Source organism: Haliotis rufescens, unplaced genomic scaffold, assembly GCF_023055435.1.
Source record: "Haliotis rufescens isolate VD_foot unplaced genomic scaffold, xgHalRufe1.0.p SCAF_8, whole genome shotgun sequence".
In the NCBI taxonomy this organism is placed as follows: Eukaryota; Metazoa; Mollusca; class Gastropoda; order Lepetellida; family Haliotidae; genus Haliotis; species Haliotis rufescens.
In genome coordinates this window covers 3,865,684-4,003,966 of record NW_025964372.1, presented here as the reverse complement: position 1 = coordinate 4,003,966, position 138,283 = coordinate 3,865,684, and the positions used below count along the sequence as shown (strand labels likewise).

The window sequence follows — 138,283 nt, the reverse complement described above, 5'->3', positions numbered from 1 at the left end:
GGTAATTGGTTTAATTATGTATCGATTGTGTATCAATTATGTATGTATGGTTGTTATGTAAAGTAAAGCAAGTGCAGTGAATGGTTCTTACACTTACTAATGACAAGTAAAACAAGTGCAGTGAATGGTTCTTACACTTACTAATGACAAGTAAAACAAGTGCAGTGAATGGTTCTTACACTTACTAATGACAAGTAAAACAAGTGTAGTGAATGGTTCTTACACTTACTAATGACAAGTAAAACAAGTGCAGTGAATGGTTCTTACACTTACTAATGACAAGTAAAACAAGTGCAGTGAATGGTTCTTACACTTACTAATGACAAGTAAAACAAGTGCAATGAATGGTTCTTACACTTACTAATGACAAGTAAAACAAGTGCAGTGAATGGTTCTTACACTTACTAATGACAAGTAAAACAAGTGCAGTGAATGGTTCTTACACTTACTAATGACAAGTAAAACAAGTGCAGTGAATGGTTCTTACACTTACTAATGACAAGTAAAACAAGTGCAGTGAATGGTTCTTACACTTACTAATGACAAGTAAAACATATGCAGTGAACGGTTCTTACACTAACTGATGACAAGTAAAACGAGTGCAGAGAATGGTTCTTACACTTACTAATGACAAGTAAACCATGTGCAGTGAATGGTTCTTACACTTACTAATGACAAGTAAAACAAGTGCAGTGAATGGTTCTTACACTTACTAATGACAAGTAAAACAAGTGCAGTGAACGGTTCTTACACTTACTGATGACAAGTAAAACGAGTGCAGAGAATGGTTCTTACACTTACTAATGACAAGTAAACCATGTGCAGTGAATGGTTCTTACACTTTCTGATGACAAATAAAACATATGCAGTGAATGGTTCTTACACTTACTAATGACAAGTAAAACAAGTGCAGTGAACGGTTCTTACACTTACTGATGACAAGTAAAACAAGTGCAGTGAATGGTTCTTACACTTACTTATTACAAGTAAAACAAGTGCAGTGAATGGTTCTTACACTTTCTGATGACAAATAAAACATATGCAGTGAATGGTTCTTACACTTACTAATGACAAGTAAAACAAGTGCAGTGAATGGTCCTTACACTTACTAATGACAAGTAAAACAAGTGCAGTGAATGGTTCTTACACTTACTAATGACAAGTAAAACAAGTGCAGTGAACGGTTCTTACACTTATTAATGACAAGTAAAACAAGTGCAGTGAATGGTTCTTACACTTTCTGATGACAAGTAAAACAAGTGCAATGAATGGTTCTTACACTTACTAATGACAAGTAAAACAAGTGCAGTGGACGGTTCTTACACTTACTAATGACAAGTAAAACAAGTGCAGTGGACGGTTCTTACACTTACTAATGACAAGTAAAACAAGTGCAGTGGACGGTTCTTACACTTACTAATGACAAGTAAAACAAGTGCAATGAATGGTTCTTACACTTACTAATGACAAGTAAAACAAGTGCAGTGAATGGTTCTTACACTTTCTGATGACAAGTAAAACAAGTGCAATGAATGGTTCTTACACTTACTAATGACAAGTAAAACAAGTGCAGTGGACGGTTCTTACACTTACTAATGACAAGTAAAACAAGTGCAGTAAAGGATTCTTACACATCCTACTGACAAGTAAAACAAGTGCAGTGAGTGGTTCTTACACTTCCTATTGACAAGTAAAACAAGTGTAGTGAATAGTTCTTACACTTACTAATGACAAGTTGAAACAAGCCATGTCAGTTAAAGGTTTTACGCCCCAACAAATAGGCAGTCCAAGCAAATTGGATTGAAGACTTTGACACAATTCTTTAACAGTTAATGTCTTCGCTTCACACAGGGCACGAAACATGGTGTCTAGGCCTAGATTAAAAATGGGATCAGATCACAGACCATAGTCCCTTTTTAAGCCTTAAGTCCATTTGCAACCTTAAGCCATGAAGCATTTACTTGAAACATGTATTTTAACAAAGTTTCTGTACAACATACCAGTCAGTAAATGTACAAGGCACCGTAATGCTAAGTTTGTACATCATGAGAAGTCGCTAGTTACACCTAAAGTTGCAACAATGAGTTGCATGCTGAGTTAAACGGTCTCAGCATTCTGTATTCAATATATATAAAGAGGAAACTGCTCATGGTGATACCCCCAATGTAGAACCTCACTGTTTTTATACACAGCATTACATAGACACTACAAATTCATTCAAAGAGAAACAGCTTGTATGGTAATCGGATATAACAATCAATGTTACCGAATATAAAGGTCCATGAACATAAACTGGCCAGCGCTGATTCATCTTCAGAAATATCTTATATCTTCATCGCAACCATTGCAATAACAGTGTATAATTAGGGCAAGTAATTTCATTTTTTGGGTTTTCGGGTTCGCCTACATAATATTTCCAAAAATGTGGATCAAAATACATTTTTTTATTCCACTTTGTAGCTAGATCTCATTAAATAATTAAGAAATATAAGATTTTTGAAATGTCTCAAATCCAATTTGGGCTTTAAAAATCATTTCTTTGCGAAATTTCACTTTAAATTAGCAGTTGTAAACCTAAGTTGATTTCACAAATATTTCGACATTATGCATTTCGAGAAAATGATCCTCAACAAAGTAATAAAACGTAATACCTAGATCAGAGGTCATGCGTTTTGATAAATACAAAGTGTCCCCACAGGCGCGGGTTTTATAAACATGTCAACGCGTGAATGGCCCGAATATGATCGTTTAGGGAATATTCCATTCACGAGTTTAACCGAGTAGGATTTAACGCATTCGGAGCAAAGCTAATGTAAACATTAACGATATGCTTAACAATAGTATGATAAGGCGTATTTAGACATAAACGATTACTGCTTGACAGGTATAGGTCATATGGCCTTGCCTTGTATTGTGTAAACAGTGGCTGGGTGTGGGGGAGGAGGTGGCTGTGTGTGAGGGAGATGTTTGCGTGGTCGGTGGTGAACCTGATAGGAGGAAAAATGTTATTTATCATCCCAAACTGGCTCCCACAGGAGATATCGCTTGGATGAGATCAAGCGATATCTACACTGTAGATATCGCTGCAATGAAATTACATCACAATGCTTTGCAGACCATTGTGACGTCACTTGTTACCATGATGTCACAATCAAATGACATCACTAATGGCTCTGCTACTGAAGCTGTTTTCAGTACTTTTTACACTGAAGACACTGCTAATTACTGTCTACAAATTGAAAAAGTTGAAAGAATGATGTTGGATGATAAATAAAATCTCATCCTCGTGTCTATTGATATCAAATATATCTACACTCGTTGATTAAAAAATGGCAAAAATCCTCGGCAAGCCTCGGAATTTTTCCACTTTTATCAACTCGTGTTGATATATTTGATATCAAAAGACAATCGGGTGAGATTCTCTATTTAACCCGGTATGAAAAAACGATCAATGTCTGTGATCAAAGGCTGGAGCAAGTAACGCTAAATGAAAGGATTTAATTATAGATATTGTCGCTGATTGTCGGTTTCTCCATGTAAACATACTAGCTTAAAAAGGGCTAGATATCGAGCTCGGGGTGTCAGGCACCATGTTAATCTGTTGATAATGAATTTATATTTTCACCTGAAAAGAGCAAAGACCCATTTTCCTACGGTCCTACTGATTCACTAAATGATCCGAACACAATCAGAACAATATTACAGCACACGTTAAAAACACATTTGCAAAAACCTGTTTACATTATTACTGGGTATTTGTTTGTTTGTTAGTTTGTTTAACGCCCAACTCGGCAATATTCCACATTTGTGACTGCGGGTTGTAAAAAATTGTATCTAGAAAAGATAAAACAGTGAAAGAATCTCTTCTGATGATGCAATCGCACTTTGAGAAAAGCATTCAAATCACTACACTACAGTGATTCCTGTGCAAAATATGCCCCATTGGTATGTCAGCTCCATCAAATATTTCAGGGGATTGGGCCTTTGATGATTACAATCATGATCTTTGGCACACTGTCAGAGCATGCACGAAGAAAGAAGTTTAGCTTTTAGGCCATTGCAGATTTTAATCTGGCAACAATGGCGGTCATTTTCAAAAATGGCCGCCAGCGGTTATTTTACCAGTAGATCAGGTACTGGACCACCAGGTACTAGACGTCAGCAAGTACATAACAGTATATATCTAGCAATTAGAGAACTAGTGAGTGAGTGAGTGAGTGAGTATGGTTTTATGCCGCTTTTAGCAATATTCCAGCAATATCACGGCGGGGGACACAGGTAATTGGCTTCAAACATTGCACCAATAAGGAGAATCGAACCTGGGTCTTCGGCGTGACGAGTGAACGTTTTAACCATTAGGTTACCCCACCGCCATCTTTAGTGAGTGAGTGAGTGAGTGAGTATGGTTTTATGCCGCTTTTATCAATATTCCAGCAATATCACGGAGGGTGACACCAGAAATGGACTTCACACAATGCACCCATGAGGGGAATCGAGCCTGTGTCTTCGGCGTGATGTGTGAACGCTTTAACCATTAGGCTACTCCACCGCCACCTTTAGGGAACGAGAGTTTTGTACAAACTATTAGGGGAGTAATACAATTTTTTGCTTAGTTACAGAGTCGGTCCATGAGTTGTGGGTAGACCTTATAAGTTTAAGTGAGAACTTTTATTTTGTTGCTTAAGCATCAAACTGAGCAACAGAATGATAGTCTATGTTGTACAGTATAGCTTATGGGACTTCACTGTGATACACACACACACACACACACACACACACACACACACACACACACACACACACACACACATATATATATATATATATATATATATTATTGGCAAGGTGTTCCCGCAAATCCCCATAAAGGAGTTGGCCTTCTTCAAAGTTAAACGTATATTATGTTGGCGATGATACCATTATTATTGCCTTTGCAGGTGTTTGTGACGCGTACCTTCTCGCGAACACCTGGTATCATCACTATTTGATAGTGATTCATAAACACATGCTCTGACATAGTCGGAATCGCTTATCGCAAAGATTTTTTTATGAATATAGAAAGGGTTTTGTCGCTTTTTTTATTTTAAAATTTTCAAACAACCCGCATAATTCCTGCATACGCAACACATTCCCTATACTTCTACATCATCATAGTGAAACATAAAATAATTGTATGCACCTCTGAAGAATCTTGGCAAGTGTGTGCCCTGCCATCATGTCCGCCAAGGGCTCTAACCTCAGGAGAGGTGTCGGGACCCTCATGGAACAGTCACGATTAGCACCTTAGACCCATTCGCCACCATAGCGACCACCATGTTAGTCTTTGTATTTAACACGAAGGCATTTAGATGAAGTTTGGTATACAGATACAACAAAGGATTGGGAACTCACGGTTATTCACGTTTAAGTGGGGCGGGCCTATCTGCAAGTAGATCTGCTTGATCAACCACAGAACATGTGTCCCTGTGAAGGATAGTTTATATCGTACACACGGACAGCGCGAGTTAGCGCTTAACCTATCCTAACATTATAAGTTCACAAACCATAATGGCATCGCATGTACTCTCGTTACCTTACATAAGCGCTTTGTCATTATTTAATCTTGGTGTTGTTTGAGTTTAATGAAAGGAACATATTCTTGGTAAGGTGTAACTAATCGTTAATAACCGGGTTAATATATGCATGAAGGCGACGTAATCTGCACTATGCCCAGTATCAAGGTGATAATAAAGTTGCAACGCTTGGTAAACAAGCAACGTAAATGACAGCGAGTTGTGCAATCCTCATATATCCTGAGTATCCTCACTCGACGTACGCTCAGTAACCAAGCAGCCACGTAGCTAATGTGAACAAAGTGTGAAAGAAAACAAGTCAAAAGATGACCATATTGAGGCACCTCGTACTTGGGAAGCGTGTGGGTGACAATGGGCTTAGTGCAGTGGCGCATCTTCGGTCAAACTAGCTGACACCTAAAGGAAACATCTTCGTTTATTTGTCGTTGAAGAATGTGTTGTACTGGATTTGCGATCCACTTTTGAATGGATTTTAATTAGGAGTTCCATCGACTCGCTTATCGCCACAACATTCACACGTCCTCGCCAAGACATAGACATTTCTTTGTTGTGTCCTTACTTTTCATAGCAATTCAACCCCAAAACAGTAAAACCTCTTGTGACCCAGCTCAGTACCTGTAAAAAAACAATACAGCTTCCTCTATTCATATATGCAAGATCTACACGATCTCAGCGTGGGGACGTGTTGCCCAGTCGTCTTCAGGCACCGCAGTTCGTTGAGTTGCGTCCCTTGGGCATGCCTGAAACCTATGATTGTGGGTTCGGAACCAATTATAACTTGAATACTGTTCAAAGTGGCGTTACAACCAACTCACTCACTCACCTACTCATTCACTCCACGTATAGCAATAGTGGGTCAGCCAATAGTGTTATCCAGCAAAGGTTATCCAGGAGTTGAAGACTCCAAGACGATGCTCACAGGCGATCGGTACACCAAGTGTTATTTCTGATAATGCAATGATAATTGAGACAGTGAAAAGCGCAAGTGTAAGAGGGGCATTATTCTTGTGAAGGGCTTCTTTAAAGGCGCATGACCTTGTGTCCCCAATAACCCTGTACATAAGCAGTGGAAATACTTTTTTACATTCAGCATGTTCTAACATATATTCTCCTCTGATACATCTTGTATTGTAAAGCTGAAATTTGGCAAACATGTATTTTTCGTTAAGACATCTTATTTCGTTCAAATCACTGTGATTTTATTTTAAGTTTGTTTGTTAAAATATGTATAAATCAAATTTCACACACAAACAAAATGTTCTTCTAATGAACCACACGGCATAGAATAGAAAGCAGAAACATGATAATGGTAATAAGAATAACCATAATTAATCCAGGACCCATTCCTCGTCTTTATATTATTTTCATATATCCAAATGAAACAACGTACCTCATAAATTGTCATCATTCAGTTGTGAGTTTTTCATAATCAACTGTAATGCCACAGGCCCATAGTACAACTTACATGACAATGAATAAGTGGTTAAAAAATGTAAAAGGATTCATTTCTTAAAAATATGGCATGATATATAAATAGATACAGATTTCGTTTAGTTGTTACGCTCACATGTGACATTAACTTCATTTATTTAAATGTACTTAGTATTTCCTTACAAAAACAAGCAAAAAGTGAAATTCATCTTTGAAGACATTTGAGGAACATTTTCTACATAATCTCAATCATTTTGTATGTTTTGTGCCTGGAAACTTTAAACATTAACCTGCATCTAAATTGTGCTGAAGATATTCTGCATTTTCTTATATTTACATCAGTTAAATAATTTTCTGCGCATATTTGCATCTTAAAATATATAATATCACATTTGCTGGAAACATCTACTATAGATCTCCATGCTTGAAAGTACATGTAAAAATATGTCATCATTCAGAATCCATAATGACATGGATACCTCTTCCTTAAGCTTAGGGACCGACCATTTGATGTTCCCTCACCCCCCATATCCCTCAGCTAACATTAAATTCTGTTGATTTGCCCACACTCTCGGCGTCTTCATACATACATCCTTCGACCGAATTGAACTTGGTTCTTTTCTGAGATTACAAAAATTCAAGTAAACCATTTGCCATTTTGAGGACGACATGGCATTAATTCCTAGATTGTATAAATGGTTATGGTAAATCTGTGAGACATGGATTTGGTGGTGTATTTGCTGGAACCACCAATATTTCTCTCTTTGTACGTATTTGCATGGAGCTTTGTAATCCAGTGCATAAAGGATAAGTTTTCGGGTTTCAGAGTCAAGTCAATAGTAAGCAGCACTGATGCGTGGTTTGTGCAGATTTCTTCCTTTGTGATCAGTTAACATAATGGTCTTATATATGGCATTATTTGATAAAAAACTTATAACAAGTTCTTTGATCAAACAATAATATCGTGATGCTTACATATAATGTTTATGTCAGTAGGAACCACAACAAACATTGTATCTAGGGAAGCCATAATTTGGATGGCAGCTGGCTTGGACAGAACGGGTTATTCAAATTATGTTGCCCCATTTTCAGTTCGTGCATTCCACATGTGACAATATCACGCAGTGACGATTAAATGGGTAGGGTGGTTGGGCTGAGTGTCTTCATTTATTACGTGTCCTCGTGCCCTGACGTCATGGACCGATCACTGGTTTGTCTGGTGCACACAAAGGTTGCTTGTTATTTAAATACCAAAATTTCCTGAATGAAAATAGTTTCTTTTGTCATTTTAAACTCAAATATCAGCCTTTTGTTGCTTTGAAGTGTAACCAGGCAACCTGCCACAACTTCTCTGGATACAGGAGCAATCAACACCTTGAGTAAATGGATGTCTACAACTTCACTTCATAGAAAGTTTCTACCTTGACATCATTACCTTGACCATGTTTTTTTTATGGGCAGCTACATACACACTGCATGGATGAATGATGTAGCAACTTTTGTCTCCTTAACTCCAAGTGAGTGGGAAGTTTACACGATCAATACTTTCATGACACTATTTAATTCCTACATACGAACAGAGCAGCGCATTTTGTTTCCTTTCTGCACATTTGAACATACACAATTTAAATGCATGCAACATGCACACTTTAGTATTAATGACATGTTTTTTTCATGTCACAGCCATTACCGATACATATTTCTCACGTGTCGAGAAATACTTTAAACAGGCTCTGGGCATGCATAGTGGTAAAAACCGAAGCTAGTCACGCCAAGGTCCATGGTTCAGTTCTTATTTACATAATCTACTCATGTCTCAAGATATACATAAACACATCTGTTCTGCTCATATGATGGAATGACGCAAGTATTCACATAATCTACTTATGCCATACATAAATTAGCATTAACTGTACGAATGGTCAAATGCATAAAATACCTCTCATGCAAAGCAATCATAATTTTCCAGTTCATTGATAAGAACACTTTAAAAAAATGAATCAAAGAGGAAAAGCAGAACATAAACTTCAATTTGAACAGCTGACAGTTACAGATATTTATTAAAATAATTCAAGGGATTTCTTTTCACTATTACTTCAAATTTTAAAACCAGAGTACATCAGATACAGAAGCTCACTTTTCCATTGATATACCATTTAAGGGGCGAGTGTGTGTCAAAGTAGAATACTCTGTTTATGTTAAAAACAACCTGTTAGGAACATTTTGTGATAACCATTTCCTTGAATAAAGTCATATTTCCCTGTAATTGATTAACATTTGAACAGAGAAACTGGGATATTTGCATGTATTAATGTTACTGGTCAATTTAAAACTTTATAATTCCCTCAGAAAAAACCACATTCATAAGTAAAACCAAGTCTTTTTTCTCACGTCTCGGATATATCTCTTTATCATATAATGGGTAGGTTTCTCGACAGGATAAAGCCAACGGATAAAAACGATATCCGTTGGGGTCATATGCGGATAGAGATGCAAATATCAAAGGTCAAGTAGGGACTACTTTTACTGTTTATTAACAAACATGGCGTCGCCCTCGTCATTCGGCGATCGAGTCAGAATTAACCATCGGGAATCTGAATAAACTACAGGGATAATTGCTATCATTTTTAAAAGAACAGTCTAAAATACTGAAAATCAGTGTCTAACTGTGACGTAACTAAGGCATTTTATAAGTTTGGGCAAGTTTGGAGATATAAATTTCGAAACAATTTTGCGAGGGCACGAGGCCTAGCCAAGCGGGATCAGTAGCCATATCTGTGCTTGTAGACCTCTGCGGCTTGCAACCTTCTCCACAAATTAAAATAGTTGGATTTGGCCGAAATATGTTTGAATTATTACCTTGTTTCGTTTTGTCCCTGTGTGTACATCTGACTACACTTCTTACATTATGACAGGACAGACCGACTGTCAACAAGGTCTGGCCGTGGCCGTGACGTCGCATAGACTAGGGTTAGAGTAGCTTCCCTTTGACAAAGGGCAGTTACTCTAGCGGACAGACCGATGGATTGCCGCGAAAGGCAATTAAAAACAATTGTTGTTTTGCGTATATGTTGCTTCGCCACTGTATAAGAAACATATTTCAGTTGGAACTATATTGGTTACTGTCACTGTCCGACTGACACATCACTTACCCTGTGACGTAATAAATATTAATGCGCGCATTCCAGGAAAACTCGCAATGTTTCGGTAATGTTTGTGAGAGGGGGATAGCGATTTTAAAGCACAGAATTAAAGCATGACATTATATGATAAAGAGGTTATCACGCTTGTGTGTTTGGGGATGGTAAATATCCTGTATTAGGAATAAACACTATGTATTTAGCTCGCCAAGGCTCGCTAAATACAATGTTTATTCCTAATGCAGGATATTTACCATCCCCAAACACACTCGCGTGATAACCTCTATTTACCTACCAACTAATTTATTTCAAAATCGTTTAGGCCACAGGCCCAATATATATATTTTTTCATCTTGAACAATGCAAAAGCTTTTCAATCTCAATAAACATACAGTACATTCTGGTATCATTAATTTCTAATTGAAGCTTTAAGCATGAACAAAAACACAACATAGCAATTATACACATACAGACTAAGTTCAGAACAGTCCTGGACAGTCAGTTTTAATTACATTTACCAAAAAATGTAACGATGGGATTTTTTAAGAAATAGCATGAATATACTTAACTCCTAAATCTTTCAATAAAAAGTGAATATCGTTTCCATATTTAAAATAATAAATACAAATTCGGGATTCAAAATCATAACATGAACTGCGTCATCAAGTTGTGACCCTTGAAGCAGAATAATATGTGCCCGACAATCATCACACAGTGACACTGCTGGCTTAATGCAGCATCAATAGAAATTTAGATTTTATCAGTTTCATGCAGTTGGTTGTGATCGCAAGGTCAAGTTAGGGTAAAGTGCTCGTGGGTTTCACCGAAGTGGTAAACGTCTGAGACCTGCACCGCTTCGGGCTTTCCTCCCACGTCAAGCTGACACGCCGTGATTTAACTGGAATACTGTTAAAAGCGGCGCTAAACCCAACTCACTCACTCTGATATGTAACAGTTGGAAAAGAGAGCGACGTGGCATCATGTCTTATCGTGTGATATTCATCTATTGGACTTGTCATCTTGTCTTATCGTGTGGTATTCATCTAATGGACGTGACATCATGTCTTATCGTGTTATAATCATCCCGATAGACGTGGCATCATGTCTTATTCTGTGATATTCATCTTCCAGACGTGATATCATGTCATATCATGTGATATTCATCTATTGGACGTGGCATCATGTCTTATCGTCACAAACTTAGATACCATTTTCGTCAGGTGAGCTAAACGCAAAATTGGCGACCAAGGTCCTCCCTCATCACGTCAGATATCTATTTAACCACATTTTGTGTGCATGGAGGATATTCAAGATGTCTTATCAAAAACAACTCTGGCACTAGTTATCTCTTGACATGTGTAACTAATTATGTGACAAGAAATCTGAGCTAGTAATTGTTTGAAACCATATTTGTATCAGGAAGAAAATGTATGGACTTCAAATTCTTTATTATGAGGAACACAACGTTTAGGGGTTTATACTTACTCCTTCATCATGAGAATTAAGACGATGAAGCAGAGGACGTATATACACAACAACAAAAGTTTAGCACACCCCTATTTCGGAACCATGACAAATGGCAAAAATCATGGCATGGGATGACTGAACACAGGAGTTGGGCGATACCAATGTCATCGGATAGAACACACATCTGGCAACAAATAAAGAAGGTATTGGTGAGTTGTGATTGAAATTTACTGACAATAACATCATGGTAACACAGGTACGGTTTCTGACCTTAGGGAATACCTAAAACAAGCATGAAGCTGCAGGATTAAGTGAACGAGTTACGTTTGATGTTTCATGTGAAAATGTTCCTTAAAATGTCTACTTGACATGACACGTGAAACAGATCAGTAGCAGGTATAACCGCCACGTGCCCGGATGATGCATTCCACCCTACGTCGCATACCCTCCAGTCCGACCAATGGCATTACAAGACATTCCTGCGTTATGCATACTGATTATTTGCCATCTTGTGGCGTTTGATAATCGCCTTCGTGCCATGGTCACACAATGTCATGGAATAACTGTTTAAAACCGAGCTTAAGAAAGCAACTTTAACGTTTGGATATACTGCTTTTAGAGATACTCAGGGTAGCATGCTGCACGGGCATACCATGCATGGCTCGTGAGCTTGCGTCACGCATGACTGATTACATAATCTCGAGAAAACATCATTCTTCCCGTAATTATATCTTTCATGACTGTTACAAATATTGGGACCAAACAATAATGAAATATGTTAGGGTGTGCTTAACTTTTTTCTTTGTGTATATATGCATCTATAAGAACAACAAATGTATTAAGATAACAAAGGTGGAAACTTAACAACTTTTAACACTTAACTTAAATGCCATTCAAACATTTCATTTCTGTATCTTCATACCTTCACATCTCTGTTTAATAATAATTATTAAGCCCTCAGTGTTTTCACAATCGTGTGCAATCCAGAAATAGGCAAAACCTGTTTGAAATATGAACATTCTGACAAGGGAAACCCAATCTAAAGCTACAATCGCATCATGTGATTCTTACATTTTATAACAGGCGTGGGGAAAAGGCTTCGGATTCATACGAATAAATCTACATCAATATCTTAAACACCTACTAAACTAGTTTATACATAGTTTGTAACTGCAAACTTCGCCCAAAAGAGCACATGCAGGCGCTCGTTTTCCTAGTTTCAAATTTTTTGAAGGATAAACGTTGTACTTGTTCTATAGATTCTAAACCCACATTTCACTACTATAACATAGAATGGGAACAATTTTTAATCCAATATGTAAGAGAGCAAAAGAAAAATCGCAAAGAACCAATGAAGAACCAGATGTGGTTAATTCATGATAAAACATTGTTCTATCACGACGTCATTTCTGGAGATTCCACCTACGCTCGCAACTTGATGACGTCGTGAATAGGACGACGTTATTTCTGAGAGGGAAGTGTCTATTGACCTCTAATCAGATATGTACCTTATGTGTTAGAACATGGCGTTGTTTGTGATTTCCCTTTCTGGTACGGTACATGGTTTAAAAAGTTCAAATATGGACACAGTGAGATGGATTTGCCAGTGTATTTACGAGTGCATCTGTCGCAACGTAATACGCAGCTACCTCTTTTGTTTTATTTGAACAGGTACATAAAATCATTAACATCAACAGAACTACTCAACAGAAGTTAAGGGTCAAACATATTTTTTGCATATTAATATAAGCTAACGAGCTGAAATGGTGACGACTAACAAAACAATTGTTTGATGTCTCAAGAACAGAAAACACAATACAAAAGATATTACCCTCATGAAAAAAGTCATGTATCCCCCGAAACGATGTTCACACAAATCGCAGAGGTTTTAGTAACTAGTGAAGCCAACGTTAGCATTGTGTGTCCTCAGACGTACATGCGTTCCACTCCAGCACAACAACACAACACTCCAGACGGTAACAAACTGATTCAATCTCATTAAAATCAGATCTTAGTTCTCGCTACCGCTAAACAAAGATCTGAGGACATCCCATTAGGGGTCACGTCAGAACGACCTTTCATCCGACAAATCAGAGCGTCGCTTACCAGATCATGAAAGTGACAGTCGGAATGTGAGTTCTGATTATGCAACCTCGAACACTTCAACACGGGGTATTCCGAACGTTAGTTACGGGCTTAACGACTGAATCCATACAATCTAGACCATCTATTAGCCATTCCAGAATGTTCTTTTGTTCAGGTTTCAAATTTTTAATCGAGAATTTGTCAAAATATGTTTCGAAGCGTAGTCGCCAATTTGAAATTAGTGCCGTAAAACACGAGAAAGCTGCCTTCTTGTCAGTCATTCCATTGGTCGGTCAAAGTTCGCGCAAGGTTAGTCTGACGTGACCCATAATAGGATGTCCTCAGATCTTTGTTTAGCGGTAGCGAGAACTAAGATCTGATTTTAATGAGATTGCGAACTGATTTATCCGGCGATACGGACTAAATTACATATCGATGCTTGGTATTCATACGCCACTCTGACAGTATACCAGGTTAATCTGTAATTAACCATGCGTTCCATGGTTTTGCAAACGCAACTAGTCAATGGAATTTTTAAGGTGGTGGACACTTAGAACCCTTACCTTTAATTTTCTTAATCATGTTCCATATCTTAGATATCGGCATACGTGAATTTATCTTGGAGACATAATTTTGCCAAGAGTGACGCTTGTTTTGTTTAAATGTACGCCGTGTTTTAGCGTTTAATATTTTAAATTTATTTAAATTGTGGACCATAGGATGGCGACGGAAATATTGTTCAGCTTTTTTCCTTGCCTTCCTAGCTAGTTTGCAATCATTAGTGAACCATGGTTTACGTATGTGAGGATTTGAAGAGGACTTCGGAATACATTCATCAGCTATTTTATTTAGTTTATCAGAAAAAAGTTTTTTAGGGTCGGAAACATCAAGAAAACTATCAGGTTTTAGATGATTAGTGCAAAGGACTTCATATAACGCCCAGTTTGCCTTAGTAAAATTCCATCGTGATGACGGAGAAACATCGGATGGTGTCACAGATTGTAAAATAGTAGGAAAATGGTCACTTCCACATAGGTCACCGTGGACTGACCATTCAAATTCATGAAGTACATTAAAATCTACAACTGACAGGTCTAAACAAGAGTGAGTGGCAGTTGCATGATGTAGATATGTGTGAGAACCATCATTAAAAAAGCACAAATCGTTATTTAAGAGAAAATCCTCAAGTACCTTTCCTTTATTATTAGTGTCACAACTACCCCAAAGAGGGTTATGGCCATTCAAATCTCCCATGACAACACAAGGCGTAGTGAGTTGGCCATATAGTGCCTGAAGATCAGACTGTCGGAGAGAGTACGAGGTTGGTAAATACAAAGAACACAAAGTAAAAACAATATTTAATGTCACACGTACTGCAACAGCATGAAGTGGGGGTTTTGAGAGGAACAGGACTGTGAATGACGCCCTGCCTCACCATAACAGAGGACCCTCCAGTTGCTTTATCCCCTGGAGGGGAAAAGCAATGGTAAGAATCGTACTGTCGTAAATAAAAATTATCTGTTGTTTTAAGGAAAGTTTCTTGTAAGCAAAATCCTGAATTAATAGCTGAAGGTCATTGAAATTGTTCCGAAGTCCTCTACAATTCCATTGGATTAAATTAGGAGAGCTACTCATGGTGGCTCAACTTGAGATCGTGAGCGGGAGGGAGGTCCATTCCCATGGACTGGGACTGAGGGACTAACCTCCATCTCCAGAAGCTCAATTTTTTATGAACCTCTATAGGTGGAGTGCCTGGCCTTTTTTCTTCAATTGTTTTTTAGTCTGTTTTGACAAGTGGGCTTCGCCCTAAACTGTTTGCATTTTGGTGATTGTTTCTGGTTCTATTAGTTCAGTATTTGTAGGTGTCGATAGCAGGGTCTCTGTTTGGGAAGCAGATGTTACTTTTGACTGGACAATGTGAGATGTCTTGGTTTCATCAATGGTAATCTGTTCATCCTGAACCAAAGAGATATCGGTTTGTGTAGAGATCGTTGATACTTTGACTCCTTGAGTTGGAGAGGACACAGCAGCTGAATACGTTTTGGTTGAAGGGGTTTGCAATGGAAGAAACTTTTTGGCTTCAGTGTAAGAAATGTTGTTTGGAACTTTGATTTTTAATATTTTTGCTTCATGTTCAAATACAGGACAGAAGTTAGATGAGGACAAGTGCTTCCCGTCGCAGTTTGCACATTTGATGTCATTTGTGCAGTTCTGAACTCTCATGAGTTCCACTACAACGGAAGCATCTTGTCTTAGCAGTGCAAAATTTAGCTCCGTGGCCGAACTTTTGACAATTATAACATCGGAGTGGATTTGGGACATAAACCTCCACTCCGATGTTAAAGTAACCAGCTTTTATTGATTTAGGAAGAGTTGACATTGAAAAAGTGAAAAGATAGGTTTGTGTGTTGACAATCTTACCTGCCTGTGTCTTTCTGGTAAACCGTTTTACTGCAGTGACGCCTTGGTTTTGTAATTCAGTTGCTGTGTCTTCTTCTGTCATGTCTGACAGACAGCGAACGCGATCTCTCACAATACCTCAGCAAGAATTCAGTGTTTTGTGCACTAAGACAACAACCTTTGTGTTAACAAACTGCTGGAGACCCAGTAGATTAACGTTTTGTTATCTCCGTGCACATTCAACAAGGACTGAGCCAGAACGAAGACGAGTGGCATTCTTGACTTCCCCACAGGTACTTCTGATTCCCTTGGAGATGACAAAAGGATTGAGCTTTAAAGGAGAGTCATCAGCGGATGAAATGACGATGAACCTAGGCCAAGAATCGGCCACTTGTGGTGAGACATCTTCATCAGATGAGACTGAATCTGTATGCCTACGCTTGTTTGCTTTTGAAGAACCAGAGTGCAGATTCAGGGACATGTTGTAAGTATAAGTTACAGCATCCCTGCTCCTCACCCGCCATCGACTGTCAACAAGGACGGTGTGCAGTGGAAGCCAGGCTACAACACCAAGGTTAACAGGGATGTTATACACCAGAAATAAAGACTTGAAAGCTATGAAAACTAAAATAAGTAATGTTAGGCTGGTTCGGCCATGACATAATTCCCAAGAACCACAGATTTCAGAGGTCCGTATCACCAGATTGGCCCACGAGCCACCGCCTTCTGGCATAGGACTCTAGGCAATAATATATATCCGCATTAATAACGATATCATATTTCAGAATGAACCAGTTTTTAATATGATATTTCTGAGATATGTTTTCCATGCACAGGGCATGGCGTGACCGGCCGATTAATAGAATCGGGCCAATTCTACCACCCGTCTAGGCGAAGTAAGGGTCGAAGTGGTGTATTGGGCAAAAGGAACACCGGTTCCTGGCTCCAATGCCCTCAACCACCAGAATCCCATCCTCCGCCGACACAGGGGCGCAACCCACGGCAAACGGGTTGCCCAATTTAGTCGCCCCATACGACCAGCAATGTGGTGCTGAGGACAAATTCTACCCCGGATCCACACGGGGGAAGAGCTATTAGCGTTACCCAGCACTCACCACGGGGAGGTTGCTCTTCACGAGTGCCCCCCTGCTCGGAAGGCAGTGAGATAGAGGTGTGGCCGGGGCCTTGACAAATTACGGGTGCTTCAAACAATTGTACCCCACAGTATTGTCAACACTGACCACTATTTGTATTTTGGAATGTATCATGTCTGGAGCAAGGGAACAGTCGGCCATTAATTGTGAACTGACATAATACTTTTTAATATTATTTCGGGCGACAAAAAGTCTGGAAGTTTCCTTGTACTGTTTGTATACAAGAATGACCAGATGGCAAATGGGAACGGGTTTGTCAGGAAAGGCACAATAGTAGTGTTTGAATCTCTATCATCAATTGCCAAATGCAAATAAGTGAGTAAAGAGACCAGAGCTTTGACAGAGAGATAAGACTCTTTTCGGTTTTGGTTCTGAAAAAAAAGAAAGACAAAGAGAACAAAGAATTAGGATGACATAGCATTTTGTTAGTGGTCAGAGAGTAGATCTCCCCTCTGACCTGAGACACGCCTAACACCCGGGTTCGATTCCCGACATGGGTACAATGTGTGAAACCCATTTCTGGTGTCCCCCGCCGTGATATTGCTGGAATATTGCTAAAAGCGGCGTAAAACCTTTCTCACTCACTCTGACCTGAGAGGCTCTTTCTGGAGGGTTCCCTAATCTTCTGGGATTCAAAGAGATAGTTCAGACTCAAATTGGAATACTACTGTACTCTTCATTACATCATCTAGATGTGTATTGTGTTATTGTGTAGATATAAGTCAGGCCATAGGGACATATCTGAGGACCTCTTGTGTGAAATAAATATTCATGAATAAATGGAATTGAACTACAACCCATGCTTGTCATAAAAGGCGACTATGCTTGTCGTAAGAAGCGACTAAGGGTACCGGGTGGTCGGGCTCGCTGATTTGGTTGATGCATGTCCTCATATCCCAAATGCGTGGGTCGATGCTCATGGTGTCAATCACAATGTTATCTGGTCCAGCCTTCTGTGGGCTGACCACATTGGTTTTCAGCATTGCTTGCTATATCAGGGCGAACTTCAGCCATCCGTAGTGTTAGTCTATCAATAATATCGTTAAGAACCTTTCAAATATGTTTTGTGTATATTCAGAATGTGAAAATTCTTGTGTAATGCAGCATGAGAAACCACGTGTAAATTCAGTGAATACTGATTACTTGTCAGTAATTCCATAGGTCGGTCAGAGTTCGCAAAAGGTCGATCTGACGTGACCCGTAATGGGATGTCCTCAGATCTTTGTTTAGCGGTAGCGAGAACTAAGATCTGATTTTAATGAGATTGAATTAATGCCATGTCGTTTCTCAAAATCTCAAAGGATTTGCTTGACGTTTTGCATTCTCGGAAAAGAACCATGCTCCATTCTGTCAAAATATTTCGTTTCACAATTTCGACACCACTATCCCCCAGGACAAACTTAAGGGAAAACTTCATTCCTTGATCGATGGGGCTTTTGTTACAAAACGTGGTGACCACAGATACATTTATATATCTATATTCGGAGGTTCAAGACTATTTGTGAAAAATGAAAGCAATTGCCATCTGAAGTGTAGTGAGAAGACAATACGTCAAATGCTGAACTTCCTCACTGTCAACATCTTCCTAATATTTGCAAGTAATCAGGCAAGAAGTAGAGGTTTTAAGATCTATGCATAAAGATTCAGATTGACAAAACTCACAAGACTCGATGACAAGAGATGGCTTCAACTTTCTACTAGTCAACTTTCCTTATATGTCGAGCAATATTCCAGCAGCTCCAGCCTTTGGTGCATATATTTCACAACTTTTGAGATACAATCGAGCATGTGCTCTCTTCAAAGATTTCAAAGAGCGTGAAGTTTGATCAAGGCAATAACATTCAAGGCCTCAGTAAAGCTTTCAAAAAGCTTTATGGTAGACATGTGAAGGACATTTCCAAATTTGACGCATCAGTGACAAAAATTATGTCCAATGCAATTCCTTATTATGACTTGTACCATATGTTTCCGTGGGTTTTTTTTCAGGTAAAGTATTGACTTGACTTTGCACGTGTTTGTGACGAGTGCCACTGGGGGGACAGGATACGCTGACCTTTTCGCGAACCCCTGGTCTCATTACTATTTGATAGTGACCCGTGAAGATCCGGGGTAGAATAGCTCTTCAGCAACCCATGCTTGCCGTAAAAGGTGACTATGCTTGTCGTAAGAGGCGACTAACGGGATCAGGTGGTCAGGCTCGCTGACTTTGTTTATGCATGTCATTGCTCCCAATTGCGTGGATGCTCATGATATCAATCACTGGATTGCCTGGTCCAGACTCGATTATTTACAGAACGCCGTCATATAGCTGGAATATTGCTGAGTGCGGCGTAAAACAACATACCAACCAACGGACTATTTGATAGTGGATCATAAACACTAGCACATGATATAGTCTGAATCGTACAATCGACACTAGATGTTTCTTTTGGCTATGCTGAGGGTTAACACTTCAATGTAAGTAACAACATTCCACACGTCAATGTCCGTAACAACATCAATGTAATAAACACGTCAATATCCGTAATGACATGATTTTATTCCACATGCCAGTGTCAATAACAACATGATTTTATTCTACACTTCAATGTCTGTAACAACATCAATGTATTCAACACGTGAACGTCATAATTGTATTCAACACATTGTCTTTTATAATATGAATGTCTACGCAAACATTTCATGACAGCACCATGCGACACAAGAAGATAAAGCATGTCTCCTCGATCCTGGGATATTGCTATCTTGGCTGCTGTTTGTCCTTTGTTGTTTTTGGCGTTGATGCCCACCTTGTCCTGTGAGAGGACATACTTGACCACCTCCACATGTCCTCCCCGATGGGCAAGATGAAGGATGTTTTCACCCCTCTCAGATACGAGTGACACATCAACTCCTTCACCCACGAGTAACTCTACCACTTCTTTATGTCCATGCAATGCTGCCGCCATCACTGGTGTCCTCTTCTTCCATCCTCTACTGTTGATACGCACCATGACTTGTGAGAGGACATACTTGACCACCTCCACATGTCCTCCCCGACTGGCAAGATGAAGGATGTTTGCACCCCTCTCAGATACGAGTGACACATCAGCTCCTTCACCCACGAGTAACTCTACCTCTTCTTTATGTCCACGCAATGCTGCCACCATCACTGGTGTCCTCTTCTTCCATCCTCTACTGTTGATGTCCTCCATGTCATGTGAGAGGACATACTTCACCATCTCCACCTCTCCTCAAACACTTCTCGGTGCCCATTACCAGCTGCCAACATCACCGGTGTCCAACCAATTCACTCTTTGCTTTAATGTCCGCCCGTCCCTGGGACAAGATGAGTTTCACTTTTGACAGGTTCCCGGTTTCGGAGGCGATGTGGAGTTCGCAAAACGATGGTGCTGTAATATGATGTTTTAGTCTTTACGAAATGAAATGGCAAGACATCATCTAAGGGCGAGAAAGCGAGTGTCTTTGTTTAGTCATCAGGGCTGTTAACATGAACACCTTATGTCCGCATATTGTCATTGGACGAAATAATGATGGAGATCGGATAGATACTGATTACTTGGTGTGCACTTCGTAAGAGTCGAGATGTATAACTGAACATCCCACCACATGGCAACTTCTCTGAAGTGCATATGTTATTTTCCTGTGTGGTGCGGGAACGCGATGTACAGCTCCAAGGGCCAGCTTTTTGATGATGGCAAACGTGTGCATGTTCCACTTTCAGGGCACAAAGTTTACTGTTTACTGGCAGTTTAAGTAAACAAACAGATCAGTCGCGAGCAGTTGCAATGATGGCTTCGGCTATTTGGGAATATCAGCATTTGGGTATGTCAAATTATTCAAAACTTGTTTGTCTTATAAAGTGTATGTACTAAAAGAGGAAGAACGATGGAAGGAATAGTTTGTAAGAATATTCATACAGAGATAATTAAGCTGAGATTTCTTCCAACATTAACATTTATAATTTTCAGGTTCTGAAAATAGTAGAATGGTGTATTGTAATTGAATCTATCTGGCATTCATTGTCATGACAAAACATCAAACATGTTCAAAATCCCTTTAATGATGAGCTTGCCGCACAACAACAACATTGCTCTCTGCTACATGGAACTTTGAAAATTTCAAGTTTACATAAAATATGAAAATTTAATGTGAGCGCTGACCCTGCACGCAATTTATGCTAAACATCCTGCTAGAGAGGACCTCTATAACGCGAATAGGACAAACTAGACAAAAATAATTGAACTTTGCAGTAAATGTAACAAATAAAGTGAGTGAGTGAGTGAGTGAGTGAGTTTGGTTTAACGCTGCTTTTAACACTATTACAGTTATATCGCGGCATGTCAGCTTAATGTGGGAGGAAAGCTCGAAGTGATGCAGGTCTCAGACGTTTACCACTTCGGTGAATTTCAATCTGTAACTCTGCCGCTGAGACCATTAGACAAATGATGAGCCTACAATCCAAACATCTGTAAAAAAGACATAATTAATGCATGAATAATTGTTCATACAACATACAATATCCAAACACATTGGTAAAGCAGGTAATAACATGATTAGAATGAAATGAAGTAATTAGGAAAAAAATATATACATGAAAGCATAAAATTGAAAAGTACATGATATATGATCATGATGATTGTTATGAAGCTGAAGCACTTGGGGTCTGATTGGGGTCCTGCCTAATGTATACAAATTTGCCAGATTGTGTTTTGGACAAACAGTTAGACGCAGGGTGGGCATTCCCTCCACATTTGGAGCAGGTGTGTTTGAACTTGCACTTGTCTCGACTGCAATACCTGTAGTTGTAATCATGGCATGTCGAGTTTCTGTTTGTGTTCTGGACATGAAATGACTGGCTATCCTTTCTGGGGAACGAGCCAAAATTCTGTGACGGAACTTGCATGTATAACATCCAAAGCTCTACATTGATTGACCCCCATGAATTCTGTGGATTTCGTGCTTGACGCAGTCTGAACTGCTCATCATATGTTCTCCAACCAATCCCAGTATGACGACATCCCCCAGACGAATTGTGTTCATGTATTGAGCATTCCTTGTATCTGTTCCGGGTGACTTTTGATATAAATGCTGATATACACTGTGAATGCAGTTGACCACTCAGTTATGGTTTCAATCACTTTACCTGAAGCCTTTGGTTTCAGTTCCAAATGACTTTCCGAGTTAAGGAAAATGGCTGATGTACAAGCATAATCTTGTAATTCCCGGTCAGATTTCAGCAGCATTGCAAGATTGATATATTTACCATTACATATCTTTGCTTGATACTTGAAGGAACGTTAGCTCCCAAATCATCATCACCACATTGTGTCATGGGAGGGGTAAACTCACTCCCGGTAAACAGTATGGGAGGGAAACATGGGGGCTGTGCGTGTGAAGTGACTGACTGTGTTTGTGTACTTAACAGCTGAGTGGGTAAGGAAACCAATTCCGTAATATTGTTTGTAACTTCTGGATTAAAGGATATGTCAACAAACTCACCCCCAGTCGGTTTTGACCCACTCGCATTTTTTTACCTGACGAAATCTGGGAAGGCGCCGTCCTGTCTGCTTGAACTTGACTGGGTTCACGTGCTGTCGCCAAGTTATCTTGCTGTCCCATCGCTGCTTCGGGCATGCCGGGCGGTGACGACTGCGAAGGGGTTTGTTCCTTGCGTTTCTTCTTCGTGGCAGCTCTTGTCCCACGTGTCGGCCGCTTTCTCGTTGGTTTCCCTCTTCCTGACATGCTGCGAAACACGAAAATATATGCACGAACACGGAAAAACAGCTTGCCTGTAATGGTCCCCGAAAGCGAAAGGCAGAGGGGAATTCCTTCACATTAAAGGTTTACTTCAGTTATCTCCCTTTGTCATGCTACTAATGTATAACCTGAATAATCTCATGGGAGCCGGCCTGTTAATTAGAGCTTGTAGACCTGAGTAACCTCCCTTAGCCGGCAACATATACTATAGTGCACAAATAAAATGATGGGTCTAAAATAAACCATTTTATCCTGGAAAGATAAGATTAATTAATATTATGCCATACTGATGTTTCTGAGCCTGAAAAGTTGATATCGGCCGTGTTCCACACGTCTATACATTTAAATACTTAATCAATACAATGATAAATAAAAGCGACAAAAGAAATCTCTGCCCAAACCTTATAATTATGATGCAACATGTATAATCATTATACTACATGCACATAAGCATGAACGTAATATTTTCTCAACTGGTGTCAACCTTGACAGTTCACTATTATTATTTTTTAAAGTTTTGTAATGATTTTAACTCAATCAGCGCTGACTTGTTAATATTCCATTCAAAATCAATATCCATGTATTTAAATCGAGCATGCTCATTCTATCAAGATTTCACAGTGCGTCATACGACTATTGTCCAGAAGTTTGATCAAGTTTACAATATTCAAGGCCTCGGTAAAGCTTTCACAAAGTTTTATGGCATCAGTGGCAAGACTTATGTACGACGCAATTCCTAATTTTGACTTGTACCATATGTTCCATGTTTTTTTTCAGGATAACTATTGATTTGCCTTTGCATGTGTTTGTGACGATGGGGCAGAATGCGCTCACCTTTTCGCGATCGCCTCGTGCCATTACCATTTGATATTGCTTCATAAACAAATGCTCATTGTTGAGTCGGGAATCGTGAAATCGCTCTGCTTTTGGCATAGATTTCTTATGAATATGGAAAGTGTTTTGTTTCTTTTATGTTCTACACTTCTTACCTTGCGCACAGCTCTTCCCACATCCGCTCTCCAAACATTCGGAAGTCTGATTGCAGAATTCGGATCCACAGGATTAGTTGGGGCCTTAGACAGCAATAATGTTGATTACGAACTGAATTTGTTGTTAGAAGAGCGATTTTGGGTGATATATATTATCTAACCCTCCTGTTCGTTGATATCATATATGTCAACAGTCATTCAGAGGTTTCTTTCATTAACTGTTATATTTCATATCAAAATATGCTAGGTGACTTTATGTCTCCTTCGTAAACAATCATGGCTTCTGGCTTGAACTGACATTCACTGTCAATCGTGGACAAAAATCTAAAATTCCCAGTAGCTGACAAATTTGTCTCCTTCGACTGCGAAACAGAAGGTCACGGTCGAATGTCGAGCGAGTGTCACATCTACGTACCCTAGGTTGCTGTTTGATTGTATTGAGATGTGTGGGGGGTATTATCATGCTGCCAAATTCAATTAAATCTAGCTAAAGTACATGGTATGGCTATTTTTTATTTGCAGAAGCCCTTCGTTTGTTGAACATCTGGCATCGGAAGATCTCGGGCGTCTGCCAATCAATTAACATAACGTTTGAATTTCTAACACATACCTCCACATGCCTCCACATGCACATATCTAAACACACTGACACACATTTACACACATCTACACACACATATACACCCCAACACACCTCCACACGCCTCCGCGTGCACATACTTAAACACACTGACACACATATACACACATATATACACATGTACACACACATCCAGACACATCTGTACACACATGCACATACACTGACACACACCTCCATACGCCTCCACGTGCACATATCTACACACATCTACACACACTGACACACATATACACACGCCGACACACATTTACACACACCGACAAACACTGACACGCATCCAATCAACTCTACATACCGAAACACACATCTAAACATATGGACACACATCTTCATACATCTACACACACCGACACAAACTTACACATATGTATACACACCGACACACATCAAGTATACACAGACACATGCATCTACACCTACATCTGTAAATACACAAGCATGAACGCATCTAGGTACACTGATACACGTCAATATACTTGACATAAATATAACTTACACGTGGATGAGTTTCAGGACGAACACTGGATCCGCCCATCTTCTCAATCTTCTGGGATTCATCATTTGATTGGGAACATGATGCGAAAATAAAAAATATCATTGATACATTCAAGTTGGCACAACACGATGTCAATATTATTGAAAATGAGAGATCTGTCCTTCATTTTATCTGTCAACTGAAGTCTACATTCCTTTGTGCTGCATGTGGACAGTGCCAACATTATGTAAACAGTTGTTAAAAACAGCTGCAGACTTCTACTTGAAACCAGCGTCATCATCTTGAACTGTTAACAGGGGAATGCAGGATCCACACGCTAAGGCCACTGCCAGAGACTGCACTTGAACGGTTAAGATATCACCAGCAGCAGTTGTTTTCGGGACATCACGTGACATTTTATACATGACGACGATGACTCTCAAGCGATCAATGTGGTGCACATGTTTAAACAATTGCAGACACCAGCAATACAGATTCAGATACCGCCACTTTGTGCAAGCTGTAAAATGAATGTTGCTGCAGTTCATTACAGTCTATCACTTTGATTGAGTAAATGGGATTTAGCGAAGTGCGAGCAATATTCCAGTTATGCTTCATTATGGGAAACAACAAATAAGCGTTACGGTATATCTTTTTGAAATTCCATTCATATAGTTAGTGCTTTACTACCATCATCCCAAAACTCCCATTCCCGAAATCTCCATCAACCTACACAATCATCCCCTCAACTATTCTTTCACCTACTCCACCATCAACACAACAGTCTCATCACCTAAACCTCTATCAAACCAAAGTGTCACTCACCTAAACAACCGTCATCCCTTCTATCCTATCACCTACTCCACCATGAACCCAACAGTCACATCACCTAACTACCATCAACCCAACAGTCCCTTCACCTACACTCCCATCAACAAAACAGTCACATCACCTACACCACCATCAACCCAACAGTCACATCACCTACACCACCATCAACCTAACAGTCATATCACCTACATCAACATCAACCCAAGAATTCTATCCACAACATCACAACCCCAACAATTACATCATCTACACCACCATCACGCCAAGATTCCTATCAACTACACCAACCACTCCTCTCCTTGCCGCAGTTTATGTGGAGTTTCATGGCGTTCATCGTTTAAATTATGAAAAAATTCAACAAGAAGGCAAGAAAATATCACAGGCATAACAGTTAACTATTCAGTAGTGCATGCGTTTATCAGCACACGGCTTCTGAAATTTTCATCTAACGCCTCAATATCGTTGAATATTTTTAAGTTTATTGAAACATTATCACGTTTTGTCTATTTAAGAAATCATATGCCATTTCGAAAGTATATAAAGTCCACAAACGTGGGTTTTCGGAGAGTTGTACGAGAGTCATTAATACATACATTAATAGCTGAAATCGTTGTCACATGATCAAAACACAACCACCCATTCTTGAATACATCCAGCTCGCCCTGGACAGATTTCCGAAAAAAGTCTAAGTTCTTCTAAGGTATTTTTGTTTTTGTCATTAATTGGTACACCTTGGAAACATCTCTCCTTAACCTGCATACTTCTCTATATGTTTCCATGGTTCGCGTTTCTTTTGGCTTGGCATTTTAATGTATATACGAAAACTACAAACAATTGCAGAGTAAATTACCTTTTACCCCCATTAATATTCAAAGTTAGGAAAAACGATATGGTCAATGTCATCAGAGATGGTGCAAGACACGTGTGTGCAAAAGAGGCGAAAGCATTTTGTGATCATGCTTGACTGATTGTTAGTTTTGTCATTAAGTGGTACACATTGGAAACTTCTCTTCTTAACCTACATACTTATCTGTACAGTAAACTACGGTTATAACGAACACGCTTATAACGAACTGACCTATATAACGAACTTATTTTTTAGTCCCGGCCATTTGTTGTATTTATGCTGTATATATGCTTATAACGAACTACGGTTATAACGAACTAAGCTTAGTGGTCCCTTTGAGTTCGTTATAACCGTAGTTTACTGTATGTTTCTATGGTTCGCGTTCCTTTTGACGGTGAGTTTATTACGTCACAACGTAAACATCATCAACAATGCTGAAATGCACCAATCTTGTTCCCATCAATGATGACACCCTAATTTCTTCTACCGGTTCGAATCCGTTCTATGGACAGTTTGCAAACTCTATTTATGGACATTACTTGGCCATGTTTGTCGAAAATATATGAAATTGGTGTATTTGTTTGGTTGCAACACGTATGTCCCGTGTAGTGCAAGATTTTAAAGGCCGTGTTGAGGAAGGGTGTAGACGTTCTTTTAGGTATGGAAATGTGTGAGTCACCATGAATGCCAACTTTGGTTGGATAAAGCATACCACATATCACATATCATGTATAACATACCACATACTGCATAACACATAACAAAAATTACATATGACTCACAACATACCACACATCACATATCATATATAACATACCACACACTGCATAACACATAACAGAAATAACATATGAGTCACACAACATACCACATATCACATACCACATGCCACATACCACATATCACATATCATATTTCTCATATAACATTACAGATATCGTATAACACATACAACATTTCACATATCATATAACACATTTTTCTATAACACATGGAATGTCACAGGATCATTAGCTACATTTATTGACGAGTTTTATACCTTACAAGAACTTAGACTTTTTTCGGAATTTTATCCAGGGCGAGCTGAATGTAGTCAAGAATGGGTGGTTGTGTTTTAATCATGTGATAACGATTTGAGCTATTAATGATTCTCGTAAATCTATCCGAAAACCCACGTGTGTGGCCTTTATATACTTTCGAAATGGCATGTGAATCCTCAAACAGACAAAACGTGATAATTTAGCAATAAAGGTAAAAATATTCAACGATATTGAGGCGTTAGATGAAAATTTCAGAAGCCGTGTGCTGAAAAACGGACGTACTACTGAATAGTTAACTGTTATATCTGTGATATTTTCTTACCTTCTCTTTGACCTTTTTTCATAATTTAAACGATGAACGTCATGAACCTCCACATAAACCACGTAATGAGAGGAATGGTTGGTGTAGTTGATAGGAATCTTGGCGTGATGGTGGTGTAGATGATGTGACTGTTGGGGTCGTGATGTTGTGGATGGAATTCTTAAGTTGATGGTGAAGTAGGTGATGTGACTGTTGGGTTGATGGTGGTGTAGGTGATGTGACTGTTGGGTTGATGGTGGAGTAGATGATAGGATAGTAGGGATGACGGTTGTTTAGGTGATGGAAACTTTGGGTTGATGGTGGTTTAGGTGATGAGACTGTTGTGATGATGGTGGAGTAGGTGAAAGAATAGTTGAGGGGATGATTGTGTAGGTTGATGGAGATTTCGGTAGTGTGGATGTTGGGGATGGGAGTTTTGGGATGATGGTAGTAAAGCACTAACTATATGAATGGAATTTCAAAAAGATACACTGTAAAGCTTATTTGTTGTTTCCCATATCGAAGCATAACTGGTATATTGCTCGCACTTCGCTAAATCCCATTTACTCAATAATAGTGATAGACTGTAATTAACTGCAGCAACATTCATTTTACAGCTTGCACCAAGTGATGGTATCTGAGTCTTTTTTGCTGGTGTCTGCAATTGCTTAAACTTGTGCATCATATTGATCGCTTGAGAGTCATCGTCGTCATGTGTAAAATGTCACGTGATGTCCCGAAAACAACTGCTGCTGGAGTAGTATAGGTAATAGGGGTTCTGGACCACTTCCACTGGAGCCAGATTTATATACCTATACCACCACTACAGAGGGAATTTTTTATGCAAAAATGATGATGCGATTCAACGATAGTCATGATTCGTATTAAAAGAAACATCAATATTAATTAATAATGGATAAAATTTACTATAGCCCACGAGGATATTGGAAAGGTATAGGAGCAATAAAAAAATTAGCCACCGCGGCTAAGGTATCTAAAGATGTAGCCAAGGATTGGTTAAAGAAACAAGCGATGTGGCAAATATACTTACCAGCACCGTGTTATATACCGAGGAAGAAGTTTGATATTTTTACAACGAATGAAGTTCATCAGGCTTACCTCTTGTTAGTTCCCCACGATAAGGTAAGACGCAAAACGTATAAATACGCTTTAACCGTAGTGGATTTGGCTACTCGATACAAAGAGGCTGAGCCATTAAACTCAAAAGATTCAACAGAAGTAGCTAATGCACTGAGTCGCATATATAAACGTGGACCAATAAAATGGCCCAAGTTATTTCAAGTAGATCCTGGTCACGAGTTTATGGGATCGGTAACTTAACTGTTAACAAAGCACGATGTAGAAATCAGGCATGAAAAAGAGGCCCACCGTAGTCAAGCTATCGTTGAAAGATTGAACCGGACATTAGCGGAACGTTTGTTTGGCTATCAGTATGGGATCGAAATGAAAGCCGAGCGATTGAGATCAACCGAATGGGTGACACGATTATCAGCTGTTGTATCAGTGCTGAATAATGAAGTAACGAGATTAATCGGGAAGAAACCATCCGATGCGATTAAAATGAAATATGTGACTGAAGAATCTTCAGCACAGAGGAGAGGCAAAGAACAAAAACTTCCGGATAGAGTAAGCATAAGATATTTATACCAGCCCGGTGAACTCGAAGGAGGCCTACGTCGCGCAACCGATCTGATTTGGTCTCTTAAGACATATAACATTAGTTGATTGGTTATGAAAGAAGGAGAGCCTATTCTTTATTATCTCAAAGATGGACCAGGGCAGGGCATTTGTACGAGAAGAGTTGTTCATAGTTCCCAACGGTACAGTATTACCACCCTAAATAACCATAAGCATAGGTAGTTACACCATCATTATCAATCCATCTCTTTGTATCTAAGGGGGATAATGATGTCTTGTTCATTCTTAATCCATATATCTTATGATTGTAACTTCTTAAAGAGTTCATCTCGTGTTTGAATGTTCTACCGTTGAATAATGCTTCTTTATACTGTTCGTGTTTAATATGCTTTACCACATACTTTTTAACACCCTTTGCTATTCTTTTCTCTCCATTTTCGGACTTCTTTATAGAATACATCTCAAGTCTTAATCCGACATACTCCGCTATAGGGGTCCCAGCACATTCATCTTTCATCTTACCTAATACCTTTTTATTTACTACGCTGTCCAGTGGATTATCTTTTGGGTAATCGCTTGTGTCGTGCATATCTATTTTTTCTGCTATGTCTTTATATACATCCTCGGTTTGTATTTCAATCAACAAAGAATCTGTGTCGGTATATAACACCTCACATCTATCGCCGTATTGCTTCTTAAGTTCGTTGTAATAAAAGTCATACATTAAGTGTTTGGACAAGTCAAGAATACTCATACCAACGTACACTGGTCTGTTGAATTTTATATTACTCTTCTGCATATGCAACGCGGCTAAGTCGTTATAGAATATTTTGCTACTGTTAAAAGCCGGACTAGCTAAGAGTTTCTTGAGTCTTTCTTCATCATTAGATCTGACTAATTTAACATCAACACGCTTCCTTAGATTCTCCATAGTTTTACCAAATACTGAGTTATTCATGAGCTTATATAGATTCTTTTCGAAATCACTGGTAGCTATCTTTCTTAAATCTGTATTCAGCCTTATATAGGGCTCCATCCAAGGGCTTTGTTCAAACTTTAGAACTCTGTGTATTTTCTTTAGTTTCATACCTAACGATAGATATAACTGGACATTTCTGTAGTGAACTATATATTTTGTCTTATCCATCAAATTTGGTACGAGTTTTTCAACGTAAGCTAACCTTGTATTACCCATCAAGGAGTGTTGATATTCCGACATCCAATCTTTATTCACATTAATCTTTCGGGAGGGAGCAGATAACTGTTATGATCTTTATGTAATGAATTTGGATATTCCAAGTCAACCACTAGTATGTACCCTTTATTTGCACTATTCGCATTGATATCATCCACTTCAATATCATCGACCCACTCAAAACCACCCGTGGGTAAAGGTTGACTCATAGCCCATCCGTACAAATTGTTGGCGTCGAGATATAATATATGCGTGTCGGGTTTACTCGGATCATATCCTTCCACTAATTTATTATTAGCCTTAGAATACCTTTTTGCTACCATTGATATACCACCTCTTAATCCTTTCTCAATAAACAAGACTTAGTGCATATCGTAATCTGTGAGTAGTTTTAGTTCTACACCGGTCTTCTTCAACAATGCATCCCACGATAGTCCAGGACTTGAATAGTACCTTGCAGGATCCAAACCGTATTGTTTTAAACATGTCTTTCTAAATATCTCGAATATATCGGCGAGTAACAGTACATCGTTTTTTAAGTACAGATCGTAATAATCGCCTAAATTCTTACAACCTAATTTATTCCACACCGTCAGAGCGTGTTCATAATCGGCATCTGTTATTTTAGATTTTGTTAAGTTACTATAGAATGATTCAAGGTGTGGTAATTTAGTTTCGTCGAATCTAGACCAATCATCCATATATTCGTAAGGATATACACCTTTTTTCAGCAACAAATGACGAGTTAACCTATCGGTATATTGATTTGTTATTGCAAAGTCATCAGGATTGTTCGCATAAGCTAAATTGTCCAGGGAAGATAACAGAAACTGTACGGTGTCTATGAATCTAAGTCCATTACTTTGCTTAATTCTGGCTTTCCCTATCCTTGTCCGTATAATGTATAGTTTTAGTCAACGAGAATGATATGTATTTTTCCATATTTTTAGGAATGCACGTTAAGCCGCCGTCGGTCTTTGAGATAGCTTGCATGATGAGATGAGAATCGTATCCTCTAAGGTTATGAGGTGAGGTGAGGTGAAATTGGGTTTAACGTCGCGTCCAAGATTATTGCACTTATATAGCGACGTGCATGCACGTGTATGTGTGTGTGTGGCTGCTTGTACTAGTCCGGACTGATGCCGATTTATAGTGCTAGCTCACTGAGATACCATGCCGCAGTTTAACATGAATACCCCACTCAGACACAGTATACTGACTCCGAGCCGACCAGTCCTTGTTTTAGCCCCTTAATGCCGAGCGCCAGACAGGGTAACAACAAGTACAATCTTTTAACGTCTTTTTGTATGACGCGGCCCGGGATCGAACCCTGGACCTTCCGCTCTCCGGGCGGACGCTCTACCACAAGACCACGGAGGCGGTCTTCTAAGGTTATGAAACACAGCGGGGATGGGTATTGTTTGAGAATTCATTTTTAGTTTCAAGTTACACTCGTTTTGCGCAGCTCCCCGATAATTACCCGTGACGTGGCAATGATCTCTTACGGAATCCCCATTCAGGGGTTTATTACAAACATGACAACTCGTTGACCTCTTATAGTCACTCCAATTATCCCTCGTCATACACATGAGTTTCTTACATGATCAATTTTCCCTGATTATTCTCTCTTCATTTTGTAGATATTCTAGGAACTTTCCCGCTGCATTAGGACCTCTGTAAATCATGGGCGGGTTTGTTTTCCCATCATACCTTACAACTATATATCCAAACCCACAAGGAATATGTTCTTGAGTTTTGTACGTAAAACTACTATCTCGATTATTATCTTGATTATTTTCTTTAGGTTTGATAAGTGCTTCGAAGTACATACTGTACTGGCATTTGATTACAATAATGTTCAAATGATATTTTCCATCTTTTTCGATCAGAAATGAATTGATTCTGGGAATATGTTCTGTAGAGGAGCATATCCTGTGTACAACAATTCCTTGAGAAGAGTGTCCGAAAACATTTACAGCTAAATTATTTTGCTTTTCCACCTTATCAGTTTGTGAGATTGGTGTTGGTTCGTCTATACCATCGAGGTTTAGTCCATCGTTTTGAGGATAGCTAGAAGGTCTATCCGGATGTTTGTCTACGGGGAACAATGCAGATCTTATCATCATTCTTAAACAGTCATCGGATTTATTTTTTACATTAATTATGGCTTTTTTCTTTTTATAATACGGGGGTAAATCTATATAAGATCCACCTTTGAAGGGCATATAATTTGCTATATCTAAATATAAACTATCGATTTAAAGTATCAGATTCGGTTATAACTTCTTGATTGCTCCGGAAATATGGTTCGGTATATTCAGTGCTATTGTCTGTGTTACTTTTACTCAATGACATTTTAATCGTCAGCTGGTATTTATACTATGTAAATCATCTAACTCCTCGTTAATTTTACTCGATATGATAGGCTTAACATCATTAACATCCATGTTGGTATTAATATCCATCTTCCAACCTCTTAGATATTTACCAACGCCGGCAGATGTGGGTACAAATTTTAATTCTTGTTGTTTTTTCTCAACAACATCATCTTGTTGTTTATTATCAACATCATTATTATTTAGTAAAGCGATCAATTCAGCTTTTCTCATTCGAGAATAACCTTTCAGCCCACTATTTTTTGCTTGAGCTTTGAGTTCTCTAACAGTCTGGGGTTTGTTGTATTCCAAACCGAGTAAATCGATCAATTCAGCTTTTCTCATTCGAGAATATCCATGTGGACCACGTTGTTTTGCTAAAGCCTTCAACTCTCTCACAAAAACCATTGTGGTTTAATGGTATATGCAAAATGCTTCATTTGTCTAATTAGTTATTTTTCATATATCTAAATATGTATTCTCCCAAAACTATTCCTCTCGTTGATGTAATCTCTCTTCCTAGCGTAAATAATCTGGTTCCTGACCCTATCAGCACCGTGTTTCTTACATAAACAATAACGACCTTTGACCCCTATCCCACATACAGAACATGTATAGTTTATATTTCCCCGCCTGATGTAATAAGAGTGTATACCACAGTAAATACCAACAGAACGTCGGTTACATTGAGTGTAAATCTGCACAGATTCATGGTTATACATCTATCATATCATTTGTCTAAATGCAAATCACATCTCCACTGGTGAGACATGGCTATTTATAGATTAGCAGTCAGAGTGACTCGCTCGCCAGCCCTAACTAGGTCATGTTTTTTTCCCATAAACGAGGAAGTATTCGTGCATGGCAGATTCAACATCCTTAAACGTTTGAATTGAATGTCCCTCCCTAAGCAGTTCATCCTGAATAAAATCTGATCTCTCTATTCTGCGCCTGGTCCATTGTGACTGGGCTGTTTCGAGTTGTTCTAATGCTTTATTATGTCGTTTACACTCCTCTTCAACTTCTTTAGCATTTGATTCCCTCATACTAGAAAATAAAAAAATACTCCCTGAAAAAGCTAGAGCATTTACAATAGCTCCACCGACCATCATCGCAATTGTTGCCATATTATATGAATATAAAATATTCAAATGTTTATATGAATATAATATATTCAAATGTTTAATTACTTCATTATGTCTTCTGGGATAAGCCCTTGTTTGATGAGCATATCTTTTGTTGCCATAGCCAAATCCAATATCGAGAATGACATTACCGATATCATAACCATTAAAATCTAGATTGGGTGGTGTGGCTTTAGTAATCATTTTAGCTATACAGGCATAGCCAATGGCCGAGCTGCTGACCACCGTTGAATGATACGTTGCATTTACCAACATTTTACCGTCTGTAACTTGAGTAGTCATGCTTCTTATAGCATTATATGAGGCCTAATCTCTAATTGAACTTGTTGTTGTGACATCGGGGGTGACATTTTCTCTTCTCCGGTCTTATAAAACAACCGTACAGCCGCTATAGCAACAACTCCTACTAATGCCCAAGTTTTAATTGGACGACTATTTGAATTATGCATTAGTTTCGCTTTCCTCGCAAGCGCCCCCATCCTACCACCCGCGATTTTTTTTTGGTTCTTCCTCATCACTCTGGCTTGTGCAAATGGGGGTTATCATTTCCTCGTGCACAATCTGTGGTGTCACGTGTTGTGATTGTGTTTCCGCAATCTGTTGTGGTGTCACTTGTTGAGTCTCCATTTATATTATTAAGTGGGCATGTATGTTTAAATTGACAATACCGTTATTAAAGTGGTGGTGAGTGGAGCTAAGAACATGGAGCTAAGAACTATGATAAAACTCACAGCTCACTGAGCTTATAGCGTGTTCCATGAATGGGTCTTTCTTGAGAGATTCGCATAAATACATGCGATGTTCTGCCGGGATAGGGAGAAACGTACTAGCTACGACTGTGTATAGTTGTAATATAGCCGACCCTATTGTTTTAGTCATGGTAGCTCCCAGTCTAGACTCGTAACGCGCGTACAGTTTTTTAATTTCTTCGTTGGTCATGTTATCAATTTTTTTATGGTATAATTTTCCCCCAAATATTGGGAACATTTTCCACCGGCTGCCAAAGCGGTGAGTCTTTCTCTATGTTTATCTAAAGATTTATCTGTCATTGGTTCTGGCTCATCTTTGAGCATTTGTTCGATGAGTTCGTTGCATTTCAAAATGTAATACCTAAGGAGATATTTAAGTCTAACATAATAAAATATGGCATATCCAATACAGCCCGTAATAATAAACTGTTGCGAAAGAATGAGGATTTCAAACCACATTATGTCATATTAACCGCTAAAGTTCAATTTATCATATTTTTGCTATAATTTTGCTATATTTGCTATTTTTTGCTATATTTCCTTTAATTTTGCTATAATTTTGCTACATTTGCTATAATTTTGTTATATTTTTGCTATGATTTTGCTAAATTTGCTATAATTTTGCTATATTTGCTATAATTTTGCCATATTTTTGCTATAATTTTGCCATAATTTTGCTATAATTTTGCCATAATTTTGCTATAATTTTGCTATAATTTTGCTATAATTTGCTAATCAATCAGTTTTCAGACTTAGTCTCATTCGAGCTTGGTATAAATAACATTATTTTCGCGTAGACATTCCTCGAATAAATCTCGGTCTTTGCAATGAAACAGGGCTACCCATTTGGTTTGCTCTCTGAGATCTTTCAGGACAGAGTTGTATTTTTGAGTAAGTAGCCAAACGCTATGCTATGTCTGGAGAATGCTAAATATGAAAGCATATCTTTTTTTTTGGTTAGTTCTTTACTCGCACTGCAATCGTCTCTTACGAAAAGGGTTGATTCTCCTTTGTATTTTTCGTGACATACTCGTACACAGTCTTGTAAACCATCGCCCAGATCGACTCTGTGTACCCCGTCATCATTCATTACCCATTCTCTCGATAGGTATGTTTTATTAACGCTTATAGTCGGGCACAAAATAATAATATGGCCGAAAACGTCCCAAAAATGACTTTGTAAAATATCTAGAAAAAAGCTGTTTTTCCACAACCTGTTTGCCCGCAGATGATAGCGCAGTGCAGTTCTTTAGGTAAAAGATTATCAATAGATTGCTTGCACGAATCGTCAATTCTGTATATTAAGTTGCGCATCCATAATCACGTACAAATATATGTTTAATTTACCAGCTGATTCCTGGAGCTTCGTTATCTGTATAGTGACACCCTTGCTAGCATTTTCTATTCTCCGCCCACTGCCGTGTAGTTGGTCATCGTCCGTTATTCGCATGTTGAGCCATAGTGCGTACTTCGTGGTGAGGTATTCACCCATCGATACACCCGCGAGAGACAGATCTTTCGCAACCGCGTTAACTTCTGGGCTTCGTTTTATAGAAGGGAGTTTTTTAATCTCATCCCATTGTTGATACGCTGCCATTCCTTGACTAAATAGTTGATTAGGAACGCCCTCGATATTCAATTCTACTTTTGTAATCTTGGGATTGTAGAACTTCTCGGTATTTATTTTAAATACATTGGAGGGGTCCTGGAACAACATTAAAATACCCTTCAATGACCTCGTGGGGAGGTTAAGATTGATATTCCACGTCGTATCTTTTTTGTTCCTCGTGATCTTTCAATGTCGAAGCACGCGATCGTACAAAATGGCTAAACTTCCTGTATACTGGTTACGAATTTGTCTGGCTAATTCGGGATCTGTTATTATCATACTCCAGTGAGATATTGTCAATGGAATAGCTAGTATCTTCAGCAGCTCTGATTACTCTGCCGTAGTCATTAAAAGTGAGTTCGTATTCTAACCTATTGCCTAGGGATGCTTGATAAAAGGGCATGTGGGAATCTAGTAATTCAAAGTCTAGCGGAATATAGAATCGGTTATCTAATGCGCCGACAACAGCGAGATCTTTTACGACCGTATTATCACCATTTTCAGCACCCACACGCAGTCTCAATGTGTTCCGATTACAAATACCTTGGTACTGTAAGTTTTCCCGCTCTTTATCTGTTCTCCAGAGATCCATGTTACAATAGTATACATCACTATCGTCGATACTCAAAACCTCATTACTGCTAATTTTAATAGCGATTTTCTTAACGATAGCACGACCTATGTTCTGAACAGGCTCCCTGTTAACGTCGATAGAAGTCAAACTAATTGTAAATGCTAGTCGGACAATTCCCAGAACTAACACATCGTGTGCGCCGAGATTAGGAAAGCGAACCAGAAGCGTTTGATTCTGATCGATGGTACTCGGGTTATTAGTTATAGTTACAGACTGATGAATTGCTTTGACCCCTAATGGATCTCGAAGTCTATGTTGTGGGTTTAACTTGCGTCCGTATTTTGAAGACATTGTTATATTGAAATTATGTAACCTTATGTTTAATATAAAAATGGATGATTTTAATCTAGATAACATAACTGATACTAGTACAATCGAAGAGGGTTCTGATGAAACCAGCTTTGGTGGCATGAATATAAACGATGAACTTTTACAATCAACCGTTAATGATTATTACGATACCTTTAAAGATACCCCAATTGGTCGTGACTATTCAAAGTTTGAATTAGATAGTAAAGGAATATTGCGACTGCGTGGCGCTCCAGATATTGATCTTATGAATTCTCGTGCTCTCATAAGTCCCTAGCTTTGTCTACGATAGCCGCTAAACACGGTATCAGCACTGTTCGTGATGAATTAGGTTTTGTGGACTACTCACAACAAGAAAAACTTTCCGCGAAGACTACTAAGGTTCTTGACTGTGCGTACTGAACTCGGTAACATAGATAATTTGGAAGAAAGCTCGAAGGTGGCCTCGGACGGCCTTGGAGAATTCTTGGATACCTACTACGATAATTCCACGGTCTCGGAGTTCAGTATTAGGGAATTACGAGGTCTTGAGAAGGCAATGCAAACAATGCAGGGAGAACTCATCAATAATATAGAAAAGCTATCCGAACTCGACAAGCATATAGCTTATGAGAAAACAAAACTTGAACAGGCGGGCGATGAATTCAGTAGACGTCGCGTTGCAGAAAGATTACAAAACTTAGAAGACCAAAGATCGGCCCGTCTCGAGGCTGCTTTCAGTAATAGAAAGGCCCTTCGTTCACAAATCAGTCAAATTCGAGAAACTATTGATCAAGTCCTCAACGATGACACTACACTGGCCGATAAAATTAAAACATTGTTCAAAGAACAGGGGATAACCATTGCCAGTATTTTAACCGCATTGGGATTTATTATATCGATTTAGACTCTCGCGTTAACCGGTGGTGGTACAGGAGGTGGTGCACCGCCTAGTGATAGGGATGGCATAAAAGAGTGGATAAAAGCATTTAAAAGCATTAGGTTCAGCACTGGGAAAGCTGGCTGGGAAAGCTGAGTCTGCACTTCCAGGTATAATAGGGAGTATTGTTTCCTGGCTCTTGAATTTATTAGCTAAGACCACCACTTGGCTTAGTCAAAACTTGTGGACACTGATCGTAGCAATTGCGGGGCTGTTGTACGTATCCGCTAAAGACTATTTAACCAAATCATGAGTAAACCAGCCATGACTACACCTACTATAAGCACTGTTTTTTCATCGATATGTTGTTGATTTTTAGCTGCAATATGTGGTGGCACTTGTGGTTGTGCATTAGTAGGAGCTTTGACTTGACTATTCCCGTTTCGCCTGTGTTTGTTTGCGTTATAAATTCGGTGTTAATATTGAATTTATACCTGGTTTTTGTTGATCTGTAGCAATAACAATTTTATTATTATAGCCTATCACTTGACCGATCTTAAGTTCCATATTACTCGGAGACATGTATAGTCCCGGCGCATAAACATAGTCTACCTTGGATTGAGCGTACTGTAATACATCTTGATAACGTTTTATAGAAGATGATATGTCAACTGGTGAATTAATAGCATCCTCAACATTTGCGACAAACTGTTTTTGTGCATCGAGTGCTGTCCCAGAACCGATTATTCCCGTTCGTGTTTGCGATTGTGCAACGATAATTGCCCATACATAAGTTCTTATTGATTCATTAACTCTTACAACTCCTGGGTTAGTAAAATAATTTTCTGTTTTATCATTAAGAAATTCATTCCAAGCATTTCCAGGTGGTTGCTCAACCTTTTGGACGGTGAAAGCAACACCACCCTTCAAGTTCATACGATCGTCTCTCCACTCATTACTCAAGAGAGCAGAGCTCGGAAGAACCCAACCTCTTTTCAGTAAATCATCGCTGACTTCTTTAACAGAGTGTGCACCAGCGTACGGAATACCTAGACCATGGTTAACTCCACTCAGACGCCAATCTTTACTCGTAGACATATTAAATTCCTGACTAATACGTTCGAATGCCCACCTATTGTACGGATTATTTGATGCATTCCATGCTCGATCCTGCGGTAATGGAGCACTAATTTCTTTAAGTATACATCTAATCTGATAGTACACGTGAAATGATAAAACAGACTTTTTTAGTTCAAATCCTGGGGCATAAAGAGATACACCACATCCCGTTGTGACACACCATATGGCAAAGTTTAACTGGTTCTGCCAAAATTGCATTGGATTGTGGAACCAATCGTGCACCATTTTATCGTTAGTTGCCGTGAACCTCTATTTCTCAAAGATATCAGGGAATTCAACAACAAAATTAGCACCAGAGTCACTTACTAAAATCGACTGATTAGTAATATAAGTTGATTTCATATTTAAATTATGATATAGTATCATTGTATATTTAATATGTATGTCACACTCCCGGGAATAACAAATTGTCAGTCTAGTCAACTTCTTCATACTATCGATAACTCGGATAGACAACTTGAAGTCGCTATCTGTGATGTAACGTATTACCCGCGGTGGACCAATATAAGTACTGCAAGAGGTAATAATAATATGTTTATATATGGTGGTGTAGGCATGCACATTATACCTGATGGGTATTAAAGCATATGCTCACTCAATGATGAAATTTTTAAACCTTTGGGACATAGTCTCACACAAAATGAGTCGAATGGGATGCTGATTTTTAGAGCTGGAGAAGAAAAGGCTGAAGTAAAGCTTCTCCCATACTTCCCGTTACACTTGGATTTGAAAGCAGAGAAGTAATACCACCCGGCGAAACATTGCATGGAGTTAAATTACCCGATTTAGTTCCCTATAAAGAGTTGTGCATCCATCTTGATCAGATCAGTACAACGGATAATATTCAACTCGAAAGTCCTTGAACTCTACTCAGAGCTGTTCCAATCAATGATGAAAAATATAATAGCGGTAGAACAGAATCTTTCTCAACATTACAATATAAAAAATTACAGCAGGGGATTATTTCAGATCTCAAAATTTCTGTATTAGATGTAAAACACCAACCTGTACATATAGGATTCTTGAGTGTAACACTCCATATTAAAAATAATGGTTGATTCATCAGGCCCTGGAACACTCAGACAATGTAATACAATTGCGCTTTCCAATCTAGGAGACACAGAAGGATTCGGTAAACCCGGTACCGATGGTAAGTTATACGCTTTACACTTACAAGATAATGTATACAAGCGGAAAGAAGTTACATTCACAGGTAATCTAGGAGATTTAAGAGATGTCGACGTTAGTAGACTCCATAAAAACACTTCGTACAATCTTATTCTCAACGGTGATAATAGATGGACTATGGTTGAAGCCAACATCGAGTGGCTACTGAATATCGTCATTACCCCACCGTATGTGATGACGGGTAAGGCACATAATTTAACTAAGATAATAAATAGTGGGATCGTACTCGTGGCTTATATCCCATCAAAACGAAAAAGTGTGTTAGTACCCCCCCTGCCAGAAAACCCAGGTCATATGTTATATAGTCGTCTGGCATTCCAAAATGTTAGTTTAAATTTGGTTACTGAATTCAATGATATTAAACAGAACTTGAGTGCAATACTTATATTTCTACGCTTATTATTGAAGTTTTGTTCGGAGATGCACCGGAAAATGCCTTTGAAATATTACCAGGTCTATCGATTAAATGGCTAAAAAACCATGAGCGTCGACGTTGCAGTATTATTAATCCTATTGGAGCATCACCCGTTACAACACTTGAGGGGGTCCAAATTATTAAAAGTGACAGCATTTCTCTTACTACAATATTCATGCCGTATAATATACATTTGATAAGGTTGATGTATACTCTAAAAATATTTAAGCAAGACCAATTAAAGACTATTATATGATATAATAATATACACTATGAGTTTATATCCGGCGCTCGATGAAAAGATGGTTACTGTTGATGGATTTCGATTACATCAAATAAGCGACATAAAATATCGAATAGAGAAGGAGAAGGAGTTTAGACTTGGATTGTATAGAAAGTATCGCAGAGCTGTGAATGCTCTCGACACAGTTGACACCGCGCTTGTAACAGCTGGCATGGGACTCGGTGTAGCCGGTGTTGGTTTACTATCAACTATAATCGCCGCGCCTATCGTACTTGGCATGGAAATAGCGGCTGGAGTCTCAGGACTGGCAGGAATAACGATAAAATTCATTTCTCGTAAGTTGCAAAAGAAAGCATTAAAACACGATAATATTCGGATACTCGACGAAGCAAAGTTGAACAGCATTGAGGATCATATTTCAACAGCAATGGCTGATTGTAAGATATCCGAGGAGGAGTTTCGTTTAGTGCTGTCAGAACTTACCAAATACAACGTAATGAAGCAGGAGATTCGATCCAATTCTCGTAAGACCAGTGGTATTAGCGAAGATGAGAAAAAAAAGTTCATAGAACAGGGGAGGCAACAAGCGCGTCAATTATTCCGTGCCAAAACCAAAGAACTGGTTGGAGATTAAAAATAGATTGCTTACTATCATTAGATCACATTTAGAAGAATGCTTACGCAAATATATAATAATGGAGAATTATAAACCAACAAAGGAAGAACTAGAAAAAGCTATCAAAACATTTATGCTCAGGGACAAAATTATCAAATGGAGAGAATTACCACAAGGTATATATTATATCAGTGATGTCAAACCAACCAAATACGGTCATCAATTGTTTCTTTCCAATTACCGAGAAGAGTATGTAGTCTGGTCTCCTAGTAAAATGAACGAAGAACTTGGTAAAAATGTTGAGTATCACTTCGTTATAAATAATGGTATACGTATTAGTAAAAATAATAGAGAATATTTTACAATTTAGTTTAATGTTATAACTATCGTTGATTCACATCATCATTTACACATAAAAAATTCCATATATAACTCTGAATCCAGTAGAAGTGAGCCAGAATCACCATTCCCTATAAAAAATTATATCATAGAAGCATTGATTGACTCCAGGTGGAGGTGAGCTAGAGTCAGTTTAACATAATCTCACGACTATCGTTGAATCGCATCATCATTTTTGCATTAAAAATTCCCTCTGTAGTGGTGGTATAGGTATATAAATCTGGCTCCAGTGGAAGTGGTCCAGAATCCCTATTACCTATACTACTGCTGGTGATATCTTAACCGTTCAAGTGCAGTCTCTGGCAGTCGCCTTAGCGTGTGGATCCTGCACTCCCCTGTTAACAGTTCAAGATGATGACGCTGGTTTCAAGTAGAAGTCTGCAGTTGGCTTTAGCGACAACTGTTTACATCATGTTGGTACATGTACTTTCCACATGCAGCACAAAGGAATGTAGACTTCAGTTGACAGATAAAATGAAGGACAGATCTCTCATTTTCAGAAATATTGACATCGAGTTGTGCCAACTTGAATGTATCAATGATATTTCTATTTTCGCATTATGTCGCCAATCAAATGATGAATCCCAGAAGATTGAGAAGACAGGCGGATCCAGCGTTCGTCCTGAAACTCATCCACGTGTAAGTTATATTTATTTCAAGTAGGGTGTATATTGACGTGTATCAGTGTACCTAAATGTGTACATGGGTGTGTGTATACAGTAAACTACGTTTGTAACGAACACACTTATAACGAACTGACGGATATAACGAACTTATTTTTACTCCCGACCACTTGTTGTATATATGATGTATGTATGCTCATAACGAACTACGGTTATTACGAACTAAAATTAGTGGTCCCCGCGAGTTCGTTATAACCGTAGTCTACTGTATGTGTAGATGCATGTGTCTGTGTGCACTTGATGTGTGTCGGTGAGTATAAATACGTGTAAGTGTGTGTCGGTGTGTGTAGATGTATGTAGATGTGTGTAGATGTGTGTCCATATGTGTAGATATATGTGTGTTTCGGTATGTAGAGTTGAGTGGATACGTGTCGTTGTCTGTCAGTATGTGTACATTCGTGTCGGTATGTGGAAATGTCTGGTGGTGTGTCAGTGCGTGTAGATGTGTGTAGATATGTGTAGATGTGTGTCAGTGTGTTTAGATATGTGCAGGAAGAAGCGTGTGGAGGTGTGTGTCAGTGCATGTACATGTGTACAGATGTGTAGTTGTGTAAATGAGTATATACCAAGCTGTGACACTCGCTCCACATTCGACAAGGACCTTCTGTTTCACCAAGGGTCAAAGAAGTCAATTTTGTTAGCTATTGCAATTTTTTTATGATTTTTGTCAGTGATTGACAGTGAATGTGAGTTCAAGCGTAACTGTGCCATACCAATACAGTCAGAAGTCATGATTGTTTACGAAGAAAAGCATAAAGTCACCGAGCATCTTTTGATATGAAATATAACAGCACGAGTTGATGACAGAAATCTCCAGGTGACTGTTGAAATATTTGATATCAAAGAATGGGAGAGTTAGAATAAGTATATCTTCTCACAACAAATCCAGTTTGTAATAAAAACTATGCCTTGTCTTGAGTGTTAAAAGTGAGGTGAAATTAGGTTTAGAATCGCGTCTAGGATTACCCTTGTCTAGACATGTGTGCATATGTGTGTATGTGTGTTTGTGTATATGTGCGTGTGTCTGTGCGTGTACTTCGTTTTACGTCTATGGCATGATGCGGTCGGGGATCGTATCCCAGATATTCCGCTCTACGCGGAGGCGGTATCATTGTTAACCGGCTTCAGTCACAAAGAAATTAGTAGGATAGTCATTTGATTGTGACATCATGGTAAGCGATGACAATGGCCTGGAAAGCACTGTCATGCAATTTCATATCAGAAAAGTCATAACTCCCGGGAAAGTCATTGTTGAAGGTCCACACTTTGCCTGAAAACAATGCCGGCTGGTGTGACAAGTAACAAACAAAGAACTGACCGATGTTTCTAGAGGCATTACTTTGCATTGCCTGTATAATTGCATAAGGATCATGTTACACCTCATATTAAACGTCATATATCAACATATATCGATCCCTACGCTACAATTTATAGAAATCATAGAAATCATTTGGTTTTTTTTATTGCTGTCTGAAGGCCCCAACCAAATCCTGTGGATCCGATGTCTGCAATCAGACTTCCGAATGTTTGGAGAAGGGATGTGGGAAGGGCTGTGCGCAAGGTGAGAAGTGTAGAAAATAAAAGCAACAAAACACTTTCCATATTCATAAGAAATATGTGCCAAAATCATGAGCATGTGTTTATGAAGCACTATCAAATGGTTGTGGCACGAGGCGATCGCGAAAAGGTGAGCGCATTCTGCCCCACCGTCACAAACACATGCAAAGGCAAATCAATAATTATCCTGAAAAAACACATTAATTATATGGTAAAAGTCCAAATAAGGAATTGCGTCGTACATAAGTCTTGCCACTGATGCCATAAAACTTTGTGAAAGCTTTACTGAGGCCTTGAATATTGTAAACTTGATCAAACTTCTGGACAAGAGTCGTATGACGCACTGTAAAATCTTGGTAGAATGAGCATTTAGAATAAATGAATATTGAATTTGAATGGAACATTAACAAGTCAGTGCTGATTGAGTTACATTCATTACAAAACTTTAAAATAATAGTGAACTGTCAAGGTTGACACCAATTGAGAAACTATTACGTTCACGCTATGTGCATGTAGTATAATGATTATACATGTTGCATCAAAATTAAAGGGTTTGGGCAGAGATATCTTTTGTCGCTTTTATTTATCATTGTATTGATTGAGTGTTTAAATGTACAGAAGTGTGGAACACGGCCGATATCAACTCTTCAGGTACGGAAACATCAATATGACATAGTATTAATGGGCTATTGTCAGTAACTGTTAATTTGTTACATTTACTGCAAAGTTGAATTATTTTTGCCTCGTGTGTCCTATTCGCGTTATAGAGGTCCTCTCTAGCAGGATGTTTAGCATAAATTGCGTGCAGGGTCAGCGCTCACACTTAATTTTCTTATTTTGTGTAAACTTGACATTTTCAAAAGTTCCATGTAGCAGAGAGCAATGTTGTTGTTGTGTGGCAAGGTCATCATTAAAGGGATTTTGAACATGGTTGATGTTTTGTGATGACAATAAATGACAGATAGATTCAATTACAATAAACCATTCTACTATTTTCAGAACCTGAAAAATAAATGTTAATGTTGGAAGAAATCTCAGCTTAATTATCTCTGTATAAATATTCCTCTTTTAGTACATACACTTTATAAGACAAACAAGTTTTGAATAATTTGACATACACAATTGCTGATACTCCAAAATAGCCGAAGCCACCATTGCAACTGCTCGCGACTGATCTGTTTGTTTACTTAAACTGCGTGTAATCAGTAAGTGCTGTGCCCTATAAGTGGAACATGCACCCGTTTGCAATTATCAAAAAGCTGGCCCTTGGAGCTGTACATCGCATTCCCGCACCACACAGGATAATACCACATGCATTTCAGAAAAGTTGCCATGTGGTGGGATGTTCAGTTATACATCTCGACTTTTACGAAGTGCACACCAAGTAATCAGTATCTATCCGATCTCCATCGTTATTTCGTCCATTGACCATATGTGGAAATAAGGTGTTTATGTTAACAGTCCTGATGACTAAACAAAGACACTCGCTTTCTCGCCCTTAGATGATGTCTTGCCATTTCAGTCTTTTAACTTTTAAAATGCCAAAATTTCGTACAGACTAAAACTTCATATTACAGCACCATCGTTCTGCGAACTCCACATCGCCTCCGAAACCGGGAACCTGTCAAAGGTGAAACTCATCTTGTCCCAGGGACGGGCGGACATTAATTGCAAAGAGTGGATTGGTTGGACACCGGTGATGTTGGCAGCTGGTAATGGGCACCGAGAAGTGGTTGAGTTACTTGTTAGTAAAGGATCCAGCATGTCACTCGTGAATAAAAGAGGTGACAACATCCTTCACTGTGCCTGTTGGGGAGGAGAGGTGGAGATGGTGAAGTATATACTCTCACATGACATGGAGGACATCAACAGTAGAGGATGTAAGAAGAGGACACCAGTGATGGCGGCAGCATTGCGTGGACATAAAGAAGTGGTAGAGTTACTCGTGGGTGAAGGAGCTGATGTGTCACTCGTATCTGAGAGGGGTGCAAACATCCTTCATCTTGCCTGTCGGGGAGGAAATGTGGAGGTGGTGAAATATATCCTCTCACAAGACATGGTGGGCATCAACAGTAGAGGATGGAAGAAGAGGACACCAGTGATGGCCGCAGCATTGCATGGACATAAAGAAATGGTAGAGTTACTCGTGGGTGAAGGAGCTGATGTGTCACTCGTGAGTAAAGCTGGTAATAACATCCTTCACACTGCCTGTCGGGGAGGAGATGTGGAGGTGGTCAAGTATGTCCTCTCACAAGACATGGTTCGTATCAACAGTAGAGGATGGCAGAAGAGGACACCAGTGATGGTGGCAGCATTGCGTGGACATAAAGAAGTGGTAGAGCTACTCGTGGGTGAAGGAGCTGATGTGTCACTCGTATCTGAGAGGGGTGCAAACATCCTTCATCTTGCCTGTCTGGGAGGACATGTGGAGGTGGTCAAGTATGTCCTCTCACAGGACAAGGTGGGCATCAACGCCAAAAACAACAAAGGACAAACAGCAGCCAAGATAGCAATATCCCAGGATCGAAAAGACATGCTTGATCTTCTTGTGTCACATGGTGCTCTTATGTAATGTTTGCGCAGACATTCAGACATTCATATTATTAAAGACAATGTGTTGAATACAGTTATGACGTTCACGTGTTGAATATATTGATGTTGTTACAGACATTGAAGTGTAGAATAAAATCATGATGTTACTGACATTGGCATGTGGAATAAAGTCATGTCATTACGGATATTGACGTGTTTATTACATTGATGTTGTTACGGACATTGACGTGTGGAATATGTTTACTGACATAGAAGTGTAAACCCTCAGCATAGCCAAAAGAAACATCTAGTGTCGTTTGTACGATTTAGACTATATCATGTGCATCTGTTTATGATCCACTATCAAATAGTAATGAGACCAGGCGTTCGCGAAAAGGTCAGCGTATCCTGTCCCACCAGTGGCACTCGTCACAAACAAAGCAAAGGCAAGTCAATACTTCACCTGATAAAAACACACGCAAATTTTATGGTACAAGTCATAATAGGGAATTGCATTGGACATAATTTTTGTCACTGATGCGTCAAATTTTGAAATTTTGAAATTTTGAAAGCTTTACTGAGGCCTTGGATGTTATTACCTTGATCAAACTTCAGGCTCTTTGAAATCTTTGAAGAGAGAGCATGCTCGATTGCATCTCAAAAGTTGTGAAATATAGGCACCAAAGGCTGGAGCTGCTAGAATATTGCTCGACATACAGGGAAAGTTGACGAGTGGAAAGTTGAAGCCATCTCTTGTCATCGAGTCTTGTGAAGAGTTTTGTCAATCTGAATCTTTATGCATAGATCTTAATAACTCTACTTCTTGCCTTATTACTTACACCCAAATATTAGGCAGATGTTGTCAGTGAGGAAGTTGAGCCTTTGACGTATTGTTTTCTCACTACACTTCAGATGGCAATTACTACCATTTTTCACAAATAGTCTTGAACCTCCGAATATAGACATATTACTGTATCTGTGGTCACCACGTTTTGTAACAAAAGCCCAATGGATCAAGGAATGAAGTTTTCCCTTAAGTTTGTCGAGTGGGATAGTGGTGTACAAAGTTGTGAAACGAAATATTTGGGCAGAATCGAGCTTGGTTCGTTTCTGAGAATGCAAAACGTCAAGCAAAGCCTTTGAGTTTTTTGAGAATTAACACGGTATCAATTCAATCTCAATAAAATCAGATCTTAGTTCTCGCTGCCGCTAAAGAAAGATCTGAGGACATCCCATAACGGGTCACGTCAGATCGACCTTTCGCGAACTCTGACCGACCAATTGAATTACTGACAAGAAGTCGACATTAGCCAATCAGAAGGCAGCTTTCTCGTTCTTTACGGCACTAATTTCAAACTTGCGACAACGATTCGAAACATATTTTGACAAATTCTCACTTAAAAAATTAAAACCTGAACAAAAGAACATTCTCGAATGGCTAATTTATGGTCTAGATTGTATAGATTTAGTCGTTAAGACCGAAACTACCCCGTTTTAAAGTTATCGAGCTTCCATGATATAAAATCAAATTCCGATGGTCACTTTCATGATCTGGTAAGCGACGCTCGGATTGGTCGGATGAAAGGTCGTTCTGACGTGACCCCTAATGGGATGTCCTCAGATCTTTGTTTAGCGGTAGCGAGAACTGAGATCTGATTTTAATGAGATTGGGTATAAATTCCACTTTTCTCAAATACTTTCTTTGAATAAAAAGAAAATCCTTCCTTGATTGTATTAAGGATTATGGTTAGTCTTTGAGACAGGGATTTGGTGGAACATTTGCTGAACCCAGTAATATATTTCTCTTTGTACGGATCTTTATGGAGCTTTGAAATCCGGAACAAAAGAGGAATGGACATGTCTTCAGGTTTTAGAGTCAAGTCAAAAGTTGACAATACTGACGTACTTATGGTTTTGGCAAATTTCGTCCTCAGTTAATAAACCGGCCTTGTAATTGACATTATTTGATATGTCACGTATATAGTGTACCAAGTTCTCTGATCAAACAACGAATAAAGTAATGCTTACATATAATGGAGGGGGGCACGGGTTGCCCAGTCGTTTTAGTCCCCGCAATTCGTAAACCTATTATTGTTGGTTCGAATCCCAGTTCGACCCGATTATGTTTCCTCCTCAGCACCATACCCGTGGCTCATTTTTGGCATATTCATCGACAACTTTCATAATTATGATGGATATATAATTATTATAAAGTTGTGATCCCAATCGGTAGGAAGATGAGCACGGTATTTTGGTCCATATTTGAATAACTGACGAAGGTTGTTATTGCCAACATGAGAGAAATCACCTGTGATTATATGACCTGCAGGTTGAAGCTACAACAAAACAAAACAAAGGAATTACTCCTAAAGCAAATAGGAAAACACGTGTGTACGTTGGTACTTTTACTACCGTGTGGTAGACTTTAACTTAAAAAAATCCGAGTGATCCCAGCACAGCACGAATACTGAAAAAAATTGTCAGAGAAAGCATTAAACAAATATCTATTTTGAAAAAAAACTACATGGAGATTTTACGAGCGCAAAATTGAATTTACACGTCGTTTCTGATGCTGCATTACACAAGAATTTTCACATTCTGAATATACACAAAATATAGCATAAGTTACATCCAAAACATATTTGAAAGGTTCTTAACGATATTATTGATAGACTTACACTATGGATGGCTGAAGTTCGCCCTGATATAGCAAGCAATGCTGAAAACCAAAGTGGTCAGCCCACAGAACCAATGTCGCTGTTGCAACTGTTTGTTTGTTTGTTTGTTTGTTTGTTTGATGTTAAACGCGGCACTCAGCATTATTCCAGCTATATGACGGCGGTCTAAAAAATAATCCAGTCTGGACCAGATAATCCTGTGATTATGGGTTGTAGTTCAATTCCATTTATTCATGAATAAGTATTTCAAATAAAAGGTCCTCAGACATGTCCTGATGGCCTGACTTATATCTACACAATAACACAATACACATCTAGATGATGTAATGAAGAGTACAGCAGTATTCCAATTGGAGAGAGAACCCTTCAGAAAGAGCCTCTCAGGTCAGAAAGGTAACAAAACACTATGTCATCCTAATTTTTTGTTCTCTTTGTCTTTCTCTTTTTTTCCAGAACCAAAACCGAAAGGAGTCTTATCTCTCTGTCAAAGCCCTGGGCTCTTTACTCTTTGACTCAATACTCACTTATTTGCATTTTGTCAATTGATGATAGAGATTCAAACAATACTATTGTGCCTTTTCTGACTAACCCGTTCCCATTAGCCATCTGGTCATTCTTGTATATAAACAGTACCAGGAAACTTCCAGACTTTTTGTCGCCATAAATGGTTTTTAAAAAGTATCATTGCTCAGTTCCCAATTAATGGCCGACTGTTCCCTTGCTCCAGACATGATACATTCCAAAATACAAATAGTAGTCATTGTTGACAATACTGTGGGGTACAATTGTTTGAAGCACCCGTAAATTCATTTGTGACCAACTCGTGTTATTCCGGGACAAGCCGAATAGCGACTCGTGCCCTTCTCGTGGCCATTTTTGCGACCGGGTTCCGTCTTAGCGCAAACGGGCATACCTAAAACAATTGTCAACTCGTTGCGTAATGGTTCACACATTTTCCCCATATATTATTTATATTTCAGATGCAATTTAAAGCACATCGGGAAGTGCGGAATTATACAGTATGATTGAATACATTCAACTGTGTCTTTGGTATATTTTTAGATGCAAGACATATGTAAAATAAAAATAAATATTTCTGAGGGATTCTTTGACGAAGAACTTGAAATCATACGCGCATTCTGATTGGTTTGTCGTATATTCGCTCATAACATTAATCGATAGGGGGACGAGTCTTCTTGCAGGTTACGGAAAGGGGCGAGTGTTGACGAATGTAGGTCGGTCTGATGTGACCCGTAATGGGATGTCCTCAGATCTTTGTTTAGCGGTAGCGAGAACTAAGATCTGATTTTAAGGAGATTGCCAACTGATTTATCCGGCGATACGGACTAAATTACATATCGATGCTTGGTATTCATACGCCACACATTAGCCACTCTGACAGTATACTGAAGCGTACGTAAAATATATATATCAAGCTCATTGTCAATTCATAACAGTTAGCATTCCAACATTCTTGACAACGTTGGCATATGCTGTTCATAAGGCATTGGAAATAGTGTTGAGGGATCGCATGCCATTCTTTGACTTATCCCTGAGCCACTTGCTGGAGGTTGACAGCATTGAGGTGATATGATCGAACTCGCCACAAGTCGGGTGAATATGCGGGCCAAACAATATGCTGACCGTTCTGCTGTTGCAGGGAGTTCGTCACCATCCTCGCACAATGAGATCGTGCGTTGTCGTCCTGTAACCAAGCTCCTGGTCCAGTCCGCTGCAGAAGTGGTATTACCAGAGCCTGAACAATCTTGTTGAGATAACGCTAAACATTGACGACGTACAGAGGGGTTCAGTGGTTTATTAATATCCCTGCCCATACCATCACTAGTTCTCCTCTCAAAGAGGGGCGGTCGGTTAGCCTAGTGGTTAAAGCGTTCGCTCGTCACGCCGAAGACCTGGGTTCGATTCCCGACATGGGTACACTGTGTGAAGCCCATTTCTGGTGTCCCCCGCCGTGATATTGCTGGAATATTACTAAAAGCGGCGTAAAACCGTACTCACTCACTCCTCTAAAAGAGCAACAATGACATCAGCAAATCCCTCTCCTTGACGATGAAATACACGAGCCAGGCCATCATTGAACTGGAGCGAGAAGTGAGGTCTCGTTGTGCTTTTGTTTTTCAGAACGGGGGCAATTCTGAACAGCATTAGTTTTAGTGTTCTTTACATTCATGTAGTTACAGAAATTGATGTTTTTTTTACATTCACCCTGTTACAGCCTTAAGAATACTAAACGAGCTCCCGTGTAATACCAATTGTATGAAACGAGTGAAAAGTTCTGGTATCTGACGAGCGAAAGCGAGATTCATAAAATTGGTATTACACCGGAGTGAGTTCAGTATTTTATTCATTACTCGTTATTTGTACCTACGTAAACATCCGCTGATTGACTCCGTAAGTCGCTTCCCGAGTTCAAATCAGGCTATGCATATGAATACAAAGTCATGTATATAGTCATCGTCAAGTGCAACTATGATATCAAAATTTTAGCAATTCCAATGGAGAAAACACCCGAACACTCTTCGTGTCCACAACAAATCTACTTTAATTGAAATTGACGTGATGATTACATTCATGTTGTTACAGACATTGACGTGATGATTACATTCATGTTGTTACAGACATTGACGTGATGATTGCATTCATGTTGTTACAGACATTGGCGTGATGATTACATTCATCTTGTTACAGACATTGGCGTGAGGATTACATTCATCTTCTTACAGACACTGGCGTGATAATTTCATTCATGTTGTTACAGACATTGACGTGACGATTACATTCGTGTTGTTACAGACATTGACGTGATGATTACATTCATGTTGTTACAGACACTGGCGTGATGATTACATTCATCTTGTTATAGCCATTGACGTGATGATTGCATTCATGTTGTTACAGACATTGGCGTGATGATTACATTCATAGTGTTACAGACATTGACGTGATGATTACATTCATCTTGTTACAGACACTGGCGTGATGATTACATTCATGTTGTTACAGACACTGGCGTGAGGATTACATTCATCATGTTATAGCCATTGACGTGATGATTGCATTCATGTTGTTACAGACATTGGCGTGATGATTACATTCATAGTGTTATAGACATTGACGTGATGATTACATTCATGTTGTTACAGACATTGGCGTGATGATAACATTCATCTTGTTACAGACATTGGCGTGAGGATTACATTCATGTTGTTACAGACATTGACGTGGTGATTACATTCATGTTGTTACAGACACTGGCGTGATGATTACACTCATCTTGTTACAGACATTGGCGTGAGGATTACATTCATGTTGTTACAGACACTGGCGTGATGATTACATTCATCTTGTTACATACATTGGCGTGAGGAATATATTCATCTTGTTACGGACATTGACGTGATGATTACATTCATGTTGTTACAGACATTGACGTGATGATTACATTCATGTTGTTACAGACATTGGCGTGAGGATTACATTCATGTTGTTACAGACACTGGCGTGATGATTACATTCATCTTGTTACAGACATTGGCGTGAGGATTACATTCATCTTCTTACAGACACTGGCGTGATAATTTCATTCATGTTGTTAAAGACATTGACGTGACGATTACATTCGTGTTGTTACAGACATTGACGTGATGATTACATTCATGTTGTTACAGACACTGGCGTGAGGATTACATTCATCTTGTTATAGCCATTGACGTGATGATTGCTTTCATGTTGTTACAGACATTGGCGTGATGATTACATTCATAGTGTTACAGACATTGACGTGATGATTACATTCATGTTGTAACAGACATTGACGTGATGATTACATTCATGTTGTTACAGACATTAGCGTGAGGATTACATTCATGTTGTTACAGACACTGGCGTGATGATTACATTCATCTTGTTACAGACATTGGCGTGAGGATTACATTCATCTTCTTACAGACACTGGCGTGATAATTTCATTCATGTTGTTAAAGACATTGACGTGACGATTACATTCGTGTTGTTACAGACATTGACGTGATGATTACATTCATGTTGTTACAGACACTGGCGTGAGGATTACATTCATCTTGTTATAGCCATTGACGTGATGATTGCTTTCATGTTGTTACAGACATTGGCGTGATGATTACATTCATAGTGTTACAGACATTGACGTGATGATTACATTCATGTTGTTACAGACATTGACGTGATGATTACATTCATGTTGTTACAGACATTGGCGTGAGGATTACATTCATGTTGTTACAGACACTGGCGTGATGATTACATTCATCTTGTTACAGACATTGGCGTGAGGATTACATTCATCTTCTTACAGACACTGGCGTGATAATTTCATTCATGTTGTTAAAGACATTGACGTGACGATTACATTCGTGTTGTTACAGACATTGACGTGATGATTACATTCATGTTGTTACAGACACTGGCGTGAGGATTACATTCATCTTGTTATAGCCATTGACGTGATGATTGCTTTCATGTTGTTACAGACATTGGCGTGATGATTACATTCATAGTGTTACAGACATTGACGTGATGATTACATTCATGTTGTTACAGACACTGGCGTGATGATTACATTCATCTTGTTATAGACATTGACGTCATGATTGCATTCATGTTGTTACAGACATCGGCGTGATAATAACATTCATCTTGTTACAGACATTGGCGTGATGATTACATTCATGTTGTTACAGACATTGACGTGATGATTACATTCATGTTGTTACAGACACTGGCGTGATGATTACACTCATCTTGTTACAGACATTGGCGTGAGGATTACATTCATGTTGTTACAGACACTGGCGTGATGATTACATTCATCTTGTTACATACATTGGCGTGAGGAATATATTCATCTTGTTACAGACATTGACGTGATAATTACATTCATCTTGTTACAGACATTGACGTGATGATTACATTCATGTTGTTACAGACATTGGCGTGAGGATTACATTCATGTTGTTACAGACACTGGCGTGATGATTACATTCATCTTGTTACATACATTGACGTAATGATTACATTCATCTTGTTAAAGACATTGACGTGATGATTACATTCATGTTGTTACAGACATTGACGTGATGATTACATTCATGTTGTTACAGACACTGGCGTGATGATTACTCTCATCTTCTTATAGACATTGACGTGATGATTGCATTCATGTTGTTACAGACATTGGCGTGATGATTACATTCATCTTGTTACAGACATTGGCGTGAGGATTACATTCATCTTCTTACAGACACTGGCGTGATAATTTCATTCATGTTGTTACAGACATTGACGTGACGATTACATTCGTGTTGTTAAAGACATTGACGTGATGATTACATTCATGTTGTTACAGACACTGGCGTGAGGATTACATTCATCTTGTTATAGCCATTGACGTGATGATTGCATTCATGTTGTTACAGACATTGACGTGATGATTACATTCATAGTGTTACAGACATTGATGTGATGATTACATTCATGTTGTTACAGACATTGGCGTGAGGATTACATTCATCTTGTTATAGCCATTGACGTGATGATTGCATTCATGTTGTTACAGACATTGACGTGATGATTACATTCATAGTGTTACAGACATTGACGTGATGATTACATTCAAGTTGTTACAGACACTGGCGTGATGATTACATTCATCTTGTTATAGACATTGACGTGATGATTGCATTCATGTTGTTACAGACATTGGCGTGATGATTACATTCATCTTGTTACACACATAGGCGTGATGATTACACTCATCTTGTTACAGACATTGGCGTGAGGATTACATTCATGTTGTTACAGACACTGGCGCGATGATTACATTCATCTTGTTACATACATTGGCGTGAGGAATATATTCATCTTGTTACAGACATTGACGTGATGATTACATTCATCTTGTTACAGACATTGACGTGATGATTACATTCATGTTGTTACAGACATTGACGTGACGATTACATTCGTGTTGTTACAGACATTGACGTCATGATTACATTCATGTTGTTACAGACACTGGCGTGAGGATTACATTCATCTTGTTATAGCCATTGACGTGATGATTGCATTCATGTTGTTACAGACATTGACGTGATGATTACATTCATAGTGTTACAGACATTGACGTGATGATTACATTCATGTTGTTACAGACACTGGCGTGAGGATTACATTCATCTTGTTATAGCCATTGACGTCATGATTGCATTCATGTTGTTACAGACATTGACGTGATGATTACATTCATAGTGTTACAGACATTGACATGATAATTACATTCATGTTGTTACAGACACTGGCGTGATAATTTCATTCATGTTGTTACAGACATTGACGTGACGATTACATTCGTGTTGTTACAGACATTGACGTGATGATTACATTCATGTTGTTACAGACACTGGCGTGAGGATTACATTCATCTTGTTATAGCCATTGACGTGATGATTGCATTCATGTTGTTACAGACATTGGCGTGATGATAACATTCATCTTGTTACAGACATTGGCGTGAGGATTACATTCATGTTGGTACAGACATTGACGTGATGATTACATTCATGTTGTTACAGACACTGGCGTGATGATTACATTCATCTTGTAATAGACATTGACGTGATGATTGCATTCATGTTGTTACAGACATTGGCGTGATGATAACATTCATCTTGTTACAGACATTGGCGTGAGGATTACATTCATGTTGGTACAGACATTGACGTGATGATTACATTCATGTTGTTACAGACACTGGCGTGATGATTACACTCGTCTTGTTACAGACATTGGCATGAGGATTACATTCATCTTGTTACAGACACTGGCGTGATGATTACATTCATCTTGTTACATACATTGGCGTGAGGAATATATTCATCTTGTTACAGACATTGACGTGATGATTACATTCATGTTGTTACAGACATTGACGTGATGATTACATTCATGTTGTTACAGACATTGGCGTGATGATTACATTCATCTTGTTACACACATTGGCGTGAGGATTACATTCATGTTGTTACAGACACTGGCGTGATGATTACATTCATCTTGTTACATACATTGGCGTGAGGAATATATTCATCTTGTTACAGACATTGACGTGATGATTACATTCATCTTGTTACACACATTGACGTGATGATTACATTCATGTTGTTACAGACACTGATGTGATGATTACACTCATCTTGTTATAGACATTGACGTGATAATTGCATTCATGTTGTTACAGACACTGACGTGATGATTACATTCATCTTGTTAGAGACACTGGCGTGATGATTACATTCATCTTGTTACAGACATTGACGTGATGATTGCATTCATGTTGTTACAGACATTGGCGTGATGATTACATTCATCTTGTTACACACATAGGCGTGATGATTACACTCATCTTGTTACAGACATTGGCGTGAGGATTACATTCATGTTGTTACAGACACTGGCGCGATGATTACATTCATCTTGTTATAGACATTGACGTGATGATTGCATTCATGTTGTTACAGACATTGGCGTGATGATTACATTCATCTTGTTACACACATAGGCGTGATGATTACACTCATCTTGTTACAGACATTGGCGTGAGGATTACATTCATGTTGTTACAGACACTGGCGCGATGATTACATTCATCTTGTTACATACATTGGCGTGAGGAATATATTCATCTTGTTACAGACATTGACGTGATGATTACATTCATCTTGTTACAGACATTGACGTGATGATTACATTCATGTTGTTACAGACATTGACGAGACGATTACATTCGTGTTGTTACAGACATTGACGTCATGATTACATTCATGTTGTTACAGACACTGGCGTGAGGATTACATTCATCTTGTTATAGCCATTGACGTGATGATTGCATTCATGTTGTTACAGACATTGACGTGATGATTACATTCATAGTGTTACAGACATTGACGTGATGATTACATTCATGTTGTTACAGACACTGGCGTGAGGATTACATTCATCTTGTTATAGCCATTGACGTCATGATTGCATTCATGTTGTTACAGACATTGACGTGATGATTACATTCATAGTGTTACAGACATTGACATGATAATTACATTCATGTTGTTACAGACACTGGCGTGATAATTTCATTCATGTTGTTACAGACATTGACGTGACGATTACATTCGTGTTGTTACAGACATTGACGTGATGATTACATTCATGTTGTTACAGACACTGGCGTGAGGATTACATTCATCTTGTTATAGCCATTGACGTGATGATTGCATTCATGTTGTTACAGACATTGGCGTGATGATAACATTCATCTTGTTACAGACATTGGCGTGAGGATTACATTCATGTTGGTACAGACATTGACGTGATGATTACATTCATGTTGTTACAGACACTGGCGTGATGATTACATTCATCTTGTAATAGACATTGACGTGATGATTGCATTCATGTTGTTACAGACATTGGCGTGATGATAACATTCATCTTGTTACAGACATTGGCGTGAGGATTACATTCATGTTGGTACAGACATTGACGTGATGATTACATTCATGTTGTTACAGACACTGGCGTGATGATTACACTCGTCTTGTTACAGACATTGGCATGAGGATTACATTCATCTTGTTACAGACACTGGCGTGATGATTACATTCATCTTGTTACATACATTGGCGTGAGGAATATATTCATCTTGTTACAGACATTGACGTGATGATTACATTCATGTTGTTACAGACATTGACGTGATGATTACATTCATGTTGTTACAGACATTGGCGTGATGATTACATTCATCTTGTTACACACATTGGCGTGAGGATTACATTCATGTTGTTACAGACACTGGCGTGATGATTACATTCATCTTGTTACATACATTGGCGTGAGGAATATATTCATCTTGTTACAGACATTGACGTGATGATTACATTCATCTTGTTACACACATTGACGTGATGATTACATTCATGTTGTTACAGACACTGATGTGATGATTACACTCATCTTGTTATAGACATTGACGTGATAATTGCATTCATGTTGTTACAGACACTGACGTGATGATTACATTCATCTTGTTAGAGACACTGGCGTGATGATTACATTCATCTTGTTACAGACATTGGCGTGAGGATTACATTCATCTTCTTACAGACACTGGCGTGATAATTTCATTCATGTTGTTACAGACATTGACGTGACGATTACATTCATAGTGTTACAGACATTGACGTGATGATTACATTCATGTTGTTACAGACACTGGCGTGAGGATTACATTCATCTTGTTATAGCCATTGACGTGATGATTGCATTCATGTTGTTACAGACATTGACGTGATGATTACATTCATAGTGTTACAGACATTGACGTGATGATTACATTCATGTTGTTACAGACACTGGCGTGAGGATTACATTCATCTTGTTATAGCCATTGACGTGATGATTGCATTCATGTTGTTACAGACATTGACGTGATGATTACATTCATAGTGTTACAGACATTGACGTGATGATTACATTCATGTTGTTACAGACACTGGCGTGATGATTACATTCATCTTGTTATAAACAGTGACGTGATGATTGCATTCATGTTGTTACAGACATTGGCGTGATGATTACATTCATCTTGTTACACACATTGGCGTGATGATTACACTCATCTTGTTACAGACATTGGCGTGAGGATTACATTCATGTTGTTACAGACACTGGCGTGATGATTACATTCATCTTGTTACATACATTGGCGTGAGGAATATATTCATCTTGTTACAGACATTGACGTGATGATTACATTCATGTTGTTACAGACTTTGACGTGATGATTACATTCATGTTGTTACAGACACTGGCGTGATGATTACACTCATCTTGTTACATACATTGGCGTGACGATTACATTCATCTTCTTACAGACACTGTCGTGATGATTACATTCATCTTGTTACATACATTGACGTGATGATTACATTCATCTTGTTAAAGACATTGACGTGATGATTACATTCATGTTGTTACAGACATTGACGTGATGATTTCATTCATGTTGTTACAGACACTGGCGTGATGATTACACTCATCTTGTTATAGACATTGACGTGATAATTGCATTCATGTTGTTACAGACATTGGCGTGATGATTACATTCATGTTGTTACAGACATTGGCGTGAGGATTACATTCATCTTCTTACAGACACTGGCGTGAGGATTACATTCATGTTGTTACATACACGGCGTTATGATTACATTCATCTTGTTATAGCCATTGACGTGATGATTGCATTCATGTTGTTACAGACACTGGCGTGATGATTACATTCATCTTGTTACATACATTGACGTGATGATTGCATTCATGTTGTTACAGACATTGACGTGAGGATTACATTCATCTTCTTACAGACATTGGCGTGAGGATTACATTCATGTTGTTACAGACACTGGCGTTATGATTACATTCATCTTGTTACAGACATTGACGTGATGATTACATTCATCTTGTTACAGACACTGACGTGATGATTACATTCATCTTGTTACAGACATTGACGTGATGATTACATTCATGTTGTTACAGACACTGACGTGATGATTACATTCATCTTGTTACAGACACTGACGTGATGATTACATTCATGTTGTTACAGACACTGGCGTGATGATTACATTCATCTTGTTATAGACATTGACGTGATGATTACATTCATGTTGTTACAGACATTGACGTGAGGATTACATTCATCTTCTTACAGACATTGGCGTGAGGATTACATTCATGTTGTTACAGACACTGGCGTTATGATTACATTCATCTTGTTACAGACATTGACGGGATGATTACATTCATGTTGTTACAGACATTGACGTGATGATTTCATTCATCTTATTACAGACATTGACGTGATGATTACATTCATGTTGTTACAGACATTGACGTGATGATTACATTCATGTTGTTACAGACACTGACGTGATGATTACATTCATGTTGTTACAGACACTGGCGTGATGATTACACTCATCTCGTTACAGACATTGGCGTGAGGATTACATTCATGTTGTTACAGACACTGGCGTGATGATTACATTCATCTTGTTACATACATTGACGTGATGATTACATTCATCTTGTTAAAGACATTGACGTGATGATTACATTCATGTTGTTACAGACATTGACGTGATGATTACATTCATGTTGTTACAGACACTGGCGTGATGATTACACTCATCTTGTTATAGACATTGGCGTGATGATTACATTCATCTTGTTACAGACATTGGCGTGAGGATTACATTCATCTTCTTACAGACACTGGCGTGATAATTTCATTCATGTTGTTACAGACATTGACGTGAGGATTACATTCATCTTCTTACAGACATTGGCGTGAGGATTACATTCATGTTGTTACAGACACTGGCGTTATGATTACATTCATCTTGTTATAGCCATTGACGTGATGATTGCATTCATGTTGTTACAGACACTGACGTGATGATTACATTCATCTTGTTACAGACATTGACGTGATGATTACATTCATGTTGTTACAGACATTGACGTGATGATTACATTCATCTTGTTACAGACATTGACGTGATGATTACATTCATGTTGTTACAGACATTGACGTGATGATTACATTCATGTTGTTACAGACATTGGCGTGATGATTACATTCATGTTGTTACAGACATTGGCGTGATGATTACACTCAGCTTGTTACAGACACTGACGTGATGATTACATTCATCTTGTTACAGACATTGACGTGATGATTACATTCGTGTTGTTACAGACACTGACGTGATGATTACAATCATGTTGTTACAGACATTGACGTGATGATTACATTCATGTTGTTACAGACACTGACGTGATGATTACATTCATCTTGTTACAGACATTGACGTGATGATTACATTCATGTTGTTACAGACACTGACGTGATGATTACATTCATGTTGTTACAGACATTGACGTGATGATTACATTCATGTTGTTACAGACATTGGCGTGATGATTACACTCAGCTTGTTACAGACACTGACGTGATGATTACATTCATGTTGTTACAGACACTGACGTGATGATTACATTCATGTTGTTACAGACACTGACGTGATGATTACATTCATGTTGCTACAGACATTGACGTGATGATTACATTCATGTTGTTACAGACATTGTCGTGGTGATTACATTTATGTTGTTACAGACATTGGCGTGATGATTACATTCATCTTGTTACAGACACTGAAGTGATGATTACATTCATCTTGTTACAGACACTGACGTGATGATTGCATTCATGTTGTTACAGACATTGGCGTGATGATTGCATTCAACTTGTTACAGACACTGGCGTGATGATTACTTTAATGTTGTTACAGACATTGGCGTGATGATTACACTCATCTTGTTACAGACACTGACGTGATGATTACATTCATCTTGTTACAGACATTGGCGTGATGATTACATTCATCTTGTTACAGATATTGGTTAGTTATAGCTTTATAGAAAGTAGTTCTATCATTGTTGTATAGGCATTCATTTCTTCTTACATGATATGTTAAGCTGCATTTGTGTCTGTGTTTGTGTTTCCTGTAACTATGAGATTAATTTTCTCCTAAATGTAAACCCAATTCCCAAATCGAGTAGCAAAGTATTATCTTATCTTATCTAGCGTAAATACTATGGTCAGAGAGAAATATAACATCTAATAACATGTGACATCAACTAATAATTTGTTATCTTTCTCACATAATTATGCATTTATCAACGGCAAATTGACACAAAAAAGGATGTGTTTACACCTAAGACGTGGTATTGGTCATATCTTAAAATATTACTGTCTCTGATATTAGGACACAGAGGTAAAATACAGATCTAGTATAATCTCTTGGTACACATTGTCTATTGATATATACTTGTGTTTTATATGTCAGTTAGGTAGACAATTAACAGTTACAAACTGTTTCCAATGTTCATGAATGTAAGAATTGCACACATTGTTAACACCATGTTATACTTAATGTGGCAATTACATCAGATCTAGAAAGTTGTATTGCTTATGACCAATTGATAATCATTATATATTTCTGTTGTTCAAATTACAGATATTATTTTCTAACAAGACAGGTGCGACGGGGAGGACAGTTTGACTCAGCAGACAAGAACCCCATTTACTTGTGCAAAACACAGTTAATGTCACTGTTCAATGTGTCCGCTTTCATTGTCTTCTGAGTAAGTCACATATTCTCCATCACCTGGCTGCAACATAACTATTTTCGACAAATCACGGATACCTATAGTTCTGTTACACTTGCAAAGAGGAACAGATATAGCTGGCCTGAATTTAGAAACATGGTAAGGGTTTGTTTCACTTGTGTTTCCAGAATAGTTTTCAGGCAGCAGATGGTACAATTTATTCAGTAATAATAAAATTTTCATTGAAATTTCTGTATTCTGATTAGCTGAATTGGTCACGTGTTAATGCATTTATTTCCCAATGAATGTATAAAATTAAGCCACGCCCACAGAGGCGCACTACTTTTATTACTACGGAATGTCGGTGAATCCCAATATTATTACAGTCGAGTGAATTCCCCTTCTACTCACGTGTATCGTCATCCACAGGTCATTTAGCGACTTTCATGCATATCCATTATCCAAACAAACTTTTGAAACCGAAGGCCGAGAATGAATGAAACAGCAAACGTGCAGGCTCGCTCGCCTGGTTTTTTTCTGCTCGCCTCGGTTCAACTTTCATGTCTTCGGGTTTCATTTCTAACTAGCATTTTTCCAACAGTAATGTTCGAATCTAGCGGTAACTGACTATGCCATTTGAAACAGCCGCCTTCTCCCGGACATATTTGTTCCGGCTCGTTACAGTCTGACTGTCGCAGTCCTTCTCGCCTCTTTAAATTTCCTTGATTGACAGGTCCTATGCGGATTCATACAGTTTGCACATCGGTTTTTCGATTCATTCCTCAATGAACCGAAAAATATACACAGTCAATCCTTAATTGACATTGCCAGATACGAACAGCAGTCATCAGCAGCGAGCAGAGTGTTGAAAGTGTCTATGGCATTGCAGACATTGACGTGTAGAATACAAACATGTCAGAACTGACTTTGACATGATCAATACATTCATGTCATTACATGCATTGACGTGTTGAATACAATCGTGTCACTACTGACTTTGACATGTTGAAATCATTCATGATGTTATGGACTTTACCAGTCTATGTTCATAACGTAGTGGAGGCAGTATGCCCATTCTTCAGTTACATCATTGCTTAAGAGAGTAACAGCACGTATACATTCATACATTGATATGCATTGTTCACCAACATGATTGTCATAGTTGCATTGGTTCATATACAAATTTGGAAAATATTTTAACAATTTCTGCATTTTTTAAAGACATTAGTAAGTTAGATTTATGTCATGTTGGATAGAAGTAGTATTTTGAGGATATATGCAAACTCCTGGAATTGCCATTTATAAGCATAGCATACAAGTACAGAATGGTATTCAACCTCTTTGTATCTTTGTTTGCTTACATGACACATTCTATCTGATTTTACTTCTTAAACATATCTGCCATATCTATTTCAATTCGGAGCTGGAGTGAAGAACATCTAAGTGGAGCTAATGCAGCACGGAAATTTAAAATGGAAATTTGAAAGAAGGTTATCAATTTATAACTGGAAAAAATGTGCTGCATGCCAATCTTGCTCCTAGGATGATTTCAGTCTTTTTTCAAACTCAGATATAAAACTAGATACATTTTATACAAGTTCTTGTTACCAGACGTATCCGAAACCAAACATGTATAAAATGTCTTTGATATATAAAGCCCAGTTAGTCTTTTTTCTATTCACACAATCTAGAACTAATAAGTTGTAACATTTCTTCACATATCTGGTGTTAGGCATTGTAATTACACCAGTATTCAACAGGCCTTTAATATATGCATATAGACCATGGGATATCGTCCACTATCACCCCTAACTACATGGTTTAAGGACGATGTTATACACGAAAGAAACGTTTAAAAGCAAATATTTGTACTGTTTCAAATTTCTTTGTGAATATCCAGTTCCCATATTTCTTAACCATAATGTAAAAGTGGACTAATTTTGTGGCGTCAAAAATGTAAAAACATAGGTTACATGTGAGTGGCTTAATCACATACACAGATTTGAATACACCACAAACAATCTTCTTCACTTGTATAGCAGCATTACCAGCGTTTCGAGACCATGATAAGGATCTTGCGAAAACAACACCTACATATGTATAGAATTGAGCAGTTTCAAATACAAATACCATTTTTCATGTTTGGAAAGTATACCGCTATTTTTAAAAACAACATGTTTCGTTTATTCTGACTGACTTTCACAGAAACATTCAAAAGCGTTAATACGTTTTTGTAAACCATAAACAGAATCTGCAAAAAGCACTATGTCATCTGCAAAGAAAATAGAAATAGTTGTATAATATTCAGATGCATTTGTATCGCATGTTCACAGTTTGAGTCGATTTCTGAAGCTAACTCATTTATAAACATGGAACACACATCACTGTCTCTCACCAAATTGACAATCAAAATCTTGTGATAGATATTTGTATTCGCGTACCTTTACACGCTTACAGATGTATGTGAGAGCATTAAACATTTACGGTGAAACGCCTCTTCGTTTCAGTGCAGACCATAGCTTAAATCTATCAACAATATCAAATGCTTTTCTTACATCAACGAATAAGGTATCAAGCTTAGTTTTCTTGATATATAAGGGCGGTCGGGTAGCCTAGTGGTTAAAGCGTTCGCTGTCATGCCGAAGACCCGGGTTCGATTCCCGACATGGGTACAATGTGTGAAGCCCATTTCTGGTGTCCCCCGCCGAGATATTGCTGGAATATTGCTAAAAGCGGCGTAAAACCGTACTCACTCACTCACTCACACTATTGTACAACACAAAATGGCAATGCATGTTATATTATATGTTCAGGCTTTGAAACACATATCTACCCTCTAGACATCATAACATAACATTTGTGTCCTATATTATCAATATTATGTAGCTGTACAACTTGACGTTTGCATGAAAAGGTCAACTTTGAATTTCATTCATCTGAATCAATATGAATAGTACATCGTTGTGTCGAACTCTGATGTGTCAGATTTACGGTCAGATTCCTTCAAACTTCTCATTATTTAACCTCTGATAAGTCAAAGTGGATGTGTCGAAGTTTAGCTAGTCAATCATATTTATTTTTTAAAATGTGCAAACAAGGGAATTGATGCCTTCAATCTGAATAACATTCCCGCAATATTTTAAATTTCAATAACCACTCACATCTTTTCCCACCCGAAAACAATTTCTTCCAGGTTGTTCACTTTCAGGAACGTGCTGCAAAACCTGGACTTGGCAGCTCATGATGTAAATTCAACTACTTGTGGCTGCCAAGACTTATCATACTGCTACAACCTACAGTTCATATAATCACAGATGATTTCTCCAATGTTGACAATAACAACCTTCGTCAGTTAGTCAAATATGGATCAAAATAAGGGGAGCATCCTCCTACCGATTGGGATCACAACTTTATAATAATTATATATCCATGATAATTATGACTGTTGTGATGAATGTGCCAAAAATGAGCCAAAAGAGAATAGGAACCTGTTGAATGAATGTGGGTTAAGTCAGTGCGTGATGTTATCATTGGTAGAATACACAAACTTAAAAAGAGGAAACGGAATTGGTATAAACCGATTCTGTCCCAGCCAGCTGTCATCCAACGTCTGGCTGCCCTACATACGAAGGTCGTAGTTGTTCCAACTGACAAGGCCTCAGATAACATAACAATTAAATGTGAGTGAGTGAGTTGGGTTTAACGCCGCTTTTAATAGTATTCCAGTTATATTGCGGCGTATCAGCTTAATGTGGGAGGAAAGCCCGAAGTGATGCAAGTCTCAGACATTTACCACTTCGGTGACACCCACGAGCACGGGTATGGTGCTAACAAGCCTAGAAACATAATCAGGGCGAACTGGGATTCGAACCCACAATAATAGATTTGAGCATTGCGGGGCCTAAGACGACCGGGCCACCTGTGCCCCCCTCCATTATATGTAAGCATCACTATATTCATTGTTTGATCAGAGAACTTGGTATACTATATACGTGACACATCAAATAATGTCAATTACAAGGCCGGTTTGTTAACTGAGGGAGAAATTTGCCAAAACCATAAGTACGTCAGAACTGTAAACTTTTGGCTTGACTCTAAAACCTGAAGACATGTCCATTCCTCTTTTGTGCTGGATTTCAAAGCTCCATAAAGATCCGTACAAAGAGAAATATATTACTGGGTTCAGCAAATATTCCACCAAATCCCTGTCTCAAAGATTAACCATAATCCTTAATACAATCAAGGAAGGACTTTCTTTATATTCACAGAAAGTATTTGAGAAAAGTGGAATTAATACCATGTTGATTCTCAAAAACGCAAAGGATTTGCTTGACGTTTTGCATTCTCAGAAAAGAACCACGCTCCATTCTCGCAAAATATCTCGTTTCACAACTTTGTACATCACTATCCAAATGGACAAAGTTAAGGGAAAACCTCCATTCCTTGATCTATGGGGCTTTTGTTACAAAACGTGGTGACCACAGATACAGTTATATATCTATATTCGGAGGTTCAAGACTATTTGTGAAAAATTAAAGCCCTTGCCATCTGAAGTGTAGTGAGAAGACAGTACGTGAAATGCTGAACATCCTCACTGACAATAGCTACCTAAAATTTGGGTGTAAGAAATTAGGCAAGAAGTAAAGTTATTAAGATGTAAGCATAAAGATTCAGATTGACAAAACTCTCCATAAGACTCGATGACAAGAGATGGCTTCAACTTTCCACTAGTCAACTTTCCCTATATGTTGAGCAATATTCCAGCAGCTCCAGCCTTTGGTGATTATATTTCACACTTTTGGAGATACAATCGAGCAAGTTCTCTCTTCAAATATTTCAAAGAGCGTGAAGTTTGATCAAGGTTATAACATTCAAGGCCTCAGTAAAGTTTTCAAAAGGCTTCATGGTAGACATGTTGTGGACATTTCCAAATTTGGCGCGTAAGTGACAAAAAGTATGTCCAATGCAATCACCTATTATGACTTGTACCATATGTTTCCGTGGTTTTTTATCAGGTGAAGTATTGACTTGCCTTTGCATGTGTTTGTGACGGGTGCCACTGGTGCTGACCTTTTCGCGAACGCCTGGTCTCATTACTATTTGATAGTGGATCATAAACACATGCACATGGTATAGTCTGAATCGTACAATTGACACTAGATGTTTCTTTTGGCTATGCTGAGGGTTTACACTTCAATGTTAGTAACAGCGTTCAACACGTCAATGTCCGTAACAACATCAATGTAATAAACACGTCAATATCCGTCATGCCATGATTTTATTCCACATGCCAATGTCAGTAACAACATGAATTTATACTACACTTCAATGTCTGTAACAACATCAATGTATTCAAAACGCGAACGTCATAACTGTATTCAACACATGTCTGCGCAAACATTACATGAGAGCACCATGTGACAGAAGAAGATCAAGCATGTCTCCTCGATCCTGGGATATTGCTATCTTGGCTGCTGTTTGTCCTTTTTTATTTTTGGCGTTGATGCCCACCTTGTCCTGTGTGAGGATATATTTCACCACCTCCAAATGTCCTCCCCGACAGGCAAGATGAAGAATGTTTTCACGCCTTTGATTCACGAGTGACACATCAGCTCCTTCACCTACGAGTAACTCTACCAGTTCTTTATGTCCACGCAATGCTGCCACCATCACTGGTGTCCTCTTCTGCCATCCTCTACTGTTGATGCGCACCATGTATTGTGAGAGGACATACTTGACCACCTCCACATGTCCTCCCCGACAGGCAAGATGAAGGACGCTGTCACGCCCGTGAGTAAGGATTGACAAGTCAGCTCCTTCACCCACGAGTAACTCTACCACTTCTTTATGTCCATTCTCTGCTGCCACCATCACTGGTGTCCTCTTCTGCCATCCTCTACTGTTGATGCGCACCATGTCTTGTGAGAGGACATACTTGACCACCTCCACATGTCCTCCCCGACAGGAAAGATGAAGAATGTTGTCACCCTTTTCAGATACGAGTGACACATCAGCTCCTTCAACCACGAGTAACTCTACCACTTCTTTATGTCCGCGCAATGCTGCCGCCATCACTGGTGTCCTCTTCTTACATCCTCTACTGTTGATGTCCTCCATGTCATGTGAGAGTATATATATCACCATCTCAACCTCTCCTCCCCAACAGGCACAGTGAAGGATGTTGTCACCTCTTTTATTTACGAGTGACATGCTGGATCCTTTACTAACAAGTAACTCAACCACTTCTCGGTGCCCATTACCAGCTGCCAACATCACCGGTGTCCAACAAATCCACTCTTTGCACTTAATGTCCGCCCGTCCCTGGGACAAGATGAGTTTCAACTTTGACAGGTTCCCGGTTTCGGAGGCGATGTGGAGTTCGCAGAACGATGGTGCTGTAATATGAAGTTTTAGTCTGTACGTATCTTTGGCATTTTAGAGTTAAAGGGCTGAAGTTGCAAGACATTATCTAAGGGCGATAAAGCGAGTGTCTTTGTTTAGTCATCAGGACTGTTAACATGAACACCTTATGTCCGCATATTGTCAATGGACGAACTAACGATGGAGATCGGATAGATACTGATTACTTGGTGTGCACTTCGTAAGAGTCGAGATGTATAACTGAACATCCCACCACATGGCAACTTTTCTGAAGTGCATGTAGTATTATCCTCTGTGGTGCGAGAACGCGATGTACAGCTCCAAGGGCCAGCTTTTTGATGATGGCAAACGTGTGGATGGTCCACTTTTAGGGCACAGCACTTACACGCAGTTTAAGTAAACAAACAGATCAGTCGCGAGCAGTTGCAATGGTGGCTTCGGCTAATTTGCAGTATCAGCAATTGGGTATGTCAAATTATTCAAAACTTGTTTGTCTTATAAAGTGTATGTACTAAAAGAGGAAGAACAATCGAAGGAATAGTTTGTGAGAATATTCATACAGAGATAATTAAGCTGAGATTTCTTCCAACATTAACATTTATTTTTTCAGGTTCTGAAAATAGTAGAATGGTGTATTGTAATTGAATCTATCTGGGATTCCTTGTCATCACAAAACATCAACCATGTTCAAAATCCCTTTAATGATGAACTTGCCGCACAGCAACAACATTGCTCTCTGCAACATGGAACTTTTGAAAATGTCAAGTTTACACAAAATAAGAAAATTAAATGTGAGCGCTGACCCTGCACGCAATTTATGCTAAACATCCTGCTAGAGAGGACCGCTATAACGCGAATAGGACACACGAGGCAATGATTATTCAACTTTGCAGTAAATGTAACAAATTAACAGTTACTGACAATAGCCCATTAATACTATGTCATATTGATGTTTCTGTACCTGAAGAGTTGATATCGGCCGTGTTCCACACTGCTGTACATTTAAATACTCAATCAATACAATGATAAATAAAAGCGACAAAGGAAATCTCTGCCCAAACCCTTTAATTTTTTGCAACATGTATAATCATTATACTACATGCACATAAGCATGAACGTAATATTTTCTCAATTGGTGTCAACCTTGACAGTTCACTATTAATTTAGAGTTTTGTAATCAGTTTAACTCAATCAGCACTGACTTGTTAATATTCCATTCAAATTCAATATCCATGTATTTAAATCGAGCATGCTCATTCTACCAAGATTTTACTGTGCGTCATACGACTATTGTCCAGAAGTTTGTTCAAGTTTACAATATTCAAGGCCTCAGTAAAGCTTTCACAAGGTTTTATGGCATCAGTGGCAAGACTTATGTACGATGCAATTCCTTATTTGGACTTGTACCATATGTTCCATGTGTTTTTTCAGGATAATTATTGATTTGCCTTTGCATGTGTTTGAGATGGTGGGGCAGAATGCGCTCACCTTTTAGCGATCGCCTCGTGCCATTACCATTTGATAGTGCTTCGTAAACACATGCTCATGATTGAGTCGGGAATCGTGAAATCGCTCTGCTTTTGGCACAGATTTCCTATGAATAATTATGGAAAGTGTTTTGTTGCTTTTATTTTCTACACTTCTCACCTTGCGCACAGCACTTCCCACATCCCTTCTCCAAACATTGGGAAGTCTGATTGCAGACCTCGGATCCACAGGGTTTAGCCGGGGCCTTTAGACAGCAATAAAACAAATAAATGATTTCTATGATTTCTATAAATATGTAGTGTAGGGGTCGATATATGTCGATACATGACGTTTAATGTAAGGTGTAACATGGTCCTCAAGCCATTATACAAGCAATGCAAAGTAATGCCTCTAGAAACATCGGTCAGTTCTTCGTTTGTTACTTATCACACCAGCCGGCATTGTTTTCAGGCAAAGTGTGGACCTTCAACAATGACTTTCCCGGGAGTTATGGCTTTTCTGATATGAAATTGCATCACAGTGCTTCCCAAGCCATTGTCATCGGTTACCATGATGTCACAATCAAATGACTATCCTACTAAATTCTTTGTGACTGAAGGCAGTTAACAATGATACCACCTCCGCGTAGAGCGGAATGTCTGGGATTCGATCCCCGACCGCATCATACCAATGACGCAAAAAGGGGGTACACGCACAGACACACGCACATATACACAAACACACATACACACATATGCACACATGTCTAGACAAGGGTAATCCTAGACGCGGTTTTAAATCTCATTTCACCTCACATTTTACACTCAAGATTATTGATTACAAACTGGATTTGTTGTGAGAAGATATTTATTATCTAACTCTCCCGTTCGTTGATTTCAATAGTCACCTGGAGGTTTTCTGTCATCAACTCGTGCTGTTATATTTCATATCAAAAGATGCTCGGTGACTTTATGTCTCCTTCGTAAACAATCATGACTTCTGACTATTGGTATAGCACAGTTACACTTGAACTCACATTCACTGTCAATCACTGACAAAAATCTAAAATTCCCTGTAGCTAACAAAACTGTCTTCTTTGACTCTTGGTGAAATAGGAGATCGTGGTCGAATGTGGAGCGAGTGTCACAGCTTCGTATATACTCATTTACACAACTACACATCTGTACACATGTACATACACACTGACACACACCTCCACACGCTTCCTCCTGCACATATCTAAACACACTGACACACACCTCCACACGCTAACTCCTGCACATATCTAAACACACTGACACACACCTCCACACGCTTCCTCGTGCACATATCTAAACACACTGACACACATCTACACATATCTACACACGTCTACACGCACTTACACACATCTACACATATCTACACACATCTACATACACTGACACACATCTACACATATCTACACACATCTACATACATCTACACACACTGACACACCAACAGACATTTACACATACCGACACACATTTACACACACCGACACGAATGTACATATACCGACAGACACCGAAACGTATCCACTCAACTCTACATACCGAAACACACACATATCTACACATATGGACACACATCTACACACATCTACATACATCTACACACACCGACACACACTTACACATATTTATACTCACCGACACACATCAAGTGCTCACAGACACATGCATCTACACATACAGTAGACTACGGTTATAACGAACTCGAGGGGACCACTTATTTTAGTTCGTAATAACCGTAGTTCGTTATACAACAAATGGCCGGGAGTAAAAATAAGTCCGTTATATCCGTCAGTTCGTTATACGCGTGTTCGTTACAAACGTAGTTTACTGTATATACACACGCATGTACACATTTAGGTACACTGATACACGTCAATATACACCCTACTTGACATAACTATAACTTACATGTGGATGAGTTTCAGGACGAACACTGGATCCGCCCGTCTTCTCAATCTTCTGGGATTCATAATTTGATTGGCGACATGATGCGGAAATAAAAATATCATTGATACATTCAAGATGGCACAACTCGATGTCAATATTTCTGAAAATGACAGATCTGTCCTTCATTTTATCTGTCATCTGAAGTCTACATTCCTTTGTGCTGCACGTGGAAAGTACATGTACCAACATGATGTAAACAGTTGTTGCTAAAGCTAGCTGCAGACTGCTTCTTGAAACCAGCGTCATCATCTTGAACTGTTAACAGGGGAGTGCAGGATCCACACGCTAAGGCGACTGCCGGAGACTGCACTTGAACGGTTACGCTATCACCTGCAGCAGTTGTTTTCGGGACATCACGTGACATTTTACACATGACGACGATGACTCTCAAGCGATCAATATGATGCACATGTTTAAACAATTGCAGACACCAGCAATAGAGATTCAGATACCTTCACTTGGTGCAAGCTGTAAAATGAATGTTGCTGCAGTTAATTACAGTCTATCACTATTATTGAGTAAATGGGATTTAGCGAAGGGCGAGCAATATTCCAGTTATGCTTCGATATGGGAAACAACAAATAAGCTTTACAGTATATCTTTTTGAAATTCCATTCATATAGTTAGTGCTTTACTACCATCATCCCTAAAATCCCATCCTCGACATCCACACAACTGAAATCTCCATCAACCTACACAATCATCACCCCAACTATTCTTTCACCTACTCCACCATCAACACAACAGTCCCATCACCTAAAGCACCATCAACCCAAAGTTTCCATCACCTGAACAACCGTCATTCCTTCTATCCTATCACTTACTCCACCATGAACCCAACAGTCACATCACCTACATCACCATGAACCCAACAGTCACATCACCTACACCACCATGAACCCAACAGTCACATCACCTACACCACCATGAACCCAACAGTCACATCACCTACATCACCATGAACCCAACAGTCACATCACCTACACCACCATGAACCCAACAGTCACATCACCTACACCACCATGAACCCAACAGTCACATCACCTACACCACCATGAACCCAACAGTCACATCACCTACACCACCATGAACCCAACAGTCACATCACCTACATCACCATCAACCCCAAAATTCCATCCAGAACATCACGACCACAACAGTCATCATCATCATCATTTATTGTATTCAGGCCATAGGCCCATATTCATACAATAATATTATATCTATACAATTTTGTACATGTACAAGTATAAACATGCAGACTTATATGCACAGAGATGTGCACGTGTACAATTTTTTGAAAATATATCGCATCACAACACAACAAGAAGAAATTAAAGCATTTGATTAATAAAGGCAAATAACCTCAAGAATAATTAAACATCATTTGTACAAAGATGGTTGCGAAGTCATAAACCATAATTAATGTATAGGATAGTATTCTTTTGTTGCTCGTTAGATATTTCATCAAAACGGAGGAGCTTGATAAGTGTATTGATGTTTTGGAGTAAACCTTGGAAATATTTTGTTCTGAGCTATTCATAACATGGACATATAAGCATAAAGTGGTATTCGTTTTCAATAAATGTGAGGCAAAAAGGACAAAAACGCATATTTTTTTAAACTGAGGAAAAACGACCCGTATTACATACTTAATTGTTCAAACCTAATCTAAAACGTGTAAAACACACTCTAAGTTTTCTGTCTGTTATTTCTCTTAAGTACTGTTTTCTGCAGATAAGCAGGATTTAAATGTTTTATAAAGGTCGTATCTTGAACTATTTTCCAATGTAGCTCTCCATTCTTGGATAAACATATCAGATGCAACTTGTTTAAATACACTAACAAACGCATTTCATAACATTTACGTGGAATACGATCAGGTGATATTTTTGTAATCTTTAACCAATATTTTAGACTGCGTACATAAGAACAGATATACAGTTACATCATCTACACCACCATCACGCCAAGATTCCTATCAACTACACCAACCATTCTTCTCATTGCCGCAGTTTATGTGGAGGTTCATGGCGTTCACCGTTTAAATTAGCAAAAAGGTCAACAAGAAGACAAAAGAATTCACAGGCATAACAGTTAACTATTCAGTAGTGCATCCGTTTATCAGCACACGGCTTCTGAAATTTTCATCTAACGCCTCAATATCGTTGAATATTTTTACCCTTATTGCCAAATTATCACATTTTGTCTATTTAAGGATTCATATGCCATTTCGAAAGTACATAAAGGCCACAAACGAGAGTCATTAATAGCTGAAATCGTTGTCACATGATCAAAACACAACCACCCATTCTTGACTACATCCAGCTCGCCCTTGATAAAATTCCGGAAAAAGGATATCGTATATCACATTTTTTCTATAACCAAATGGAATGGTTTTCAGGAGGGGTCAATAACAAAACCCTAATACAGTACGGCATTTCGTTTGAACCCGGTGTAGACGTGCATAGGATATAATCTATCGCATATTCATATCAAATAGCACATAACACGAATGGGAAAACCCCAGTCACATAACACATACCACACAACAACATCACAGAACACCTATCAAATAACATATATCATACTTCACATATCTTTTCAACAGAACGTGTATCTACGTACACCCTGGTAAATGTGACAAGGTCCACATTTCACCCAATCATTTAAAGACTTCTTCATACTGGAAATACACCAATTCCAAAGTCACAGGATCATTACATGTGTAGCTACATCTATTTACGAGTTTTATACCTTACAAGAACTTAGACTTTTTTCGGAATTTTATCAAGGGCGAGCTGAATGTAGTCAAGAATGGGTGGTTGTGTGTTAATCATATGACAACGATTTCAGCTATTAATGACCCTCGTAAATTTTTCCGAAAACCAACGTGTGTGTCCTTTATATACTTTCATAATGGCATGTGATAATATTCAACGATATTGAGGCGTGAGATGAAAGTTTTAGATGCTGTGTGCTGATAAACGGATGCACTAATGAATAGTTAACTGTTATGCCTGTGATATTTTCTTGCCTTCTTGTTGACCTTTTTGCTAATTTAAACGATGAAAGTCACGAACCTCCACATAAACTGCAGCAATGAGAGGAATGGTTGGTGTAGTTGATAGGAATCTTGGCGTGATGGTGATGCAGGTGATGTGACTGTTGGGCTGATGGTTGTGTAGGTGATAGGATAGAAGGGATCATGGTTGTTTAGGTGATGGAAACTTTTGGTTGATGGTGCTTTAGGTGATGAGACTGTTGTGTTGATGGTGGAGTAGGTGAAAGAATAGTTGGGGTGATGATTGTGTAGGTTGATGGAGATTTCAGTGGTGTTGATGTTGGAGATGGGAGTTTTGGGTAATGGTAGTAAAGCACTAACTATATGAATGGAATTTCAAAAAGATATTCTGTAACGCTTATTTGTTGTTTCCAATATCGAAGCATAACTGGAATATTGCTCGCACTTCGCTAAATCCCATTTACTCAATCAAAGTGATAGACTGTGATGTTGATGTAGGTGATATAACTGTTAGGTTGATGGTGGTGTAGGTGATGTGACTGTTGGGTTGATGGTGGTGTAGGTGATGTGACTGTTTTGTTGATGGTGGTGTAGGTGATGTGACTGTTTTGTTGATGGGAGTGTAGGTGAAGGGACTGTTGGGTTGATGGTAGTGTAGGTGATGTGACTGTTGGGTTCATGGTGGAGTAGGTGATAGGATAGAAGGGATGACGGTTGTTTAGGTGAGTGACACTTTGGTTTGATAGTGGTTTGGGTGATGAGACTGTTGTGTTGATGGTGGAGTAGGTGAAAGAATAGTTGAGGGGATGATTGTGTAGGTTGATGGAGATTTCGGGAATGGGAGTTTTGAGATGATGGTAATAAAGCACTAACTATATGAATGGAATTTCAAAAAGATATACCGTAACGCTTATTTGTTGTTTCCCATAACGAAGCATAACTGGAATATTGCTCGCACTTCGCTAAATCCCATTTACTCAATAATAAAGATAGACTGTAATTAACTGCAGCAACATTCATTTTACAGCTTGCACCAAGTGACGGTATCTGAGTCTCTATTGCTGGTGTCTGCAATTGGTTAAACATGTGCATCATATTGATCGCTTGAGAGTCATCGTCGTCATGTGTAAAATGTCACGTGTTGTCCAGAAGACAACTGCTGCAGGTGATAGCGTAACCGTTCAAGTGCAGTCTCCGGCAGTCGCCTTAGCGTGTGGATCCTGCACTGTCCTGTTAACAGTTCAAGATGATGACGCTGGTTTCAAGTAGCAGTCTGCAGCTGTTTTTAACAACTGTTTACATAATGTTGGCACTGTCCACATGCAGCACAAAGGAATGTAGACTTCAGTTGACAGATAAAATGAAGGACAGATCTGTCATTTTCAGAAATATCGAGTTGTGCCAACTTGAATGTATCAATGATATTTTTATTTTCGCATCATGTCGCCAATCAAATGATGAATCCCAGAAGATTGAGAAGACAGGCGGATCCAGTGTTCATCCTGAAACTCATCCACATGTAAGTTATAGTTATGTCAAGTATATTGACGTGTATCAGTGTACCTAGATGCGTTCATGCTTGTGTACATACAGATGTATGTGTAGATGCATGTGTCTGTGTATACTTGATGTGTGTCGGTGTGTATAAATATGTGGAAGTGTTTGTCGGTGAGTGTAGATGTATGAAGATGTGTGTCCATATGTATAGATGTGTGTTTCGGTTTGTAGAGTTGAGTGGATGCGTGTCCGTGTGTGTAAATGTGTGTCGGCGTGTGTATGTGTGTGTCAGTGTGTGTAGATGTGTGTAGATATGTGCACGTGGAGGCGTATGGAGGTGTGTGTCAGTGTATGTGCATGTGTGTACAGATGTGTAGTTCTGTATATGTGCGTGTAGATGTGTCTGGATATGTGTGTACATGTGTATATGTGTGTGTATATGTGTGTCAGTGTGTTTAAGTATGTGTACGCGGAGGCGTGTTGAGGTGTGTTGCGGTGTAGATGTGTGTGTAGATGTGTGTAAATGTGAGTCAGTGTGTGCACGTGGAGGCATGTGGAGGTATGTGTCAGAAAGTCAAACTTTATGTTAAAGGAAATTGTCTGGCAGACACCCGAGATCTCCCGATTGCCAGATGTTCAAGAAACGAATTTCTTTTGCAAATAAAAAATAGCCATACCATGTAATGTAGCTAGATTTAATTGAATTTGGCAGCATGATAATACCCCACACACATCTCAATACAATCAAACAGCAACCTAGGGTACGTAGATGTGACACTCGCTCGACATTCGACCGTGACCTTCTGTTTCGCAGTTGAAGGAGACAAATTTGTTAGCCACTGGGAATTTTAGATTTTTGTCCACGATTGACAGTGAATGTGAGTTCAAGCCAGAAGTAATGAAGGAGACATAAACGAGACATAAAGTCACCTAGCATATTTTGATATGAAATATAACAGCACGAGTTAATGAAAGAAACCTCTGGATGACTGTTGACATATGTGATATCAACGAACAGGAGAGTTAGTTAATATATATCACCCAAAATCGCTCTTCTAACAACAAATCCAGTTTGTAATCAATAATATGCCTTGTCTTGAGTGTAAAAAGTGAGGTGAAATTAGCTTTAAAACCGCGTCTAGGATTACCTCTGTCTACAATTGTGTGTGTGTGTCTGTGCGTGTGTGCGCGCGTGTATATGTATATCTGTGTGTGAGTGCGTGTGCGTGAGTGTATGTGTACCTGCGTGTGTGCTCTTGTAGTCGTTCAAACTGATGTCGGTTTTATCTTCCTATCCCACTGATGTACCGTGCCCAAGGTTTAACATGATTACCCCACTCAATCAAAAGATAGTACAGCTGTACAGCCTTATTAAATCCTGTCAATGCCGAGCGTCGAGAAGGGTAACAACAAGTTCCCCCTTTCTCGTCTTTGGCATAACGCGGTCGGGGATCGAATCCCAGACATTCCGCTCTACGCGGAGGTGGTATCATTGTTAACCGGGTTCAGTCACAAAGAAATTAGTAGGATAGTCATTTGTTTGTGACATCACGGTAACCGATGACAATGGCCTGGAAAGCACTGTGATGAAATTTCAAATCAGCAAAGCTATAACTCCCGGGAAAGTCATTGTTGAAGGTCCACACTTTGCCTGAAAACAATGCCGGCTGATGGATAAGTAACACACGAGAACTGAGCGATGTTTCTAGAGGCATTACTTTGCATTGCTTGTATAATGGCATAAGGACCATGTTACACCTACAATAAACGTCAAATATCGACATATATCGACCCCTACTCTACATCAGAAAGAAATCATACATAGACTCTTTGTTTTTTATTGCTGTCTAAGGCCCCGGCTAAATCCTGTGGATCCGAATTCTGCAATCAGACTTCCGAATGTTTGGAGAACGGATGTGCGAAGGGCTGTGTGCAAGGTGAGAAGTGTAGAAAATAAAAGAAACAAAACACTTTCCATATTCATAGGAAATCTATGCCCAAAGCAGAGCGATTTCACGATTCCCGACTCAACCATGTGCATTTGTTTATGAAGCACTATCAAATGGTAATGGCACGAGGCGATCGCGAAAAGGTGAGCGCATTCTGCCCCATCGTTACAAACACATGCAAAGGCAAATCAATATTTATCCTGAAAAAACACATGGAACATATGGTACAAGTCCAAATTAGGAATTGCGTCGTACATAAGTCTTGCCACTGATGCCATAAAACTTTGTGAAAGCTTTACTGAGGCCTTGAATATTGTAAACTTGATCAAACTTCAGTCGTATGACGCACTGTGAAATCTTGGTAGAATGAGCATGCTCGATTTAAATACATGGATATTGAATTTGAATGGAATATTAACAAGTCAGCGCTGATTGAGTAAAAATCATTACAAAACTTTAAAATAATAGTGAACTGTCGAGTTGAGAAAATATTACGTTCATGCTTATGTGCATGTAGTATAATAATTATACATGTTGCATCATAATTATAGGGTTGGGCAGAGATTTCTTTTGTCGCTTTTATTTATCATTGTATTGATTGAGTATTTAAATGTACAGAAGTGTGGAACAAGATATCAACTTTTCAGGTTCAGAAACATCAATATGGCATAATATTAATTAATTTTATCTTTGCAGGATTAAATGGTTTATTTCAGTTGGGCAATCCTGGGATAGGTGACCCATCATTTAATTTGTGCACTATAGTATTTATGTTGCAGGCTAAGGGAGGTTACTCGGGTCTACAAGCTATAATTTTGCATTACAGGCCGGCTCCCATGAGATTATTCAGGTTATACATCAGTAGCATGACAAAGGGAGATAACTGAAGTAAACCTTTAATGTGAAGGGAATCCCCTCTGCCTTTCGCTTTCGGGGGCCATTACAGGCAAGCTGTTTTTCCGTGTTCGTGCATATATGTTCGTGTTTCGCAGCATGTCAGGGAGAGGGAAACCAATGAGAAAGCGGCCGACACGTGGGACAAGAGCGGCCACGAAGAAGAAACGCAAGGAACAGGCCCCTTCGCAGTCGTCACCGCCCGGCATGCCCGAAGAAGCGATAACAGCAAGATAACTTGGCGACAGCACGTGGACCCAGTCAAGTTCAAGCAGACAGGACGGCGCCTTCCCAGACTTCGTCAGGTGAAAATGCGAGTGGGTCAAAACCGACTGGGGGTGAGTTTGTTGACATATCCTTTAATCAAGAAGTTACAAACAATATTACAGAATTGGTTTCCTTACCCACTCAGCCGTTAAGTACACAAACACAGTCAATCACTTCACACGTACAGCCCTCATGTTTCCCTCCCATACTGTTCACCGGGAATGAGTTTACCCCTCCCATGACACAATGTGATGATGATGATTTGGGAGCTAACGTTCCTTCAAGTATCAAGCAAAAGATATGTAATGGTAAATATATCAATCTTGCATTGCTGCTGAAATCTGACCGGGAATTACAAGATTATGCTTGTACATCAGCCATTTTCCTTAACTCGGAAAGTTATTGGAACTGAAACCAAAGGCTTCAGGTAAAGTGATTGAAATCATAACTGAGTGGGCAACTGCATTCACAGTGTATATCAGCATTTTTATCAAAAGTCACCCAGAACAGATACAAGGAATGCTCAAATACATGAACACAATTCGTCTTGGGGCATGTCGTCATACTGGGATTGGTTGGAGAACATATGATGAGCAGTTCAGACTGCGTCAAGAACGAAATCCACAGAATTCCACAGGGGGTCAAATAATGTAGAGCTTTGGATGTTATACATGCAAGTTCCGTCACAGAATTTTGGCTCGTTCCCCAGAAAGGATAGCAAGTCATTTCATGTCCAGAACACAAACAGACATGCCATGATTACAACTACAGGTATTGCAGTCGAGACAAGTGCAAGTTCAAACCCACCTGCTCCAAATGTGGAGGGAATTCCCACCCTGCGTCTAACTGTTTGTCCAAAACACAATCTGGCAAATTTGTATACACTAGGCAGGACCCCAATCAGACCCCAAGTGCTTCAACTTCAGCTTCATAACAATCATCATGATCATATATCATGTACTTTTCAATTTTATGCTTTCATGTATATGCTATTTTCCTAATTACTTCATTTCATTCTAATCATGTTATTACCCGCTTTACCAATGTGTTTGGATATTGAATGTTGTATGAAAAATTGTTCATACATTTATTAAGTCTTTTTGACAGATGTTTGGATTGTAGGCTCATCATTTGTCTATTGGGCTCAGCGGCAGAGTTTCAGATTGAAATTAGGGAGGCATCTTGGCTTACATAAATTGGGGTTCACCTTAAGTTGGTTTGGCAAGAGAGGAATGCACTGGAGAGAGCTCAGACAGCTATTGCTGACCCAGCTTGAAAGGAAACCTCCTCCACGTGTCATGATTCTCCAATAAGGTTCAAATGATCTGGTAAGGTCCCCTATTAGGAATTTGGTTCGCAGTGTCACAGAGGATGTCACATATTTTGCTAAGATACTTCCCTTCACAGTCTTTGTATTTTCTGAGTTACTTCCACGACAGTATTGGCATAGGGACGAAAATTACAAATCGGTGGAGGAAGCGCTTGCATGGAGCAGGCATGAGTGCAGTGCTAAGGATTGGAGGGCGAGCCAAAAAGCATGGTATTCGGGCACAGGATTTGGGGATGTACAGGCATGATGGTGTCAATCTTTCAGATGTAGGGCTTTCCATATTTGTCAATACCTACCAGGAGGCTTTGGAGTACTTCCTTCTGGATGACCGGTCAAAGGTGTTTACTGGCAATTAATGTTAAGTTCTTATTTTTTTCTGTGCTAAGTATTGGAGGGTCTGTGTATAGACACAGTCCTATGGCGTAATACTTGCGGGTTGGGCATAGTAATTTCCGGAGGCCTTCGATGAGCGCTTAATGACACGCTGGTTGACCTCCTTTGGTGTACCCTGGGGGGATCAAAGTTATTTCGCCTTTTGATGACTCGTTATGTGTTTATCCTCTCGAGTCGCGCTTTCTGTTTGTTCTGTTGCCTTCGGGCCGGCATTCAGTGATTTTGGTTCGCCAAACCTGCAGGGTTATGAAAAATATCATCCCCCTGTAATTTCATGAATAAAGCCGTGGCCATACTCCACACTTAACTTTACATAATCTTTTGGTTATTTATTAATCTCGTATGCTCCAGATTGACATTATCTTGAAATAATGGGCTCTTGTCAGTAACTGTTTATTTGTTACATTAATTACTGCAAAGTTGAATTATTTTTGCCTCGTGTGTCCTATTCGCGTTATAGAGGTCCTCTCTAGCAGGATGTTTAGCATAAATTGCGTGCGGGGTCAGCGCCCACATTTCATTTTCATATTTGGTGTAAACTTGACATTTTCAAAGTTCCATGTAGCAGAGAGCAATGTTGTTGCTGTGCGGCAAGTTCACCATTAAAGGGATTTTGAACATGGTTGATGTTTTGTGATGACAATGAATGCCAGATAGATTCAATTACAATAAACCATTCTACTATTTTCAGAACCTGAAAATTATAAATGTTAATGTTGGTAATAATCGCAGCTTAATTATCTCTGTATGAATATTCTCACAAACTATTCCTGCCATCGTTCTTCCTCTTTTAGTACATACACTTTATAAGACAAACAAGTTTTGAATAATTTGACATACCCAAATGCTGATATTCCCAAATTAGCCGAAGCCACCATTGCAACTGCTCGCGACTGATCTGTTTGTTTACTTAAACTGCCTGGGCACAATGTGTGAAGCCCATTTCTGGTGTCCCCCGCCTTGATATTGCTGGAATATTGCTAAAAGCAGCGTAAAACCATACTCACTCACTCACTCACTCACTCACTTAAACTGCCAGTAAACAGTAAACTTTGTGCCCTAAAAGTGGAACATGCACACGTTTGCCATCATCAAAAAGCTGGCCCTTGGAGCTGTACATCGCGTTCTCGCACCACACTGGATAATACCACATGCACTTCAGAGAAGTTGCCATGTGGTGGGATGTTCAGTTATACATCTCGACTCTTACGAAGTGCACACAAATTAATCAGTATCTTTCTGATCTCCATCGTTATTTCGTCCATTGACCATATGCGGACATAAGGTGTTTATGTTTACAGTCCTGATGACTTAACAAAGACACTCGCTTTCTCGCCCTTAGATGATGTCTTGCCATTTCAGTCTTTTAACTTTTAAAATGCCAAAGATACGTAAAGACTAAAACATCATATTACAGCACCATCGTTTTGCGAACTCCACATCGCCTCCGAAACCGGGAACCTGTCAAAAGTGAAACTCATCTTGTCCCAGGGACGGGCGGACATTAAAGCAAAGACTGGATCGGTTGTACACCGGTGATGTTTGCAGCTGGTAATGGGCACCGAGAAGTGTTTGAGTTACTTTTTAGTAAAGGATCCAGCATGTCACTCGTGAATAAAAGAGGTGACAACATCCTTCACTGTGCCTGTTGGGGTGGAGATGGTGAAGTATATACTCTCACATGACATGGAGGACATCAACAGTAGAGGATGGAAGAAGAGGACACCAGTGATGGCGTCAGCATTGCATGGAAATAAAGAAGTGGTAGAGTTACTCGTGGTTGAAGGAGCTGATGTGTCACTCGTATCTGAGAGGGGTGAAAACATCCTTCATCTTGCCTGCCAGGGAGGACGTGTGCAGGTGGTCAAGTATGTCCTCTCAAAAGACACGGTGCGTATCAACAGTAGAGGATGGAAGAAGAGGACACCAGTGATGGCGGCAGCATTGCATGGACATAAAGAAGTGGTAGAGTTACTCGTGGTTGAAGGAGCTGATTTGTCACTCGTATCTGAGAGGGGTGAAAACATCCTTCATCTTGCCCGTCGGGGAGGACATGTGGAGGTGGTCAAGTATGTCCTCTCACAGGACAAGGTGGGCATCAACGCCCAAAACAACAAAGGACAAACAGCAGCCAAAAGATAGCAATATCCCAGGATCGAGGAGACATGCTTGATCTTCTTGTGTCGCATGGTGCTGTCATGTAATGTTTGCGTAGACATTCATATTATTAAAGACAATGTGTTGAATACAATTATGACGTTCACGTGTTGAATACATTGATGTTGTTACAGACATTGAAGTGTAGAATAAAATCATGTTGCTACTGACACTGGCATGTGGAATCAAATCATGGCATTACTGATATTGACGTGTTTATTACATTGATGTTGTTACGGACATTGACGTGTGGAATGTTGTTACTGACATTGAAGTGTAAGTGCATAGCCAAAAGAAACATCTAGTGTCGATTGTACGATTCAGACTATATCATGTGCATGTGTTTATGATCCACTATCAAATAGTTGGTTGGTTAGTATGTTGTTTTACGCCGCACTCAGCAATATTCCAGCTATATCCCGGCGGTCTGTAAATAATCGAGTCTGGACCAGACAATCCAGTGATTGATATCATGAGTATCCAACCACGCAATTGGGAGCAATGACATGCATAAACAAAGTCAGCGAGCCTGACCACCCGATCCCGTTAGTCGCCTCTTACGACAGGCATAGTCACGTTTTACGGCAAGCATGGGTTGCTGAAGAGCTATACTACCCCGGATCTTCACGGGTCACTATTAAATAGTAATGAGACCAGACGTTCGCGAAAAGGTCAGCGTATCCTGTCCCACCAGTGGCACTCGTCACAAACACATGCAAAGTCAAGTCAATACTTTACCTGACAAAAAAACAACACAGAAACATATGGTACAAGTCGTAATACGGATTTGCTTTGGACATAATTTTTGTCACTGGTGCGTCAAATTTGGAAATGTCCTCCACATGTCTACCATAAAGCTTTTTGAAAGCTTTACTGAGGCCTTGACTGTTATTACCTTGATCGAACTTCACGCTCTTTGAAATCTTTGAAGAGAGAGCATGCTCGATTGCATCTCAAAAGTTGTGAAATATAAGCACCAAAGGCTGGAGCTGCTGGAATATTGCTCGACATATAGGGAAAGTTGACTAGTGGAAAGTTGAAGCCATCTCTTGTCATCGAGTCTTGTGAGTTTTGTCAATCTGAATCTTTATGCATAGATATTAATAACTTTACTTCTTGCCTGATTACTTGCACCCAAATGTTAGGAAGATGTTGACAGTGAGGAAGTTGAGCATTTGACCTATCGTCTTCTCACTACACTTCAGTTGGCATTTGCTTTCATTTTTCACAAATAGTCTTGAAACTCCGATTATATATATATAACTGTATCTGTGGTCACCACGTTTTGGAACAAAATCCCCATGGATCAAGGATTGAACTTTTCCCTTAAGTTTGTCCTGTGGGATAGTGGTGTGAAATATTTTGATAGAATGGAGCGTGGTTCTTTTCTGAGAATGCAAATCGTCAAGCAAATTATTTGAGTTTTTAAGAAACAACATGGTATTAATTCAATCTCATTAAAATCAGAACTTAGTTCTCGCTACTGCTAAACAAAGATCTGAGGACATCCCATTACGGGTCAAGTCAGATCGACCTTTCGCGAACTCTGACCGACCAATGGAATTACTGACAAGAAATCTACAATCAGAAGGCAGCTTTCTCGTTCTTTACGGCACTAATTGCGACTAACTTGCGACTATGATTCGAAACATATTTTGACAAATTCTCGCTTAAAAATTTGAAACCTGAACAAAAGAACATTCTCGAATGGCTAATATATGGTCTAGATTGCATAGATTTAGTCGTTAAGGCCGTAACTACCCCGTTATAAAGCTTGCATGATCTGGTAAGCAACGCTCTGATTGGTCAAATGAAAGGTCGTTCTGACGTTACCCCTAATGGGATGTCCTCAGATCTTTGTTTAGCGGTAGCGAGAACTGAGATCTGATTTTAATGAGATTGGGTATTAATTCCACTTTTCTCAAATACTTTCTTTGAATATAAAGAAAATCCTTCCTTTATTGTATTAAGGATTATAGTGAGTCTTTGAGACATGGATTTGGTGGAACATTTGCTGAACCCAGTAATATATTTCTCTTTGTACGGATCTGTATGGAGCTTTGAAATCCTGAACAAAAGAGGAATGAACATGTCTTCAGGTTTTAGAGTCAAGTCAAAAGTTGACAATACTGACGTACTTATGGTTTAGGCAAATTTCTTCCTCAGTTAACAAACCGGCCTTGTAATTGACATTGTTTGATATGTCACGTATATAGTGTACCAAGTTCTCTGATCAAACAACGAATAAAGTGATGCTTACATATAATGGAGGGGGGCACGGGTGGCCCAGTCGTCTTAGGCCCCGCAATTCGTAAACCTATTATTGTGGTTTCGAATCCAAGTTCGCCCCGATTATGTTTCTAGGCTCGCCAGCACCATACCCGTGCTCGTGGGTTTCACCAGAGTAGTAATCCCAACTCACTCACTTACATATAATGGTTATGTTATCTGAGGGAACAACTACGAACTTTTCATGTAGGGCAGCCAGACGTGGGATGGCAGCTGGCTGGGACAGAATAGGTTTATACCAATTCCGTTTCCTCTTTGTGTATTCTACCATTGACATCATCACGAACTGACTTAACCCACATTCAACAGGTTCCTATTTTCACATTCTGAATAAACACAAAATATAGCATAAGTTACACCTAAAACATATATATTTGAAAGGTTCTTAACGATATTATTGATAGACTAACACTATGGATGGCTGAAGTTCGCCCTGATATAGAAAGCAATGCTGAAAACCAATATGGTAAGCCCACAGAACCAATGTCGCTGTTGCAACTGTTTGTTTGTTTGTTTGTTTGATGTTAAACGCGACACTCAGCATTGTTCCAGCTATATGACGGCGGTCTAAAAAATAATCGAGTCTGGACCTGATAATCCCAATTAATGGCCGACTGTTCCCTTGCTCCAGACATGATACATTCCAAAATACAAATAGTAGTCATTGTCGACAATACTGTGGGGTACAATTGTTTGAAGCACCCGTAAATATTTGCGACCGGATTCCGTCTTGGCGCAAACGGGCATACCTAAAACAATTGTGAACTCGTTGCGTAATGGTTCACACATTTTCCCCATATATTTTTTATATTTCAGATGCAATTTAAAGCACATCGGGAAGTGCGGAATTAAACAGTATGATTGAATACATTCAACTGTGTCTTTGGTATATTTTTAGATGCAAGACATATGTAAAATAAATATTTCTGAGGGATTCTTTGACGAAGAACTTGAAATCATACGCGCATTCTGATTGGTTTGTCGTATATTTGCACATAACATTCATCGATAGGGGGACGAGTCTTCTTGCAGGTTACGAAAAGAGGCGAGTGTTGACGAATGTAGGTCGGTCTGACGTGACCCGTAATGGGATGTCCTCAGATCTTTGTTTAGCGGTAGCGAGAACTAAGATCTGATTTTAATGAGATTGCGAACTGATTTATCCGGCAATACGGACTAAATTACATATCGACGCTTGATATTCATACGCCACTCTGACAGTATACTGAAGCGTACGTAAAATATATATATATATATCAAGCTCATTGTCAATTCACAGTTAGCATTCCAACATTCTTGACAACGTTGTCATATGTTGTTCATAAGGCATTGGAAATAGTGTTGAGGGATCGCATGCCATTCTTTGACTTATCCCTGAGCCACTTGCTGGAGGTTGACAGCATTGAGGTGATGTGATCGAACTCGCCACAAGTCGGGTGAATATGCGGGCCAAACAATATGCTGACCGTTCTGCTGTTGCAGGGAGTTCGTCACCATCCTCGCACAATGAGATCGTGCGTTGTCGTCCTGTAACCAAGCTCCTGGTCCAGCCCGCTGCAGAAGTGGTATTACCAGAGCCTGAACAATCTTGTTGAGATAACGCTAAACATTGACGACGTACAGAGGGGTTCTGTGGTTTATTAATATCCCTGCCCATACCATCACTAGTTCTCCTCTAAAAGAGGGGCGGTCGGTAAGCCTAGAGGTTAAAGCGTTCGCTCGTCACGCCGAAGACCCGGGTTCGATTCCCGACACGGGTACACTGTGTGAAGCCCATTTCTGGTGTCCCCCGCGGGGATATTGCTGGAATAATGCTAAAAGCGGCGTAAAACCATACTCACTCACTCACTCCTCTAAAAGAGCAACAATGACATCAGCAAATCCCTCTCCTTGACGAGGGGGCACGGGTAGCCCAGTCGTCTAAGGCGCCGCGATTCGCTGTGCAGAGTTGCGTCTCTTGGGCACGCCAGAAACCTATGATTGTGGGTTCGAATCCCGGTTCGCCCCAATTATGTTTCTAGGTTTGTCAGCACCATACCCGTGCTCGTGGGTTTCACCGAAGTGGTAAACATCTGAGACCTGCATCACTTCGGGCTTTCCTCCCACATCAAGCTGACACGCCGTGATATAACTGGAATACTGTTAAAAGCGGCGTTAAACCCAACTCACTCACTCATTCACTCTCCTTGACGATGAAATACACGAGCCCAGCCATCATTGAACTGGAGCGAGAAGTAAGGCCTCGGTGGGCTTTTGTTTTTCAGAACGGGGGCAATTCTGAACAGCATTAGCTTAAGTGTTGATTTCATACACGTAGTTACAGAAAGTGACGTTTTGTTGACATTCATCCTGTTACAGCCACATAGAATACTAACCTCGCTCCGGCGTAATACCAATTTTATGAAACGAGTGAATAGTTCTGGTATCTGACGAGCAAAAGCGAGTTTCATAAAATTGGTATTACACCGGAGCGAGGTCAATATTTTATTCATTACTCGTTATTTGTACCTACGTAAACATCAGCTGATTGACTCCGTAAGTCGCTTCCCGAGTTCAAATCAGGCTATGCATATGAATACAAAGTCATGTATATAGTCATCGTCAAGTGCAACTATGATATCAAAATTTTAGCAATTCCAATGGAGATAACACCCGAACATTCTTCGTGTCCACAACAAAGCTACTTTAATTGAAATTGACGTGATGATTACATTCATGTTGTTACAGACATTGACGTGATGATTACATTCATCTTGTTACAGACACTGGCGTGATGATTACACTCATCTTGTTACAGCCATTGACGTGATGATTACATTCATGTTGTTACAGACATTGGCGTGATGATTACATTCATGTTGTTACAGACACTGGCGTGATGATTACATTCATCTTGTTACAGACATTGACGTGACGATTACATTCGTGTTGTTACAGACACTTGCGTGATGATTACATTCATGTTGTTACAGACACTGGCGTGATGATTACACTCATCTTGTTACAGACATTGACGTGATGATTACACTCATCTTGTTACAGACATTGACGTGATGATTACACTCATCTTGTTACAGCCATTGACGTGATGATTACATTCATGTTGTTACAGACACTGACGTGATGATTACATTCATGTTGTTACAGACATTGGCGTGATGATTACACTCATCTTGTTACAGCCAGTGACGTGATGATTACATTCATGTTGTTACAGACACTGGCGTGATGATTACATTGATCTTGTTACAGACACTGACGTGATGATTACATTCATGTTGTTACAGACATTGGCGTGATGATTACACTCATCTTGTTACAGACATTGGCGTGATGATTACACTCATCTTATTACAGACACTGACGTGATGATTGCATTCATGTTGTTACAGACATTGGCGTGATGATTACATTCATCTTGTTACAGATATTGGTTAGTTATAGCTTTATAGAAAGTAGTTCTATCATTGTTGTATAGGCATTCATTTCTTCTTACATGATGTGTTAAGCTGCATTTGTGTCTGTGTTTGTGTTTCCTGTAACTATGAGATTAATATTCTCCTAAATGTAAACCCAATTCCCAAATCGAGTAGCAAAGTATTATCTTATCCTCTCTAGAGTAAATACTATGGTCAGAGAGAAATATAACATCTAATAACATATGACATCAACTAATAATTTGTTATCTTTCTCACATAATTATACATTTATCAACGGTAAATTGACACAAAAAAGGTTGTGTTTACACCTAAGACGTGGTATTGATCATATCTTAAAATATTACTGTCTCTGATATTAGGACACAGAGGTAAGATACAGATCTAGTATAATCTCTTGGTACACATTGTCTATTGATATATACTTGTGTTTTATATGTCAGTTAGGTAGACAATTAAAAGTTACAAACTGTTTCCAATGTTCATGAATGTAAGAATTGCACACATTGTTAACACCATGTTATACTTAATGTGGCAATTACATCAGATCTAGAAAGTTGTATTGCTTATGACCAATTGATAATCATTATATATTTCTGTTGTTCAAATTACAGATATTATTTTCTAACAAGACAGGTGCGACGGGGAGGACAGTTTGACTCAGCAGACAAGAACCCCATTTACTTGTGCAAAACACAGTTAATGTCACTGTTCAATGTGTCCGCTTTCATTGTCTTCTGAGTAAGTCACATATTCTCCATCACCTGGCTGCAACATAACTATTTTCGACAAATCACGGATACCTATAGTTCTGTTACACTTGCAAAGAGGAACAGATATAGCTGGCCTGAATTTAGAAACATGGTAAGGGTTTGTTTCACTTGTGTTTCCAGAATAGTTTTCAGGCAGCAGATGGTACAATTTATTCAGGAATAATAAAATTTTCATTGAAATTTCTGTATTCTGATTAGCTGAATTGGTCACGTGTTAATGCATTTATTTCCCAATGAATGTATAAAATTAAGCCACGCCCACAGAGGCGCACTACTTTTATTACTACGGAATGTCGGTGAATCCCAATATTATTACAGTCGAGTGAATTCCCTTTCTGCTCACGTGTATCGTCATCCACAGGTCATTTAGCGACTTTCATGCATATCCATTATCCAAATAAACCTTTGAAACCGAAGGCCGAGAATGAATGAAACAGCAAACGTGCAGGCTCGCTCGCCTGTTTTTTTTCTGCTCGTCTCGGTTCAACTTTCATGTCTTCGGGTTTCATTTCTAACTAGCATTTTTCCAACAGTAATGTTCGAATCTAGCGGTAACTGACTATGCCATTTGAAACAGCCGCCTTCTCCCGGACATATTTGTTCCGGCTCGTTACAGTCTGACTGTCGCAGTCCTTCTCGCCTCTTTAAATTTCCTTGATTGACAGGTCTTATGCGGATTCATACAGTTTGCACATCGGTTTTTCGATTCACACCTCAATGAACCGAAAAATATACACAGTCAATCCTTTATTGACATGGCCAGATACCAACAGCAGTCATCAGCAGCGAGCAGAGTGTTGAAAGTGTGTATGACATTGCAGACATTGACGTGTAGAATACAAACATGTCAGAACTGACTTTGACATGATCAATACATTCATGTCATTACATGCATTGACGTGTTGAATACAATCGTGTCACTACTGACTTTGACGTGTTGAAATCATTCATGATGTTATGGACTTTACCAGTCTATGTTCATAACGTAGTGGAGGCAGTATGCCCATTCTTCAGTTACATCATTGCTTAAGAGAGTAACAGCACGTATACATTCATAGATTGATATGCATTGTTCACCAAAATGATTGTCATAGTTGCATTGGTTCATATACAAATTTGGAAAATATTTTAACAATTTCTGCATTTTTTAAAAGACATTAGTAAGTTAGATTTATGTAATGTTGGATAGAAGTATTATTTTGAGGATATATGCAAACTCCTGGAATTGCCATCAGCATAGCATACAAGTACAGAATGGTATTCAACCTCTTTGTATCTTTGTTTGCTTACATGACACATTCTACCTGATTTTACTTCTTAAACATATCTGCCATATCTATTTCAATTCGGAGCTGGAGTGAAGAACATCTAAGTGGAGCTAATGCAGCACGGAAATTTAAAATGGAAATTTGAAAGAAGGTTATCAATTTATAACTGGAAAAAATGTGCTGCATGCCAATCTTGCTCCTAGGATGATTTCAGTCTTTTTTCAAACTCAGATATAAAACTAGATACATTTTATACAAGTTCTTGTTACCAGACATATCCGAAACCAAACATGTATAAAATGTCTTTGATATATAAAGCCAAGTTAGTCTTTTTTCTATTCACACAATCTAGAACTAATAAGTTGTAACATTTCTTCACACATCTGGTGTTAGGCATTGTAATTACACCAGTATTCAACAGGCCTTTAATATATGCATATAGACCATGGGATATCGTCCACTTTCACCCCTAACTACATGGTTTAAGGACGATGTTATACACGAAAGAAACGTTTAAAAGCAAATATTTGTACTGTTTCGATTTCTTTGTGAATATCCAGTTCCCATATTTCTTAACCATAATGTAAAAGTGGACTAATTTTGTGGCGTCAAAAATGTAAAAACATAGGTTACATGTGAGTGGCTTAATCACATACACAGATTTGAATACACCACAAAGAATCTTCTTCACATGTATAGCAGCATTACCAGCGTTTTGAGACCATGATAAGGAACTTGCGAAAACAACACCTACATATGTATCGAATTGAGCAGTTTCAAATACAAATATCATTTTTCATGTTTGGATAGTATACCGCTATTTTTAAAAAGCAACATGTTTCGTTTATTCACAGAAACATTCAAAAGCGTTAATACGTTTTTGTAAACCATAAACAGCATCTGCAAAGAAAATAGAAATAGTTGTATAATATTCAGATGCATTTGTATCGCATGTTCACAGTTTGAGTCGATTTCTGAAGCTAACTCATTTATAAACATGGAACACACATCATTGTCTCTCACCTAATTGACAATCAAAATCTTGTGATAGATATTTGTATTCGGGTACCTTTACACGCTTACAGATGTATGTGAGAGCATTAAACATTTACGGTGAAACGCCTCTTCGTTTCAGTGCAGACCATAGCTTAAATCTATCAACAATATCAAATGCTTTTCTTACATCAACGAATATGGCATCAAGCTTGGTTTTCTTGATATATAAGGGCGGTCGGGTAGCCTAGTGGTTAAAGCGTTCGCTGTCATGCCGAAGACCTAGGTTCGATTCCCGACATGGGTACAATGTGTGAAGCCCATTTCTGGTGTCTCCCGCCGAGATATTACTGGAATATTGCTAAAAGCGGCGTAAAACCGTACTCACTCACTCACTCACACTATTGTACAACACAAAATGGCAATGCATGTTATATTATATGTTCAGGCTTTGAAACACATATCTACCCTCTAGACATCATAACATAACATTTGTGTCCTATATTATCAATATTATGTAGCTGTACAACTTGACGTTTGCATGAAAAGGTCAACTTTGAATTTCATTCATCTGAATCAATATGAATAGTACATCGTTGTGTCGAACTCTGATGTGTCAGATTTACGGTCAGATTCCTTCAAACTTCTCATTATTTAACCTCTGATAAGTCAAAGTGGATGTGTCGAAGTTTAGCTAGTCAATCATATTTATTTTTTAAAATGTGCAAACAAGGGAATTGATGCCTTCAATCTGAATAACATTCCCGCAATATTTTAAATTTCAATAACCACTCACATTTTTTCCCACCCGAAAACAATTTCTTCCAGGTTGTTCACTCTCAGGAACGTGCTGCAAAACCTGGACATGGCAGCTCATGATGTAAATTCAACTGCTTGTGGCTGCCAAGACTCATCATACTGCTACAACCTACAGTTCATATAATCACAGGTGATTTCTCCAATGTTGACAATAACAACCTTCGTCAGTTAGTCAAATATGGACCCAAATACCATGAGCATCCTCCTACCGATTGGGATCACAACTTTATAATAATTATATATCCATGATAATTATGACTGTTGTGATGAATGTGCCAAAAAGGGGCCAAAAGAGAATAGGAACCTGTTGAATGAATGTGGGTTAAGTCAGTGCGTGATGTTATCATTGGTAGAATACACAAACTTAAAAAGAGGAAACGGAATTGGTATAAACCGATTCTGTCCCAGCCAGCTGTCATCCAACGTCTGGCTGCCCTACATACGAAGGTCGTAGTTGTTCCCACTGACAAGGTCTCAGATAACATAACCATTAAATGTGAGTGAGTGAGTTGGGTTTAACGCCGCTTTTAATAGTATTCCAGTTATATTGCGGCGTATCAGCTTAATGTGGGAGGAAAGCCCGAAGTGATGCAAGTCTCAGACATTTACCACTTCGGTGACACCCACGAGCACGGGTATGGTGCTAACAAGCCTAGAAACATAATCGGGGCGAACTGGGATTCGAACCCACAATAATAGATTTGAGCATTGCGGGGCCTAAGACGACTGGGCCACCTGTGCCCCCCTCCATTATATGTAAGCATCACTATATTCATTGTTTGATCAGAGAACTTGGTATACTATATACGTGACACATCAAATAATGTCAATTACAAGGCCGGTTTGTTAACTGAGGACGAAATTTGCCCAAACCATAAGTACGTCAGAACTGTAAACTTTTGGCTTGACTCTAAAACCTGAAGACATGTCCATTCCTCTTTTGTGCTGGATTTCAAAGCTCCATAAAGATCCGTACAAAGAGAAATATATTACTGGGTTCAGCAAATGTTCCACCAAATCCCTGTCTCAAAGACTAACCATAATCCTTAATACAATAAAGGAAGGACTTTCTTTATATTCACAGAAAGTATTTGAGAAAAGTGGAATTAATACCATGTTGATTCTCAAAAACGCAAAGGATTTGCTTGACGTTTTGCATTCTCAGAAAAGAACCACGCTCCATTCTCGCAAAATATCTCGTTTCACAACTTTGTACATCACTATCCAAATGGACAAAGTTAAGGGAAAACTCCATTCCTTGATCTATGGGGCTTTTGTTACAAAACGTGGTGACCACAGATACAGTTATATATCTATATTCGGAGGTTCAAGACTATTTGTGAAAAATTAAAGCCATTGCCATCTGAAGTGTAGTGAGAAGACAATACGTGAAATGCTGAACATCCTCACTGACAATAGCTACCTAAAATTTGGGTGTAAGAAATTAGGCAAGAAGTAAAGTTATTAAGATGTAAGCATAAAGATTCAGATTGACAAAACTCTCCATAAGACTCGATGACAAGAGATGGCTTCAACTTTCCACTCGTCAACTTTCCCTATATGTTGAGCAATATTCCAGCAGCTCCAGCCTTTGGTGATTATATTTCACACTTTTGGAGATACAATCGAGCAAGTTCTCTCTTCAAATATTTCAAAGAGCGTGAAGTTTGATCAAGGTTATAACATTCAAGGCCTCAGTAAAGTTTTCAAAAGGCTTCATGGTAGACATGTTGTGGACATTTCCAAATTTGGCGCGTAAGTGACAAAAAGTATGTCCAATGCAATCACCTATTATGACTTGTACCATATGTTTCCGTGGTTTTTTATCAGGTGAAGTATTGACTTGCCTTTGCATGTGTTTGTGACGGGTGCCACTGGTGGGACAGGATATGCTGACCTTTTTGCGAACGCCTGGTCTCATTACTATTTGATAGTGGATCATAAACACATGCACATGGTATAGTCTGAATCGTACAATTGACACTAGATGTTTCTTTTGGCTATGCTGAGGGTTTACACTTCAATGTTAGTAACAGCGTTCAACACGTCAATGTCCGTAACAACATCAATGTAATAAACACGTCAATATCCGTCATGCCATGATTTTATTCCACATGCCAATGTCAGTAACAACATGAATTTATACTACACTTCAATGTCTGTAACAACATCAATGTATTCAAAACGCGAACGTCATAACTGTATTCAACACATGTCTGCGCAAACATTACATGAGAGCACCATGTGACAGAAGAAGATCAAGCATGTCTCCTCGATCCTGGGATATTGCTATCTTGGCTGCTGTTTGTCCTTTTTTATTTTTGGCGTTGATGCCCACCTTGTCCTGTGTGAGGATATATTTCACCACCTCCAAATGTCCTCCCCGACAGGCAAGATGAAGAATGTTTTCACGCCTTTGATTCACGAGTGACACATCAGCTCCTTCACCCACGAGTAACTCTACCAGTTCTTTATGTCCACGCAATGCTGCCACCATCACTGGTGTCCTCTTCTGCCATCCTCTACTGTTGATACGCACCATGTATTGTGAGAGGACATACTTGACCACCTCCACATGTCCTCCCCGACAGGCAAGATGAAGGACGCTGTCACGCCCGTGAGTAAGGATTGACAAGTCAGCTCCTTCACCCACGAGTAACTCTACCACTTCTTTATGTCCATTCTCTGCTGCCACCATCACTGGTGTCCTCTTCTGCCATCCTCTACTGTTGATGCGCACCATGTCTTGTGAGAGGACATACTTGACCACCTCCACATGTCCTCCCCGACAGGAAAGATGAAGAATGTTGTCACCCTTTTCAGATACGAGTGACACATCAGCTCCTTCAACCACGAGTAACTCTACCACTTCTTTATGTCCGCGCAATGCTGCCGCCATCACTGGTGTCCTCTTCTTACATCCTCTACTGTTGATGTCCTCCATGTCATGTGAGAGTATATATATCACCATCTCAACCTCTCCTCCCCAACAGGCACAGTGAAGGATGTTGTCACCTCTTTTATTTACGAGTGACATGCTGGATCCTTTACTAACAAGTAACTCAACCACTTCTCGGTGCCCATTACCAGCTGCCAACATCACCGGTGTCCAACCAATCCACTCTTTGCACTTAATGTCCGCCCGTCCCTGGGACAAGATGAGTTTCAACTTTGACAGGTTCCCGGTTTCGGAGGCGATGTGGAGTTCGCAGAACGATGGTGCTGTAATATGAAGTTTTAGTCTGTACGTATCTTTGGCATTTTAGAGTTAAAGGGCTGAAGTTGCAAGACATTATCTAAGGGCGATAAAGCGAGTGTCTTTGTTTAGTCATCAGGACTGTTAACATGAACACCTTATGTCCGCATATTGTCAATGGACGAAATAACGATGGAGATCGGATAGATACTGATTACTTGGTGTGCACTTCGTAAGAGTCGAGATGTATAACTGAACATCCCACCACATGGCAACTTTTCTGAAGTGCATGTAGTATTATCCTCTGTGGTGCGAGAACGCGATGTACAGCTCCAAGGGCCAGCTTTTTGATGATGGCAAACGTGTGGATGGTCCACTTTTAGGGCACAGCACTTACACGCAGTTTAAGTAAACAAACAGATCAGTCGCGAGCAGTTGCAATGGTGGCTTCGGCTAATTTGCAGTATCAGCAATTGGGTATGTCAAATTATTCAAAACTTGTTTGTCTTATAAAGTGTATGTACTAAAAGAGGAAGAACAATCGAAGGAATAGTTTGTGAGAATATTCATACAGAGATAATTAAGCTGAGATTTCTTCCAACATTAACATTTATTTTTTCAGGTTCTGAAAATAGTAGAATGGTGTATTGTAATTGAATCTATCTGGGATTCCTTGTCATCACAAAACATCAACCATGTTCAAAATCCCTTTAATGATGAACTTGCCGCACAGCAACAACATTGCTCTCTGCAACATGGAACTTTTGAAAATGTCAAGTTTACACAAAATAAGAAAATTAAATGTGAGCGCTGACCCTGCACGCAATTTATGCTAAACATCCTGCTAGAGAGGACCGCTATAACGCGAATAGGACACACGAGGCAATGATTATTCAACTTTGCAGTAAATGTAACAAATTAACAGTTACTGACAATAGCCCATTAATACTATGTCATATTGATGTTTCTGTACCTGAAGAGTTGATATCGGCCGTGTTCCACACTGCTGTACATTTAAATACTCAATCAATACAATGATAAATAAAAGCGACAAAGGAAATCTCTGCCCAAACCCTTTAATTTTTTGCAACATGTATAATCATTATACTACATGCACATAAGCATGAACGTAATATTTTCTCAATTGGTGTCAACCTTGACAGTTCACTATTAATTTAGAGTTTTGTAATCAGTTTAACTCAATCAGCACTGACTTGTTAATATTCCATTCAAATTCAATATCCATGTATTTAAATCGAGCATGCTCATTCTACCAAGATTTTACTGTGCGTCATACGACTATTGTCCAGAAGTTTGTTCAAGTTTACAATATTCAAGGCCTCAGTAAAGCTTTCACAAGGTTTTATGGCATCAGTGGCAAGACTTATGTACGATGCAATTCCTTATTTGGACTTGTACCATATGTTCCATGTGTTTTTTCAGGATAATTATTGATTTGCCTTTGCATGTGTTTGAGATGGTGGGGCAGAATGCGCTCACCTTTTAGCGATCGCCTCGTGCCATTACCATTTGATAGTGCTTCGTAAACACATGCTCATGATTGAGTCGGGAATCGTGAAATCGCTCTGCTTTTGGCACAGATTTCCTATGAATAATTATGGAAAGTGTTTTGTTGCTTTTATTTTCTACACTTCTCACCTTGCGCACAGCCCTTCCCACATCCCTTCTCCAAACATTGGGAAGTCTGATTGCAGACCTCGGATCCACAGGGTTTAGCCGGGGCCTTTAGACAGCAATAAAACAAATAAATGATTTCTATGATTTCTATAAATATGTAGTGTAGGGGTCGATATATGTCGATACATGACGTTTAATGTAAGGTGTAACATGGTCCTTAAGCCATTATACAAGCAATGCAAAGTAATGCCTCTAGAAACATCGGTCAGTTCTTCGTTTGTTACTTATCACACCAGCCGGCATTGTTTTCAGGCAAAGTGTGGACCTTCAACAATGACTTTCCCGGGAGTTATGGCTTTTCTGATATGAAATTGCATCACAGTGCTTCCCAAGCCATTGTCATCGGTTACCATGATGTCACAATCAAATGACTATCCTACTAAATTCTTTGTGACTGAAGGCAGTTAACAATGATACCACCTCCGCGTAGAGCGGAATGTCTGGGATTCGATCCCCGACCGCATCATACCAATGACGCAAAAAGGGGGTACACGCACAGACACACGCACATATACACAAACACACATACACACATATGCACACATGTCTAGACAAGGGTAATCCTAGACGCGGTTTTAAATCTCATTTCACCTCACATTTTACACTCAAGATTATTGATTACAAACTGGATTTGTTGTGAGAAGATATTTATTATCTAACTCTCCCGTTTGTTGATTTCAATAGTCACCTGGAGGTTTTCTGTCATCAACTCGTGCTGTTATATTTCATATCAAAAGATGCTCGGTGACTTTATGTCTCCTTCGTAAACAATCATGACTTCTGACTATTGGTATAGCACAGTTACACTTGAACTCACATTCACTGTCAATCACTGACAAAAATCTAAAATTCCCTGTAGCTAACAAAATTGTCTTCTTTGACTCTTGGTGAAATAGGAGATCTTGGTCGAATGTGGAGCGAGTGTCACAGCTTTGTATATACTCATTTACACAACTACACATCTGTACACATGTACATACACACTGACACACACCTCCACACGCTTCCTCCTGCACATATCTAAACACACTGACACACACCTCCACACGCTAACTCCTGCACATATCTAAACACACTGACACACACCTCCACCACGCTAACTCCTGCACATATCTAAACACACTGACACACACCTCCACACGCTTCCTCGTGCACATATCTAAACACACTGACACACATCTACACATATCTACACACGTCTACACGCACTTACACACATCTACACATATCTACACACATCTACATACACTGACACACATCTACACATATCTACACACATCTACATACATCTACACACACTGACACACCAACAGACAACACCAACAGACATATTTATACTCACCGACACACATCAAGTGCTCACAGACACATGCATCTACACATACAGTAGACTACGGTTATAACGAACTCGAGGGGACCACTTATTTTAGTTCGTAATAACCGTAGTTCGTTATGAGCATACATACATCATATATACAACAAATGGCCGGGAGTAAAAATAAGTCCGTTATATCCGTCAGTTCGTTATAAGCGTGTTCGTTACAAACGTAGTTTACTGTATATACACACGCATGTACACATTTAGGTACACTGATACACGTCAATATACACCCTACTTGACATAACTATAACTTACATGTGGATGAGTTTCAGGACGAACGCTGGATCCGCCCGTCTTCTCAATCTTCTGGGATTCATCATTTGATTGGCGACATGATGCGGAAATAAAAATATCATTGATACATTCAAGATGGCACAACTCGATGTCAATATTTCTGAAAATGACAGATCTGTCCTTCATTTTATCTGTCATCTGAAGTCTACATTCCTTTGTGCTGCACGTGGAAAGTACATGTACCAACATGATGTAAACAGTTGTTGCTAAAGCTAGCTGCAGACTGCTTCTTGAAACCAGCGTCATCATCTTGAACTGTTAACAGGGGAGTGCAGGATCCACACGCTAAGGCGACTGCCGGAGACTGCACTTGAACGGTTACGCTATCACCAGCAGCAGTTGTTTTCGGGACATCACGTGACATTTTACACATGACGACGATGACTCTCAAGCGATCAATATGATGCACATGTTTAAACAATTGCAGACACCAGCAATAGAGATTCAGATACCTTCACTTGGTGCAAGCTGTAAAATGAATGTTGCTGCAGTTAATTACAGTCTATCACTATTATTGAGTAAATGGGATTTAGCGAAGTGCGAGCAATATTCCAGTTATGCTTCGATATGGGAAACAACAAATAAGCTTTACAGTATATCTTTTTGAAATTCCATTCATATAGTTAGTGCTTTACTACCATCATCCCTAAAATCCCATCCTCGACATCCACACAACTGAAATCTCCATCAACCTACACAATCATCACCCCAACTATTCTTTCACCTACTCCACCATCAACACAACAGTCTCATCACCTAAAGCACCATCAACCCAAAGTTTCCATCACCTGAACAACCGTCATCCCTTCTATCCTATCACTTACTCCACCATGAACCCAACAGTCACATCACCTACACCACCATGAACCCAACAGTCACATCACCTACACCACCATGAACCCAACAGTCAAATCACCTACACCACCATGAACCCAACAGTCACATCACCTACATCACCATGAACCCAACAGTCACATCACCTACACCACCATGAACCCAACAGTCACATCACCTACACCACCATGAACCCAACAGTCACATCACCTACACCACCATGAACCCAACAGTCACATCACCTACACCACCATGAACCCAACAGTCACATCACCTACACCACCATGAACCCAACAGTCACATCACCTACATCACCATCAACCCCAAAATTCCATCCAGAACATCACGACCACAACAGTCATCATCATCATCATTTATTGTATTCAGGCCATAGGCCCATATACATACAATAATATTATATCTATACAATTTTGTACATGTACAAGTATAAACATGCAGACTTATATGCACAGAGATGTGCACGTGTACAATTTTTTGAAAATATATCGCATCACAACACAACAAGAAGAAATTAAAGCATTTGATTAATAAAGGCAAAAGTCATGGTTGCGAAGTCATAAACCATAATTAATGTATAGGATAGTATTCTTTTGTTGCTCGTTAGATATTTCATCAAAACGGAGGAGCTTGATAAGTGTATTGATGTTTTGGAGTAAACCTTGGAAATATTTTGTTCTGAGCTATTCATAACATGGACATATAAGCATAAAGTGGTATTCGTTTTCAATAAATGTGAGGCAAAAAGGACAAAAACGCATATTTTTTTAAACTGAGGAAAAACGACCCGTATTACATACTTAATTGTTCAAACCTAATCTAAAACGTGTAAAACACACTCTAAGTTTTCTGTCTGTTATTTCTCTTAAGTACTGTTTTCTGCAGATAAGCAGGATTTAAATGTTTTATAAAGGTCGTATCTTGAACTATTTTCCAATGTAGCTCTCCATTCTTGGATAAACATATCAGATGCAACTTGTTTAAATACACTAACAAACGCATTTCATAACATTTACGTGGAATACGATCAGGTGATATTTTTGTAATCTTTAACCAATATTTTAGACTGCGTACATAAGAACAGATATACAGTTACATCATCTACACCACCATCACGCCAAGATTCCTATCAACTACACCAACCATTCTTCTCATTGCCGCAGTTTATGTGGAGGTTCATGGCGTTCACCGTTTAAATTAGCAAAAAGGTCAACAAGAAGACAAAAGAATTCACAGGCATAACAGTTAACTATTCAGTAGTGCATCCGTTTATCAGCACACGGCTTCTGAAATTTTCATCTAACGCCTCAATATCGTTGAATATTTTTACCCTTATTGCCAAATTATCACATTTTGTCTATTTAAGGATTCATATGCCATTTCGAAAGTACGTAAAGGCCACAAACGAGAGTCATTAATAGCTGAAATCGTTGTCACATGATCAAAACACAACCACCCATTCTTGACTACATCCAGCTCGCCCTTGATAAAATTCCGGAAAAAGGATATCGTATATCACATTTTTTCTTTAACCAAATGGAATGGTTTTCAGGAGGGGTCAATAACAAAACCCTAATACAGTACGGCATTTCGTTTGAACCCGGTGTAGACGTGCATAGGATATAATCTATCGCATATTCATATCAAATAGCACATAGCACGAATGGGAAAACACCAGTCACATAACACATACCACACAACAACATCACAGAACACCTATCAAATAACACATATCATAACTCACATATCTTTTCAACAGAACGTGTATCTACGTACACCCTGGTAAATGTGACAAGGTCCACATTTCACCCAATCATTTAAAGACTTCTTCATACTGGAATACACCAATTCCAAAGTCACAGGATCATTACATGTGTAGCTACATCTATTTACGAGTTTTATACCTTACAAAAACTTAGACTTTTTTCGGAATTGTATCCAGGGCGAGTTGAATGTAGTCAAGAATGGGTGGTTGTGTTTTGATCATTTGACAACGATTTCAGCTATTAATGACTCTCGTAAATCTTTCCGAAAACCAACGTGTGTGGCCTTTTTATACTTTCATAATGGCATGTGATTCCTTAAACAGACAAAACGTGATAATATGGCAATAAAGATAAAAAATATTCATCAATATTGAGGCGTTAGATGAAAATTTCAGAAGCTGTGTGCTGATAAACGGATGCACTATTAAATAGTTAACTGTTATGCCTGTGATATTTTCTTGCCTTCTTGTTGACCTTTTTACTAATTTAAACGGTGAACGCCATGAACCTCCACATAAACTGCGGCAATGAGAAGAATGGTTGGTGTAGTTGATAGGAATCTTGGCGTGATGGTGGTGTAGGTGACGGGACTGTTGGGGTCGTGATGTTGTTGATGGAATTCTTTGGTTGATGGTAATGCAGGTGATGTGACTGTTGGGCTGATGGTTGTGTAGATGATAGGATAGAAGGGATCATGGTTGTTTAGGTGATGGAAACTTTGGGTTGATGGTGCTTCAGGTGATGAGACTGTTGTGTTGATGGTGGAGTAGGTGAAAGAATAGTTGGGGTGATGATTGTGTAGGTTGATGGAGATTTCAGTGGTGTGGATGTTGGAGATGGGAGTTTGGGGATGATGGTAGTAAAGCACTAACTATATGAATGGAATTTCAAAAAGATATACTGTAATGCTTATTTGTTGTTTCCAATATCGAAGCGTAACTGGAATATTGCTCGCACTTCGCTAAATCCCATTTACTCAATCAAAGTGATAGACTGTAATGAATTGCAGCAACATTCATTTTACAGCTTGCACCAAGTGAAGGTATCTGAATCTCTATTGCTGGTGTCTGCAATTGGTTAAACATGTGCATCATATTGATCGCTTGAGAGTCATCGTCGTCATGTGTAAAATGGCACGTGTTGTCCAGAAGACAACTGCTGCTGGTGATATCTTAACCGTTCAAGTGCAGTCTCTGGCAGTCGCCTTAGCGTGTGGATCCTGCACTGTCCTGTTAACAGTTCAAGATGATGACGCTGGTTTCAAGTAGCAGTCTGCAGCTGTTTTTAACAACTGTTTACATAATGTTGGCACTGTCCACATGCAGCACAAAGGAATGTAGACTTCAGATGACAGATAAAATGAAGGACAGATCTGTCATTTTCAGAAATATCGAGTTGTGCCAACTTGAATGTATCAATGATATTTTTATTTTCGCATCATGTCGCCAATCAAATGATGAATCCCAGAAGATTGAGAAGACGGGCGGATCCAGTGTTCGTCCTGAAACTCATCCACATGTAAGTTATAGTTATGTCAAGTATATTGACGTGTATTAGTGTACCTAGATGCGTTCATGCTTGTGTACATACAGATGTATGTGTAGATGCATGTGTCTGTGTATACTTGATGTGTGTCGGTGTGTATAAATATGTGGAAGTGTTTGTCGGTGAGTGTAGATGTATGAAGATGTGTGTCCATATGTATAGATGTGTGTTTCGGTTTGTAGAGTTGAGTGGATGCGTGTCCGTGTGTGTAAATGTGTGTCGGCGTGTGTATGTGTGTGTCAGTGTGTGTAGATGTGTGTAGATATGTGCACGTGGAGGCGTATGGAGGTGTGTGTCAGTGTATGTGCATGTGTGTACAGATGTGTAGTTCTGTATATGTGCGTGTAGATGTGTCTGGATATGTGTGTACATGTGTATATGTGTGTGTATATGTGTGTCAGTGTGTTTAAGTATGTGTACGCGGAGGCGTGTGGAGGTGTGTTGCGGTGTAGATGTGTGTGTAGATGTGTGTAAATGTGACTCAGTGTGTGCACGTGGAGGCATGTGGAGGTATGTGTCAGAAAGTCAAACTTTATGTTAAAGGAAATTGTTTGGCAGACACCCGAGATCTCCCGATGTCAGATGTTCAAGAAACGAATTTCTTCTGCAAATAAAAAATAGCCATACCATGTAATGTAGCTAGATTTAATTGAATTTGGCAGCATGATAATACCCCACACACATCTCAATACAATCAAACAGCAACCTAGGGTACGTAGATGTGACACTCGCTCGACATTCGACCGTGACCTTCTGTTTCGCAGTTGAAGGAGACAAATTTGTTAGCCACTGGGAATTTTAGATTTTTGTCGACGATTGACAGTGAATGTGAGTTCAAGCCAGAAGTAATGAAGGAGACATAAAGGAGACATAAAGTCACCTAGCATATTTTGATATGAAATATAACAGCACGAGTTAATGAAAGAAACCTCTGGATGACTGTTGACATATGTGATATCGAATATATGTTAGTTAATATATATCACCCAAAATCGCTCTTCTAACAACAAATCCAGTTTGTAATCAATAATATGCCTTGTCTTGAGTGTAAAAAGTGAGATGAAATTAGCTTTAAAACCGCGTCTAGGATTACCTCTGTCTACAATTGTGTGTGTGTGTCTGTGCGTGTGTGCGCGCGTGTATATGTATATCTGTGTGTGAGTGCGTGTGCGTGAGTGTATGTGTACGTGCGTGTGTGCTCTTGTAGTCGTTCAAACTGATGTCTGTTTTATCTTCCTATCCCACTGATGTACCGTGCCCAAGGTTTAACATGAATACCCCACTCAATCAAAAGATAGTACAGCTGTACAGCCTTATTAAATCCTGTCAATGCCGAGCGTCGAGAAGGGTAACAACAAGTTCCCCCTTTCTCGTCTTTGGCATGACGCGGTCGGGGATCGAATCCCAGACATTCCGCTCTACGCGGAGGCGGTATCATTGTTAACCGGGTTCAGTCACAAAGAAATTAGTAGGATAGTCATTTGTTTGTGACATCACGGTAACCGATGACAATGGCCTGGAAAGCACTGTGATGAAATTTCAAATCAGCAAAGCCATAACTCCCGGGAAAGTCATTGTTGAAGGTCCACACTTTGCCTGAAAACAATGCCGGCTGATGGATAAGTAACACACGAGAACTGAGCGATGTTTCTAGAGGCATTGCTTTGCATTGCTTGTATAATGGCATAAGGACCATGTTACACCTACAATAAACGTCAAATATCGACATATATCGACCCCTACGCTACATCAGAAAGAAATCATACATAGACTCTTTGTTTTTTATTGCTGTCTAAGGCCCCAACTAAATACTGTGGATCCGAATTCTGCAATCAGACTTCCGAATGTTTGGAGAACGGATGTGCGAAGGGCTGTGTGCAAGGTGAGAAGTGTAGAAACAAAACACTTTCCATATTCATAGGAAATCTATGCCCAAAGCAGAGCGATTTCACGATTCCCGACTCAACCATGTGCATTTGTTTATGAAGCACTATCAAATGGTAGTGGCACGAGGCGATCGCGAAAAGGTGAGCGCATTCTGCCCCATCGTTACAAACACATGCAAAGGCAAATCAATATTTATCCTGAAAAAACACATGGAACATATGGTACAAGTCCAAATAAGGAATTGCATCGTACATAAGTCTTGCCACTGATGCCATAAAACTTTGTGAAAGCTTTACTGAGGCCTTGAATATTGTAAACTTGATCAAACTTCAGTCGTATGACGCACTGTGAAATCTTGGCAGAATGAGCATGCTCGATTTAAATACATGGATATTGAATTTGAATGGAATATTAACAAGTCAGCGCTGATTGAGTAAAAATCATTACAAAACTTTAAAATAATAGTGAACTGTCGAGTTGAGAAAATATTACGTTCATGCTTATGTGCATGTAGTATAATAATTATACATGTTGCATCATAATTATAGGGTTTGGGCAGAGATTTCTTTTGTCGCTTTTATTTATCATTGTATTGATTGAGTATTTAAATGTACAGAAGTGTGGAACAAGATATCAACTTTTCAGGTTCAGAAACATCAATATGGCATAATATTAATTAATTTTATCTTTGCAGGATTAAATGGTTTATTTCAGTTGGGCAATCCTGGGATAGGTGACCCATCATTTAATTTGTGCACTATAGTATTTATGTTGCAGGCTAAGGGAGGTTACTCGGGTCTACAAGCTATAATTTTGCATTACAGGCCGGCTCCCATGAGATTATTCAGGTTATACATCAGTAGCATGACAAAGGGAGATAACTGAAGTAAACCTTTAATGTGAAGGAAATCCCCTCTGCCTTTCGCTTTCGGGGGCCATTACAGGCAAGCTGTTTTTCCGTGTTCGTGCATATATGTTCGTGTTTCGCAGCATGTCAGGGAGAGGGAAACCAATTAGAAAGCGGCCGACACGTGGGACAAGAGCGGCCACGAAGAAGAAACGCAAGGAACAGGCCCCTTCGCAGTCGTCACCGCCCGGCATGCCCGAAGAAGCGATAACAGCAAGATAACTTGGCGACAGCACGTGGACCCAGTCAAGTTCAAGCAGACAGGACGGCGCCTTCCCAGACTTCGTCAGGTGAAAATGCGAGTGGGTCAAAACCGACTGGGGGTGAGTTTGTTGACATATCCTTTAATCAAGAAGTTACAAACAATATTACAGAATTGGTTTCCTTACCCACTCAGCCGTTAAGTACACAAACACAGTCAGTCACTTCACACGTACAGCCCTCATGTTTCCCTCCCATACTGTTTACCGGGAGTGTGTTTACCCCTCCCATGACACAATGTGGTGATGATGATTTGGGAGCTAACGTTCCTTCAAGTATCAAGCAAAAGATATGTAATGGTAAATATATCAATCTTGCATTGCTGCTGAAATCTGACCGGGAATTACAAGATTATGCTTGTACATCAGCCATTTTCCTTAACTCGGAAAGTCATTTGGAACTGAAACCAAAGGCTTCAGGTAAAGTGATTGAAATCATAACTGAGTGGGCAACTGCATTCACAGTGTATATCAGCATTTTTATCAAAAGTCACCCAGAACAGATACAAGGAATGCTCAAATATATGAACACAATTCGTCTTGGGGCATGTCGTCATACTGGGATTGGTTGGAGAACATATGATGAGCAGTTCAGACTGCGTCAAGAACGAAATCCACAGAATTCCACAGGGGGTCAAACAATGTAGAGCTTTGGATGTTATACATGCAAGTTCCGTCACAGAATTTTGGCTCGTTCCCCAGAAAGGATAGCAAGTCATTTCATGTCCAGAACACAAACAGACATGCCATGATTACAACTACAGGTATTGCAGTCGAGACAAGTGCAAGTTCAAACCCACCTGCTCCAAATGTGGAGGGAATTCCCACCCTGCGTCTAACTGTTTGTCCAAAACACAATCTGGCAAATTTGTATACACTAGGCAGGACCCCAATCAGACCCCAAGTGCTTCAACTTCAGCTTCATAACAATCATCATGATCATATATCATGTACTTTTCAATTTTATGCTTTCATGTATATGCTATTTTCCTAATTACTTCATTTCATTCTAATCATGTTATTACCTGCTTTACTAATGTGTTTGGATATTGAATGTTGTATGAAAAATTGTTCATACATTTATTAAGTCTTTTTGACAGATGTTTGGATTGTAGGCTCATCATTTGTCTATTGGGCTCAGCGGCAGAGTTTCAGATTGAAATTAGGGAGGCATCTTGGCTTACATAAATTGGGGTTCACCTTAAGTTGGTTTGGCAAGAGAGGAATGCACTGGAGAGAGCTCAGACAGCTATTGCTGACCCAGCTTGAAAGGAAACCTCCTCCACGTGTCATGATTCTCCAATAAGGTTCAAATGATCTGGTAAGGTCCCCTATTAGGAATTTGGTTCGCAGTGTCACAGAGGATGTCACATATTTTGCTAAGATACTTCCCTTCACAGTCTTTGTATTTTCTGAGTTACTTCCACGACAGTATTGGCATAGGGACGAAAATTACAAATCGGTGGAGGAAGCGCTTGCATGGAGCAGGCATGAGTGCAGTGCTAAGGATTGGAGGGCGAGCCAAAAAGCATGGTATTCGGGCACAGGATTTGGGGATGTACAGGCATGATGGTGTCCATCTTTCAGATGTAGGGCTTTCCATATTTGTCAATACCTACCAGGAGGCTTTGGAGTACTTCCTTCTGGATGACCGGTCAAAGGTGTTTACTGGCAATTAATGTTAAGTTCTTATTTTTTTCTGTGCTAAGTATTGGAGGGTCTGTGTATAGACACAGTCCTGTGGCGTAATACTTGCGGGTTGGGCATAGTAATTTCCGGAGGCCTTCGATGAGCGCTACCCGCGAGGGCCTAGCTTGCTTAATGACACGTTGGTTGACCTCCTTTGGTGTACCCTGGGGGGATCAAAGTCATTTTGCCTTTTGATGACTCGTTATGTGTTTATCCTCTCGAGTCGCGCTTTCTGTTTGTTCTGTTGCCTTCGGGCCGGCATTCAGTGATTTTGGTTCGCCAAACCTGCAGGGTTATGAAAAATATCATCCCCCTGTAATTTCATGAATAAAGCCGTGGCCATACTCCACACTTAACTTTACATAATCTTTTGGTTATTTATTCATCTAGTATGCTCCAGATTGACATTATCTTGAAATAATGGGCTCTTGTCAGTAACTGTTTATTTGTTACATTTACTGCAAAGTTGAATTATTTTTGCCTCGTGTGTCCTATTCGCGTTATAGAGGTCCTCTCTAGCAGGATGTTTAGCATAAATTGCATGCGGGGTCAGCGCCCACATTTCATTTTCATATTTTGTGTAAATTTGACATTTTCAAATGTTCCATGTAGCAGAGAGCAATGTTGTTGCTGTGCGGCAAGTTCACCATTAAAGGGATTTTGAACATGGTTGATGTTTTGTGATGACAATGAATGCCAGATAGATTCAATTACAATAAACCATTCTACTATTTTCAGAACCTGAAAATTATAAATGTTAATGTTGGTAATAATCGCAGCTTAATTATCTCTGTATGAATATTCTCACAAACTATTCCTGCCATCGTTCTTCCTCTTTTAGTACATACACTTTATAAGACAAACAAGTTTTGAATAATTTGACATACCCAAATGCTGATATTCCCAAATTAGCCGAAGCCACCATTGCAACTGCTCGCGACTGATCTGTTTGTTTACTTAAACTGCCTGGGCACAATGTGTGAAGCCCATTTCTGGTGTCCCCCGCCTTGATATTGCTGGAATATTGCTAAAAGCGGCGTAAAACCATACTCACTCACTCACTCACTCACTCACTTAAACTGCCAGTAAACAGTAAACTTTGTGCCCTAAAAGTGGAACATGCACACGTTTGCCATCATCAAAAAGCTGGCCCTTGGAGCTGTACATCGCGTTCTCGCACCACACTGGATAATACCACATGCACTTCAGAGAAGTTGCCATGTGGTGGGATGTTCAGTTATACATCTCGACTCTTACGAAGTGCACACAAATTAATCAGTATCTTTCTGATCTCCATCGTTATTTCGTCCATTGACCATATGCGGACATAAGGTGTTTATGTTTACAGTCCTGATGACTTAACAAAGACACTCGCTTTCTCGCCCTTAGATGATGTCTTGCCATTTCAGTCTTTTAACTTTTAAAATGCCAAAGATACGTAAAGACTAAAACATCATATTACAGCACCATCGTTTTGCGAACTCCACATCGCCTCCGAAACCGGGAACCTGTCAAAAGTGAAACTCATCTTGTCCCAGGGACGGGCGGACATTAAAGCAAAGACTGGATCGGTTGTACACCGGTGATGTTTGCAGCTGGTAATGGGCACCGAGAAGTGTTTGAGTTACTTTTTAGTAAAGGATCCAGCATGTCACTCGTGAATAAAAGAGGTGACAACATCCTTCACTGTGCCTGTTGGGGTGGAGATGGTGAAGTATATACTCTCACATGACATGGAGGACATCAACAGTAGAGGATGGAAGAAGAGGACACCAGTGATGGCGTCAGCATTGCATGGAAATAAAGAAGTGGTAGAGTTACTCGTGGTTGAAGGAGCTGATGTGTCACTCGTATCTGAGAGGGGTGAAAACATCCTTCATCTTGCCTGCCAGGGAGGACGTGTGCAGGTGGTCAAGTATGTCCTCTCAAAAGACACGGTGCGTATCAACAGTAGAGGATGGAAGAAGAGGACACCAGTGATGGCGGCAGCATTGCATGGACATAAAGAAGTGGTAGAGTTACTCGTGGTTGAAGGAGCTGATTTGTCACTCGTATCTGAGAGGGGTGAAAACATCCTTCATCTTGCCCGTCGGGGAGGACATGTGGAGGTGGTCAAGTATGTCCTCTCACAGGACAAGGTGGGCATCAACGCCCAAAACAACAAAGGACAAACAGCAGCCAAAAGATAGCAATATCCCAGGATCGAGGAGACATGCTTGATCTTCTTGTGTCGCATGGTGCTGTCATGTAATGTTTGCGTAGACATTCATATTATTAAAGACAATGTGTTGAATACAATTATGACGTTCACGTGTTGAATACATTGATGTTGTTACAGACATTGAAGTGTAGAATAAAATCATGTTGCTACTGACACTGGCATGTGGAATCAAATCATGGCATTACTGATATTGACGTGTTTATTACATTGATGTTGTTACGGACATTGACGTGTGGAATGTTGTTACTGACATTGAAGTGTAAGTGCATAGCCAAAAGAAACATCTAGTGTCGATTGTACGATTCAGACTATATCATGTGCATGTGTTTATGATCCACTATCAAATAGTTGGTTGGTTAGTATGTTGTTTTACGCCGCACTCAGCAATATTCCAGCTATATCCCGGCGGTCTGTAAATAATCGAGTCTGGACCAGGCAATCCAGTGATTGATATCATGAGTATCCAACCACGCAATTGGGAGCAATGACATGCATAAACAAAGTCAGCGAGCCTGACCACCCCATCCCGTTAGTCGCCTCTTACGACAAGCATAGTCACGTTTTACGGCAAGCATGGGTTGCTGAAGAGCTATTCTACCCCGGATCTTCACGGGTCACTATCAAATAGTAATGAGACCAGACGTTCGCGAAAAGGTCAGCGTATCCTGTCCCACCAGTGGCACTCGTCACAAACGCGTGCAAAGGCAAGTCAATACTTTACCTGGAAAAAAACAACACGGAAACATATGGTACAAGTCATAATAAGGAATTGCTTTGGACATAATTTTTGTCACTGATGCGTCAAATTTGGAAATGTCCTCCACATGTCTACCATAAAGCTTTTTGAAAGCTTTACTGAGGCCTTGAATATTATTGCCTTGATCAAACTTCACGCTCTTTGAAATCTTTGAAGAGAGAGCATGCTCGATTGTATCTCAAAAGTTGTGAAATATAAGCACCAAAGGCTGGAGCTGCTGGAATATTGCTCGACATATAGGGAAAGTTTACTAGTGGAAAGTTGAAGCGATCTCTTGTCATCGAGTCTTGTGAGTTTTGTCAATCTGAATCTTTATGCATAGATCTTAATAACTTTACTTCTTGCCTGATTACTTGCACCCAAATATTAGGAAGATGTTGACAGTGAGGAAGTTGAGCATTTGACCTATCGTCTTCTCACTACACTTCAGTTGGCATTTGCTTTCATTTTTCACAAATAGTCTTGAAACTCCGATTATATATATATAACTATCTGTGGTCACCACGTTTTGGAACAAAATCCCCATGGATCAAGGAATGAACTTTTCCCTTACGTTTGTCCTGTGGGATAGTGGTGTGAAATATTTTGATAGAATGGAGCGTGGTTCTTTTCTGAGAATGCAAATCGTCAAGCAAATTATTTGAGTTTTTAAGAAACAACATGGTATTAATTCAATCTCATTAAAATCAGAACCTAGTTCTCGCTACTGCTAAACAAAGATCTGAGGACATCCCATTACGGGTCAAGTCAGATCGACCTTTCGCGAACTCTGACCGACCAATGGAATTACTGACAAGAAATCTACAATCAGAAGGCAGCTTTCTCGTTCTTTACGGCACTAATTGCGACTAACTTGCGACTATGATTCGAAACATATTTTGACAAATTCTCGCTTAAAAATTTGAAACCTGAACAAAAGAACATTCTCGAATGGCTAATATATGGTCTAGATTGCATAGATTTAGTCGTTAAGGCCGTAACTACCCCGTTATAAAGCTTGCATGATCTGGTAAGCAACGCTCTGATTGGTCAAATGAAAGGTCGTTCTGACGTTACCCCTAATGGGATGTCCTCAGATCTTTGTTTAGCGGCAGCGAGAACTGAGATCTGATTTTAATGATATTGGGTATTAATTCCACTTTTCTCAAATACTTTCTGTGAATATAAAGAAAATCCTTCCTTTATTGTATTAAGGATTATAGTGAGTCTTTGAGACATGGATTTGGTGGAACATTTGCTGAACCCAGTAATATATTTCTCTTTGTACGGATCTGTATGGAGCTTTGAAATCCAGAACAAAAGAGGAATGGACATGTCTTCAGGTTTTGGAGTCAAGTCAAAAGTTGACAATACTGACGTACTTATGGTTTGGGCAAATTTCTTCCTCAGTTAACAAACCGGCCTTGTAATTGACATTATTTGATATGTCACGTATATAGTGCACCAAGTTCTCTGATCACACAACGAATAAAGTGATGCTTACATATAATGGAGGGGGGCACGGGTGGCCGAGTCGTCTTAGGCCCCGCAATTCGTAAACCTATTATTGTGGTTTCGAATCCAAGTTCGCCCCGATTATGTTTCTAGGCTCGCCAGCACCATACCCGTGCTCGTGGGTTTCACCAGAGTAGTAATCCCAACTCACTCACTTACATATAATGGTTATGTTATCTGAGGGAACAACTACGAACGTTTCATGTAGGGCAGCCAGACGTGGGATGGCAGCTGGCTGGGACAGAATAGGTTTATACCAATTCCGTTTCCTCTTTGTGTATTCTGCCATTGACATCATCACGAACTGACTTAACCCACATTCAACAGGTTCCTATTTTCACATTCTGAATAAACACAAAATATAGCATAAGTTACACCTAAAACATATATATTTGAAAGGTTCTTAACGATATTATTGATAGACTAATACTATGGATGGCTGAAGTTCGCCCTGATATAGCAAGCAATGCTGAAAACCAATATGGTAAGCCCACAGAACCAATGTCGCTGTTGCAACTGTTTGTTTGTTTGTTTGATGTTAAACGCGACACTCAGCATTGTTCCAGCTATATGACGGCGGTCTAAAAAATAATCGAGTCTGGACCAGATAATCCCAATTAATGGCCGACTGTTCCCTTACTCCAGACATGATACATTCCAAAATACAAATAGTAGTCAGTGTCGACAATACTGTGGGGTACAATTGTTTGAAGCACCCGTAAATATTTGCGACCGGATTCCGTCTTGGCGCAAACGGGCATACCTAAAACAATTGTCAACTCGTTGCGTAATGGTTCACACATTTTCCCCATATATTTTTTATATTTCAGATGCAATTTAAAGCACATCGGGAAGTGTGGAATTAAACAGTATGATTGAATACATTCAACTGTGTCTTTGGTATATTTTTAGATGCAAGACATATGTAAAATAAATATTTATGAGGGATTCTTTGACGAAGAACTTGAAATCATACGCGCATTCTGATTGGTTTGTCGTATATTCGCACATAACATTCATCGATAGGGGGACGAGTCTTCTTGCAGGTTACGGAAAGGGGCGAGTGTTGACGAATGTAGGTCGGTCTGACGTGACCCGTAATGGGATGTCCTCAGATCTTTGTTTAGCGATAGCGAGAACTAAGATCTGATTTTAATGAGATTGCGAACTGATTTATCCGGCAATACGGACTAAATTACATATCGACGCTTGATATTCATACGCCACTCTGACAGTATACTGAAGCGTACGTAAAAAATATATATAAAGCTCATTGTCAATTCACAGTTAGCATTCCAACATTCTTGACAACGTTGTCATATGTTGTTCATAAGGCATTGGAAATAGTGTTGAGGGATCGCATGCCATTCTTTGACTTATCCCTGAGCCACTTGCTTGAGGTTGACAGCATTGAGGTGATGTGATCGAACTCGCCACAAGTCGGGTGAATATGCGGGCCAAACAATATGCTGACCGTTCTGCTGTTGCAGGGAGTTCGTCACCATCCTCGCACAATGAGATCGTGCGTTGTCGTCCTGTAACCAAGCTCCTGGTCCAGCCCGCTGCAGAAGTGGTATTACCAGAGCCTGAACAATCTTGTTGAGAAAACGCTAAACATTGACGACGTACAGAGGGGTTCTGTGGTTTATTAATATCCCTGCCCATACCATCACTAGTTCTCCTCTAAAAGAGGGGCGGTCGGTTAGCCTAGTGGTTAAAGCGTTCGCTCGTCACGCCGAAGACCCGGGTTCGATTCCCGACACGGGTACACTGTGTGAAGCCCATTTCTGGTGTCCCCCGCGGGGATATTGCTGGAATAATGCTAAAAGCGGCGTAAAACCATACTCACTCACTCACTCCTCTAAAAGAGCAACAATGACATCAGCAAATCCCTCTCCTTGACGAGGGGGCACGGGTAGCCCAGTCGTCTAAGGCGCCGCGATTCGCTGTGCAGAGTTGCGTCCCTTGGGCACGCCAGAAACCTATGATTGTGGGTTCGAATCCCGGTTCGCCCCAATTATGTTTCTAGGTTTGTCAGCACCATACCCGTGCTCGTGGGTTTCACCGAAGTGGTAAACATCTGAGACCTGCATCACTTCGGGCTTTCCTCCCACATCAAGCTGACACGCCGTGATATAACTGGAATACTGTTAAAAGCGGCGTTAAACCCAACTCACTCACTCATTCACTCTCCTTGACGATGAAATACACGAGCCCGGCCATCATTGAACTGGAGCGAGAAGTAAGGCCTCGGTGGGCTTTTGTTTTTCAGAACGGGGGCAATTCTGAACAGCATTAGCTTAAGTGTTGATTTCATACACGTAGTTACAGAAAGTGACGTTTTGTTGACATTCATCCTGTTACAGCCACATAGAATACTAAACGAGCTCCCATGTAATACCAATTTTATGAAACGAGTGAATAGTTCTGGTATCTGACGAGCAAAAGCGAGTTTCATAAAATTGGTATTACACCGGAGCGAGGTCAGTATTTTATTCATTACTCGTTATTTGTACCTACGTAAACATCAGCTGATTGACTCCGTAAGTCGCTTCCCGAGTTCAAATCAGGCTATGCATATGAATACAAAGTCATGTATATAGTCATCGTCAAGTGCAACTATGATATCAAAATTTTAGCAATTCCAATGGAGATAACACCCGAACACTCTTCGTGTCCACAACAAATCTACTTTAATTGAAATTGACGTGATGATTACATTCATCTTGTTACAGACATTGACGTGACGATTACATTCGTGTTGTTACAGACATTGGCGTGATGATTACATTCATGTTGTTACAGACACTGGCGTGATGATTACATTCATCTTGTTACAGACATTGACGTGACGATTACATTCGTGTTGTTACAGACACTTGCGTGATGATTACATTCATGTTGTTACAGACACTGGCGTGATGATTACACTCATCTTGTTACAGACATTGACGTGATGATTACACTCATCTTGTTACAGCCATTGATGTGATGATTACATTCATGTTGTTACAGACATTGGCGTGATGATTACATTCATGTTGTTACAGACACTGGCGTGATGATTACATTCATCTTGTTACAGACATTGACGTGACGATTACATTCGTGTTGTTACAGACACTTGCGTGATGATTACATTCATGTTGTTACAGACACTGGCGTGATGATTACACTCATCTTGTTACAGACATTGACGTGATGATTACACTCATCTTGTTACAGACATTGACGTGATGATTACACTCATCTTGTTACAGCCATTGACGTGATGATTACATTCATGTTGTTACAGACACTGACGTGATGATTACATTCATGTTGTTACAGACATTGGCGTGATGATTACACTCATCTTGTTACAGCCATTGACGTGATGATTACATTCGTGTTGTTACAGACACTGGCGTGATGATTACATTCATCTTGTTACAGACACTGGCGTGATGATTACACTCATCTTGTTACAGACATTGGCGTGATGATTACACTCATCTTGTTACAGACACTGACGTGATGATTGCATTCATGTTGTTACAGACATTGGCGTGATGATTACATTCATCTTGTTACAGATATTGGTTAGTTATAGCTTTATAGAAAGTAGTTCTATCATTGTTGTATAGGCATTCATTTCTTCTTACATGATGTGTTAAGCTGCATTTGTGTCTGTGTTTGTGTTTCCTGTAACTATGAGATTAATATTCTCCTAAATGTAAACCCAATTCCCAAATCGAGTAGCAAAGTATTATCTTATCCTGTCTAGAGTAAATACTATGGTCAGAGAGAAATATAACATCTAATAACATATGACATCAACTAATAATTTGTTATCTTTCTCACATAATTATACATTTATCAACGGTAAATTGACACAAAAAAGGTTGTGTTTACACCTAAGACGTGGTATTGATCATATCTTAAAATATTACCGTCTCTGATATTAGGACACAGAGGTAAGATACAGATCTAGTATAATCTCTTGGTACACATTGTCTACTGATATATACTTGTGTTTTATATGTCAGTTAGGTAGACAATTAAAAGTTACAAACTGTTTCCAATGTTCATGAATGTAAGAATTGCACACATTGTTAACACCATGTTATACTTAATGTGGCAATTACATCAGATCTAGAAAGTTGTATTGCTTATGACCAATTGATAATCATTATATATTTCTGTTGTTCAAATTACAGATATTATTTTCTAACAAGACAGGTGCGACGGGGAGGACAGTTTGACTCAGCAGACAAGAACCCCATATACTTGTGCAAAACACAGTTAATGTCACTGTTCAATGTGTCCGCTTTCATTGTCTTCTGAGTAAGTCACATATTCTCCATCACCTGGCTGCAACATAACTATTTTCGACAAATCACGGGTACCTATAGTTCTGTTACACTTGCAAAGAGGAACAGATATAGCTGGCCTGAATTTAGAAACATGGTAAGGGTTTGTTTCACTTGTGTTTCCAGAATAGTTTTCAGGCAGCAGATGGTACAATTTATTCAGTAATAATAAAATTTTCATTGAAATTTCTGTATTCTGATTAGCTGAATTGGTCACGTGTTAATGCATTTATTTCCCAATGAATGTATAAAATTAAGCCACGCCCACAGAGGCGCACTACTTTTATTACTACGGAATGTCGGTGAATCCCAATATTATTACAGTCGAGTGAATTCCCTTTCTGCTCACGTGTATCGTCATCCACAGGTCATTTAGCGACTTTCATGCATATCCATTATCCAAATAAACCTTTGAAACCGAAGGCCGAGAATGAATGAAACAGCAAACGTGCAGGCTCGCTCGCCTGTTTTTTTTCTGCTCGCCTCGGTTCAACTTTCATGTCTTCGGGATTCATTTCTAACTAGCATTTTTCCAACAGTAATGTTCGAATCTAGCGGTAACTGACTATGCCATTTGAAACAGCCGCCTTCTCCCGGACATATTTGTTCCGGCTCGTTACAGTCTGACTGTCGCAGTCCTTCTCGCCTCTTTAAATTTCCTTGATTGACAGGTCTTATGCGGATTCATACAGTTTGCACATCGGTTTTTCGATTCATACCTCAATGAACCGAAAAATATACACAGTCAATCCTTAATTGACATGGCCAGATACCAACAGCAGTCATCAGCAGCGAGCAGAGTGTTGAAAGTGTCTATGACATTGCAGACATTGACGTGTAGAATACAAACATGTCAGAACTGACTTTGACATGATCAATACATTCATGTCATTACATGCATTGACGTGTTGAATACAATCGTGTCACTACTGACTTTGACGTGTTGAAATCATTCATGATGTTATGGACTTTACCAGTCTATGTTCATAACGTAGTGGAGGCAGTATGCCCATTCTTCAGTTACATCATTGCTTAAGAGAGTAACAGCACGTATACATTCATAGATTGATATGCATTGTTCACCAAAATGATTGTCATAGTTGCATTGGTTCATATACAAATTTGGAAAATATTTTAACAATTTCTGCATTTTTTAAAAGACATTAGTAAGTTAGATTTATGTAATGTTGGATAGAAGTATTATTTTGAGGATATAAACTCCTGGAATTGCCATCAGCATAGCATACAAGTACAGAATGGTATTCAACCTCTTTGTATCTTTGTTTGCTTACATGACACATTCTACCTGATTTTACTTCTTAAACATATCTGCCATATCTATTTCAATTCGGAGCTGGAGTGAAGAACATCTAAGTGGAGCTAATGCAGCACGGAAATTTAAAATGGAAATTTGAAAGAAGGTTATCAATTTATAACTGGGAAAAATGTGCTGCATGCCAATCTTGCTCCTAGGATGATTTCAGTCTTTTTTCAAACTCAGATATAAAACTAGATACATTTCATACAAGTTCTTGTTACCAGACATATCCGAAACCAAACATGTATAAAATGTCTTTGATATATAAAGCCCAGTTAGTCTTTTTTCTATTCACACAATCTAGAACTAATAAGTTGTAACATTTCTTCACACATCTGGTGTTAGGCATTGTAATTACACCAGTATTCAACAGGCCTTTAATATATGCATATAGACCATGGGATATCGTCCACTTTCACCCCTAACTACATGGTTTAAGGACGATGTTATACACGAAAGAAACGTTTAAAAGCAAATATTTGTACTGTTTCGATTTCTTTGTGAATATCCAGTTCCCATATTTCTTAACCATAATGTAAAAGTGGACTAATTTTGTGGCGTCAAAAATGTAAAAGCATAGGTTATATGTGAGTGGCTTAATCACATACACAGATTTGAATACACCACAAAGAATCTTCTTCACTTGTATAGCAGCATTACCAGCGTTTTGAGACCATGATAAGGAACTTGCGAAAACAACACCTACATATGTATCGAATTGAGCAGTTTCAAATACAAATATCATTTTTCATGTTTGGAAAGTATACCGCTATTTTTAAAAAGCAACATGTTTCGTTTATTCACAGAAACATTCAAAAGCGTTAATACGTTTTTGTAAACCATAAACAGCATCTGCAAAGAAAATAAAAATAGTTGTATAATATTCAGATGCATTTGTATCGCATGTTCACAGTTTGAGTCGATTTCTGAAGCTAACTCATTTATAAACATGGAACACACATCATTGTCTCTCACCTAATTGACAATCAAAATCTTGTGATAGATATTTGTATTCGGGTACCTTTACACGCTTACAGATGTATGTGAGAGCATTAAACATTTACGGTGAAACTGAAACGCCTCTTCGTTTCAGTGCAGACCATAGCTTAAATCTATCAACAATATCAAATGCTTTTCTTACATCAACGAATATGGCATCAAGCTTGGTTTTCTTGATATATAAGGGCGGTCGGGTAGCCTAGTGGTTAAAGCGTTCGCTGTCATGCCGAAGACCTGGGTTCGATTCCCGACATGGGTACAATGTGTGAAGCCCATTTCTGGTGTCCCCCGCCGAGATATTGCTGGAATATTGCTAAAAGCGGCGTAAAACCGTACTCACTCACTCACTCACACTATTGTACAACACAAAATGGCAATGCATATTATATTATATGTTCAGGCTTTGAAACACATATCTACCCTCTAGACATCATAACATAACATTTGTGTCCTATATTATCAATATTATGTAGCTGTACAACTTGACGTTTGCATGAAAAGGTCAACTTTGAATTTCATTCATCTGAATCAATATGAATAGTACATCGTTGTGTCGAACTCTGATGTGTCAGATTTACGGTCAGATTCCTTCAAACTTCTCATTATTTAACCTCTGATAAGTCAAAGTGGATGTGTCGAAGTTTCATATTTATTTTTTAAAATGTGCAAACAAGGGAATTGATGCCTTCAATCTGAATAACATTCCCGCAATATTTTAAATTTCAATAACCACTCACATTTTTTCCCACCCGAAAACAATTTCTTCCAGGTTGTTCACTTTCAGGAACGTGCTGCAAAACCTGGACTTGGCAGCTCATGATGTAAATTCAACTACTTGTGGCTGCCAAGACTTATCATACTGCTACAACCTACAGTTCATATAATCACAGATGATTTCTCCAATGTTGACAATAACAACCTTCGTCAGTTAGTCAAATATGGACCAAAATAAGGGGAGCATCCTCCTACCGATTGGGATCACAACTTTATAATAATTATATATCCATGATAATTATGACTGTTGTGATGAATGTGCCAAAAATGAGCCAAAAGAGAATAGGAACCTGTTGAATGAATGTGGGTTAAGTCAGTGCGTGATGTTATCATTGGTAGAATACACAAACTTAAAAAGAGGAAACGGAATTGGTATAAACCGATTCTGTCCCAGCCAGCTGTCATCCAACGTCTGGCTGCCCTACATACGAAGGTCGTAGTTGTTCCAACTGACAAGGCCTCAGATAACATAACAATTAAATGTGAGTGAGTGAGTTGGGTTTAACGCCGCTTTTAATAGTATTCCAGTTATATTGCGGCGTATCAGCTATATGTGAGAGGAAAGCCCGAAGTGATGCAAGTTTCAGACGTTTACCACTTCGGTGAAACCCACGAGCACGGGTTTGGTGCTAACAAGCCTAGAAACATAATCGGGGCGAACCGGGATTCGAACCCACAATAATAGGTTTGAGAATTGCGGGACCTAAGACGACTGAGCCACCCGTGCCCCCCTCCATTATATGTTAGCATCACTATATTCATTGTTTGATCAGAACTTGGTATACTATATATGTGACACATCAAATAATATCAATTACAAGGCCGGTTTGTTAACTGAGGGAGAAATTTGCCAAAACCATAGCTACGTCAGAACTGTAAACTTTTGACTTGACTCTAAAACCTGAAGACATGTCCGTTCCTCTTTTGTTCTGGATTTCAAAGCTCCATAAAGATCCGTACAAAGAGAAATATATTACTGGGTTCAGCAAATGTTCCACCAAATCACTGTCTTAAAGACTAACCATTATCCCCAATACAATCAAGGAAGGACTTTCTTTATATTCACAGAAAGTATTTGAGAATAGTGGAATTAATACCATGTTGATTCTCAAAAAAGCAAAGGATTTATTTGACGTTTTGCATTCTCAGAAAAGAACCAAGCTCCATTCTGTCAAAATATTTCGTTTCACAACTTTGTACACCACTATCCCACTGGACAAACTTAAGGGAAAACTTCATTCCTTGATCCATGGGGCTTTTGTTACAGAACGTGGTGACCACAGATGCAGTTATATATATATAATCGGAGGTATAAGACTATTTGTGAAGAAATGAATGCAATTGCCATCTGAAGTGTCGTGAGAAAACAATACGTCAAATGCTCAACTTCCTCACTGTCAACATGTTCCTAATATTTGGGTGTAAGTAATTAGGCAAGAAGTAGAGTTTTTAAGATCTATGCATAAAGATTCAGATTGACAAAACTCTCCACAAGACTCGATGACAACAGATGGCTTCAACTTTCTACTAGTCAACTTTCCCTATATGTCGAGCAATATTCCAGCAGCTCCAGCCTTTGGTGCTTATATTTCACAACTTTTGAGATACGATCGAGCATGCTCTCTCTTCAAAGATTTCAAAGAGCGTGAAGTTTGATCAAGGTTATAACATTCAAGGCCTCAGTAAAGCTTTCAAAAAGCTTTATGGTAGACATGTGGAGGACATTTCCAATTTGACGTATCAGTGACAAAACTTATGTCCAATGCAATTCCCTATTATGACTTGTACCATATGTTTACGTGGTGTTTTATCAGGTGAAGTATTGACTTGCCTTTGCATGTGTTTGTGACGGGTGCCACTGGTGGGACAGGATACGCTGACCTTTTCGCGAACGCCTGGTCTCATTACTATTTGATGGTGGATCATAAACACATGCACATGATATAGTCTGAATCGTACAATCGACACTAGATATTTCTTTTGGCTATGCTGAGGGTTTACACTTCAATATCAGTAACAACATTCAACACGTCAATGTCCGTAACAACATCAATGTAATAAACACGTCAATATCCGTAATGACATGATTTTATTCCACATCCCAATGTCAGTAACAACCTCAATTTATTCTACCCTTCAATGTCTGTAACAACATCAATGTATTCAATACGTGAACGTCACAACTGTGTTCAACACATTGTCTTTAACAATATGAATATCTGAATGTCTGCGCAAACATTACATGAGAGCACCATGTGACACAAGAAGATCAAGCATGTCTTTTCGATCCTGGGATATTGCTATCTTGGCTGCTGTTTGTCCTTTGTTGTTTTTGGCGTTGATGCCCACCTTGTCCTGTGAAAGAATATATTTCACCACCTCCATATGTCCTCTCCGACAGGCAAGATGAAGGATGTTTTCACGCCTTTGATTCACGAGTGAAACATCAGCTCCTTCACCTACAAGTAACTCTACCACTTCTTTATGTCCATACAATGCTGCCACCATCACCGGTGTCCTCTTCTGCCATCCTCTACTGTTGATGCGCACCATGTCTTGTGAGAGGACATACTTGACCACCCCCACATCTCCTCCCCAACAGGCAAGATGAAGGACGCTGTCACGCCCGAAAGATAGGATTGTCAAGTCAGCTCCTTCATCTACGAGTAACTCTACCACGTCTTTATGTCCATTCTCTGCTGCCACCATCACTGGTGTCTTCTTCTTCCATCCTCTACTGTTTATGCGCACCTTGTCCTGTGAGAGGATATATTTCACAACCTCCATATGTCCACCCCGACAGGCAAAATGAAGAATGTTGTCACCCTTCTCAGATCGGAGTGACACATCAGCTCCTTCACTCACGAGTAACTCTACCACTTCTTTATGTCCACGCAATGCTGCCGCCATCATTGGTGTCCTCTTCTTCCGTCTTTTGCTGTTGATGGCAACAATACCTTGTGAGAGGACATACTTGACCACCTCCACATCTCCTCCCCAACAGGCACAGTAAAGGATGTTTTCACCATTGTGAGATACGCGTGACAAGTCAGCTCCTTCATTCACGAGTAACTCTACCACCTCTTTGTGTCTGTTCACTGCTGCCACCATCACTGGTGTCCTCTTCTTCGATCCTCTTCTGTTGATGCGCACCATGTCTTGTGAGAGGATATATTTCACCACTTCCACATTTCCTCCCCGACAGGCAAGATGAAGGATGTTGTCACCCTTCTCAGATACGAGTGACACATCAGCTCCTTCACCCACGAGTAACTCTAACACTTCTTTATGTCCACATAATGCTGCCACCATCACTGGTGTCCCCTTCTTACATCCTCTACTGTTGATGTCCTCCATGTCATGTGAGAGTATATACTTCACCATCTCCACCTCTCCTCCCCAACAGGCACAATGAAGGATGTTGTCACCTCTTTTATTTACGAGTGACATGCTGGATCCTTTACTAACAAGTAACTCAACCACTTCTCGGTGCCCATTACCAGCTGCCAACATCACCGGTGTCCAACCAATCCACTCTTTGCACTTAATGTCCGGCCGTCCCTGGGACAAGATGAGTTTCACCTTTGACAGGTTCCCGGTTTCGGAGGCGATGTGGAGTTCGCAGAACGATGGTGCTGTAATATGAAGTTTTAGTCTGTACGAACCTTTGGCATTTTAAACTTAAAGGACTGAAGTTGCAAGATCATCTAAGGGCGAGAAAGCGAGTGTCTTTGTTTAGTCATCAGGACTGTTAACATGAACACCTTATGTCCGCATATTGTCATTGGACGAAATAATGATGGAGATCGGATAGATACTGATTAATTGGTGTGCACTTCGAAAGAGTCGAGATGTATAACTAAACATCCCACCACATTGCAACTTTTCTTAAGTGCATGTAGTATTATCCTGTGTGGTGCGAGAACGCGATGTACAGCTCCAAGGGCCAGCTTTTTGATAATGACAGACGTGTGCATGTTCCACTTTCAGGGCACAGCGCTCACTGTTTACTGGCAGTTTAAGTATACAAACAGATCAGTCGCGAGCAGTTGCAGTGATGGCTTCGGCTATTTGGGAATATCAGCAATTGGGTATGTCAAAGTATTCAAAACTTGTTTGTCTTATAAAGTGTATGTACTAAAAGAGGAAGAACAATGGAAGGAATATTTTGTGAGAATATTCATACAGAGATAATTAAGCTGAGATTTCTTCCAACATTAACATTCATTGTCATGACAAAACATCAACCATGTTCAAAATCTCTTCATTGATGAACTTGTCGCACAGCAACAACATTGCTCCCTGCTACATGGAGCTTTGAAAATGTCATGTTTACACCAAATATGAAAATTAAATGTGAACGCTGACCCGGCACGGAATTTATGCTAAACATCCTGCTAGAGAGGACCTCTATAACGCGAATAGGACACACGAGACATAATAATTCAACTTTGCAGTAAATGTAACAAATAAACAGTTACTGACAATAGCCCATTAATATTATGCTATAATGATGTTTCTGTACCTGAAGAGTTGACATCGACCACACTTCTGTACATGTAAACACTCAATCAATACAATGATCAATAAAAGCGACAAAAGAAATCTCTGCCTAAACCCTTTAATTGTGATGCAACATGTATAATCAGTATACTACATAAGCATGAACGTTAAATTTTATCAATTGGTCTCAACCTTGACAGTTCACTATTTTTTTAAAGATTAGTAATGAATTTAACTCAAACAGCGCTGACATGTTAATATTCCATTCAAATTCAATATCCATGTATTTAAAACGAGCATGTTCATTCTACCAAGATTTAACAGTGCGTCATACGACTATTGTCCAGAAGTTTGTTCAAGTTTACAATATTCAAGGCCTCAGTAAAGCTTTCACAAAGTTTTATGGCATCAGTGGCAAGACTTATGTACGATGCAATTCCTTATTTTGACTTGTACCATATGTTCCATGTGTTTTTTCAGGATAACTATTGATTTGCCTTTGCATGTGTTTGTGACGATGGGGCAGAATGCGCTCACCTTTTCGCGATCGCCTCGTGCCACTACCATTTGATATTGCTTCATAAACACATGCTCATGATTGAGTCGGAATCGTGAAATCGCTCTGCTTTTGGCACAGATTTCTTATGAATATGGAAATTGTTTTGTTGCTTTTATTTTCTACACTTCTCACCTTGCGCACAGCACTTCCCACATCCCTTCTCCAAACATTCGGAAGTCTGATTGCAGACCTCGGATCCACGGGGTTTAGCCGGGGCCTTTAGACAGCAATAAAAAAAACAAAGAGTCTATGTATGATTTCTAATAATAGATAGTGTAAGGGTCGATATATGTCGATATTTGACGTTATTGTAGGTGTAACATGGTCCTTATGCCATTATACAAGCAATGCAAAGTAATGCCTCTAGAAACATCGGTCAGTTCTTCGTTTGTTACTTGTCACACCAGCCGGCATTGTTTTCAGGCTAAGTGTGGACCGTCAACAATGACTTTCCCGGGAGTTATGACTTTTCTGATATGAAATTGCATCACAGTGCTTACCAGGCCATTGTCATCGGTTACCATGATGTCACAATCACATGACTATCCTACTAATTTCTCTGTGACTGAAGCCGGTTAACAATGATAACGCCTCCGCCTCCGCCTCCGCCTCCGCATCATGTCAAAGACGTAAAAAGGTGAACACATCCCATTTTAATTCTGGAAACCCCAAAAGTCCAGAAACTCTACGGTCTTTGCCCAGTCTCGGTCAAAGGTATTTACAAAATTAAACATGCTGTTTTCATGGGAACATACCAAGGAAGAAAAATTGAGAAAAAAAATGTACAGAAATTCAATATTTACACTATGTCGCCCATGGGTAGGCCCATGGGCGAGAATATTTTCCTTTACTTGAAACTCATGTTTTTGTTTCGCAAATACATAAATTTATTGCTTTCAAGTATCATGACACAAAACGTAACTCATTTTAACTTAATTTCAACGATTTTATAGCATTATTGAAATATTTCGCCTATGGGCGAGACAAAGGTTTGGCCCATGGGCGAGCATAGTTTCCTTTGCTCAACAGTTTTAGTTTCGCAAATACATTAAGGGATTAGAAGCATGACACATGATTCAACTCATTTTAACTTAATTCAGCTTTTTTTGGCGATATTAAAATATTTCGCCCATGTTTTCGGCAGTCCCTTTAAAGAATAAACTAATTGTTTACAAAGTATATTGTATCATTTGAAACACACTTTGTATTATATCATTACCTTACTGTTTAAAAAGGGCCTTTGGTTGGATGTTTCCTTTGCAGAAGTTTTACAAATTTCAGCTTTTTACATATTGCAACGATCTTTAATGAACCCGGCCTCATCTCTCAAAACGTTTTGACAGTTTATCATACGAATTCATGCGCGTGTACACCAATTCATTGGCGTTATTTTCCAACGAATTAAAGTTTAGTTTGTTTCTTTTTCATTTCCCATTTTATGTCTCGTTGATACATCACACTGGGAAATTAAGTGACACTAGGTATGCAATATACAGGTACACGTGCGCGTATTTTAATGGGGAAAAAACCTGATTCGTCTTTCACATTCTAACGAAATCTCGAAATAATTATTTCATTATATGCGGTGCGATGTTTAGGAGATTGAGGAAAACTCGAGTGGATATTATGACACTAAAGCAACATTTAAATGCATTGTCACTTTTGGTATGAAAATTGTAACAGTTAAGAAAAAACAACAGCCTTCTTATGATAATTCTCATATTCGCATTATTTACAGGTGATTCTACAATACCTGCTCTCGGTCAATTACGATCTACCACACCACGCGTGAATATACAGGTGTTGCTGTGGGCAAATACCTAACCTGTATATGTATAATTTTTTGTGGATACATGTATTACATATTTTCGTTGATATGTTGATATATTAAGCACAAAGACAAAAAAAAGTTTATGAAAGACGAATAAGTGCCTTGATATATTCAACGAGAGGTGGATCATCGTTTAATGGGTGATTCAATAAAAGTATGTTTGGAGGAGATATCAAAGGAGCCGCCCAATATACACAGTGTCGTCCGGTGAACTCCCACCGTGTCCGTAAGAGTTATGTAATCGGTACACAAATATATTTGATGCGGTGTCAGTGTGGAAGGAGTTTGAATTACGTCCGCCACTGGTCACAGAAAATCCTCAAAGTATAGTAACAATCAACAAGGTCAATGCCTTACTAATTACCTAGTGACGCATGTATAACAACGATTGTCAATCTGTCTGCTACAGCTACCATACCATCATCCCTGTCACAACTGGCATATCAACGGCTTATTCAAAATATTAATTGTAGAAACGCCGTTAAGAGACTAACGTATGTCGTATACAGTCCTCATATTTGATTTAAAAAAGTAAATACGTCAATTGGGAATTCAACTGGATGGTACCTTCCTTATATCAGCTAACAGCCCTGTTTGTGAAAATATGTACTAGACATAAGATTTATAGACTAATACAAAATCAATTGTAAGACCGCATAGACCATAAAACCGAATTAAATATGACTTGGTATCATCTCTTGTGTATTAGATGATGGTGATGACCTGAAATGTTTTAACGTTAGATTAGGAAGGAGAGACATTAAAGTGTTTTATGCTACTTTTATACTTGTGTGTCCATCGATATACGTTATGCAATGAAAGACGAATCAGGTTTTTTCCCCATTAAAATACGCGCACGTGTACCTGTATATTGCAAATCTAGTGTCACTTAATTTCCCAGTGTGATGTATCAACGAGACATAAAATGGGAAATGAAAAAGAAACAAACTAAACTTTAATTCGTTGGAAAATAACGCCAATGAATTGGTGTACACGCGCATGAATTCGTATGATAAACTGTCAAAACGTTTTGAGAGATGAGGCCGGGTTCATTAGAGATCGTTGCAATATGTAAAAAAGGTGAAATTTGTAAAACTTCTGCAAAGGAAACATCCAACCAAAGGCCCTTTTTAAACAGTAAGGTAATGATATAATACAAAGTGTGTTTCACATGATACAATATACTTTGTAAACAATTAGCTTATTCTTTAAAGGGACTGCCGAAAACATGGGCGAAATATTTTAATATCGCCAAAAATTAGTTGAATTAAGTTAAAATGAGTTGAATCATGTGTCATGCTTATAATCCCTTAATGTATTTGCGAAACTAAAACTGTTGAGCAAAGGAAACTATGCTCGCCCATAGGCGAAATATTTCAATAATGCTATAAAATCGTTGAATTAAGTTAAAATGAGTTACGTTTTGTGTCATGATACTTGAAAGATATACATATATGTATTTGCGAAACAAAATCATGAGTTTTAAGTAAAGGATAATATTCTCGCCAATGGCCCTGCCCATAGGCCAAACCTTTTTCTCGCCCATGGGTGAAATATTTTAGTATCGCTATAAAATTGTAGAAATAAGTTAAAATGAGTTAAATTTTGTGTCATGATACTTGAAAGCAATAAATTTATGTATTTGCGAAACAAAAACATGAGTTTCAAGTAAAGGAAAATATTCTCGCCAATGGCCCTGCCCATGGGCGACATAGTGTAAATATTGAATTTCTGTACATTTTTTTTCTCAATTTTTCTTCCTTGGTATGTTCCCATGAAAACAGCATGTTTAATTTTGTAAATACCTTTTTCTCGCCCATGGGCGAAATATTTCAGTATCGCTATAAAATTGTAGAAACAAGTTAAAATGAGTTAAATTTTGTGTCATGATACTTGAAAGATATACACTTATGTATTTGCGAAACAAAAACATGAGTTTCAAGTAAAGGAAAATATTCTCGCCCATGTGCCAAACCTTTTTCTGAACTATTTCAGTATCGCTATAAAATAGTTGAATTAATTTAAAATTAGTTAAATTTTGTGCCATGATACTAGAGAGATATACACTTATGTATTTGCGAAACAAAAACATGAGTTTTAAATAAAGGAACACACTTCGCCCATGGGCGACATAGTGTAAATATTGAGCTTTTGAACAATTTTTTTTCATTTTTTCTTCCTTGGTATGTTCCCATGAAAACAGCATGTTTAATTTTATAAATACCTTTGACTGAGACTGGGCAAAGACCGTAGTGTTTCTGGACTTTTGGGTTTCCAGAATTAAAATGGGACGTGTTGGTGGTACTTGTTGTTACCCTTTTCGACGCTCGGCATTAACAGGATGAAATAAGCGCTGTACAGCTCGGAGTCACTATCTTTTGACTGAGTGGGGCATTCATGTTAAACCTTGGGCACGGTACATCAGTGGGATAGGAAGATAAAACCGACATCAGTTTGAACGACTACAAGAGCACACACGCCGCACGCACGCACGCACGCACGCACGCACACACACACACACACACACGAACACACACACGAACACACTCACTCACTCACACGCTCACACACTCACACGCTCACACATATATACACATATACACACGCGCACGCACACGCACAAATACACACGCACGCACAGACACACGCACATATACACAAACACACATACACACACAGACAGAGGTTATTCTAGACGCGGTTTTATATCTAGTTTCACCTCACTTTTTACACTCAAGACAAGGCATCTTTTTTATTACAAACTGGATTTGTTGTGAGAAGATATATATTATCTCTCCCGTTCGTTGATATCAAATATGTCAACAGTCACCTGGAGGTTTTCTGTCATCAACTCGTGCTGTTATATTTCATATCAAAGGATGTTCGGTGACTTTATGTCTCCTTCGTAAACAATCATGACTTCTGACTGTATTGGTATGGCACAGTCACACTTGAACTCACATTCACTGTCAATCACTTCCAAAAATTTAAAATTCCCAGAAGTAAACAAAATTGACTTGACTCTTGGTGAAATAGGAGATCGTGGTCGAATGTGGAGCGAGTGTCACAACTTCGTATATACTCATTTACACAACTACACATCTGTACACATGTACATACACACTGACACCAACCTCCACACGCTAACTCCTGCACATATCTAAACACAGTGACACACACCTCCACCACGCTAACTCCTGCACATATCTAAACACACTGACACACACATCCACACGCTAACTCCTGCACATATCTAAACACACTGACACACACCTCCACCACGCTAACTCCTGCACATATCTAAACACACTGGCACACACATCCACACGCTAACTCCTGCACATATCTAAACACACTGACACACACCTCCACACGCTAACTCCTGCACATATCTAAACACACTGACACACATCTACACATATCTACACACATCTACACGCACTGACACACACCTCCACACGCTAACTCCTGCACATATCTAAACACACTGACACACATCTACACACGCTAACTCCTGCACATATCTAAACACACTGACACACATCTACACATATCTACACACGTCTACACGCACTTACACACATCTACACATATCTACACACATCTACATACACTGAAACACATCTACACATATCTACATACATCTACATACATCTACACACACTGACACATCAACAGACATTTACACATTCCGACACACATTTACACACACCGACACGAATGTACACATACGGACAGACACCGACACGTATCCACTCAATTCTACATACCGAAACACACACATATCTACACATATGAACACACATCTACACACATCTACATACATCTACACACACCGACACACACTTACACATATTTATACTCACCGACGCACATCAAGTGCTCACAGACACATGCATCTACACATATAGTAGACTACGGTTATAACGAACTCGAGGGGGCAACTAATTTTAGTTCGTAATAACCGTAGTTCGTTATGAGCATACATACATCATATATACAACAAATGGCCGGGAGTAAAAAAAGGTCCGTTGTATCCGTCAGTTCGTTATAAGCGTGTTCGTTACAAACGTAGTTTACTGTATATACACACGCATGTACACATCTAGGTACACTGATACACGTCAATATACATCCTACTTGACATAAATATAACTTACATGTGGATGAGTTTCAGGACGAACGCTGGATCCGCCTGTCTTTTCAATCTTCTGGGATTTATCATTTGATTGGCGACATGATGCGGAAATAAAAATATCATTGATACATTCAAGTTGGCACAACTCGATGTCAATATTTCTGAAAATGACAGATCTGTCCTTCATTATATCTGTCAACTGAAGTCTACATTCCTTTGTGCTGCATGTGGAAAGTACATGTACCAACATGATGTAAACAGTTGTTGCTAAAGCTAGCTGCAGACTTCTACTTGAAAACAGCGTCATCATCTTGAACTGTTAACAGGGGAGTGCAGGATCCACACGCTAAGGCGACTGCCAGAGACTGCACTTGAACGGTTAAGATATCACAAGCAGCAGTTGTTTTCGGGACATCACGTGACATTTTACACATGACGACGATGACTCTCAACCGATCAATATGATGCACATGTTTAAACAATTCAAGACACCAGCAAAAGAGATTCAGATACCGTCACTTGGTGCAAGCTGTAAAATGAATGTCGCTGCAGTTCATTACAGTCTATCACTTTGATTGAGTAAATGGGATTTAGCGAAGTGCGAGCAATATTCCAGTTACGCTTCGATATGGGAAACAACAAATAAGCTTTACAGTATATCTTTTTGAAATTCCATTCATATAGTTAGTGCTTTACTACCATCATCCCAAAACTCCCATTCCCAACATCCACACAACCGAAATCTCCATCAACCTACACAATCATCACCCCAACTTTACTTTCACCTACTCCACCATCAACACAACAGTCTCATCACCTAAACCACCATCAACCCAAAGTTTCCATCACCTAAACAACCGTCATCCCTTCTATCCTATCACCTACTCCACCATGAACCCAACAGTCACATCACCTACACTACCATCAACCCAACAGTCACATCACCTACATGTACTTCACCATCAACTTAAGAATTCCATCCACAACATCACGACCCCAACAGTCACATCATCTACACCACCATCACGCCAAGATTCCTATCACCTACACCAACCATTCATCTCATTGCTGCAGATTATGTTGAGGTTCATGACTTTCATCGTTTAAATTAGCAAAAAGGTCAACAAGAAGACAAGAAAATATCACAGGCATAACTGTTAATTATTCAGTAGTGCATCCGTTTATCAGCACACGGCGTCTAAAATTTTCATCTAACGCCTCAATAGCGTTGAATAATTTTCCCTTTATTGCCAAATTATCACATTTTGTCTATTTAAGAAATCATATGCCATTTCGAAAGTATATAAAGGCCACAAACGAGAGTCATTAATAGCTGAAAATGTTGCCACCTGATCAAAACACACCACACATTCTTGAATACATTCAGCTCGCCCTGGGTAAATTCCGAAAAAAATCTAAGTTCTTGTAAGGTATAAAACTCGTACATAAATGTAGCTAATGATCCTATGACTTTGGAATTGGTGTATTTCCAATATAAAGAAGTCTTTAAATGATTGGGTGAAATCTGGACCTTGTCACATTTACCAGGGTGTAGATACACGTTCTGTTGAAAATATATGTGAAGTATGATATGAGTTATTTGATAGGTGTTCTATAATGTTGTTGTGTGGTATGTTTTATGTGACTGGTGTGCATTATGTGATTTGCGATAGATTATATCCTATGCACGTCTAAACCGGGTTCAAACGAAATGCCGTAATGCATTAGGGTTTTGTTATTGACCATTCCTGAAAACCATTCCACAATATCAATAGAAAAATGTGATATGCGATATGTGATATGCGATATGTGAAATGTTGTATGTGTTATACGATATTTGTAATGTTACATGAGATATATGATATGTCATATGTGGTATGTCGCATGTGGTATGTGATCTGTGGTATGTTGTGTGACTCATATGTAATTTTTGTGATGTGTTGTGCAGTATGTGGTATGTTATATATGATATGTGATATGTGGTATGCTTTATCCAACCGAAGTTGGCATTCATGGTGACTCACATATTTCCAAACCTAAAAGAACGTCTACACCCTTCCTCAACACGGTCTATAAAATATTGCACTACACGGGACATACGTATTGCAAATTAACAAATCCACCGATGTCATTATATTTTGAACAAACAAGGCCAAGTAATGTCCATAAACAGAACAGAATGGCAATAGAACGGATTGGAACCGGTCGAAGAAATTAGGGTATCATCATTGATGGGAACAAGATGGGTGCATTTCAGCATTGTTGATCTTTTAGTTTCAGAATAGATGATGCTTACGTTGTGACGTAATATACTCACCGTCAAAAGAAACGCGACCCTTAGAAACATACAGATAAGTATGTAGGTTAAGAAGAGAAGTTTCCAATGTGTACCACTTAATGACAAAACTAACAATCAGTCAAGTATTATCACAAAATGCTTTCGTCTCTGTTGTACACACGTGTCTTACACCGTCTCTGATGACATGGACCATATCGTTTTTCCTAACTTTGAATATTAATGGGGGTAAAAGGTAATTTACTCTGCAATTGTTTGTAGTTTTCGCATAGCTACATTAAAATGCCAAGCCAAAAGAAACGTGAACCATGGAAACATATAGAGAAGTATGTAGGTTAAGGAGTGTAAGTTATTGTAATCTGCTTTGTTTTCTTATCATGTATTTTTGATTATGTATGTAGATGTATGGACATGTGTGTTCGCTGTAAAGCGACATTTACATGATTGAATTTTGAGATATGTGTAGGTCAACTTATATTTGGCCTTGATTTGACCTTTACACTTGGGCCATCTTGATACGAAATTTGGTGAAGGTGTAGTTCGTAGTGGGACTAAGCACACACAATATATACCATTTTGTCCTGTATTTGACCTTTTCACTTTGACCATGCTCTCAGGGTATATACTCACCGACAATACAAATGCGAATACCATACCTGTTGGTTAGTATATGAAGAAATATTCATATTCAAGACATATTAGATAGGATCAATGCACAAACGTACCAACTGGAATGTTGGAATCTACGCTCATGAACGCATCACATGTGACGTCACAGATCCATGACTCGAGATGCACCCTTTCTATCTTGCAGGATTTGTGTGTAAAGTTTGGAAATCACGTGCAGCATATGGTGATAAGAAAAAAGACACTCTGTGGTAACACTTGAATGATTTTTATTTTTGTCATTAAGTGGTACACACTGGAAACATCTCTTCTTGACCTACATACTTCTCTATATGTTTCCATGATCTGCTTGGCATTTTAATGTAGCTGTATGAAAAATACAAACAATTGCAGAGTAAATTACCTTTTACCCCCATTAATATTCAAAGTTAGGAAAAACGATATGGTCCATGTCACCAGAGATGGTGCAAGACACGTGTGTGCAAAAGAGGCGACAGTATTTTGTGATCATGCTTGACTGATTGTTAGTTTTGTCATTAAGTGGTACACATTGGAAACTTCTCTTCTTAACCTACATACTTATCTGTATGTTTCTATGGTTCGCGTTTCTTTTGACGGTGAGTATATTACGTCACAACGTAAGCATCATCTATTCTGAAACTAAAAGATCAACAATGCTGAAATGCACCCATCTTGTTCCCATCAATGATGATATCCTAATTTCTTCGACCGGTTCCAATCCGTTCTATTGCCATTTTGCAAACTCTATTTATGGACATTACTTGGCCATGTGTGTTCAAAATATAATGACAATATAACGTGTTGAGGAAGGGTGTAGACGTTCTTTTAGGTTTGGAAATATGTGAGTCACCATGAATGCCAACTTCGGTTGGATAAAGTATACCACATATCACATATCATATATAACATACCACACACTGCATAACACATAACAAAAATTATATATGAGTCACACAACATACCACAGATCACATACCACATGCCACATACCACATATCACATGTCATATATCACATGTAACATTACAGATATCGTATAACACATACAACATTTCACATATCGTATATCACATTTTCCCATGGAATGGTTTTCAGAAGGAGTCAATAACAAAACCTTAATGCATTACGGCATTTCGTTTGAACCCGGTTTAGACGTGCATAGGATATAATCTATCGCAAATCACATAATGCATATCAAATAGCACATAGCACGTATGGGAACACATAACACATACCACACAACAACATCATAGAACACCTATTAAATAACATATATCATACTTCACATATCTTTTCAACAGAACGTGTATCTACGTACACCCTTGTAAATGTGACAAGGTCTACATTTCACCCAATCATTTAAAGACTTCTTTATATTGGAAATACACCAATTCCAAAGTCACAGGATCATTAGCTACATTTATTTACGAGTTTTATACCTTACAAGAACTTAGACCTTTTTCGGAATTTTATCCAGGGCGAGCTGAATTTATTCAAAAATGTGTGGTTGTGTTTTGATCATGTAACAACGATTTCAGCTATTAATGACTCTCGTACATCTTTCCGAAAAACCACGTTTGTGGCCTTTATATACTTTCGAAATGGCATATGATTTCTGAAATAGACAAAACGTGATAATTTGGCAATAAAGGTAAAAATATTCAACAATAATGAGCCGTTAGATGAAAATTTCAGAAGCCGTGTGCTGATAAACGGATGCACTACTGAATAGTTAACAGTTATGCCTGTGATATTTTCTTGCATTATTGTTGACCTTTTTGCTAATTTAAACGATGAACGCCATGAACCTCCACATAAACTGCGGCAATGAGAGATAAATGGTTGGTGCAGTTGATAGGAATCTTGGCATGATGGTGATGTAGATGATGTGACTGTTAGGGTCGTGATGTTGTGGATGGAATTCTTTGGTTGATGGTGATGTAGGTGATGTGACTGTTGGGCTGATGGTTGTGTAGGTGATGTGACTGTTCAGTTCATGGTGGAGTAAGTGATAGGATAGAAGGGATGACGGTTGTTTAGGTGATGGAAACTTTGGGTTGATGGTGGTTTAGGCGATGAGACTGTTGGGTTCATGGTGGAGTAGGTGATAGGCTAGAAGGGATGACGGTTGTTTAGGTGATGAGACTGTTGTGTTGATGGTGGTTTAGGTGATGAAACTGTTAGGTTCATGGTGGAGTAGGTGATAGGCTAGAAGGGATGACGGTTGTTTAGGTGATGAGACAGTTGTGTTGATGGTGGTTTAGGTGATGAGACTGTTAGGTTGATGGTGGTGTAGGGGATGTGACTGTTTGGTTCATGGTGGAGTAGGTGATAGGATAGAAGGGATGACGGTTGTTTAGTAAACTACGGTTATTACGAACTCAAAGGGGCCACAAATTTTAGTTCGTTATAACCGTAGTTCGTTATAAACATATATACAGCATATACACAGTAGTGGCCAGGATAAAATATAAGTTCGTCATATCCGTCAGTTCGTTAAAGGCGTGTGCGTTATAAACACAGTGGGCTGTATTTAACTTTCCCTTACATGTTAATTTGAAATCTAGATGATATAATCTA

At 39.2% G+C, this 138,283-nt stretch overlaps 6 protein-coding genes and 1 long non-coding RNA gene across 10 annotated transcripts; 3 read left to right on the top strand and 4 right to left on the bottom strand.

The window, feature by feature from the left end:
- Positions 1-19,790: 19,790 nt before the first annotated feature.
- LOC124122378 (ankyrin repeat domain-containing protein 50-like) lies at positions 19,791-23,112 on the bottom strand. 4 transcript variants are annotated; one of them, XM_046485439.2, is made up of 2 exons: positions 22,788-23,112; positions 19,791-20,642 (listed from the first exon to the last, which is right to left on the bottom strand). In XM_046485439.2, exon 2 carries the CDS (start codon positions 20,469-20,471, stop codon positions 19,806-19,808), a length of 666 nt encoding a protein of 221 aa, XP_046341395.2. In that variant the 5' UTR covers positions 20,472-20,642; positions 22,788-23,112; the 3' UTR covers positions 19,791-19,805. The 4 variants fall into 3 exon arrangements, with proteins under 4 accessions (XP_048244777.1, XP_046341396.2, XP_046341395.2 ...); XM_048388820.1 differs by having other exon boundaries at positions 22,753-23,112; XM_046485440.2 differs by having other exon boundaries at positions 19,791-21,719.
- A 20,727-nt stretch (positions 23,113-43,839) lies between these two features.
- On the top strand, positions 43,840-47,484 carry LOC124122364 (ankyrin repeat domain-containing protein 50-like). Its single transcript, XM_048389265.1, has 3 exons — positions 43,840-43,863; positions 44,832-44,916; positions 46,490-47,484. The coding sequence occupies exons 1-3, from the start codon at positions 43,840-43,842 to the stop codon at positions 47,482-47,484; spliced, it is 1,104 nt and encodes a 367-aa protein (XP_048245222.1).
- A 22,240-nt stretch (positions 47,485-69,724) lies between these two features.
- LOC125376833 lies at positions 69,725-73,233 on the bottom strand. Its single transcript, XR_007219323.1, has 3 exons — positions 73,210-73,233; positions 71,444-71,528; positions 69,725-69,810 (listed from the first exon to the last, which is right to left on the bottom strand). It is a non-coding gene; the product is annotated as an uncharacterized LOC125376833 (long non-coding RNA).
- Positions 73,234-80,639: 7,406 nt separating this feature from the next.
- On the top strand, positions 80,640-84,967 carry LOC124122373 (ankyrin repeat-containing protein NPR4-like). Its single transcript, XM_046485431.2, has 2 exons — positions 80,640-80,951; positions 84,021-84,967. The coding sequence occupies exon 2, from the start codon at positions 84,263-84,265 to the stop codon at positions 84,743-84,745; it is 483 nt and encodes a 160-aa protein (XP_046341387.2). The 5' UTR covers positions 80,640-80,951; positions 84,021-84,262; the 3' UTR covers positions 84,746-84,967.
- An 11,599-nt stretch (positions 84,968-96,566) lies between these two features.
- Positions 96,567-100,251, bottom strand: LOC124122365 (ankyrin repeat domain-containing protein 17-like). The gene is made up of 3 exons (XM_048389264.1): positions 100,228-100,251; positions 99,195-99,279; positions 96,567-97,561 (listed from the first exon to the last, which is right to left on the bottom strand). The coding sequence occupies exons 1-3, from the start codon at positions 100,249-100,251 to the stop codon at positions 96,567-96,569; spliced, it is 1,104 nt and encodes a 367-aa protein (XP_048245221.1).
- Positions 100,252-107,867: 7,616 nt separating this feature from the next.
- On the top strand, positions 107,868-112,225 carry LOC125376963 (ankyrin repeat-containing protein NPR4-like). The gene is made up of 2 exons (XM_048389653.1): positions 107,868-108,188; positions 111,279-112,225. Exon 2 carries the CDS (start codon positions 111,521-111,523, stop codon positions 112,001-112,003), a length of 483 nt encoding a protein of 160 aa, XP_048245610.1. The 5' UTR covers positions 107,868-108,188; positions 111,279-111,520; the 3' UTR covers positions 112,004-112,225.
- An 11,487-nt stretch (positions 112,226-123,712) lies between these two features.
- LOC124122377 (ankyrin-1-like) lies at positions 123,713-133,539 on the bottom strand. Its single transcript, XM_046485438.2, has 3 exons — positions 132,783-133,539; positions 126,924-127,008; positions 123,713-125,364 (listed from the first exon to the last, which is right to left on the bottom strand). Exons 1-3 carry the CDS (start codon positions 133,068-133,070, stop codon positions 123,968-123,970), a joined length of 1,770 nt encoding a protein of 589 aa, XP_046341394.2. The 5' UTR covers positions 133,071-133,539; the 3' UTR covers positions 123,713-123,967.
- Between the last annotated feature and the right edge of the window lie 4,744 nt (positions 133,540-138,283).

Excerpts from the sequence above, each read along its gene's own strand:
- LOC124122377 (XM_046485438.2), bottom strand. The coding sequence starts at position 133,070 with ATGATGACGCTGTTTTCAAGTAGAAGTCTGCAGCTAGCTTTAGCAACA. Across the intron at positions 127,009-132,782 it reads GTCCTGAAACTCATCCACAT|GCCCCGGCTAAACCCCGTGG; the intron begins GTAAGTTATATT and ends TGCTGTCTAAAG. Across the intron at positions 125,365-126,923 it reads TGGGAAGTGCTGTGCGCAAG|CACCATCGTTCTGCGAACTC; the intron begins GTGAGAAGTGTA and ends TTCATATTACAG.
- LOC124122378 (XM_048388820.1), bottom strand. The coding sequence starts at position 20,471 with ATGGTGAAGTATGTCCTCTCACATGACATGGAGGACATCAACAGTAGA.
- LOC125376963 (XM_048389653.1), top strand. The coding sequence starts at position 111,521 with ATGGTGAAGTATATACTCTCACATGACATGGAGGACATCAACAGTAGA.
- LOC124122373 (XM_046485431.2), top strand. The coding sequence starts at position 84,263 with ATGGTGAAGTATATACTCTCACATGACATGGAGGACATCAACAGTAGA.
- LOC124122364 (XM_048389265.1), top strand. The coding sequence starts at position 43,840 with ATGTGCAGGAAGAAGCGTGTGGAG. Across the intron at positions 43,864-44,831 it reads GCAGGAAGAAGCGTGTGGAG|GCCCCAACCAAATCCTGTGG; the intron begins GTGTGTGTCAGT and ends TGCTGTCTGAAG. Across the intron at positions 44,917-46,489 it reads TGGGAAGGGCTGTGCGCAAG|CACCATCGTTCTGCGAACTC; the intron begins GTGAGAAGTGTA and ends TTCATATTACAG.
- LOC124122365 (XM_048389264.1), bottom strand. The coding sequence starts at position 100,251 with ATGTGCAGGAGGAAGCGTGTGGAG. Across the intron at positions 99,280-100,227 it reads GCAGGAGGAAGCGTGTGGAG|GCCCCGGCTAAACCCTGTGG; the intron begins GTGTGTGTCAGT and ends TGCTGTCTAAAG. Across the intron at positions 97,562-99,194 it reads TGGGAAGGGCTGTGCGCAAG|CACCATCGTTCTGCGAACTC; the intron begins GTGAGAAGTGTA and ends TTCATATTACAG.